Source organism: Mustela erminea, chromosome 6 (assembly GCF_009829155.1).
Source record: "Mustela erminea isolate mMusErm1 chromosome 6, mMusErm1.Pri, whole genome shotgun sequence".
In the NCBI taxonomy this organism is placed as follows: domain Eukaryota; kingdom Metazoa; phylum Chordata; class Mammalia; order Carnivora; family Mustelidae; genus Mustela; species Mustela erminea.
In genome coordinates, this window is record NC_045619.1 from 53,450,990 (window position 1) to 53,595,168 (window position 144,179).

The window sequence follows — 144,179 nt, forward strand, 5'->3', positions numbered from 1 at the left end:
AGATTATCAAACAATAACCTCAAAATGACTTAGTCTAAATAAATGAGAATGCAAATATTAAATGATATGTTACTACACCTATATTACAAAGCTGGTACACGGGTGCAAACAAACCATTTGTTAAGATACTAGGACATTCCTCAATCACTTGGCACAGTGAGCTGTGCTAGAGCTGCTGCTCTAGCCACCAGGATCCCTACCCCGGAAGCCCCCAGACCACTGTCACATTAGGGTCTCCCAAATGTCATTCCAGAGCTGCGTCTTGTGTCAGTTCTGCTTGTTAAACATTTGCATATCCCCCCTTTGCACTTGTGCATATGTAATAACAAAGCAGGAAAAGAATCTTTTATTCGAGAGAGAGAATTCAGTGAAATGATGCTGAGATAGACTAATAGGGCCAGAGAAGGGCTATAACCCAGGGTCCCCAGCAATAACCAGAACATCAGAGCAGAAGGCATCAGATTATAAGTGGAGAATGTTCTGTGAAGTTTATTTGCCTGAGAGTTTAAATACACAGTCATTTTTTTCATGTTTTTGGCTCTAGTGGGTAGCTTTCTCTTTCTTCACATGAATTTAACCCCAAGTCCCTTATATCTCGGTGAATTTGGAAGAAGCATATTAATCCAAGTCTTCAATCTTCACTAACGCAGCCATCTTCTCACAAATCCAGGAAATTTCAGCACTGCAGCGGGAAATATAAATATTTCCTTTTTGAAAATAGGCACATCCTTTGGATCCATTGATCTGGGCATACTCTTTAGTGCTGAATCTGAAAATTAATCCACTTAAAATTAATTACAAATTTCATATTTCAAATTCGCTCACAACTCAATGTTCTCAGTTACCAGTTATCTGAACTTTGAGAGGCTTCTGTTTGCATAGCCTATCAGTTCTTAAAGCTGGCAAATCTGAGTATTTCATTTCAAGTTAATCATAATCCCAGGTAGAATTATTTAAGAAGGATACTTAAATCTGGGTTGAGAATTGTCTCCTCTCCATTACCATGGTAAGAAGTACCCAGTACAGATTATATCAGAAGTACCAGAATTTCTTTGCTTTGCAACTTTATGAAGAAAAACAGACAAATGAAATCATATTCTGGGTAAAAAGTTATGACATTTCATTATGAACAAATATAATTCTGTGCATACATAATTTTATGTGGAAGGTGAAGAGAGAGTAAGAGGGATTCAGACAGAATATGAACAATGATGTAGATGGGACTCTGATATCAGTCCCTAGTTCCTCTGCTAAGGAATTATTGATAACTCTTCAATAGTATCATTACAAAGGCGCCTGAGTGGCTTTCGTTGGTTAAGCCACCACCTCTTGATTTCAGTTCAGGTCAAGATCTCAGGGTGATGGGATCAAGTCCTGCCTTGGGCTCGGGCTCAGCGGGAAGTCTGCTTGAGATTCTCTCTCTCCTGTTTCTCTGCCCCTTCCCATGCTTGCTGTGTGCTTTCTTGCTCTCAAATAAATAAATAGATAGATATCTTTTTTTTAATGTATAAAATTATGCTCATCAGACCTAAATCTCCGATGTGCCTTTTTACTCAAATGAGTAAAAATGTGCTACACTGGTATCTTTGCTTTGGTGTTGGGCTTACTAAACTCTCCCCTTGGCATATGCCCTTGCTGAGAGCAGCTTTGCTCAGTAGGGAATGTGATTCTGAAGCTCATTTCCACCTGAGTGTGACAGCCACAGCCTCAGAGCGTCCTTGTCCACAGACTCCAAACCTCACCACAGGGGACCCCCTCCTCCATATTTTCACTACGAGTGAGTGGAGGGATCCTGGGATGATGACAACTCCTTTGAGAGAGGGGACCCATCTTCCTAAAGTCCAAAGGGGAAACAGCTGCATTTACAGCGTATGTTGGTCCTGTTCTGTAAAGCCTCGGTCTAGCAGCAATACCCCAGGTTAGTTGGTAATCATCTCATGCCGAGTATCGCTCTGTTAAAAAGAAGTAACTGTCGTTTTTGTTCCGGTGTTTATTACTTTGCATGTGCTTGTCACCATGATTATTTGAGTGAAACCAGAATCAGTGACTTAATATGACCAGTAGTGGACATTAGAGAGTGAGAAATTGGCATGAGTAGAAAAAACCGTGATATCATTGTGGGAAGTGGGTGAAGATAAAGTCTATCCAGGGAGAAAAGTATAGACATATCATTGTCTAAACTGGCGGTCATAGCTGAAACCCAGTAACTTTGATGGAAATGAGTGATTATAATTCAGCTTAAGGAAACTGACAGGAAGCATTAAGGAGTAAGTGAAGGAGTAAGTAAGGAGTAAGTGAATCGGTGAATAATTTAATGCAAAGGGAGGTGGAGGAAAAACCTATCACACCCAGAAAGGTACCAGTGCTCTTATATTTCACGTAATACACAAATGTCATATATTACATTAAAAGTACAAATATCATACATCATTTTAATATAGTTGGGATAATATAGTTAGGAACACAGCTATGTTCCTCAAAATATTTGTTCTGTAGCTGCTAAGAGAATTTTATAAGACTATGTGTTCCTTTCTGTATTTTTAATATAACACCTATTTTTATAACTTTAAATAGTTGTAAAAACTGTAATTTTCAAAGTATCATATATCCTGTACATATATTAAATATTTCTTCAAAACCTTGAAGTGGCAGACTTAGCTCATTTTAAGACATGTAAAACATTTGCCACGAAATCTAATTGGTCAATCTCTATCACAAAACCAAACTAATCTATCAATTCAGACTTACTTGCTGCTAGAAAATGGCTGACAATTATTGAATTTAAATAAATGAGTTAATGTATATTCTTATGATAAACGCCACCCTCGGGATTTTAAGTGTTGGAGCCAGGGGAGCTGAGAGGCCAAGCTCATGGTCACAGAAGCACTCAGTCCTGACTTTGGCACTCAGGCAGTAGTGACCTTGGGCAAGTTATTTAATCTCTCTAAGATAATTGTTTCATCCATAAAATAGGAATATAACAGTGCTTTTATCAGAGAACTAATATTTACATACCCCTTTGAACAAAGTAAGTGTAATATTATTTGTTAAATCAAAAAAATAAATTTAAACTAATAGATAAACTTCGGTGTCTTCCCATAAGTTTGTCACATACACAAAATTAGGTACTCTGGCTTTCATTATTTCTTACTGACGCTTTCTTTTCCGTGTGTGTTGTACTCTTTTCTTGTATCTAGATTTATAATTCTTAAAATTAGCATTGATTTTCTTAGCATTCGGTTTTTCAGTATTCTTAGCTTACTTTTCCTCCCCCCTCCCCCAACAGTTAGAGACTTACAAGGATGGAGAGGGACCAGAGCCATCCTCCCAAACCCAGCTCCTTCCAGATGGGTCCCATGACAAGCCCAACCAGAAGAAAGAGAATGTGGGTAATGGCTGTGACTTCAGAAAATCCTAAGAAGAAGAACAGGGACAATGTCATGTGTGAACCACATTCCAGAGTGCAGAAGTAAGATGTTAATTCTCATTCAAAATCCATTGAATTCCTACTATACACTTGTTTTGATTTCCACTTTTCTTATCCACTTGTTTTGCTTTCTATGATATGAATAATTTCTCTAACCAGGAAAGGAGAGTCAACCGACCTTTTCCTCCAAGCTATCTATCTTCACCAAGGTGGAGTTCCTATCCATGCAGTTTTTCCTACTGTTAGTCCAGGTCCTCTCCTCATTTGTTGCAAAATAATAGCAGCTGTTTTGGTACCATTGCCACATCTTAGGACAAGGATTACACTTGTGGTCTGAAAAAGAAATTACACCACCCATTAGTACAAATAATTAACGCTGGGGGCACTGGGGAAGGTTTTAGAAACTAAGTAATTGAACTTGACGACAGCATCTGAGACCCAGCGTTCTGGAATCATACCACTTTAGGAGCCTGTGGAAATGAAGTCCCTCCCTATTATGGGCTGGAGCAACAGGGAAGGAAATTCTCACTTCAGGGATCAGTTTCCTGGCCTTAGAATTACAAGCTCTACTTTTAACTTCTTAAAACATCAAAATCACCTAAAAACAGTTCACAATATAAGAAGCTGAAGTATCCAGGTTGGTATCATTCCAAGACGCTTCCCAAATTCACCTCTGTGATTTCAAAAATATTAAATACATCGATATCTCCCCTTGTTTTCTATAAATTTAGTGTGATATCAATAGAGGTCACCAAAGAACATACCTTTCTCATGCTATGAAGGGGTGCATGTGATCAATGCCAACAGATTGGACCCAACTGCCCAGTAGGTCCCAATTACCTGAAGTGTGAATGATTAGTTCCTGGCAGAGCTTGATGGCCATTTGTCCCTGTCTCTTCAAAAGACTGGAGATCTGTGATTTGAGGAACTCCTCCTGGGTGGGAATGTTCCTGTAGCTGTTCAGCTGCTCGGATAAGTTATCCTGCTGTTGGTGGATGATTTTTTGAAGTTGACTTAATTTCTCTGAATCTGAATTAATTTCATTAGATGTCTGCAAAACTCCAAGACATAAAAGGAGCTAAATTCGTATATCCTCCCATTCTCATCATTGCCATTGATAATTCTTAATGCAGAACTATTTCTCACGTTACTTAATACTTTCCAGTAGCTCCCAATAATAGAGGTATCACGGAAGAAACACACCAGATGCCTTTCTAGTCCAAATTGTTTGGAGCTCATCCTCACGATTTTATGGAGATTTTAAATATGATTATACTTGTATTAAAATAATGAATTAATAATTTTATATCTTTGACATTTCATCTAAGGCAGTGCCAAGCATTTTTCCATTCATTTAGTAGAATACTTTTCTTCCTGTTTGGAGTTGGTTCATATAATTATTGTTTTAACAGGAACAGAATCCTTTAAGGCAATGGTTACCTTAAGGTATAGTATACAGATCACTTTTATCAGAATCACTCACGTATTTGGTTTTGTTTTAAATGCAGATTTTAATTCTATACTAGACCATTTCTGGCTCTGGATCCATAAAATCTGCTTTTTTAAAAAAAAAACGGTTTTATTCATTTATTGGAGAGAGAGAGAGAGCTTAAGCAGGATAGAGGCAGAGGGAGAGGGATGGATAGAATCTCAAGCAGACTCAAAGCTGAACATAGAGTTGGATGTGGGGCTGGACCTCATGAGTCTGAGATCATGACCTGAGCCAAAACCAAGAGTCAGAAGCTTAAATGACTGAGCCACCCAGGCATCCCAAAATCTACCTTTTTAATTAACAGTTCAGGTGATTCATGGTCACAATAAATTAAGAATCATTTCACTGAAAACACTACACTTCAGAAAAAAAAAAAAAACTTTGCTTCTATGGTGAACCAATGAATATGTATCATTGCATCTTCATTTTTTTAAAAATTGTATTTATTTATTTTGAGAGAGAGAGAGAAAGCATGAGTGGGGGGAAGGGCAGAGGGAGAAGCAGACTCAAAGCAGGGAGTCTGCTGAGCAGGGAGTCCAGTGATGTGGGGCTCAATCTCGGGAACCTGGGATCCTGACCTGAGTCAAAGGCAGAGGCTTAACCAGCTGAGCCACCCAGGTACCCTTTATCTTCATTTTAAAAATATGCATCATTATAGAAGATCAGCTGCTAATCCTCATAATGATCAGCTATTGAATATTAGTAACTGCTGCTAGAACCCTGTATTTCTTTCCAAAAGAGCAAGCTACATTAGCCCCTATTTATGTGTCCAAATTGGTATGTCTAAATTTTAAGTATCTATGAAGTCCTACATATGTAAAAATAAATGAAAGTAGCAGGGAAGATACTAGTGTCATTCACAGAATAAACTTTCTTGACAGCAAGTCCCCCCCAAAAGGGAATACTGTGCCACTCACTACTCTGTCCATCATATGGTTAACAATATCCTACAGAGTATGGATTCTCGGGACATTCTTCCATTTATTGTTAGTTCAGGACTCCCTGCCCTGTTCAACCCTGATGGCTCAATGATAGGTCAGAACCAAAAGAATATTCTTCTTTAGGTATTGTGCTTGGGAATGAAGCTTCCATTGTTACATGGAGGTGGTTCAACTTTCTGCTTAGAGAGTAATGTATCTCAAGCAAATATTCCCCCTTGATTGTATCTCTTTTTCCATTATAGCAGGCAAGCTATTTCTACACTAGAATGGTCTTGAGTGAGAGGGGTAAGTCAGTCTTGTACTAAGTCTTCAGGGTGAATGAAACGGCATGTTCTTCCTTGAGTCCAACTCCCTTGGCTCCCATTTCTTACCACTGGGATAATAAGTGGATGTGTGTCTATGCGGAAAAGAAACTCCTTATTCTAACCAATAATGAGAACTGTAAAAGTTGTCTTCATAATCCAGTCTGGTTTATCAAAAGAAAAAAATGGATTCAGGGCAAAATCCTCATAATAATTAAGTCGGTCCCTTGCTTGTTTATGTTAGAGACTTGGAGAATGAAGGAGCTATGATTACATAATATAATCAAATGGAATTTACATAGTTTATAAATGTATTTCCTAATCACTTTTCTTGGGTTTGATGAAATATACTTACACATAATCCCCAAGGTTACCAGCCCAATCAGCAGCATCAGACACAGAGTTAGCAGACTGAGGGCAGCCTGACGCCAGGTGGGGGAAGGAGCTGGGTACCCTGAAAAAAGCCAACAGAGGAATTAAGGTTACAAATGAATTTTTTATTTCTCTCTTATTCCTTTAATGCTCCACCTAGAAAATACCTAAAATGATGTTCGGTAAGGGCCCCACCATCAGTTCTCTTCCACTTCCCTTCCTTACCGTTCTCGTTTCCTTTAAGAGTGTCTCCTAGGGATGCCTGGGTGGCTCAGTGGGTTAAGCCTCTGCCTTCAGCTCAGGTCATGATCCCAGGGGCCTGGTATTGAGCCCTGCATCGAGCCCTGCATCAAGCCCTGGCATCAGGCTCTCTGCTCAGCAGGGAGCCTGCTTCCCTCTCTCTCTGCCTGCATCTCTGCCTACTTGTGATCTGTCTGTCAAATAAATAAATAAAATCTTTAAAAAAAAATAAAAGTGTCTCCTAATTTCCAGGTTTTTGTTTTACAGCATCACACACCCTTCTTCTTTAAGTTTACTAAATGCACGTACGAGACCTTGTGGAAACTGCTTCTCTGGATGATCCTGACAATAGGAGAGACATCAAGTTTTTGAGATGAGAAATCACCACAAGGCAAATATTATAGTGCATTTTATTCTTATCTATTATTCAGGCTCTTTATCGCCTCATAGATAACGAATGAGTATGGAATGAAAGACAAAACAAATGTGCACTCTAATCTACAATGTTTCTTTTTTTTTAATGTTCTTTTTTAAAAATTTTATTTTATTTTTTCAGTGTTTCAATAACCTACAATATTTCTTAATTCAGAATCTAACAGCAGCTAGCCCAGTATCTCAGACAGATGGATTGCAAATTTCCAGGTGTGCTATCATACACATCACACCCACGACTCCTTTTCTCTCAAAGGATTACAGCTATAATTTAAACAAACAAATAAAAATGTATAACCACTGTTATTAGACCCACAACAAGCCTAATCCCATTCTCTTTGTATATCACCCGAAACTACACACACACACACACACACACACACACACATGCATACACACACACACACACACAAAGTAAAAATAAATTCAAGAGAAGAAGAAAGTAGTTCCCATATTTTAGATGATTTAGGGCAACAATCTGAACTGTCAACAGATTCTTGAAAATAAGGGATACAGTCTGATATACTAAACTGAATTCTTGACCACAGAGATTAATATTTCTTCCAACAGGGGATAAGGGAATGAGCCAAAAACTAGCACTGAGTTTGGGCTTTTACCAGTTGTGGGAACATGGTTAAATCATTTGATTTTCTTCAGACTCAGTTTTACCAATATTATTCCATTTACTTCACAAATACTTTGATAAAAATATGATATAATGCATATACAGTACTATTTGGATATTGTTATTATTGATCCAACGCTATTAATTATACTAGGAATTTCCACTCCCCCCCAAAATTCTAAACTACTTACAAAATGGAAACTCTCTCATCTTATTTCTGACTCTCTTGTTCTCCCATTTCTCTCTTCAGTTATTTATGACTTTGAAAGGAAAAGTTTTCTCGACTTTCTCTATTGTAGTGACCTCCAATCTGGCTACTAAAAAAATATTTGCCTGGAATCTCTGACAAAATATAAATATTAAGGACTTCATTTGTAAAAATAATTCTGTTAGTCCCCAAGTTCAATTTCTCTCATGTCAAATGTTTCACTATAACACAAATAAATACAAATAACACAAATATAACACAAATAAATAGTGATATCACACAATTTAAAGAGATCTTGGAAGCCACATGTTTTCTGGCCAAAACTGGGAACACTCATTCTACTAGTGTATTTCACAACTCTGTCTCCATTTTGGAGATTGCACAACACACCTTTCTTTCGCATCAGAACCAAAGCATTTATCACCTGTGCATTTCCCAAGGTCACATCGTACTGTCCCTGACCTCCTACCTCTTTTCCTTAGGTTATTTCTATCCCGGTTATTTCTCTCTCCAACAGAATCCTGAAATGTGAGTGTCGCGTAAGTCACTTCTTCAGACATTGTAGAAGAAAGCACTACTATAAATTATGTAATTAATGTTTCAATATCTTCAGGCCCAGGAACAGGACGTTCTTCTCAAGGCTGGGAGCTTTTATAAACACCCTCGACTGACCTAAGACACACCCCATCGCCCCTCTGTAAAGACAGAATGATAGGGTTTTTTTGTTTGTTTGCTTTTGTCTTGTTTCGATTTTGCAGAGAAAGCAAGACAAGTCAAATAATTCTTTTTAGAAATCAGAATATCATAGATCTCGATCTGTCTGCTCTTTGCAGCATTGTTTCTTGTGAAGCGAAAGGGATACTTGGTAGCAGAGCGGAAATGGTGCTTTCTGGGGGAATCCCCATGATCTCCAGGGTAGAGGCTGTTCTGAATTATTCAATAAAGGGTCAGCTTGTCATTTTTGCATGTGTCAAAGGCCAGCTAATCCTGTATGAAAACACTGGATCTGGTTTACACTTACACATGTCAGAGAGATATGCACATGACAGAAAAAGCTGTGTAAAGACCACCCACACCTGCCTACTGTTTTAAAAATACAAGTGTGTGTGTGTGTGTGTGTGTGTGACAGAGAAGCAGGAAGGAAGGGAGAGAAGCAGTGGTAATGGGGCATAGAGAAGAAATTGATAACTGTTAAAACTGGGCATGGATGGGCGCTCCCTCTGGCAGGGCTAAACCCCACAGAATAATCCCCCTGAGAATAACAACTAGCATGTAGTATGGTACCTTTTCTTTTCTTTTCTTTTCTTTTTTTATTTGTTTGTTGAGTTGGTTTTTAACCTGAAGGCAGCCATCAGTCATTTTGTGCAGTTAAAATTCCTATAAAAAGTATGCAGTCTTTTGGGTTCGAAAAATCAGAAGATGGAGTTTGGGGCAAAGGTAAAAACAGTGCTGGATACTCACTCACATGGACCCCTGGATAAGGGGAATCCTTAGAGCACCTTTGTGCCTTGAAGTCTCTTTGAGCTACAGGTTATACACATTTCATTTTAAAAATAATATGGGGTGAGGCACCTGGGTGGCTCAGTTGGTTAAGCGTCAGACACTTGGTTTCAGCTCAGATCATGATCTCAGGGTCCTGGGATTGAATCCCTCATCGGGCTTCCTCCTTAGTGAGGAGTCTTCTTGTCCTTCTCCCTCTGCTTCTCCCCAGGCTCACACATGCATACTCTCTCTATAAAATAAATAAATCTTAAACAAATTAAAAAAAAATTATAAAATAATATATCTGTTTTTTTCCTTTCTTAGGACAAAAAAAAAAAAAATCCCTGAAAAGGTGTTTCCAATCCAATAAAACTGAATTGCAGCTACTTTGGAAAATGGTGTGGAGATTCCTCAAAATATTAAAAATAGAGCTACCTTATGACCCTGCAATTTCACTCCTGGGTATTTACCCCAAAGATACAGAAGTAGTTAAAAGAAGGGCCATCTGTACCCCAATGTTCATAGCAGCAATGGTCACGGTCACCGAACTGTGGAAAGAGCCAAGATGCCCTTCAACGGACAAATGGATAAAGAAGATATGGTCCACATATACTATGAAATATTTCTCAGTCATTAGAAAGGATGAATACCCAGTTTTTGCATCAACATGGATGGGACTGGAGGAGATTATGCTGAGTGAAAACAAGTCAAGCAGAGAAATTCAATTATCATATGGTTTCACAGTCTTGTGGAACATAAGGAATAGCATGGAGGACATCAGAAGGGAAAAATGAAGGGAGGGAAATCAGATGGAGAGATGAACCATGAGAGACTGTGGACTCTGGGAAACAAACTGAGGGTTTTAGAAGGGTGGGGTGAAGGGGGATGGGCGAGCCTGGTGGTGGGTATCAAGGAGGGCATGTACTGCATGGAGCACTGGGTGTTATAGGTAAACAGTGAATCCTGGAACATTGCATCAAGAACTAATGATGTACAATAAGGTGACTAATGTAACACAATAAAAAAAAATCTGAAGTAAACTCACTGCAGAAGGATTTAACTGTGATACTTTGTTTCAACAGCATCACATGAGCAGTAAAAAGCAGACGGTTTATATAGAAAGCGTTCTGGCTATTATTTGGAGGAACATGAGAGAAAAACAGCTCATCACACGTGTAGTTGGTCATTTAGTCAGTTGGTGTCAGACTCTTAAAGGACTGTATTTACTTCTAATGCCAGCATCACTTGTAAAATTTACTAACTTCTATAATAAAATTCATTGTTGTTGAGAAGTTGTGGAAGGCAGAATAACAGCCCCTTAAATCTGTGCCTGTTCTTATCCCCAGAATCTCTCAGTCTGGTAGTTCATATGGCGAAAGGTATTGCAGATGGGAAGAAGATTGCAGACCTTGGGATGAAGAAATTATCCTGCATTACCTGGTGGTCCCAATTTAGTCACAAGTCCCTCAAAGTGGAGAACCTTTCCTGAACCTTTCCTAGATTCAGCCAGAGAGCTACAACTTTATTGGCTGAACGTGAAGGAAGAGGGTTGGGAACCAAGGAATGTGGGCTGCAAGATGCACAGGTAGGGACTGGGCACTCCCACAGAGCACCAGAAAGGAACACAAACCACCCCTCCCCCCCACAGTCTTGATATACCTCTGTGAGATCAGACTTCCAACCCACAGAACTCTGAGACCATAAATTAAGTTGTTTAAACTGCTGTATTTGTGGAATTTGCTAAAGCAGCAACAGAAAACTAACACAGAACTCTGCTATACGTGAGCAGAAGAACTAAGGAATCTTTTTTAAAGTTTCCTTTGGGGTAAGAAGGCGATTGCATAACTACACTGGGGGATGATTTTATGTAGGTTTTCGTTTTCAGGTGGCAGAAGGACGGATCTTCCTGTATGTGAAGATCTTCCAAAGATCTTCCTGTATGTGAAGATTATCTTCGTCGAAGTTCTCCAGAATAAATTGTACCTTGTCTTAGAGGTGTGAATGAATATACAATAGGTGGCAGAAAAACAATGTAAAAATAATAATTCTTCAATAATATTTATGTATGATTTCTAAATACATAAATACACATTTATTTCTCATTTCTATTTTTTCCCAAACTGATGCATGTTCAATCAAAAAAAAAAAAAAGTGGAGGCTCTGAGTCATAATCAGTTAAACTCCCCTGACAAAGATGTAGAAATAATTAACAAATCTATGTTGATGTTCACTATTCTACATAACTTAGGTAAAAGCAGAGACCATCAACATGAGGAAAAGTTAAATTGAATACGTAATTATGAAAATGAGAACTCAGAACTTTTTTGTCTCATTTTTCACTTTCACCAAATTTTGCAAAGACTGAGTTTTCATTTTCATTGCCCTAATTCTTTCACCTTCAAGCTCCCTAAGAAAGCATTTAACCTCTTACAGTCTTATCCAAAGCAGACATGGGTAAAACAGTAATGAGGAATCTCACCTAGTTGCTAATAATTTCTGTAAGAAAAAGGACTGGTCTCACTTTCTATGCACTTCCTGTTACCATGATTCGAAAAGTCTTTTTATATATTCTTAGCTTATAATTTTATTAATTTAGAAATCACTGCTTATACTTGCCTCCCTTAAAAATTTCCAGCATCTCTGTAGCTCACTTTAGCAGGTTATGTTATCAAATATCATACCTTGTTGTAGTCGTCTACCAAATTCTAGGACATTTCTCCTAAACCACCATTAATCTCCTCATTAACACATCCGAGGCTCTTTCTCCAAATTCATTTTACTCATCCTATAAGCATCTAATATAATTGATTATTTATTTTAACTTAAAATTCTTCTCCAAAATACCCTGTTCTTTTTTTTTTTTTTTTAAAGATTTTATTCATTTATTTGACAGAGCTCACAAGTAGACAGAGAGGCAGGCAGAGAGAGAGAGAGAGGGAAGCAGGCTCCCTGCTGAGCAGAGAGCCCGATGCGGGACTCGATTCCAGAACCCGGAGATCATGACCTGAGCCGAAGGCAGCGGCTTAACCCACTGAGCCACCCATGCGCCCCTCCAAAATACCCTGTTCTATAGGACACCATTATCTTGTTTTTCTTCCTACTTCACAATCTAATCCTCCCTCAGATTTGCTGGCTTTCTTTATCAGGCTCCAAAATGCTGTTGTGACCCAGAGTTGAGTTCCTGGTCCTCTGTCCTGTTTGTACTCATCCCTGGATGAGCTCTTTCAGATCCATGGCTTGGAGCAACAGCCATGTATAAGGGATCTCCAAATATATATATATTCATGCCTATTCCAGAGAATACTTTCAAAGTACTTTCAAAATATCTAGCGACTGGGCAGAATGGAAATTAATTCACAAAAAAGAATGGAGAAAATGAAGGTTAAATCCAGAAGGATCAAAGACCTAAAAATAAATGCAGAAAGAAAAAAAAACGACCACAAGGTGGAGATGGAGGATTAAACACATGATAGAATTTATTTGGGGTATTTCTTGTTTTGGGGCTTTTTTTTTCTAGGATTTATTTTGAAGTGTGTATTCATCCAATCAGGAAAATCAAATATCCCGATTAAAACAAAAGGTCATGCATATATATTGATTACCTTAAATCTCAGATCAACATTTACTTGTCCAGGGAAGTGAACAAAACCTGGGTCTGCCCCAAGCTTCTCCAGTAAAGATTTATTATTCCATTTTTTTTTCATAATACTTATCATGATCTGAAATTATGTTGCTTTTTTCTTCCCTTGCTTCTTTCCTGTCTATGTTCACCAGCCTCCACTAGAATATAAGCTCAATAAGAGCACAGCTTTTGTATGTTTTATTCACCATGTTATCCCAGGAAATAGAATAGTTCTTGAAACACAAAAAGTAATCAAGAAATGTTTGTTCAAATAATGGATTAATTCATGTTCCCTGCAATGTACATTTTATAGTGATTTTAACAGGAGACTTTACTTTTTTATTTATTTTTGTTTTGTTATTTTAGTCACCATGCACCATTAGTTTTTGGTGTGGTGTTACAAGATTCCTTGTTAATGAATACTTTATATCCCAATATATTGTAACATGAATCCGCAGTTCAAATATGATTGATCACTTTGCTTTCCTTGATCACACCACACTCGTTCGTACTTCCACAGCTTTGTTCAGATGTTTGCCCTGACTGATAAAAAAAAAATTATTCCTTTCTTGTCTCTCTTCCTCTGTAATCTTTGCCTTTCCATCAAATCTTAATTCAAAGCTTATATATTCTGTTTGATTATTATTTAACTTTACAGATATTTTGTATGCACGTGTATGAAAAACTTCTCAGTGTGGTAGATGCTGTCTGACACATTTTCCCCTTTATTTTTTCTACTCTGTAACAAAACATTCTGCCACAGATGTCATCTGATAGTTATTCATTGTTTAGCTCCTGAAGTTTTAATAAAACATGACACTTTTCAGTCCACATGTTTAAGCTTTCCAGAAACGAAAGAGAAAATATGAATTATGCTTTTTTTCATGACAGGAAATTCTAGGTTTTTTCAAAGATAAACAATGTTTGGTATGTGTGTAGAAGGCTAATAAGTCAGAGGTGAACCAACAATATTAATGCAGAGGATTGAGAAGGAACAGGACATCACTGATAATTACACCTAAGAATTAGCATAAAGGTGATGTGCCTTAAAAAATCTGATACTCTTGGGGCACCTGGGTGGCTCAGTCGGTTAAGTGGCTGCCTTCAGCTCGGGTCATGATCTCGGGGTCCGGGGATCGAGCTCCACATTGGGCTCCCTGCTCAGCGGGAAGCCTGCTTCTCCCTCTTCCTCTGCCTGCTGCTCTGCCTACTTGTACTCTCTATCTCTGTGTCAAATAAATTAAAAAAAAAATCTGATACTCTTAACTGTAGGAAACAAACTGAGGGATTTAGATGGAAGATGGGGAGGTGGTCAGAAGGATGGGTAACTGGATAATGGGCATTAACGAGGGCACTTGACGAAATGAGCTCTGGGTGTTATATGCTATGGATAAATCACTGAATTCTACCTCTGAAACTTAAGAAAAGAAAAAAAAAAGAAAAAGAAAGTTTTTATTAAAAAATCACCAGTTACAAAACTCTCCTTTCCTTTATGTATTTTTTTCAGTTAAGAGAAGTTATTATAGCATCCATAATAGTCAATATCATTTTCCTTTGGTCTTTCTCTTTTACACATCCACTAGCCCTCATTATGTATTGAACAGTTTTATCCACAGTGTTATGAATTCCACTGATTTCTTATTGAATCTCTACCCTGTCATTGTGAGTCTTGTGTTTACTCATTCTTCAGCTATAAGCATAGATAATAGAGTCTGGACAATCCTCAAATTTGAAAGACTTTATAAAGTACTTGAAAGAACTTGGAAACTAGGTAGATGGTACTGCTTTTTACAAGCACTTTGATCGTAGAGATGTCTCCACATTTCTAAACCTTCCCTTCCTACGTGTGTAATATCAGGATGACAATGCCCTCACTTACCAAATATCTACCGGATGGTTATTGTATGTTGGACACTAATTTAGACCATGGAATATATTCTTTGGGGATACATGACAAAAATACCTGTGTGTGTGTGTGTGTGTGTGAGAGAGAGAGAGAGAGAGAGAGAGACAGAAAGGGAGAGAGAGAGAGAGAGAGAGAAAGAGAGAATTAAGTGTAATGGGAAAAGAGTGAAACAAGAAAGAGGAACAGGAGTGGTGCGTGGGTGGCTCAGTGGCTTAAGCCTTGGACTCTTGATTTTGGTGGCTCAGGTCATGACCTCAGGGTCATGTGATCAAGCCCCAGGTGTGGATCTGTCCTCAGTGCAGTCTGCTAGGATACTCTTTCCTTCTCCCTTCCCCTCTGTCCCTTTCCCTGCTTCTGTGCAACGGCTCTCATAAATAAATAAATAAGGACAGGAATGTGGGCTGGCATATGGTAGGATTTGGGAAGTCATTCTGAATACAAACAAATCAAGATTAGATAGCTAAAATCCAAGACTGTCCCATAAAGAAAAGTATCATGACTTTCTCCATGAATATTCACTGCCAATTTCAGTGTCTGAAATTGTTAAAATATATTTGCTTTAAAATTAAAGCGATGGCTTTATTAAAGTGCCTCTTAATCTCTAAAATACTAAACAAAGATTTTTATTCCAAATTCAAACTCATCAGAATATTTGCAATAAGGACTTTTTCTGTTATACTTTATTAAGCCAAGAAAAGAGGGGCAATAAAATATACAAACATACCAATGACAGACCTTGTAGGGTGAGTAAGAGATATCTAACAAAGTAGCACCTGGTTTGTTCAGTTGGTACAGCATATAACTCTTGATCTTGGGGTTGTGAGTTTGAGCCCCATTTTGATGGAAGAGCTTTCTTAAGAAAAAAAAAAAAAAGTGGTATCTAGCAAAGCCTCTGGATTTTGGAAAAGGAAAAAGAAAAGTTTGTAATCTCTCTCTCTTTTTCCTGCAGTTCTCTGCTTAATTTTTGCTGAGTAACTCAGCTTGTATTTATAGCATATGTAGAGGAAGAAAACAGAACGAAGACTAGTGTTATCAGGGACTCCTTTGACCCTGAGGGACTCTGTACTCACCCAGCATATTTCCTAACACCTCCAAGCCGAGTTGGGGGGTTACAAATAAAGACAAATATATTTTTGTGGAACATAGATCTGGACATAAGACCCTCAGCCTGCGGCCAGTGCTATCAAATATCCAAAACCCAGTGATGCATTGCAATCATTAAAAGGAAACAACAAAAACAAAAACAAAAAAACAAAACAAAACAAAACAAAAATTCCCGAGGCTGAGCTATAGGTAGGAAAGGAATATCATCTGAGGCTTAAGTTTCTTAAATGTACAATTTCAAGTATTCACAAATCAAGTGAGTCCAGCATATTCCTTGCTATTTGCAAGAAGAATAAGTGGGATATTTTATAACTCATCCAATTGTCCAAGACCTAGAAAATGTGGAAACAACAAATCAAGCTGTTGTGTTTCTTACTTCCTGAAAGTATCTGCTAATTGAACATGAAAATGTTTATAATAATTATAAAGGCTTCCAAATGTCCATGGATCTTGCAGTTACATATTTAATTTAATTTAACTATAAATTTTCAGAAGTTACATATTTGGTTACTAGGAGAAATGAGTAAAGGTTGATTGAAAAACTAACTTGAACTAAATCCTTTACATTCTATATTGTCACTAAGTCACAATTATTTTTTCAGGATTTCTGTATATTTTAGGGGGGAAAAAAAAAAAAGCTGATGTAAGATAGTGATGGGAAGAACATGGAACAGAGGAGTAAAGGTAGAAAAAAAGCCTCAGTGTATGAACCAAGGCGGCCAGAAAGGAAGGGCTAGAATAATTCCCAGGCTGTGCTGAGAGATGGGGGTTAGCATGCACTGCTAGGAAGAGCTAACAGTCCTATTAGATTAAATGAGAAATTATGCAGATGGAAGCAGAGGTAGATTAATGATCCACTAAAGATTTGAATTTACCCTGATTATGACTGGGAAACACCGAATATTTTACCTGAGCTACAAAACCCAGTGAAAAAAATGGCTGTGGGGCTTAAGAAATTTGATTATTCAATTTTTAGTACTTTAATTAGATTTGACATTTATTAAAAGTGGGGTTTTTGAACAATGATTGGTTTTTAGTGAAAATATTTGTATCATGCTAAGTTTAGGTTCCTTAAATCAAGCAATGCCTTTCATGTTTGTTTGTTTACCTCACCTTTAAAATTATTTGAGTTGTGTAGGGAAAGAAATTTTAAGATGAAATATTATTTTAAGTGAATTGACAAAGAATTCAGAGTGAAGGAGATAACAGAAAGGAAGGACAAATATGTACAAGATGTACCAAAGGAAACATTAGTAATCAAAATACCTGCTGTGAGATCTTATGTAATTTCTATACTAAAAAGTCTAAGACACTACTAACTAAAGAAAACATAAAAATAAGATTATTTATAAGAAAAATGCCTAGAAGTTACTTAGAAGAAGGGAAGTCTTCTGGCCATAAAGGTTTAACAAAAAAAATTTTTTTAAAAATCTGCTCTAAAACTATATAAATCTACCCAATGACAAAATAGACAGCACCCTCACTAATATCCTTACATTAGTACAGCAGCTAGCCTTCTCTAGCTATTCTTCTAATTCCTTTCAATGTGAGCTGCAGTAACAATTTGAAAACCCATTTTATAGTTAAATGTGTTTAACTGTAGTTATAGTTACATATAGTTACTATGGTACAGTCACAGTCCAGGGTGAAGGGCACTAGGAACCTGTCCCTTCCACAAATAGCTCTTCTTTGAAGCACCACTGTACTTGGAATTACACAATTTCACAAAAGATTTTTCCTTTCCTGGATGTTCACTGTAAAGTGAAAACATTACTGAAAGACAGTAATCACTAACTCTATATTATTCCACTTTATTTGATTGTTTTTTCTTTAATGCCTAAACCCAAGCAATATGAAGTCTGCCTCCTGTGGAGTCCTCAAATTTTTAAACAATATGATTTGTGAATGATGCAAGAATTTGGATGAATTCTAGATCATAATTGGAATGGCGCCTTCTAACACAAGACCTTGAAACATCTACTCTAGGCCATTTTTTATCAAATTATATTAGACATGTTCCTCACAATGGAACAGACTATGTATCTGCTCGTGTTTTATCCATGAATTTTTGTCGAAAGCAGTTCATTTAAACAATACTATTTAGACTCCACTAAGGTTAAGATGAAGCATGAACTTTTGTTCTTTGAAAGGATACAATAAGGAGACATTCCTTCATTCAGAGTTGAAGATAAGAAAACAGGAAACAAATGTGATATCTACTCCTTTACTGCAAGTTATTATTTTTATATTTTTATGCTCAAGGTCCGTGTATCTCTGAACAGCTATGAAAGGGCTTCCTGGAAGAAAAAAGGTCCAAAAAACAAGAACAAAACAGGACCAAAAATATGTGCCCCAACTCATAGAACCCCACCTTACCAGAAAGAGGAGGAACACGGACTGGCAGGCACTGGAATCTATAAGAGTGGACACTGCAATTTTGCGAAGTCATTGAACCCTGAGCTCACTTGCAGTCCAAGGGAAGCCATGCTGGACGAAGATGGATACATCACCTTAAATATTAAAAATCGAAAGCCAGCTCTCACCTCAGGTAAGAATACCCAGAGGCAGGGATCTGGAAGTTAATTATTGAAATAGGTCAACCCCACTTTCCTTTTTCTACTAGTGATAGCACGTATCATTTTATTTTATTTTCCCTATGACCTTCCTGCTCTACAGAATTTGAGTAATGCCTACTTAGGCTCCAACAGATTTATTTAGAATATAAGCAACAAGAGATGAAAGCAGAGAACTTTATGTTAAGCCTATACAGTTTAATGTTGGGTGGAATAGAAACCAAGAGAATAGGAGGAAACGATGTGTTATAACCTCATTTTCTCTGTTGTTGGCACATAGGTGTGATTCTTCATTTGTTGCTTATAAAAGCAATTGTTTATGGGGTTGGGCACAAAACAAGACACAAAACACAAACTTCTGTTTTGACTCAGAGAAAAGTCCATTGGAAAAGGACCGATGTGTGGAATGGGAATGGGCTATACTTTGATGGGAATGAGAATGGGCTATACTATTGATGATCCCCAAAGGAACACCAGCAAGACCTGGCAATGAAGCTGTTTACATCACTCAGAAAGCCTTGAGAGGGCAGGGGACAGGGGTGACACTGCCCCATAGCTACCCCATACTGCCTGCCCCCTAACATCTGTATTCTATGTCTACAGTTGACCCTGCTTCCTCACCTCTGTGGCGTGTGACGGCTTTGATTCTGCTGGTCTTGTGCATGGGGTTAGTTGTTGGGCTGGTGGCTCTGGGGATGATGTGTAAGTATTGACTCATTGCAAAAGATTTGTTCTGAGGAGAGCACAACCTGAGTCCTGGTGTATGCCACTAAGCTTGCTTGTCACTGTGTGCCTCTTTGTTGCTTCTTCAGTCATCTTATACTTGGCTACCAAGACATTCTCAATAATGGAGAGCTCTTACTTTTCCTCCTGATTCAAATCACTTTAATTGAAATTATTTCAAGAACTTTAAACTGGTCTTTAAGATCCCCTTTGGTCTAGATTCACACTATCTTCTCATTTTTTTTCTCTTTATCCTGCATATCCTCAGTTCCAGCCGACATGGACTTTTCTCAGTTTCACAGATAGATCCTCTTCCACTGTCTGAAATTTCTCTCCATTGTATTCCCTCTTCCTAAAATACCCTCCTTCTCACTTTGTTTAATGAATGCATTTACTTTCACTCAGAAGCAATTATATCCCATCTCATTTATAGATATTTTCTTTTTATAAATCTAAAAGCCCGCAGTATCTCATTACCATCCATGTAGCTGTTGCTTGTTTGTGTGCTTGTTTATTTATTCACAAGATATTTTAGAATCTTTTGTTCGCCATTGTTTATTCACTTGATTATCATATCATTTTGGGCACAAGAAATCAGTGTTTTTTAAATAAATGGATATTTTGATATCACATGAAAAACAAAATAACAGATGTCATTCTTCTCTGAAATCTGCTGAGAAATCTATATTCAAAGGAATATCAAAACATTCGTTTTGGGCATGCAGTTTGATCATGGCATTTTTCTTATTTGTGGTTTTCTTCTTCATAGAGTTCATGTCTTCTTTTGGATAAGCATCAGGTGTCAGTTTTGCATAGTTCGTAGTTTGTTCTTTACACCCTCCTTTACCCAGACCCCTTTGCAGTACTCATTCACTCACGTCTATCTAGTGAACACTTTCCAGATTGACAGTTCTACTGAAATGAAAATTCATTGAAAGGTCTCTGCATCACCCTTGTGATCCTGATTACAAATTATTATCTAATTTTTACACCTAGCTGTCAGAGAGCTAAACCACCAACAAGTGGAGAATAAAAATGTCTCAGGAACTCTGCACCAAGTAGCAAAGAAGTTCTGTCAATATTTAATAAAACAGTTGGAACAAAAGAACAGTGTCAGTAAGTATGGTTTTGTAACCTCTTCATCTCCACCCCCAACCCACCCCAGAGTAGTTCTGTGATGCTATCTGTAGGGAACCTGAAGATCTGCGGAAGACACTGATTATGGGGAAAGTGAAAGTAAAAAGTATGGATTCCTATGCTTGATTTCACCTTAAGGCCATAAATGCAGCCCATGTGACAGAAACTGGAGATATTATGGAGATAGCTGCTATGGATTCTTCAGGCGCAACTTGACATGGGAAGAGAGTAAGCAGTTCTGTCTTAACATGAATGCTACTTTGCTGAAGATTGCCAGTCAGAATGTTCTGGTAAGGAGATTCCTATACCACGTATAATTCAAGTCATAAGAAGAATCTTAAGTGAAACATTCGACTTTAAAAAATATATATGTATATTTTTTCTCTTGTCTTCCAGCCTGTGCTACTCAGAGAGCCTTATCAAGCCCAGTAGAAATGACCATATTTGAGAATAGAAAGGGGTAACATGAACTAATGAGACTGAGAGTTCAGTCTGTGACAAGTCATTTCACTTTTCTCAGTTTCCTTGATTGCATTTACTAATCCATGAAAGGATCTCAAAGTACAAAGAAACTCTAGCATAGTAAAATATAAATAGCACTGTCATCCCAATATTACATGAGTCCTTAGTTCCTGCTAAATTGTTGAACAATTGAACTTGAACAAACCATGATGCAGACTTCACCTTTTCATAGGCTCTTCCATAGTTTTGGGAATAATCTCATTTGTGAAACACACAGGATTTCAGCTGAAATTTTTCTACTAAACATGTCTCCTCTTCCACATTTTCCTCTTAAACAGCTTCTAACAAAGGCTCTACTTTGAAACAAAATATGTTCACATCCACTTATGCACTCTCCCTTTATTATTTAATGTAGCCTTTCTCTTTTTTTGTGAATCCTGGGAATAAACCAGACACCAAGCCTTGGAGTCTCCCTTCTGCCAAGTAATAGATTTATTAAAACATTTTTTAAAAAGCAGAAATTATTTATGGTCCTTAACCTACAACCTCCAATATGGTATTTATTCAGATTCTGTATATTAAAAACAAAAGCAAGTAGAAGATCTGGTTTGGGCTGTGTGCAGACATTAAATTGAACTCAAAGAGTCAAGCCAGTCATATTCTACAGAACTGCTGTAATTGATTAACAAAATTGATTATACTTTTCCTGAGATGAAGTCCACAGTAATGGACGAGACATGAGGAGAACATTCCCTTGACACTCATGATCATTTGTTGCCTTGTTATTCTAACTGCTGTACCACTCACTAACTGCTTTTGTGGACTCAAACTCATAGAGAAGATATTCAGGTAAGTAAATTAACTTTCTTTCCAATCAGGCAAAATAACAGAGTGTCCTAAAATCTCAATTTCAATAACAAGAGGCTAAATGGAAGTATACAAATATGTCTTGAATCTTGGTACTCTAAACTGATGCCAGGTTGGAGGTTTATACGTGAGAGAGGAAGTAATGTCATTTTTGAGAAACAAAGAATAGTTGAATTTCAGGGAGAATATACTTCGTATAGTGAAGTATGTCATGTGGATGTATTTTATTTTTTTTTTATTTTTTTTTTTTTAAAGATTTTATTTATTTATTTGACAGAGAGAAATCACAAGTAGATGGAGAGGCAGGCAGAGAGAGAGAGAGAGGGAAGCAGGCTCCCTGCCGAGCAGAGAGCCCGATGTGGGACTCGATCCCAGGACCCTGAGATCATGACCTGAGCCGAAGGCAGCAGCCTAACCCACTGAGCCACCCAGGCGCCCCATGTGGATGTATTTTAAAGAATAGAACAGGAGTTAACAGAAAGGGGACGGGTAGCTCATGCTTTAAAAAATGAGCAATAGGGGTGCTTGAGTGGCTCAGCCAGTTAAGCATCTGACTCTTGGTTTTGGCTCAGGTTGTGATCTCAGGGTCCTGGGATTGAGCCATTTTGGGCTCCATGCTCAGCGGTGAGTCTGCTTGAGATTCTTTCCCTCTTCCCACCCCCTGATCATGCTCTCTCTCTCTCTCTCAATCTAAAATAGATAAATCTTTAAAAACATAAATAAATAAGGGGCATCTGGGTTTTTTGGTTGGTTAAGTATCTTCCTTTAGCTCAAATCATGACCCCAGGGTCCTGGAATAGAGTACCACGTAGGGCTCCTTGTTCAGAAGGAAGTCTCCCTCTGTCTCCTCCCCCCTGCTCATGCTCTCTCACTATCTCTTTCTCTTAAATAAATAAAGTCTTTTAAAAATTACAATAAATAAATAAGCAGTCAAAAGTCACTTTTACACATTATCTCTTACACTGTGTTTCACTTCTGTTAAGAAGCTTGAGTCATGTTTTTATTTGCCAAGAATGCACTCTCACCTATCTGTTTTTCTGGGAGATATGAGAGAGTATATGACTATTTGACTCTTTTTAATTTTGTTACCCATGAATTGATTGATTGACTGATTGATTTCTCCATTAATTTGCCAAATATGCACTGGAACTATTCCAGAATCTGGAACTATTCCAGAATCTGAACCTCTGCAGTTAATAAAACAGACAGAAGTCCTGGGGCGCCTGGGTAGTTCAGTGGTTAAGCCTCTGCCTCCGGCTCAGGTCATGATCTCAGGTCCTGGGATCGAGCCCCGCATTGGGCTCTCTGCTCAGCAGGGAGCCTGCTTCCCCTTCTCTCTCTCTGCCTGCCTCTTTGACTACTTGTGATCTCTGTAAAATAAATAAATAAAATCTTTAAAAAAAAAAAAACAGACAGAAATTCCTAACCTCAGGAGGTTATGTTCTACTTGGAGAAAGAGGCAATAAACAAAGCAAATGGGTATAGTGTATCATATAGTAAATAGTGATAATTCCTAAATTAAAAAATGTAAATTAGGAAAAGCAAATGATGTTTGTAATCCCTTTGAGAATGACATCACATAATTCCTTTTACTCAATCAACCAAAACAAATTAATATTTACAATGTAAATATTGTAGGCTACTACAGAACTAAGTTGAACAATGAATCCAAAGCAAGTAGAAGTTAAATGTAGGGAGTAATAATGTTTCACCAACAATATATTTCTTTCTTTATTTTCCTTCTCTAGTCGTTCACCATTATCTTATTTAAGACCCATATTTGGTACTCTATTTGAAACTCTAGTCTTCAGTCAATGGAAGATAAACATATAGAAAGGTTACAATATCTGTCTTCTGTAAACATTTTTTCTGTATTCCACAAGCAATTTTTTATTCTAAAACAAGTGAACTTGGCACAATTCTAAATATTAAATATAATTAATTAACATTCACATAGACATACATCTAATTTGTTGTTGTTGTTGTTCAGGGTCTTACCATGAATGTCTTTACATCGTTACAAAAATTGTGCAAGCAGGTTGACCATTATATTTGTCTATGTTTGCAATAGGAATACATGAAGTCCAGGACTGGATTAATTCGTTGGGTTGGATTGTCCCGCAAGAACTCTACTGAGGTCTGGATGTGGGAAGATGGCTCTGTGCCCTCCAAAAATGTGTAAGTCAATGGACATTCAGAATACAAGGCACAACGAGCAGATTTTATTCTTGAGATCCTCTACCTTCTTGAAGGCGAGCTACTTAAAAGTTGGAGGTGGCTCCATGACCTACTGTGTACTATAAAAGCAGCAGCACTCACTGACATCCTACTCCTAATAAGTGAGCACTGGTAATAAGACAATTCTACTGTACTTACTTTCCCATTCCTCTGCTCTTTATCTAAGTTAAAATCCACCTCTATTCTGGTATTTTTCCCCAATCATTTCTACCCTCAAATTTACCATTGGAGTGTGTGTGTGTGTGTGTGTGTGTGTGTGTGTGTCACTTGATCTGACTCCCTTCACATATTTTTAGAACAAAATGATCATTCTTATTATTTTATGGTTGAAAGTGATTGCATTGAGGATTCTTTTCACTTTTCAGTATCATTTTACCTACTTTTCCTCCCCAGGGGTCTCCAAGATTCAGGCACACCATCATTCACAAGGTGGTTCTAGTATTCATATCACAAATCTCCATCCTTCTACAGATAATCCAGGCAAAGGAGGCATTATAGTAAGAGTTATTTAACGTGGCTTTCCGATCTCCAATCTCAAGACCTTTGGTCATCTTGTATATCAAAACTGTAAGGTCTCTCCAGTTAAAATTAAAACAGATAAACACAACTTGTACAATCTGATTATTACTTAAGTTCTCAATTCATTTTTTCAACAGATACTAAATGTTTACTGTGTGTAGGAGCAAAGGATACTGCAAGTATAAGCAAACTTCTTCATAGATCTTGAGCTTACTTCTTATCATTTGCTGCTTCCTTCACAATATTGCAGGCAAACTGGGAAACCTCTGTGCTTTCAACAAATAAATCTAGTTTTGTTGTCTTAGGGCTTTTGTACTTACTGTTTTCTTCTAGAATGCTCCAAGTCCAGAACTCCATGATGGGCTCCCCCTTGTGACTCACGTGTCTGTTTAAACATCACTACCCCGATGAGGTCAACCTTAATTACCCAAACTAAATTAGGTTCCTTCCACCCATATCCACTCAAGTCCATTATCACACCATTTCATTTCTTCCTAACTTTCACCACTCTCTGAAATTTTCTATTTGTTGGCTTCTTACCAATATCCTCTTACTATAATGTAAGTTCCCCAGTAGAAGGGACCGTGTCTCTGTTTACTCTACCAATACTGGCACAGACAACAACTTTGGCACGTAGTTGGTATCCCATAGATATTTGGCAAATAAATTAGATCTATACATTCTTTGTTCCCTTGTCATAAGCAGCACAGCTGGGCATATAGACAAGTTAATAGGCGATTACAATAGAGGGTGCTGCCTTATTTCTGTTACCCTACAACATAAATCTTCATTTCAAAAATATTTAATCAACTTACTTTTCCTTGAGCTTATTCCAACTTTGTGCAGCTATTTGCCCTACAGGGCTCTTCTGTCTCCCCTCTGTTTACCTAAATCCTACCCTTCTTTCAAGACATAACTAAAGTGTGATCTTCTATGAAAAGATGAAAAGATAAAAGCCTTTCCTGTCATTTCAGATCCCATCCATCTCATTCTCCCTCCTACTGTTCCTACTGCTCACTTTTTGCTTAATCTAAGCTGTACTGAATTGCTATTGACTTAAGCAGATGTATATACTTTATATTCACAAGCATACTGAAAATTTCTCAATGATCTGAGCATTGTTTTTTACTTTTATCTTCATACTTTGTATTTCCACTTTGTGGACAAAATACTTTCATGCAGAGTTGAATTGTTGACTACTTATATAGCATTTAGAGGAACTCATTCTACCTTTTCCATTCACAGGTTTGAGCTTTCTGGAAATGAAAGAGAAAATATGAATTGTGCTTATTTTTATGCTGGGAAAATTTACCCTACCTTCTGTAAGAACAAGCACTATCTGATGTGTGAGAGGAACGCAAGCATGGTGAATGTGGACACACTACTTTAATGCAAAGAGATGGGCAAGATGTCACGGACAAGCTCTTGATTATACAATGAAAGATCTGGGTGAAGGACTCACTAGCCGTAAAATTGCTTATTTTTCCTTTTATTCCCCTTAGAGTCATCTTTATATTAGCTTTTCTACCAATACCACCTCATCCTTTCTTTATATATTCCCTTTTACTAAGGGATGATTTCGTCCCTTCTTTATATATCCAGAATCCTGTCTGTGAGTTGATCATTCGTTCTCAATTCTTCTGTTTCCATGGACTTTCTTCTTGATTTCCATTCCTAATTATCTCAACATGGTATTATTCACCACATCTTTAGACATAAACATATACACTTTAAATTGAAATAGGAAAGGCTAGGACTTAACTGATTTAAGTTGTGCAAAATATCTAAGTCTGAAAGACAGCATAAAGCAGTGGGAAGAATACTAAACTTGGAATCAGTGGAACAGTCTAGATGGTGTGATTACTTAAAGTACAACCATGGGCCAACTAGTCATGTAGCCTCTTTGCTATGCATTTTCTCATATTTCAAATAGAATAACACCCATGACTTCACAGTTGTACAACCTAATAAAACACTAGCTATGTCAGAAATTCCATAAAGGCCAACACTGTGACTTTCCCATTTGTCGTTGTATGTGAAGCACCAAGCGCGATTCCTGGCTCAGTGGAAACAGAAAAATAGTTGTTTCTCATTATGCGAGAAGCATACAATCTGTAAAACACTACACAATTACAATTTGGATTCCAGGTCCACCTTTGGTTAGATTCAACAGCAAAGAAATTAAAGTTTCATTCTGTGCAAGGAAAATGGTAGTGTTTGACTTCTTAGCAAGGCCTTTAGGCAAGGAGACAAAACAGCAAGTACAAATGCTTTATCTTTTCCTGACAGTTCTATGCTTGGTTTTTGCTGAGTAACTCATAAAGTATTTATAGGTATATGGGGAGGCACACTTTCACAGGATAACAGGCAAACATTGCCATTCTTTCCTATAGCTTCCCTGAGGCTCTTTCTTCTTACATCAGTAGTAATAAAATTCATGAATATGAGTCTCAAACATCTCAACTGAGATGTTTGTTAAAATGTGGATGTTCGGGCGCCTGGGTGGCTCAGTGGGTTAAAGCCTCTGCCTTCGGCTCAGGTCACGATCCCAGAGTCCTGGGATCAAGCCCGGCTTTGGCCTCTCTGCTCGGGAGGGAACCTGCTTCCCCCTCTGTCTCTCTGCCTGCCTCTCTGTCTGACTTGTGATCTCTGTCTGACTTGTGATCTCTGTCTGTGAAATAAATAAATAAAATCTTTAAAAAAAAAAAACATGTGGATGTTCAAACACAAACACTTAAGGTTCTCAGTTGAAAGGCTAAGGAGACATTGAGAACTGTGCTTTTAATAAGCTCTCCTACTTGATTCTCATACACGTAGTTTTTAAATACATTTTGAAAAAATTACATTGACACTTACTCCCTATGTGGCTTTTGCTAAGTTACTCTGTTTCCTATTTATGAAATGGGCTTAACATTACTATTTTATTCATAGGTAATAGCAACGATCATTTAATATAGTATATAAAGCACTGAGCAGAGTATCAAGCATGTAATAAACACTCAATAAATATGCATTATTTTGTATGTTTGGGTACTAATACTCAAAGACACTTGAATCTTTATCTTATTTATCTTATTTTAGACTATCAGTAAACAAGCAGATTTTGGGGGACTGAGGAAAAATAACACAGGTACCTCAGATTCTGCTTCTACTTCAAATGTCTTGAGATCTTGTGTTTTCGGGGATAGTGTCATTATTTTACTGTTTTTTACTTGCTGATTTAGAGAAATGGAATAGGAATTAATAACTCAGAAACTCATCCAAAAAACGACCAACCATGTCCCTGGACTTTCATGTTTTATTACCTACAAATGGAAAAACATATATTTATGTACTACTATATGGCACAAGTAAATTTCAAAGAATAATGTCTTAACTTGTGGCAAAAATCCAATTAAAATATATTAACCAACCAACCAACTATGCCTACAAAGATTCTTTTTTCTGGTACTCATATCAAAGTCATCTTACACATGAAATCGGAATAGCACAGATTTTAATAGCACAGGCTCTGTGATCAGACCACCTACTTTCAAATACTAACTCTTCCACTTACTACCCAAGTGAACTTCGGTAAATAATTTGACTTCTCTGTTCTTCAATGTACAATTAAGTTACAATGTATTCATAATAGTACTTACTTCACAGAGCTGATTTGAGAATCAAAGTAATTCATGTAAAAGCCTTTTGAAACAGCACTTGGAATGTAATGAATAATAAATAACAGGTGGTATGATCTAAAACATCAAAAGCAATAAAAGTAACATTAGTCCTTTATTGGGAGAGCCCAATGTTTCCCCCAAAGAAAATTATCAGAGAATATACTAAAGTAGAGAAAACTAGATCTTTCTGAGCTTGCTATTTAGCGCTGATAAAATTTGAGAGCCCCTGGAAATTATTGACAACTCATTAAACTTCTGTTCCTGTGCTCCCGACATTAGTCTTAATGCATATTTGGTATGTTCCTTCCTCCTTTTGTCCTCAAGGTAGAAATAATTATATAAAGAAGGCCACAGAAAGTTACATCACATTGTTTTTTAGGTCAACATCTCAGGCCATTTGAAGTATTTGGAGACTTCGCTGGATATTCTCCATGTACATCTTGAGAGCCTCTCAGCCCCACTCTGTGCCTTGGGAGGCAGAACTCAAATGAAAAGCACTATCTGGAGCAACTTTCCTCTGGTTTCCAGTTAATTTACCTATTGAGAAGTACTTGCAATAATCAAAGGGTGAAAGGAGAGAGTGGTCAGGGCACTAATTCCCTTGGCTCTCTCCTTACCCTGCCATGTTTGCCAAAGACTGCATGTTCTGTATCTGAGGTCATGGCCCCTATCAGATACCCTCCCCTTAACTCCTTGGGCCTAGGGGTAATAACATCCTTATGAATAATGCATAATTCACCTCCTCTTTCTGTTCCCATTAGTCTTTCTCTAAACTTTACAGACAGTGTCTTGATTCAAGGCTCTGAGATTACTCCTTGAGTGTGTCATTTGTTTTCCTTTGTTATAGACATCAATGATTGATCTAGCAAGATACTGAAACAAGAGAGAACATTGCAATTTTGCAGATTGTTGATATTTGCAAACTATGACCTTTGGCCATCAAGACAAATGGCCAATACGTGAATGATAATTAAAATATCAAGTTTCTTAATGCTGTAGTTATAAGATGCAGCAGAAGTGGCCATCTATCCACTAAATAATTCATGCTTCTCATTTAGAGTACAGTTGTCATCAAATGTTTGCTAGCCAGGGAAAAATTACATTTATCAGGCCCAGCCTTTTACATCCAAACACGGGCATTAAGTTCGTGGATGTAGAACCCAGAGCAATAGTCTATTCTACCAGAGGCCATTTCAAGTTCAGTTTCTTTTCTCATTTCCTTCTTTAACAAGTTGTACTTTGGCCTAAACTTCATAAACTTCTACTTTCTAGATGAAGATGCACCTCTTGTATCCCTTAAACCAAAACATAGTTTCCCACTGATGTGAGAAGTAGTCAATTTCAGTTCTTTCCCGAGCCTGCTTCTACCACAAGAGGAGTTGTTTGTCTTAGCTTCTCGTGTGGCCTGCCTTTCCTATCGCAGCATTTCAGACATGCAGGAGGAAGACACATATGCCTCTCTTCAGTGGGATCCCCCAACACCAAGCCCTTACCAGAAACATCTGTCTTCCATCAAATATTCAGGTAACCATCTGATTATTTAGTCCAAGACTTTGAAGTTTCTGCTTTGTTTCCTGTTCTGGGATGAGCCCAAGGTGATTTTTCTAAGATAAGCCACATGTGCTTCTGATAATGTGCATGATATAATAGCATTAAAAAGTGAGGTGATGTGGAAGAGTAAGTAAAGGTGCAAAAGGGAAGGAACAATGGATTTGACAAGTAACATAGTACCTTTTCCCCTCTTTCCTGGAAAGACAAAGAATTCCGGGATTTGGAAGACAAAGGGAAGAAATCCTATATATTTTTAATTTTTTATTATTTTAGGTCCTGCATAAAACGCCTTGAAAATTATCTGACAAAAACTAGGAAATAAAGAGAAAGCACAGGTTGAAAAACTGACAAAACTTAGCAACCTGGAGCTGTGTGCTGTGGTGATCAGTTCTGCTGTTCTTCTTTAAGCTTTCTATTAGCTTCTTGTTATTATGATAACAAATTATCACAGACCAAGGGGATTAATGCAATATAATTTATTATCTTACAGTTCTAAAGATCAGAAGTCCAAAAAATAAGTCTCACTGGGCAAGGTGTTGTCAGGGCTGCCTTCCTTCAAGAGGATCTAGCCAGGGGAGAATCCATTTGTTTGTGTTTTTCAGGTTCTAGAGCTGCATTTCTTCCTTCACTTGGCTCATGGCCCCTTTCTCCAACTTCAAAGCCAGCAGCATTATGCCTTCAAGTTTCTTTCTGCTTCATTCATCAGATAGCACCCTGACCACTGACCTCTCACTCATAAAGGCTGGAAGAGATTATGCTGAGTGAAATAAGTCAAGCAGAGAGAGTCAATTATCATATGGTTTCACTTATTTGTGGAGCATAACAAATAGCATGGAGGACATGGGGACTTAGAGTGGAGAAGGGAGTTGGGGGAAATTGGAAGGGGAGGCGAACCATGAGAGACTATGGACTCTGAAAAACAATCTGAGGGTTTTGAAGGGACGGGGAGTGGGAGGTTGGGGTACCAGGTGGTGGGTATTATAGAGGGCACGGATTGCATGGAGCACGGGGTGTGGTGCAAAAATAATGAATACTGTTATGCTGGAAATAAAAAAAAATTAAAAAAAAATAATAAATAAAATAGGATAATGTCACCATCTCAAGATTCTTAACTTAATTACAGTTTAAAGTCTCTTTTTTGTCATATGAGGTAATATTTACAGGTTCCAGGGAGTAGGACGTGGGCATCTGGGACAGGAGCATGGTTCAGCCTACCACATAATCCAAAGATCACTTTTATTTTTTCTCTGATTAGTGTTAACAATATAACAAGTCACACAATCTTTATCTTTCTTTCCTGAAGAGATGCAAAATTACCTGGTTGGGGGGGTGGTATTCCTCATTCAAAATTGTATGTTTAAAAGAAATAGCTCTGAATCAATCATGTTTAAGAGGTACAGAGAAGAGATGAGGAGATGCACCACAGTGTTTCTGCTTTCAAAAACGAAAGCCTGCATTCTGGTTTGCTATAGTCTCTAAAAGATCGTTGGAACATGTAACTAGTTGGTAAGGTTAAGACCTCATGAAAGGATGAGAGGAGTAAATTACTTAACCTATTGGATTTGACATCTTTCAACATCCAGGCTGTTCTGGGGTCCTTGGGTGATTCAGTCAGTTAAGCATCTCCTTCACTTCAGGTCATGATCAAGCCCCACAGTCAGTAGGGTGCTCTGCTCAGCAGAGAGTCAGCTTCCCCCTCTGTGTCTTTCCCTCCCCCTGCTTGTGCACTCGCACTCTCTCAAATAAATAAATAAAATCTTTAAATATATATATATATTCCAAGTTATAACTTGCATTTCAAAAAGTTGGAATTCTTTTCTCCAGTTACCATAGTTCCCATGGCGTCAGGGATTCTCTAGTAAGAATGTCCTTCTTTCACTGAGCCTAGTTTCACACTGGCCCGTCTCTTTCATCTTCTTTAACTCAGTGTCATTTTCCCTATGCCTTGTTCAGGAGCATGGTGTCTGGTGGTGGTGATTTCATGTATTCTCTGCGTGGGCTCAGTAACAACCTCTATTTTCTTGGGGATCAAGTGTAAGTACAAAAGCATATCTTTAAAATAATCTATATACATGTATTTCATATACTTTATACACAATTATACATTACGAAGAAGAAGCCACTAAAAAAAGGTGTCGGGAGAAGGGGATAGATGGTGACAATGTCAGCGCTTACTTTTTTTTTTTTTTTTGAAGTTGCCATTCCATGGATGTAGTACATATTAAACAATTTTTTAACTCCCAAAACAAAAATTGGGTGAAGAAAATATTTTGATAAGAATAAAGGAAAGCTTGCCAGAAAGTAAAGTATTTAAAATTTTTAGTAATTTCTGGAAATTGTCTACCAGTAAAAGTTTTGGCTTTCTTTTGTTTTGTGTTAATAGTTATAAATACTTCTAAAACATTTAAATATTATTACATAAATGTAAAATATTTTTACCCTTGGCTTTTGTTCAAGTATAGTGACTATACTATTGCTACCAAGCCAGTCTTTTGCCAGAGTCATCTCACACATTCTCAAAAACATTCTTAGGGCTTTTATTATGTAAAGCTAGTTACAGAAACAAGACTTGTGTTAAACAAGAAGCAGCTGGTTCACTTCAAATTTCCTAACTGCTTATCCTTGCTAGTTATAGATTATATTACAGACAGTAGATTTTGAGTTATAAATATCATGTTTAATTTTTAATAATTGTATCATCTTAATCATCATTCCATTTCAACAAAAAATGTTAAATGTTTTCTCCGCAAAAATTTTCAATGTAAGAGAAAGGTAAATACTAATATTTAAATTATATATATAACACCACATATGATGTATATAATCTAATATACATAGTAAAAAAAAAAGGACATGTTTCTGACAAAGAGTAAAGAATGAAATCTATATCCTGTTTAAAGTACCATGATATCAAAGTAATGAATGGGGTTAATTTACAAAATTAGTCTTTTTTTTTTAAAGATTTTATTTATTTATTTGACAGACAGAGATCACAAGTAGGCAGAGAGGCAGGCAGAGAGAGAGAGAGAGAGAGAGAGAAGCAGGCTCCCTGCTGAGCAGAGAGCCCGAAGTGGGGCTTGATCCCAGGACCCTGAGATCATGACCTGAGCCGAGGGCAGAGGCTTTTACCCACTGAGCCACCCAGGCACCCCACAAAATTAGTCTTATATACTATATATATACTATGAAATGTGTATCCATAGATATCTGACAATAAAATAACTGATAAAAATCAATGATGCTGCATTGATATAAAAGAATACACCGCAGTAATTTAAAGAAGTCTTCTAGAACTATTGTTACTAACATGGAGATATGGTTATGCAATATTTTACCATGAAATAAGCAGATTAAAAAGTCAATTATGGAAAAATATAGTTTTATAAAAATTGTATGTAAAATAGATTTTTTTTACATACAAATATGGAAAAAAGTTTCAATAGATATAAACTAAAGTTAACAACTGTTATTTGAATGGTAGTTTTAAATGTAAGAACTAATTTCTTGCTTTCCACTATTTTGGGTTTTTTTCTACCATATGACCTATACTAATTACCTTCTATTTTAAAAAATCTATAGTGAAAAATAATTTCTATAAAATCAGATTTTTACTAGTCGTTTTTGTTTTCTTTCTTTTTTTTTAAGGTTTATTTATTTATTTGACAGAGAGATCAAAGGAGGCAGAGAGGCAGGCAGAGGGAGAGGGGGAAGCAGGCCCCTTGCTGAGCAGAGAGCTGATGTGTGGCTGGACCCAGGACCCTGAGATTATGACCTGAGCCAAAGGCAGAGGCTTTAACCCACTGAGCCACCCAGGTGCCCCTCTATTTCATTTTCTTAATCCAACAATTAGATGTATCATATAACATCATATAATAAGAGCTTTTATTTGGGGGGTTTTAAAAACATTTGTCTTACAATCCCCTAAGTAAATATATTGTTTAATCTATATTCCTCACTTGTTACAAATTTATTACAAGCCCAATACCAGTAAAGGTACATTGCTTCCCATATAAGGGGAAACTAAAGAGAAGTATCATTTCCCTTTCTCCAGTTTTATTACAGTTTTATGTAGTACAACCTTTTCAGATAGTAATAAACAAAACAACAAGCTCAAGAATATAGCTGATCTAGAAAATCATCAAAATTCAAAATTTTATGGTGAATAATACTTCAAATTCCTAAAAGGAAATCTCCAAACATGCCAGATTATAAATAGAATAAAATAAATAATATCGATCTCTTACTCCCCACTCTGGTTACATCCAACCTTTTGCTAAGAAGGAGCATAACCCAAGCCACTAGCAGCTGGAATTACTTGAACCATCCACAAGTGGATAAGACATAACCATCCATTGTCCATAGCTCCTGAGCAAAATATAGAAAAGAGGGAGAGAGTCCTAGAGCATATTGAAAAGATTAGTATAATAGTAGACCTCAAAGTAGAAGATAGAGTTAGAAAAAATTAGTATTACTTTAAGGCTTACTGGATGAGTTGGGTTATGGACATTGGGGAGGGTATGTGCTATGGTAAGTGCTATGAAATGTGTAGGCCTGATGATTCACACACCTGTACATCTGGGGCAAATAATACATTATATGTTAATAAAAATAATTAAATTAAAAAGGAAAAAAAAGCAAGATATTTATATGAAAAAAAAAAGATTGACTGGATGAATATTTTCTAAAATTGATTGAAAACATTGTTATATGTTCAAAGAAAATCAATATCCATATTAAGAAAAATATTTAATAGAATATGAATAAATACTGTATAAAATGATTTTTAAGAAGAACTGACTTGGAGGTGCCTGGGTTGCTCACGGGGTTAAAGCCTCTGCCTTCAGCTCAAATCATGATCCCAGGGTCCTGGGATCAAGCCCTGCATTGAGCCCCATGATGTGGGGCTCGGCGGGGAGCCTGCTTCCCTTCCTCTCTCTGCCTGCCTGTCTGCCTACTTGTGATCTCTGTCTGTCAAATAAATAAATAAAATCTTTAAAAATAAATAAATAAATAAATGAAAAGAACCGACTTGGGGCATTTGGATGATTCAGTTGGTTAAGTATCTGCCTTCCACTCAGGTAATGACCCTGGGGTCCTGGGATAGAGCCCTCCATCGGGCTCCCTGCTCAGTGGGGAGCCTGCTTCTCCCTCTCTCCCTACCTGTACTCTCTCTCTGTCAAATAAATTAATTTTTAAAAAATATTTAAAAAAAGAACTGACTTAAAAACCTTGTTAGACTTATAAGGAAAGAACTCTAAAAACTATAAAAATAATATGAAAATGGGAGGCCTGGCCTTACCAAATATTGAAATAAATTATGTCTAAAATAATGAAGACTATGTGTTACTGACCTAGGAATAGATAAGCAGGTGGATTGAATATCATGAAAACAATAGAAATATATCAAACTAGTTTATTGAAAATTAGAGTAAGCTAAAGATGGCAATTAAAAGAGAATGAGAAAGGGGTTATTCAGTATATGATTTAAGACCACAATGTCGCCATCTGGGGGAAAAACTTGGAAGCAATACCTCATAAATTCCAACAAAATAAATTCCAGCTACATCAAAATATGAAAGTGAAATATATTTGTAAAAAGTATAATCTCAGGTGTAAGATTTTTGCTCAAAATGACCCAAAAATCATCTGATGTATGTAGGGTAAACTACCACAAACAAAGTCAAAAGACACACTGGGAAACTCATGGCTTACATCATGCATTAGCTATTCTTACCCATTAAATGTAAGTGCACTAACACATCAGTTAAACTAAAGATTGGTTGCTAAAGAAGATTCCCAGAACCTGAAATGACAATGCTTACAAATTTATAGTTTATTACAAGAAAAAGATGCAGTTTAAGAACCACATTAAAGTAAGGGTATAGTCTGGAGAGTCCAGGTACAGAGAAGTACTTTGTCCTCCCTCTGTAACTATTTTCTCAGGACACAATTTCTCTCGAGTCAGGAACCACTGATGTGTATGTGCACTAAACACTCTGGTAGCAGAGAGCCCAACATGGAGTCTTGCTTGGTAGTTTTTATATTATGCTGACCACATCAGCATATTTCTTTCTTTCTTTCTTTCTTCTTCTTCTTCTTTTTTTTTTTTTTAAGATTTTATTTACATGTTTATTTATCAGAGAGAGAGAGAGCATAAGCAGAGGGGAATGGCAGGCAGGCAGAGGGAGAGTCAGGCCCCCTGCTGAGCAAGGAGCCCAATGTGGGACTTGATTCCAGGATGCTGGGATTGTGACCAGAGCCCAAGGCAGATGCTGAACCTACTGACCCACCCAGGTGTCCCCACACAAGCATATTTCTTCCAGGTATCCAGCTTAGAGAGCAGAGCCTGCTCAGGACCTCATTGTAACCAGGGGCAAACCATCAGTCACGCGGCATCAGCAAACAATGCTGACAAGCTAGTATCATCTGACCAAAAAGTCCTCAGACTGATGATTATAAAGCTACGCTATTCATCAGTATACCTCACACCTTGTCCAGAGGTCAATGCCAGGCAGGAACTTTAGAAAACTAACAGGCAGGAACTTAGAAACACTATGCAGACTGATCCCAGTCCTGCTCCAACGAATTCTCACAGCACAATATCTTTATTGTATAAGACAATAACAAAAAGACTAAAAACTCAATGAAAAAATTATGTAATTACATATAATTATACAGTTTATAGAAAAGGAAATGCAACTAACATTTCTATGTATGAGAAAAAGTTTCAACACCAAGCATAAAAAGGGAAATGCAAATTCAAATAATATTGAAATAACATTTGCAACAACTTATGTGGAGGGTAATTTGGAAATATCTAATACAATTTAAATGTAAATAAACTTTGACCTAGCAACTTTTCTTAAAAATATACTTACATATGTCTGAAAGTATGTGTGACTAAGGTTCTTTATTATACTATTTATTTTTGGAACACCTAAGGATTATAAGTAATCTAAAAGTCAGTAGGGGGGCACCTGGGCGGCTCAGTGGGTTATGCCTCTGTCTTTGGCTTGGGTCATGGTCTCAGGGTCCTGGGATAGAGACACACGTCGGGCTCTCTGCTCAGTGGGGAGCCAGCTTCCCCCCTCCCCTCCGCCTGCCTCTCTGCCTACTTGTGATCTCTGTCAAATAAATAAAATCTTAAAAAAAAAAAAAGTCAGTAGGGAATGACTAACATAAGTCAATTGAATCTGCTAAAGTTAGAATGAAAGATCGAGAAAAGCTCTTTATACAGTGAGATGGAATTATGTCTAAAATATATTTTAAGTGGTAAAATATGAAATATGAAAATGTGAAAAACCGTATACATAGATCATTACTGTTTCTATAAAGAGGGAGCATTTTATATTCATTCACTTGAAAAATTCAGAATATGTGTGGAAGAATTAAAAAGAAATGGGTAAATTGACTGTGCTGGGGGAGAGGAGTTGGGTGCATCTGGAAGGCAAGAGGGTTTTTTGCTCTGTATCCTTTGAAGATTTTTATTCTTTTTTTTAAATTAAAAAAATTTAAGATTTTATTTTTTTATTTGAGAGAGAGCACAAGCAGGGAAGAGGGACAGAGGGAAAAGGAGAAGCAGGCCCCCTGGCAGGGGCTAGATCCCAGGTCCCCAGGATCAAAACTTGAGCTGAAGGTAGAGGCTTAACTGATGGAACCACCCAGACATCCCAAAGTTTTGATGCTTGAACATTGTAAATTTTAAACAAAACCTTAATGCAAATTGAAGTCACAAAAATAATAATTTGTAGTTGTCCTTAGTCTATATAGAAGAATTACTTTGTTCTAATTTGTCAGTATTTTTAATTGAGAATTATTGTCATTTATCATTTGAAGTGTTCCAGGTGTCCACTATTGCAATGAAGCAGCAAGAAAAACTCATCCATCAGGATAGAGAACTGTCGAACTTCACACAATGGAAGAGAAACCATAACCTTCAGATGAAATGTTGCCAAACCTTGAGGCAAAAGTCTTTCAGTTCAGGTAATTGATATAAAATCAGCTTTCGCTGTGCAGATACAAATGCAGGCACCAATTCCTCAAAAGAAACAGTGACACACATTTCATTGTCTGTAAAATTGCAGACAGGATTTTAAAATTAGGAGGGACGTAATTTTGATCCACACTCCAGTTCAATTTTTTTAAATATATATTTATATATTTCATTAGTATGTGAAAAATACTGAGGTCTCAAGAAATGCAGATTTAGAATCATACAAATTTCAAAGGGGAATGTTAGGATTAGCAGATTGATTTTTTTTTAAAGATTTTACTTATTTAGTTAATAGAGACAGCGAGAGAGGGAATGAGAGAGGGAACACAAGCAGGTGGCTTGATTCTAGGACTCTGGGGATCATGACCAGAGCCAAAGGCAGATGCTTAAAGACTGAGCCACCCAGGCATCCCTGGATTTTTTTTTTTTTAAAGCAGCATTTTATGTTTTATCCAATCACTCAAAGTTTTAAGTATATTTTTAATTATAGTTCTAAATTCTTCAATATGCTTAGTTTAAACACTACTTTAGATTCAAATTTAGATATCTCTTTGAGAAGAAAAATCATTTTTTAAAAATCAGAGTATTTACCGTAACATTATAACAATGCAGGGTTCAACTGTTTTTAAAAATTCTATAAAGTTACTTCAGTTTTTATCTTTTACACCTCTTACTAGAATCTTAAACCTAAAGCAGCCTTATTTCTATGTGTGGTATAGTTTGTCATGTATTCTGTGGTTACTTAATTGACATTAATTATCCCTATAGTGGATATCATATAAATTATCACCAATAAGAGAGCTCAAAACACCACCTCCTGGCTGAAATTTAGTCAAATAAATGTTTACAGAATCACTGGGTGCCTAACAGTGTTTTTAAATATAACAGGCTTTGGCAAGCATGAGTTACCCCTCCCTCTGAGCCATTAACCTTAAGACAATGGTAATAACCATTTTGGGGAACTATAAATCTAATATGTCCTCCAAAATTTCAGCTGCTTTTGTCAACACCAGTCTTGCTGTAACACTAGTCAAGACATTGATTAGCATAGATTACAAACAAAAGATATTGAGAAGCTTTAAATAACTCAACTGTTGGGCCCTGGACACTGATAAAAAAAACTATTTGTGACCTTAAGTAGAAGGCCTTTCTGTCGAAACTAGAGTTCTGGAAATTTCAGTGTCTTTCCCTCTGTGCAAGAAACACTTGGTCAAGTTCTTGCTTTTTAGTCCCCCTTTTATAGTCTTGAGCACAATTCTTTTGTGAATACCTTCTTTCTTAAGACAGCTTTCATAAAACTGATTAAACAATATGGCTTACTTCTAAGTTACATCCAAGTCCTGAAAGAGTTTATTGGTCACTTATGATTTTCTTCAATTTTCCTCACCCACATATTTTCAAATCAGTCCTGAAAGTACACTGTTTGTCCTGTCCTTTCTATAGGAAACATTTTCATGTTTAACTCTCAGAATTTACACATCAACTTGAAACTTATTATCAGCTTGCCTAGTGGTCCAGTATATATTCCAACTAAATTGGGCCAGTAAGAGTAACAGACATGAAACAATAAGAAATAATGAAGACTATACATAACATAAGCTTAAAGAGGGGAAAGATTTATAAAAAATAGAATAATCAGCTCAATTGTATAGAAGAGAAGCCATTTGGGATAAGATATTCTGAAATTAATTTTATCTTAAACTAATTCTTACAGACCTATTGCAGTTGGAAATATATAAATCTTCCCATGGTAAGGACCAACTTATCTGACCCATTTGGTTACAATGTTCACCTTCACTGGGGGTGAGACAAAGGTTTCCTTTGAGGAGATGCACTATTAATATTTTTATAATAACTTTAATAAAGTAAAATGTTTCTATTCAAAGCCCATAACTGCAACCCTTGTCCAGACAACTGGATTCAGAATGGAGGAAGTTGTTACCGTGTCTTTGAAAACTGGAAATTTTGGCACACCAGTAAAGAGGACTGTTTGAAGGAGGGTTCTAATCTTCTACAAATAGACAGCAAAGAAGAAATGGTAAGCACCCTCTTATGGTTTCATATCATTCTGAAAATACCCTGATACACATTAAAAGAAAGGGCTGATTCTAATTAGACATAATTTCTTAATATTCTGTAACAAAACTATATTTAATATATATTATAAGGGTTTAAAAGAGACAAAGTAGGAATTACCGAGGTTTGTTTTCCTTTAATTGGACAAACAAACATACAGGAAATTATCCAGATTAAGGGAAATATATTAGTTGTAAGTCCCTTTTTAATGTATATATTAGTTGTATGTCCCTTTTTAATGAAAAAGGAGAAAACCATTTTGTTCCTTGTTAATCCACTCTAAGATATACATATATTATAATTTTGTATATGTTTCAAATTTGTTATTTTCAGCGCTGTAGGGAAGGGTAACAACCATTAAATTTTGTTATTAAAAGAAAAGCAGAAGTATAGAAAGGGAAGTGATGTCATGAAATGGTGAGGTCTATAAGAATAAGCATTTGGTAAACGAAATGTTTAATTGACATTACGTCTACTTTACTAACATCTTAACAAGCAAAAAGAGTTTTCCTGAAATCATTTTACCCCTAAATGTGTGAGAAATAGAAAATACAGTTACACATTTCTGGCCCTATTAAAAATGTATGCTTGCTATACTCAATAATTAAAGTTCATTTTTCAAAAAAATAATTACAGAACAATTTAAGGGCACATTAAGGGGGCACCTGGAAGGCTCAGTGGGTTAAGCCTCTGCCTTTGGCTGAGGTCATGATCTCAGGGTCCTGGGATCAAGCCCGTCATCGGGCTCTCTGCTCAGCAGGGAGCCTACTTCCCTCTCTCTGCCTGCCTCTCTGCCTTCTTGTGATCTCTGTCTGTCAAATAAATAAATAAAAGTCTTTAAGGGTAAGTTAAGGATATGCAGTAAACCAAGGCAACTTGGACTTACAATAATTATAGGTTTATACTATTTTTTCTGTGCAAATTTGGTGACAAAAGGCAATAATTTTTCTTTTTTTTTTTTTTTTTTTAGAGGAGCAATAATGTTTTTTTCTGACAAAATACGCCTATAGTTAATTTGCCTCTGGAATATCCTAAACTATTTCTCATATTGAAATATACTGGGAAAAAATGATCTATGTGGTCTATGATGTCAAGGATGTTTTTACTTTTCCTGATAATGAGTTTCAGTATAACACCTTGTTTTGACATATATTATCTGCCAAACTCTGACTCTGTTAAGATTATTTTAATACCAGATGCCTATTTTCTGTATAGTCCTTAATACCACACCTATTAGATGGCAATTAAAAAAAAGTCTATAAAAGGTATCACTTCTTTTAAAACCCTCTGTCTTGGTCTCCACCTCTCAAGTTCCCATTTCTGTCTGTCTAGGCAAAATGCCACACTTTATATTTCATGATAGTTTGCTGTTGTTTTCCCCTCAGTTCACTGTTAGGTCTGTTTCCTCTAGGACTTTATCACTGACAGCCTGAGTAATGTCAAGAAAGGCTATGATTACTGGGTGGAGCTACCTCATGATGGACTCAGCAGACCGGGGCTTTGGAAAGATGGCTCCCCTCCTTCACCTTCCCTGTAAGTGTCTGAGAGAAATAGTACCAGAAAAAGAAGAAACATGAGGGAATTCCAAATTTTATTTTATTTTATACCTCAGATTTTCTCCAAAAGACATAGTCAGCATGATAATTACACAGGCTTTTGATTGCTATCAAACCTGAGGCTTCCAAGTCCTTCTACTCCTTGGCCATGCTGCCATAAAACTCTAGCACATTCCCATCAAAACCTGAGAATCTGAATGAACAGTATAATTATCACAGATGTTTCCTGTGTATTATTTAATGGCTAGTGAGTGCTCAGGGAAAGAAATTGTCGTAAGTATTAAGACATTTCCTTATTAAGCTTTTTACTTTTATTTATTTATTTTTCCCTAGTAAGAGTCTTAGATGGAGCTAGGGAGATTAGTGAACAGAATTAGGTGCTTTCGTATTTTGAGAATTAAGTCAGTAAAGAGATCCTAAGTTAGAGCCTATTTTTGTGGATCTATTTCCTTTAATATGAGGGGTTTTTTTATGTTAACATTTTTATTGAGCAAAAACATCTCTATTACTGAAGAAGGAGGGTGCCACAGGAGGGTACCATATTAAAACAAAACGAAACAAAAAGCTACCCACCTCTCATCATTACCCACAAGAACAACACTGTAAGCCCCCTACCTAATGTCAGATTCACTGACTTGCTTCTCCAGATCGCCAGTACAGACTCTCCAATCAACTGACCAGCTCTGTGGATATCTCAAGGACAAGTTCCTTTCTTCCACTAACTGCAGCAATTGGAAATATTTTATCTGTGAGAAGTATGTGTTAAGATCCTCTATCTGAAAGAAATTGTACCAAGAGAAATCTATTATGATAGTTATGTTGAACAGGACATTGGAAAACCTGCCACAAAATTCCATAAAGCAGATGCAGAAGTGAACCTAGATGTGGGCTATGATAACATTTTCCTGGGACTCAAAACCTATCTCTATACTTACACTTGTCAATTTTCTTCAATACTTCAATTGACATTGTTTAAATTGCCAAGAATAGAACCGATTTATAGCTTCAAAGGACAAAATCCTGAAAGGTTGAGAACAAACTGAAGAAAAATAATTTCTTTGTGCTTTCTTTCTTTCCTTTTTTCTTTCTTTTTTTCCCCTAATCTAGAATGACTATAAACTCCACACAAAAACCTATAAGCCACTGGGGGGTGGAAATGTATTTCTAGCTGACTGGTTTTTCTTTTTTCTTTTCTTCCTTTTCTTTACTTTCTTTTCTTTTCTTTTCTTTTCTTTTCTTTTCTTTTCTTTTCTTTTCTCTTCTTCTTCTTCTTCTTCTTCTTCTTCTTCTTCTTCTTCTTCTTATTTTTTGGATGTTATTCTTTTCTTTTTAAATAAATAAATAAATGTGAAAAATGTGGTCTTTTAAAATCTCTACCTGACAGATTTTCTATACATTTTCTGTTATCCATCTGGTAGGATGGTCAGACAGAGAGATGGATTTTCAAATTAGAAGGAAGACAGGCAGCTCTCTGCTGCTAGTAAGACAATACCTTTTTAGGACTGCGGAATTCTACTGGACACGTGAACCACCAACTCTTCATATAAGTGGAAGGAATAGCCAGGCTGCCAATACCAGTGCATCTCCAGCAAAAGACAGCTGTGAACTCTCTTCCTCCCTCTCACTAACCACCCTCACCACTCACAAATCAAAGGGCTCAGGTTGGGACTCTCAAGGTTAACACTCTAGCACTTTATTTCTTAGTTTTTAATTTTAATTCAAGCATAATTAACACACAGCATGATATTAGTTTCAGGTGTACAATATAATGATTCAACAATTCCATACATCCCCCAGTGCTCATCACAAGTACCCTCCTTAATTTCCATCATCCATTTCACCCATTCCCCTTACCTACCTCCCCTCTGGTAACCATCAGTTTGTTCTCTGTAGTTAAGTGTGTTTCTCGGTTTGTTTCTCCTTTTGTTTTTTCCTTTGCTTGTTTGCTCATGAAATTCCACATATGAGCTAGATCATATAGTATTTGTCTTTCTCTGACTTGTTTCACTCAGCATTATTCTCTTTAGTTCCATCTGTGTCGTTGCAAATGGCAGGATTTCATTCTTTTTTATGGCTGAGTAATATTCCAATGTGTAGTGCGTAGTGTGTGTATGTGTGTGCACGTGCATACGCGTGCGGGCGTGTATCACCTCTCCATCCATTTATAATTGATGGACATTTGGGCTGTCTCAATATCTTGGTTATAGTAAATAATGCTGTAGTAAATAGGGGTGCATGTAACACTTTGAATTAATGTTTTTGTATTTTGGGGGTAAATATCCGGTAATGTGATTACTGGATTGCAGGGTATTTCCATTTTTAAAGGTTCTGAGGAATGTCCATACTCTTTTCCATGGTGGCTGTGCCAGTGTGCATTCCCACCAACACGCAAGGGTTCTTTTTTCTCCACATCCTCACTAATGTTTGTTGTTTCTTGCTTGTTGTTTCTTGAGTTTTTTTTTTTTTTATTTTAGCCATTCTGACAGGGGTGAAGTGATATCTCATTGTGATTTGGTTTGCATTTCCCTGGTGATGAGTGATGTTGAACACCTTTGCATGTGTCTGTTGGCCGTCTGGATGTCTTTTTTTGAGAAGTGACACTGCAACACTTGCAACTATATCTCAATTTCTTCATTGTAAAATAATAATAGAATTTATTTCAAAATATTGTTTGAAGATTAATGTATGAATATATGTTAATAGCTAATAGTGCCTTCTTAGTGTTTGATGCTCTATCAGTGCTCACTTCTATTATCTGGAGTAAATCACCAGTCATCTCTAGGCATCTAGAGATGTAGACCAGATAAAAATGACCCTTTTTCCTGCTCATGTTACAGGAATATTGAGAAGGTAAAACTTAAATGTAAAATGTCAGCAACTGTCTAGACAGAATATCTGTTTTAAAGTTAATGAATCTCCTCAAATGAAGTTATAGACAATCTGTCTCTTAGGTCTGAAGGCTCCTTGGACATAGATTAGCTTTTCCCAAGAGACAGGAGATATGAAAATATCTTACGATCCACAAGAAGAAAAATTCACTAATTATTATTATATTACTTTTCTACCACTTACCATCCTTAGAATAACTTACTACATGGTAAATTCTCATTCAATACCTGTTAAATTCAATATAATTTTATTTAATCTTTTGATTCTTCACAAGGAGTAGTTGAACTACATTGGAGTCTCATCTTTCTTTTTGATAAAGGACACCACTAAAATAAAGTAAAATAAAACCCAACTCATGGAGATAGTGGAAATCATTTAAATGAACCCAGAAGTCTATTTTAAAAAGGTGACCTTTGAAGGATTAGGTCCTTTAAGGGTGGGAAGGGCATGTTTTCGTGTTTTTATTTTTGTTTTAATTTACCTTTGACCTAGAGTTTAAATAGTGGGCCTTTCAGTAAAAGGGATTTTTCTAATTTTCTGCTGAACCTAGAGAAAGAAAACAGCATGGAAAACAGTATAAGTTGAGTCTTGTGTTTGGTTTTCACAGCTGACAGCTGGCAGCTGAATGTAATAACTTGGAATGAAGGAGAAACAATAGCAATTTTTAGTAGTAAAGACTGTTTGTCTTCAAGATTCTTCAGAGTATTGTCATGGGACTATGTTTAGAGAAAGGATAGGAAGCATTTAATAACTCTTTTAAGAAAAAGTACAATGAAGCAAAAGGCAAACATCCTTTGATTGATGTCATCCCATCAATATGTGATGTAGTCTCTGCAGGTCAGAATCTTATCCACAGTGCAGCTGCCATAAAACTCCTACAAATCTCCTCTGTGGCAATGAGTGGTAGATTTTTTTTTTTCCTGCAGGTTGCTTTTGGTCCAAAATATCAAGATCTTTTTCTAGCCACTGGTAAGACATTGGGCCTTAGCACGGGGATGACAAGTTTTAGTTCTTGGTCTCACCAATAATAAATTGGAAAATTTTGACCCATTTCACTGAGATCCAAGACAGCTTTAAAAGGGGGGGAGAAGGGGGGCCTGGGTGGCTCAGTGGGTTAAGGCCTCTGGTCTCGGGGTCCTGGGATTGAGCCCCACATTGGACTCTCTGCTCAGCAGGGAACCTGCTTCCCTCTCTCTCTGCCTACCTCTCTGCCTACCTGTGATCTCTCTCTCTGTCAAATAAATAAAATCTTTAAAAAAGGAGGGGGGAAGGGGAAAGGAAACAGAAAACTCTGTCCTACCAGTGTGAAGAAGTTTTTTTTTTTTTTTTGCTACAGTTAAACTACAGTTAAGTGTGTAAAAAAGAAAAACATTATAAAAGTAATATTGATAGAATAATAATATTATTAGATCCTAAAAATCTGTACATCCTATGGACTTGTAAAAAAGTTACATATACCTTAAATCAGATTATGATGTTTTCCATATTCTTTAAAAATGAGAGAATCCCTTTACAAAGTATTTGACTTTCCAAATATTAAGGCCGAAATTGAGGCAATCTACTAGCTCTTCTACCTATTTTAAAATCGCTTCTGTCCCCAAAGTAAGATCTCCCCTTATACGTCTCACACTTCCTGCTATTGCAGAAAGTTTCCTGTTTCCTGTTGATAAGTTTCAAGAGCTAGTTCAATATCCTCAGGAAAAGAAATAGCTCATTGTGTACCCTAGGGAACTCAGATCTACCAGGAAAGGCTATGTTCCTCATGTGACTTTTCCTGAAATTTCTTCATAATTACCTAAACACACAAGAGCCTGGAAGAGAAAACTTCTTCTCAAGCCAAAAATTAATTCATGGGGCACTACACTCTGATTCTCCATGGAAAAATGTTCTCAGCAAATCATGTCCTCATTATATCCTATTCCTAAATTTTAAAAAGTTTATAGAGAAAATGTTGTGCCATACGAGTCTTCTGTTTTTGGAGTATTGGCTCACATTGTGATTAGCGTTGTGAGTTTTGTTATACAGATGATGGGACTGAGGACAAAGATGGAGAAAAACGAGGTCAAGAATAGTAAAAACATCAAACAAATTCTATTTTTTCCCCTTGTCATCCAATCTGCCCTAGACTGCACTTATATAGAATGCCAGGGGTCAACACAATGTGTGTCATGTCACTATTTACAACTTAGTCCACAAAGTCATTTGACTTTCCTCCGGTTAACCACATTTTCTTCCTGTTGTAACAAGACTTAAATTACATTTAACTGCTTAGCTGAAGTCCTCATCCACACTTCCTTTTACATCCTTATTATATTAACTTGCATCCATTAAATATCTGTACTGATTATAGAAAATATTTGGTAATATCCACAGCCTTCCAATGTAAGTGCCTCTTTACAATTTACTAAAGAATACAGGTCTCTAAAAAAGGGGTTGTTTTTGTTTGTTTGTGTTCCCCTATTAAAAAAAACTACTAAATCCTTTTTTTTACATATTTTTAATATCTTTTACATTTTATATTGCAATTTGGATTATAAAACTAATTTCACATTTACTTCATTTCAGCTAACAACAGCACCATGAGAAAATTATAAACATTTACACTTTATACTTAATGAAATAAGCTTAGTGAAATAAAATGATTCACCCAATAATAGATCAAAACATGAGATTTAAAAATCTTATTTTATAACCACAAAGACAGTCTTTCTGCATGACATAATGAATCAACACAAAATCTGTTCAGCACTGAAGAAATTTCATAATCAACAGAAACTCAAAAAGAAAATCCATAAGGAAGAAATGTGCAAGTAGTGATTGCTAAGTAACACAGTCTTATGAAAATGAATACAGAAATGTTCTTATCATATGTTTGCTAACTTAATGTCATTTCACCGTGTGATAGGTGTTTACTGAAAATAAAACCGAAGCACCCTAGTTTTCATTGCTGAAAAATAAAGATTTATACTAGATGATCCTCACTAGCATTAAACCCCTAAAACTCATCTATCTATAAATCAACAAAGTCACTGGATGCGATGGTGTTATTGGCAGTAACCCCTATTAAGATTGTGCATATTGGCATCCTGGGCAAAGGGGCACAACACAACAAACCAATGATGTGTGCAGATGTCACAGTCTCTCTTCCATTTTCCATGACCTTATTGGATAATTCACCCTACTGAGATTTTATTAACTCATCTTTAGCTATGTGTTGATGGCAAACTAGCCTCAAAGGATTTCATCTCAGGAAACTGTTAAAATCATCTTCTTGAAGACAGCAAGTCTTTCTCAAAGATTTTATCTTCCTCAAGTGATCAGTACTGTAGTAGAATCCCTACAAATTCTCTGTAAGGCACAAACAACCAAAACACAGATTGCTATCATTTTTGAAAAGCATCTCCACGCTGAAATTGTCCCCAAGTCACAAATCTATTCTCTAATCACACACATTTAACATTACTTACGTTTATTATTATTAAATATCCAGTACCTGAAAGGCATAAACACGGATCAAATGGAAAAAAAAAATAGGATTTGAAACCAAACTATTATAGACCCACATAAAGAGACTGACTTTTGCTCTGGTCTTCAATATCTCTGAAGGAAACATCAGGGACAGTAATTTGGATATGGAATTGAGCTGAGGATATTTATTTCCTGGAAGAATTTCCTAGGGAAAGGACAAAATCATTGGAGTACATTTTCTTTTTCTTTATTTTGAGCAAGAGGTCATGAGTGGGGAGGGGCAGAGAAAGAGGGAGAGGGAGAGAAGAAATCTTAAGCAAGTTCCACTCAGCAAAGAGCCTGATACAGGGTTTGATTCCAGAACCCTCAGGTCATGACCTGAAACTGAAATCAAGAATCGACGCCTGACAGAGCCACCTAGGTGCCCCAGCTGTTAGATTCTTCAACGGATATGGGGAGGTAAGTTTGGAAGAAGTTAAGATTCTAATAAAGAGAATTATCCCAGTAGGAAGCAGGTCATAGACATGGCAGATAGGGGCTTTATTGAGAGACTGGAAGGGAAAAGTGTGGTGTGAGGCAAACAGAAAGAATTAATTATGTATTTAGGAGCATGGTACAGAAAATGATTGTTAATTTCTTACAGACTATTTGACATTTGGGGCAAACAATGTTATGCACATTTATTTCCCCTACTTCAGTAAGTTTCTCCCTTCTCCAAATATGAAGGAAGACATGAAAACAGGAAGATGATACTAGATATTGAGAAGGAAGAACACTAGAAAGTGTTATAGAACACTAGAAAGTCAAGAAGGTGAATTACAATTTTGCAAGGTTCTGGGACTGGTTGTTGGCACATGGGATTTCTTTGTGACTAAATACATGCATGAACCCAAGCTCAGAAGTGCTGGGGATCATGAAAATCCCTCTTGCACCAGTCAGAAAAATTGCCTTTCCTATTTTTTTTCCATGTTCCAAGATCTCAAATATCCTTTGCATTGACTTTGCTTGACTCAACCTTTTTGTTGAATTGTATAAATATGGACCACATGGGAGAAAATAGGAACTGAAACCAAACTCTTAGAGTTGCACATAAACAGACTGACTTCTGTTCTGATCTTCAGTCTCCTTGAAGGGACCTTGACGTTGCAATTATGGTGGGAGAGTCCATGGCTCAGGGAAGCTAATGGAAGCTCTCGGGCTTCACTACGGCCGCCTTTCTTTCACATGCACATCGCCTCAACTCTTTGCAGTCCTTCGAGAAAGCCTTTCCATTGAGGATGGTCACACAGTCTCTGCTTCTTAGGCTGGTAAAATCTATTGTAATCTCAAACCTTAAAGAAAAAAAAAGTTTCACTGAATCATAATTTACTTCTAAAATGAAATATTAAATACCCTGAAAGTACATAGAGAGTACTCCTAATGTGATAAAATTATAGACTAGATACACAGAATGAATTTACTGGAGAGATGGAGTCACCAAGCTCTTTCTTTTCAGCCCCTCAATTTTCATACTTGTTCCTAGAAGCATCAGTTCATCTAAAACAAACAAAAAAAAAAACTGTTTATAACTAAAACTAAGATACATACTATAATCCAAATTTGTTATATTTTGCCATCATCTGAAAAATCAGCGACTGTCTCAGTGACTCCATTTAATTAACTATAAAATAAAAATGATTACATTGATTATGTCTTATCTCTTGGGAGACTAAATCCCATATAATATATATATAGAGAGAAGAAAGATGTCTGTCCAAACATGGCTTCAAATTGTAATATATTTTACAACAGATATTATATTGACCTATTTCAAAAGATATGCACAATCTCATCTAATACTCACATAAGTCAAACCAATTTTTGGATAATTTTGCTCCTTATAGCCTCAGTAAATCTATTCTCAAGAGTGTATTTTTAAAAATTTTATTTATTCATTTATTTGAGAGAGAAAGAGAGAGAGCATAAGTGGGGGGAGGAATGGAAGGAGAGGGACAAGGAGACGCCACACTGAGTACAGGACCATTAGATCATAACCTGAGCCAAAACCAAGAGTCAGATGCTTAACTGACTGGACCACCCAGGTGCCCCTCAGAAACTGTACTTTTAAAAATGTGCTCCCTATTACACTGCACAGAAGGCCAAGAATTCTGAGGTCTTATATTATCTCTGGGTATTGATAAATTGTGAGGTTTTGTGGTCTTAGCCAAGTTACCATCTTAACCTGGGTTTCAGCTTATTCATACATAAAATCTCTCTTCCCCTCTTCCTCTTCTTCCTCCTTTTCCTTCTTTTCTCTCTCTCTCTCTGTGTCTCTGTCTCTCTCTCCCCCACTCAGCGAATCCCAAATACTTAATAATGCTCCAAGATATATCAGAGGCTGAAATGAAAACTCTGAAAGCATCCAGACAGAGAACTGTCCTTACTATTTTACTAACATTTTGTATGTCTCCTTTACTGGTTTATAAGTCAGTCAAAAGCAAGCACTATGCTTTATTGTTATACATCCCTGTACATCCTCCTACAAACATAGTATCCAATACAAAGTGGAGGTTTGATTTATGCTTATTGAAGCAAGTTGCTGAACTGGGTCACTCAAGCTAAGTTCTCTACTAAATTCTTTTCCCACAAAATGTTCTGAAGTCTTACAGTTCGGGGGAGTAAAGGGATCCATCAGTCCACAGCCAGACTTTGCCACTGCCGTTGCGAGATAGCCCTGTCCAATAAGAGTAGAAAAACTCAGAGTAGCTCTGAGGCATGGCAAACTCCTGTGAAGGCACACAAGAAGATCTTTAGCTTTAGAGATGTTATACTGTGTAGACAGAGAGATGCATAGGGCCAGCAAGCACTTTTAATAGGAAAACAGGACACGAGTCCTGCCCCACGTAGGTGATAGTATACTTGAGGGAAAAAGTGTCCATGCTCAGGTCAGTTTGTTCAAGCTAAAGAATTTATCTTGTCTTACTAAGTCTGAATATATACTAAAACCAAGAATATATTCTAAATAAATATAAATATCTTCTAAAACCAAGAATCACATCAACGAAGATTTATAAATGACCTATTATTTTCAAGTCACAGGGTAAACGCTAAGACTTATATAAAAAAAGACAGGGGGGCGGATTTACAAAGAGATGTGGGTTGACTGTGAAATGGAAGAATATGGGAAGAAAAGTGTAAAAATGGATAAAGTAATCTTTATAAATACCCGCAAAGGGACTGACCAGGAAGAAGAGAACAATGAATATACTTTAATGCAAAAAGAGGTAATAGAAAATTTGGAGGGATGACCTATGTCTCAGACAAGGAAGAGGAGAAAGAAATTTTTCATATATTTATGTGTATTTATATTTTTGTATAGTATTTATATACACACATATATATAATTCCTTCTCTAATATTTATATTAGGATTCTTTTGAAAAATTTTAAAGATTTTATTATTTATTTATTTATTTGAGGTGGGAAAGAGGGACAAGCAGACTCTATGCTGAGCAGGGAGCCCAACTTGGGGCTTGATCTCATGACCCTGAGATCTGACCTGAGCTGAAATCAAGAGTGAGACAGGGCGCCTGGGTAGCTCAGTGGGTTAAGCCGCTGCCTTTGCCTCAGGTCATGATTTCAGGGTCCTGGGATTGAGTCCCGCATCAGGCTCTCTGCTCGGTAGGGAGCCTGCTTCCTCCTCTCTCTCTCTGCCTGCCTCTCTGCCTAATTGTGATCTCTCTCTGTCAAATAAATAAATAAAATCTTTAAAAAAAGAGTGAGACATAACTGACTCTTCACTATACTATGAGTTCTTTAAGGATACATACCTTGTTTTATGTCCTCAACCCTTCAGATAATTATTGAACCATAGTTTGGTTCAATAAAAGATCTTTGGAAGTAGATATGAAACTACCACTAAGCAATAGTCATCTCTTAGGCATATCAAAGGAAGTGCAGTTGAAAATACTTCCAATTTATAGTAGACACCTCAAATTAAAAGTTCTAAAAATAAGTCATATGAAAATGACTTAAATGTATATAAATCTTTGAAGTGCATGAAACAAAAGCACTATATAACTTTTACAATATTTCCTACCATTATATATAGTACAATTCAATTATAATAAACCTGTGCCCTTGGTTTGTGCTAGAGGTGGAGGAAAAGAAGAGAATAAGAAAAATTAGGTGGGCTTACAGTAGGACACATTGTCTCAGTCAAATAAATTACCTCCTTTTCTGCCTAAATTGAGCTGCTGAGAAAGGATAAAAATTGTTATTTTAGTAGAGAGACATTTCAGAGTTACGTTCACCACAGATTTCAGAGAAGTGGGTAGAAATTAAGATGTAACTAGAAGGATGGCAAGAATTTGCATAGTGAGCTAAGCATTTATTTCAATTAAATAATCCTTTGTTGATAAGTTACTCTGTGCCAAGACTTCTGCTAAAACAATGATAAATAAAAAGTGGCCACAATGTTTAAGGGATTAAATACAAAGGCAATAATAAATATTTTTTAAAAGGGTGGGAAAAATTACATGATTTTACAGTTTGTCTTAGTTGCATATACTTAATACATGTTATTTGTAATTTTACTTTCATATTTGCCTCAACTAGTCTATTTTAGGTTATAAATTTCTGGAGGACAAGATATTTATCTGCAGGTTATAGTAATGATCTAATTAAATGTTTTTCAATTAAAAGCTTTGTCCTTTTATAACAGAAGAACGGAAATGCTATTTTCATCTTTCTAACATTGTTTCAATATCGCGCCCTTCTTGCCCAAAACAAAAAAGGTAAGAAATTAAAGAATTTTTTATTTGATTCCTGACTGGTGGGGATTTTGAAGAGCTTCCTCTTATGGGTTTTTGTTTTGTTTTTATTTTGTTTGTGGAGAGCAGAACAGTTTTTATATACTCAAGGAATCACTCAAAACCATAGGAGTAAGAGATTGCAGTAAGGGCGAAAGTCTGGGGACACTGACTCCTTAATACTCTTGTATAGCTCTTTTAAGGACCTCGTTTTGAGAATAATTCAAGCACTGACCAGGATCTTACCAGTACTTCCTGTGTGTTTATTTTCAGCATGGTCGCATTCTCAGCAACGCAGAAATATTCACAGCCTTGCCAATTCTTGCTCTCTCTATAAAATCGGTAGCATTTGTCCCCATGCCACTTCCATTCTTCTGGACAAGGGCTGCATCTGTGCTCTTGGAAAGAAACCAATTTTAATACTATTTTCTATCCAGGTCTGCTGTCCTTCCTATAATGGAATTATATAGTATTTGATGACTCAAGTATTCTTAATATTTAGAGTACTTTCTTTTCGATATTTAATTGCCCAGGAATGGTAATGACAAATGCTTATAAAATACTCTCCATATGCCAGAAACTATAATTAATACTGAGTGTATGGTAAAAATTAAAACAGACACTACCTGCTTTCATGGAATTTGGAATCTAGCAATGAATGATTAGAACTTCCTTGATTCTTGCCCTATATAATTCAATCCACAGAGGATATTCAGTTTCATAAAGAACTTCTCATATGTTCCAAAACTCATTACAGCTTATATTTAAGAAAGAACTGAAGCTTCCATAGTTTTCTTCTTCAAAATCCTCTTATATAATTATAAAAGGATTTCTGTAATTCAACATATACCAATAAGATATGGACCTTTTTCTTATTCTAAACACAAGTAAATAAAATTATAGAAGAAAAAGACACAAATACTAAGCAAAGTATGATTTAGAATGATAAATCTCCATTGTCAGAAATTAAGGTGGTCACCAAAGTCAGCAAAGTAAGTGCAGAAGTCAAGGGTGAGATGGACAACCGAGGTAGAGGTCATACGTATAAGAACTAGTCCCTGAGAGCCATGGTTTTAACTTTGATGAGGATACTTGAGCCCTTGAGAGTTGTCACTTGTAATCAGCTCCCTGATGGTGGGATGGGAACTCAATCATTCCATAAAAATGTCTTTATTTTAAGAACAATCTGGTGTCAAAATGTTAACATGTTAAAAGCTGAATGGTCAACATGCACTTGGATATTACATTATTGTTTTCATTTTTTCTGTATATTGGAAATCTTCCTTAAGATAAAACAGTTTAAAATAAATAAATAATTGAGGAGATGCCTTTTTATGTCAGTTCATATTTCTGGCCCAGACCTTATACCAAACTACTTATTCAGATCTCTACTTAAACATGCCCCAAATAGCACTCATGCTCCCTAAACTTCCCCACTCATAACCACAGAATTCTTCCCCATTTCATTTGATCACATCTCTCCTAATTGCTTTTCCCCAAAACTCTGGAACCATCCTTGACTCCTTTATTTCTCTCATGTCCACTTTTATTCCATCATGCATTCATCTCCTCTGATTATATCCTAGTTTGAGGCACCATCATCTCTCTCCTGGGTTACTTACAAAAGCCATCTCTTAGGTGATTTCTCTGTTTTCACTCTTCCTGCTTCCAGTGTATTTTCAACATATTTGCAGTGTGAGCCTTAAAAGGCTCATGTCAGATCTATTATTTCTTCTGCTCAAGATCCTGTAATGAATCCTTGCTTTGCTCAAAATAGAAGCCAAATCCCTGGTAACGTCACCTAATGCAATATATAATCACTACCACATCTGTTAGTCCTCCCCTCCCTCCCTCTGCTCCAAGCACACAGACGCCATATTGTTCGCTGAATATGCACCTCCATTCACACTTCAGGGCACTTCTTGTTTTCTCTACCTGGCTTATTCTTTCTCCATATGCTTACATAGCTAACCCCCCTAAATCTTCAAATCTTTGCTCCTATACCCTTATCTTAATTAGGAATTTATGGTATCCCTATGTAATTAGCAACCCACCATCCTGGAATCCTGATGCCTCGTACTTTATCTACTTCATTTTCCATAGGATTGATTACCTTCTTATATATTATATTTAGTTTGGCCAACCATTCTTGCGTGCCTGAAACCTAGGCTTTCCCAAATTGTAGGACTTTTAATACTAAAACTGGAGAAGATTTGAGCAAACTGGGACGAGTTGATCATCTTATTTTACCTTTTTAAATTGATTTTTACCATCACTGTAATAGAATCAGAGGTCTAGGAGGGCAGAAATCTGTATATGTTTTGCATCATATGCAACAGTATGTGCTCAGTAAATCTTAGCTTGTGTGGCAGAGTAGATGGATGTTTGGATAATGGGAAAGAAATGGAGAGCAGCAGAATAACACTGAGAACTAACATCAAACCAAAGCTTTATGAACATTTTCATAGGAACAGGAATATCATGAATACATTTGCATATAGATTTTATATTAAAACAAAATATAGTTTATTTGTATACACAGTTTTCTTTTTGTCTTTATGCAGCTAGATGTAAATTCCCGAGACCACTGGTTTCAGAGAAACTTGGATTATCTTTTGATGACATGGCCCCCAACAAACACACAGAGGGTTGTCAGAAACATAAGAAGAGAAAACAAAACTATGCCAAGTGGTAGATATATTAATTATCTTGAACTTGATAATCATTGTATAATGTGTTTCTATGTCAAATCATCACGTTGTACATTTTAAATACATTCAATTCTGTGTGTCCATCCTCACTAAAGTTAAAAAAGAAAAGAAAAAGAAAAGAAAAAAAACCGTGACCGATGAGATCATTAATCATGTGGGGAAGAATCACTTAGAGAAGTGGTAATGTGCTTGTGGGTGTTATTTCACTGGGTAACCACGCAATCTGGCCTTCTGGTTAGTGTGGGAAGTGGAAGAGGAAGACTTCATCCTAATTTAAAGTCCCCAAAAGAAAAATAAAAAGTCGTGACTTAGAATGTATATTGTTTCCTATACATGCAAGATGAGTGGAAGAGAAGGGAAGGCTAACTTGAAGAGTTAGAAGCTACAAAACCCCAAAAAAGATGGGAGGGAAAGGTACAAGAATGAAGTGATGCTTCCTGTCTTGTCCAGACATGATTATCAAAGCATGGTTCATCCCCACTGGCATTGTCATTATTACTGAAATGCCGATTTATGGTACCCAGACAAGGCGCAGTGGATTTAAATAACTGTAATTTGATTCTGCCCCTCAACATTTTTAAACTGATCCCCATATGATTCTTGAAATGTGAGAAATTTTATGAGCTTGTTAAATTCTTAAGGAGAAAAATGTATAAACACATTATGAAATGTAGACTACTGGTAGGTCTTTAGGTGCTGAGGTAAACTGAGGAATAACCCTGTGTTATATATTTGCAGTGTTATTTTGGTTATTGGACATTAATTGCTTTTATTGTTTAAAATGTCTGAGTTTGAAGAATCCCTTTATGTATTACAACACAGACGTATCCAAACTACACGATCCCAATGGTGGGGGATGACCCAGGTGCCTAAATTCTTCATGAAGCTTACCAGAAAATTAACTATACGACACGTGACTCCCAGGCACTCGGATAGGAAGGTCAGCTGTATAATGACAACTAGCCTGAGGGAGCCAACTGGCAGAGGGAGCTTAGCGATCCCTACTCACCTCCACTTTTGTTATAGAGCTCACGACACAGTTTTTCAGCCACACGCTGCAGGATTTCCGCAAGCTTCCTGTTGCTGGTTTGGAGAGACTGCAACTGTCGGGAGAGATTCCCCAATCGTTCTTCCTTGTGAGAAATGCTGTCTTGTTGGGTATTGGAAAGCTGGTAGAACTGAAAAACTAACCCAAGTTACCAAGTCAGACTGGACAGGCCACTTTTTCATTTCTATTTCTACTTTTTCGTGTGGGGAAGACAAAACGTCGTATTGTTTAGGTCTCATGCTCTGGGATTTCATATTGCCTGTGTTCAAGTTGAACTGTAGCACATGATAAACTGCATCGTCTCGGACAAATTAACGTCTCTGAATCCATCTTTTTATCTGAAAATGTAGAATCATAGTAACAGTTTCTAACTTCAGGACTCAATTCCTTAACCATATCTATTGCTCAATAAATAGTATGTATATACTCTTAAACCGCTGCTCAACCTAAAACCAAAAATCCATTTATCTATTGATTATTATATTGAGTATTGAGTATTGACAATGTACCACATATAGTTATCTCATTCATTCATAAAATAGTCATATCATCATTTCCATTATCTTATAGCTTCCAACCAGGATCAGTGAGGACAAGCAACTTCCTTAGTATCACTTGGCTAGAAAATTTCAACACTTAGGTATAAACTCCAGATTTCTAAATCTAAGTAGAGAAATCCTTCATGAATCATGAGAGTTGCTTTACATCCCTAAAAAGAATGGTGGTTGTGAAACAAATTATATCAAATGAAGTAATAATTGGGGGGCCATGAAAGAAACACTAAGAAATATATATTTTTTTAATTTTAAAAAGCTACGGTAATGAAGGAAAGTTCAAACATTTCTTAGAAAAACCAAATGTTTGACCTGCTCTTCAATGTAACCTTTTACCTTAAGCCACCTTCTTTAACTGATCAGGAAACATTACTGTAGGGTCTCAACCTCATGAAGCAAGTTCACCCACTTTCTCTCTCTCTCTATGTCTTTTTTTATTTTTTTTACTTTTTGAGCTTGTCTTCAATGTTTGAAAATAAAAGATTTTTTCATATGCATTTTTCCTTTTTCAGTTTTCACAAGATTTTGCAAAATGATTCTATAGTTTCCTGAATTTTTTGAGAAATACTGTAGAAATTAAGGACCTATTCTGCTCTCCTTATAGAAGGAGAGGAGTAGCTCTAAGTAAAATCTCCTCTCTGTGTTAGCTGCTGAGCCATGCGTACTAAGAGCAAAAGCAACAGCCTGTACTGTTTAGTAGAATGAAATAGAGCTAAATCATACATTCATTAAAAATTGTTGATTTTTGAGGGTCAGTTGGTTGAGTATCTGACTCTTGATCTGGCCTCAGGTCATGATCTCAGGGTCAAGACCCTGGTGCAACTCTGCCCTCATCCTGGTGCCTGCTTAAGATTTTCTCTCTCCCACTCCCTCTGCTCCTCCCCATCTAGAGACCTCCCCTGCCCCACTCAAAAAAAAAAAAAAATTGCTGATTTTAAATATTGGCATGTAGACAAACAGATAAAACCTGCTTATCTCAAACAGAATGTAAAAGTCTAGCTGTCGAGTGATTGCTATATTTTAATGCTGCTTTTGCTGCTCATCATCTCAATGAGCGCTTTAGAAAAAGGTACATTGAGGGGCGCCTGGGTGGCTCAGTCACTAAGTATCTGCCTTCCGCTCAGGGCCTGATCCCAGGGTCTTGGGATGCCGTCCCTCCTCAGGCTCCCTGCTCAGTGGAGAGTCTGCTTCTCCCTCTTCCACTCCCCCTGCTTGTGTTCCCTCTCTCCGTGTCTCTCTCTCTCTCTCAAATAAATAAATAAAATCTTAAAAAAAAATAGAATAAGGTGCATTGAATTATCCACAGGCTCCAGAATTAAAGTAAAAAAAAAAAAAAATCCATAACAAGTATTTCTCATCCTAGACAAACCTTAGAACCACCGTCCTCCCCCAGTCAGAGCGCAGACTTACACACAAGCCCCAGGGCTAACAGGCCAATCAGCAGCACCAAACACAAAGTCAGCAGGGTCAGGGCCACTGGACGCCAAACTGAAGAGGGAGGCCGGCGCCCTGCAGGGAACAGAGAGGAAAAGGCAGGATTTCGATTTGTCTTTCTCTTGGATTCATTCCACCAGCAAGTCAGAAGAGCTGGTTCTGGAGAAGAACAACAGTAAGCAGAGGCTGGATAACACTCCCTCTGTCCTCCAAACCGCTATCAGAAGGCTCAGGGCCAAGCCTCCCTTCCACAGCAGGGTTCCCTCACCTGCCCCGCCCATTTCCATAACCCTGACACCCTCAGTTCTACTTAGCACAGAGTCAAGTTATGCATTGCCCTTATCTTTATAAGGTTGTGTGCATAACCTTCTTTTTTGTCAAAATTTGAGTTATGAAAGACATGAAATGCCTGAACAGGGAACAATTTTTCACATCATCAGAGAAGAGATGAAATTAATTTGTTGTTACTTTTGCAAAACACCTTGCCACTGAGGTCCATCTGTGCTTCCACTGAAAAGAAAATTGCATATCGGTAATGAGAAATTATCATTTTACTCTTTCCTTTTTGGGATTTCTTTATTGAAAGTCCCTCTTTTAGTTCACTGGATTTCTATCTCTGCAAAAATGGATTATAAAGAGACATGATCATCAGTTTATTGAGGACGGATCTAAGCTAACTCAATTTTGAGCAGTTAAATAATAAATGCTATGCCCCCACCAGTTTGCCTGCTGTTAATTACAGTTCTACTGAGTCAACAGTGAATCCATTATCTAGTGAAGTTAGCCATTATTCTAAAAGACCTGTGATATCTCACAAGGAAGACCCTCCCATCCCCCAACCTCTTAGGTACATGTAGCATCTAGCATCTAGCATCTCAGTTTTAACAACAGAGCCACCCAGGTGCCCCTGAAAACAGTAATCTTGTCTGTCTTGTTCACCAGTGTATTTCCAGTACAGAAAGTAGTACCCACCACATAAGGGCTAAATACGTACTTGAATGAGTAAATGAATAAAGAATGAAACTGTAAAAACTTAATATGACTTTAACTATGTAATTTTTATAGAGGCACAGAGGATTATCTAAAGTTACACTTCACTGATTTCTTTAAAACTCTGTTGACTTTTCAGCAGTATTTCTGACAGCAGAATTTGGACTCAGCTAAATTCATCTTCTAGCCATACTGGTCTCTATTCAGACCTGTGTGAGATTCTGAAACATGAACAGATATTGGAGAGATTTGTTTTCTTTCTTATTTCCTTCAATTAGCTTGCCTGAGTAGATTGGTCTAAATTTTCCTGGAAATTGTTGGCTTCTCAGTGCATTGACCTTAAGAGTATCTCAAGTCACCAAAACATAAAAGAACAAGATCAGAGGGCAGAATACAGTTTAAGCTAAACATCCTCTTCAAACCCTAAGTCTCTTGAAAGTTCTGTGTAGCTCAAGAAGCTTAAGTAGGTAGATAGTTCTAGATTTCAGAAATACCGGTGATGGCTTTATCTTTCTCCATACATCTTATTACCATCAAGAATATGATATACCTTACTCATTTCTTTTGGTTTATAGCTGTAGAAAGTAAGCTCCTTTTGGAAAGGGTTATTATAGTCTGTTTATTCACTAGAAGAACATCAATTTTAGCACCTAGAACATCAGATGGAAGAAGCCCAATTAACATTGAATGAATGAGTGAGTCATTTATATATAAATATCTGTTATATGCCTGTCTATCCCTGCTCAAACCTATTTCTGTTAGTACACATCTGAAAGGCATAAACTATTTTTAGAAGTATTTTATTTATTTATTTATTTATTTATTTATTTATTTATTCATTCATTCATTCATTTGAGAGAGAGAGAGAGAGAGCAACCATGAGCAGGAAGGGCAGAGGGAGAGGGAAAGAGAGAATCTCGAGCAGACTCTGTGCTGAGCAGAGCCGGACACGGGGCTCGATCTCAAGACCCTGAGAGCATGACCCGAACTGACACCAAGAATCTGTCACTTAACTAACTGAACCAACCAGGCGCCCCAGGCATAAACTATTTTTTAAATGTTGTTCCTTCTTATAGTTGATATTTCCCTGGCCAAAATTATCTTACTATTTAATAAGAGGGTAAAGGAAAAGAACAACTGTGGAAATCAACCAAATGATTCCTTAAGAACCTATTATTCCTTGTATAATACTCGGGCACCAGAAGTGCTGATCTTCCGCCCAAAGGATCAAAAAGAATAATCTTAAATCCTTACTGTAGAATGAGGGCACGGACTTAAGGAATTAGAATATTATTTAATAATAGTTACATCTGTGTAAACAGATCATCCTTCCTAAGGTTGTCTCTAAGACAGAAGATGAAAGTATAAGGTATCTTCTGCTAAGGAACAAAGTTTGAAAAATTCTCTTCCAATGAGTCATCTCTTCCCGGTCATTTGGAAATGTTTCTACTCCTGATTCTTATCTCTCTCTTTCTTTCTCTCCCTTCCTCCTCCTTCCTTTTTTTTTTTCTCCTTGCCTCTCTTTCTCAATATTCACAATCTCTTTGTTTTATCTCAGGACGGAGAAAAACACAACCCCAGGGAGTTTCTATAGTGCATATGGCAATTTCCTAGGAACCTGGCTTCCATGATGGAAAAACCATGGAGCTGAAAGTTTCATTTTTATTTTTAAGATTTTATTTATTTATTTGACACAGAGAGAGGGAACATAGGCAGGGGCAGGGAGAGAGGGAGAAGCAGGCTTCCCCCTGAGCAGGGAGTCTCATGCCACACTTCATTCAGGGCTCTGGGATCCTTCATTTTTTTTTTTTTTTTAAACTATGGAGAAGAAATTGAGGATTGTTGGAGGGGAGTAGAGTGGAGGGATGGGCTAAGTGCGTGATGAGGATTAAGGAGGGCTCTTGTGATGAGCACTGGATGGTATGTGGAAGTGATGAATCACTAAATTCTATACCCGAAACAAAAGAAAAAAAAAAGTGAAACTTTTTTTATGCCATTTTTCTCTCTATTTTCCTAACTTTAGGTTTAATATCCCTAAATTTTATCCCAAGTGCCTTGATCAGAATGAGGTCTCTCTCTAGGGACCACACCCACCTTAAAAGAAGAAAAATAAGCTGCCTGGGAGGTGCTTCAGTTTGGCTTGGCTTTATTGTGGTTTATTTTTTGGAAGAGAACCCCCTATTCTGTCTCCTGAGGCATGTTTAGAAAAGGTGTGGACAGGGCAAGGAATGATATAAACATCCTTAAGAATAATAAGATATATATAGAAAAAAAACAACCCTTTCCTGTATCCTTTTACTATAACTATACTATAAAAGGCTACAGTGCTAAGGTCAAGTTTTGAACACAAATTCCTTTGTAAGTATAAGAAACTTTGGTAGATGAAGAGCTTTCATACTTGACCAGTTACTCTTCCACAAGCATCAGAAAGGGGACATTTTATACACCTCCATTCCCAGAGCTTAGGAGAAATGAAACATGTATTGCCAGATGTAATCTATTAGCATGACTCTGAAATAGAAAGCATAATAAAAGCTGGGAAAGACACAGAGGCTTTATTTTTTTTAATATTTTCTTTATTTGAGAGTGAACGAGAGAGCCTACAAACAGGGGGGAGGGGCAGAGGGAGAGAGAGTTGCAGACTCCCTGCTGATCAGAGAGCCTGCTGGGGGACTTGATCCTAGGACTAGGACCCCAGGATCATGACCTGAGCTATCCAGGTGCCCCAGGAAAAACAGAGGGTCTTTAAATAATTTGTGCAAAACTACACTGCAAACCGGGGGCGGAACCAGGATTAAATTGCCGTGCTTAACCCCACACATTGTATATTTCCTCTTGACCAGAACTCACAGACAAATGGGGAATACACTGGTGACAAAGTGCATAATATTTCAGAAATTACTTTTAATATATTTTAATCATGAGATATTGCTCATTGGATATCTGACTTTTGGATATATTTTTTAAATTGTAAATGTCTTTTTAGCAACTTCTTTTTGTTTCCTTAAGCACGTACAGCACATAATAGATCTCATCATGGGAGAATGGTCAAGGTATTTTTCAGTGTTTGTGAAAATGCATATTTTCCTTATCTTATGAGTCTATTTCAAATATTCGATATTTTCATTCTTGCTAAAAGTAAATGGGTCTTGGTCTTCCTATAATTTCAAAGGAATATACATCCAAAAATGTATAAACTATTTCCAGATTATCATCAAGTTTTCAACTCATGGCAATTAGAAAGCCAAATATAGATAGATAGATAGATAGATAGATGATAGATAGATAGATAGATATTGGTATATATACTAAAATTTAGCTGAGTCAATTTTATATCCCAATTAAGGAGTTTCACTTATGAAATATAATTTAAAAATAGCATCACTATTAATAACAATTGCTAACACTTCTGGAGTTACTAAGATAAAGGCTTTGAATGCATTATTTCATATCATATAACAGCCTATGAATAGATACTATTATGGACCCCATTTTATAGGTAGGTAATTGAGTCCTAGGGAGGTGAGTTATCTTATTCACAGACACACAGCTTCTGAGAACAACACCTGAGTATATTATGTATGCTGTAGTGTTTCATTTGACTCATCCAAATATTTTTTAAGATGGAACAATTCTTAACCCTTATTTGGATTTTTAGTACTTAAGAATTGCCTAATCTGCTTTGGTCTGCACAGCTGGTAAGTGATGGAGCCAGAAGTACTAATACTCTCCCTCCAGATTTAAATATTTTAAATCATTTTCTTATTCTCCCAAAAAATCCCACATTAATCTTTGTGCTTGTATGGCAGTTCCTTATGAAATTGTAGAAAGACTCTACTGCTTACTACATTTCACTTCTTTATTATGAAATATCTCAGGAATTGCCACCTTAAATTATACATTCTCCACTCTACCCCCAAGGAGAACTTTCTCAAATATAAATTTAATCTCTTCCTTAAGGAAAAAAAAAAAAGTTTCTTAGCATGCTATATAAGACCCTGCGTAGTAGAATCTCATCCTACTTTTTAGCCTCATCTGCCCACATGCCCCCTCATATACCCTCCCTTTGAGGACTAACCATTCCTCTACCCAATAATCTACCTTGCCACTGTGTTTGAATCATTTGCTGATGATTCCCGAATGATCATATCCTGTTCTAAATTCCAGCCAAAAATCAAAAAATTCAAAAATTCATAATCTCTGCACATGTAGTCCTCACAACTAGTTTCCATCTTGCTCTACCTGGAAAACTTGGATTCTGCCTTACAGAGAGAGCAAATGTCATCTCATTCAAAAATACCCACATGAGGGGCGCCTGGGTGGCTCAGTGGGTTAAAGCCTTTGCCTTTGGCTCTGTTCAAGATGTCAGGGTGCTGGGATTGAGTCCTGAATCGGGCTCTCTGCTCGGCAGGGAGCCTGCTTCCTCCTCTCTCTCTGCCTGCCTCTCTGCCTACTTGTGATCTCACTCTGTCAAATAAATAAATAAAATCTTAAAAAAAAAAAAAACAACCCACATGAGTAAATGCAATCAGTAACTTATTCATCCCTATTGACTTCTGCGGTCTCCTACATATATCCAATAGTACTACATAACGTTTCCTTATAATTGATTCAAATTGTTCCTTCCACTTCTTCAAGCACCTAAAAATAGGGTCTCCCCATAAATACAGAAAACAAATGGATGGTTGCAAAGAGGAGGTGGGTTGGAGGGTGGACAAAATGAGTGAAGGGGAGTGGGAAGTACAGACTTCCAGCTACGGAATGAGTAAGTCAAGGGAAAGAAGGAACAGCATAAGAAATGTAATGGATGGTATTGTAATAGTGCTGTATGGTAGTAGATGGTAGCTCCTCTTGTGCAAAATGTAATGCATGAACTTGTCAAACCACTTTACTGCACACCTGAAACTAAAGTAGTATTTTTCCTCAAATATACTTCAACAGGAAAAAAAAAAAGGGTCTCCTATGCCTACCATACCACTTGATATTAAGTAGGTGTGCACTAAAGATTTGTGGAATCAATTAGATGTGATGTGAATCAATTTATGCTTTGACACTTCAATGAAGATTTATGCTTTAGCTGAGGAAATGAAGCTAAAAAACTAGAAAATTTTGAGACTATTGTAATTAATATTAGTAGGGGGAAAGTAGAACTTGAATTTATCACTAAAGTGTTTTTATTTTTTTCTTAAACCCAAATAAGTTATCATATTCTTTTGAGAAGTTTATATTTAATCTTATGTAAGAATTCTAGCTCATCAGTGATTTTATTCTCTTTTCCTGGTATATTAGAACTGTGATTTGCTTTTGCTGCACTTATTTTCAAGCTACAATTGAGTTAGAATCTCACATCTTAAAAAAAAATAAATTTAAGATGCATTCATGCAAACTCATAATACCTCAGATCTCACACTTTATCTTTTCTCTTTATAGCTGGCTTCTCGAAAAGAGAGAAAATTTTAAAAAAGGAAAGTGACAAAGTATTTATTTTCCTGTTTAACTATGGTCCTTTTAAACCCCTGCTATTAAAAATTACCAGTAATCTATTTTTCTCCTTACTGCTGAAACAACAAATTGTTTTTAACCTTCCATTTACTTGAACTTTCTGCAGTATTTATTGCTTATTATTATTATTTTTTTTAAATTTACTATTTATTACCATTGACTTTGCTGTCTTGCAGGAGGGTATTATTTTGTGGCTTCCTTAATGTCTCTCTCTCTCCACTTCACTGCTATCATTCATTTTTCATACTTTTATTGAAATCTCTCAGTCATCCTCCCCTCACTTTGTATATTGCCCAAGAGGCTCTCCTTGGTACTCTATTCCTTTGGGCTTTTCATCTTTTCATTTTCCTTTCTCATCCTCAGTGATATAGCTCATCCTCAGAAAGTTTAGTTCCTACCAAAATGTTGACAATTCTCACATACAAATGGAGCTCAGAATCCTTATTTGGCACCCTCCATGCAGCGTATACAAGGGTCTTTGGGCAACTCCAACTGCATGTTCTTTCTCTCCCAGCCATCTCGAACTCAAACTGGATTCAACATCATTCCTATTCGTCCTGTAGCTTCTATCTTAGTTATCAGGAGCACCATTTACATAACATCCGACGGGACCTATGCTCGCTCTTTCCTTGTCTTCCCACTCAGAACCAGTCATCAAGTCTTTAAACTCTACCTCCTCAGCTTCTGATTCCTCCTCCTCATTCTCATGCTACTTCAGTTCAGGTTCCTCTAATCTCCTGCTTAGACTAGTGCAAAATAACCCTATTAGCTCATCAAGTTTCCTACTTCTTCAAATCATCTTCCTCATTGCAGCCAAGACGGTCTTCTGAGAACACAAAACTCATTATGTTACTCCCTGTTTAAATCCTTCCGTGAGCTTATTTTAGAGACTTAGAATCAAAATTCCTGAGTATAATATAATAGACCCTTTATAACTTTCCATACTGCTTGTATTGCTTATTGTTCTCCAAAAACACAAAGTTACTTAAGACCTCCAAAGCTTTTTTCTCATGGATCTGTCTGACTATAGCAGCCCAGGCCTTTAAACCCTCCCATTTTTGCTTTCATATAATGTGGACCCTCTTCAAGTCAACTCAACTCCATGGCCATTTCCTCCTTCAAACCTTTCCCAATCTCCTCTACCCCTACCAAATAGAAGTGACCAGGCTTGGGGTGCCTGGGTGGCTCAGTGGGTTAAGCCGCTGCCTTCGGCTCAGGTCATGATCTCAGGGTCCTGGGATCGAGTCCTGCATCAGGCTCTCTGCTCAGCAGGGAGCCTGCTTCCCTCTCTCTCTCTCTCCGGCTGCCTCTCTGTCTACTTGTGATTTCTCTCTGTCAAATTAATAAATAAAATCTTTAAAAAAAAAAAAAAAAGAAAAGAAGTGACCAGGCTCTTCATTGTATCATGTATATACTTCCATTGTGGCACCTTATCATACTTATTGCATAAACAAGAGTTGTATTAGACTTTTAAGTTTCCTTATAAACAGGGATCATACCATATTTGGCATTATTCCTGTAGTACTTTGCAATATACCGGGCATAACGTGAACCTGAGCATGACCCGAACGTGAACTTTCTTTGGAAAGACGGACGATGTCTTTCACTTTTCCTTTTTATCTTCCTAACTGTTTAGCATTTTTAAGGATGAACATAACTTTTATATTGAAAAATGAAAATCAAGAAAATAAATGAGTATACATAATTTATCTTTATTAATTCTAAAGAAAAAAATTAACTTTCCATTCATAATGATACCACAATATTATGTTGAATTTAAATCTTCTGCATTGCCAAAATATTCTTGGAACAATCTTTGCTCTGTTATTTTAAAAGAAATATTATATCAAATAATTTTTTTTAAGACATAACTAAACTTCTGTAGGGACATTCCTCTACATATTTGCATTATCACAAGACGAAAACAAGGTATCATATGTGTAGGGTAAGATAACTGTTTACAGAAGTTTGCCTTTAAGACACTTTGTAACCTCTATTCTTACTGTTTCAGTTTCCACTTCAATGGAAAGATTGCCAGATGTTTCGCTAAGTGTTTCATCCTGCCCCACCTACCTCTTACCCTTGAGTTCAGTAGAACTTATTTGTACACTCTGTTCCTGATTATGCTGATCACCAATCCTTGTGAGAGCTCCTGGCTCTAGTCAAAGGTGAAAAATGAAGTTATACACAAGCCACTTAAAACCACAGCCCCAAGAGCTGATTCTTCACAGGATTTGTTGGAGGAAAATATAATGTATCTTATTACACACATCCGTTGGCCACAGAAACTGACATCCCAATGTTGTCATTTGCTTCTCATCAAGGAGGATGCAAGTCCCCAGTATCTTCTTACAGCTTAGAAGAGGGTTTAGTAAAAAGAAAAAAAAAATGTCACATCAGGAGGTCTCAGGTGATAATCACTCAGTGAATAGAAAGGGAATGGAAAGGTTTAACAGGGGAAAAGGAAGAAAACCTAAAAACTATGTGATAAAGAAGAAGTGGAAGAGAAGAGTGAAAATGTATGTGCCCAGATTTATAGAGGTAAAGGAAATCTGACTGTCAAAAGAGAAAGGACATACTAAAATACAGTCATTGAGTGAAAACCACTCTGCTGTCAACTGACACAAAAATTATGTTCTGTTAAAGAGAACACTTGGGAATTCTCAAGGAATTTTATATTGAAAGAAAATGCACATTTCTGGTGTGTCTGCAATATGCCAAGGTCTTTACATAACTTATCAACCTTGTACCCCAACCGCCTTATAAGAGAAGTATTAGAATTGAATTATAAAATACTTAATTTGTTACATTTAGCTTCCAACTTATACTTTAATTTCCAATAATTCACCTTCTAACATAGTAATAAAAATATTTTTTTTTCAGTACCTACAAGAGAGAATTCACATAAATAGAGAAGGATCTTTTTCCTTGGGCAACTCAGCCAAAGTAAGGCAGAAATGTGACTTGAGTTCTAGTGGAAAGACCTCACAGTAGAACACAAACAGGACTGGGATTTAATAGCAGGTGTGCTGCTTACAAACTGTGATATTGGGGATGCCTGGGTGGCTCAGTGGGTTAAGCATCTGCCTTCAGCACAGGTCGTGATCCCAGGGTCCTGGGATCAAGACCCGCATCAGTCTGCCTGCTCAGTGGGTATCCTGCTTCTTCCTCTGCCTGCTATTCCCCCTATTTGTGCTCTCTCTCTCTCTGACAAATAAATAAATAAAATCTTTAAAAAAAACTGTGATATTGGACAAATTACTTAAGTATTCTTGGTTCTCAGTTTTCTTCATTTATAAAATGTTTCTGACAGTAAACATGTATATAGTATCATATGCCTGAAATTATTTTAAGCACTTGTATATATAAAGCACCTCTCTTATAAGATGGTTGGAGTATAAGGTTAATAAGTTCTGTTTTATACATACGTGTGTGTGTGTGTGTGTGTGTGTATATACTGAGTTGCCCAGGAAATAAGATCCTTCTCTATGAATGGGAATTCTCTCTTCCATGGACTGAAAAATAATAAAAGGGAATGAGACAGGATATAATTTCATCTGAGTCCACTATTTAATCAGCAAATCACAGAATTGGAGAGCTAAAGGACCTGAGAAGACATTTACTTTAATCCCCCGTCATTTCACAGATGATAAAACCCATTATGACTCTCCAAAGGCCTCACAACTTCAAGATGCAGAATTATGACGACAGAACACCAGGGTTGATGTGCCTGCTTGGAAACCTCCCTCTAAAGCCTGAGCTCAAAACTAGCAAAAAGATAGCCTTCATAAATCCAAGTTTCCAGATCAAATCACAGTTGGCAAACAAAATAGCATTGGATCTGGCCTTCACAGGAAGCCAGGAAGAGACACTGCTTGAATTCTACATACAATCTCACTTTTGTACACTATACCAACTTGTTAAAAACAACATACCCTTGACTGCAAACCACTGTGCCAACAACAAAGTTGTAAAAAAACAAACATCTGTGCATCTACTAGAGTTTAATTTTTTCAATGTTCGTATACATGGCACACAAGTTATGGAAAATCCACAGTTATCACACAGAAGTGTAAATCACGAAAACACTTTCTCTTTCCCTCACTTTGCACATTCCTCAGAGACATAGTTCATCTCACGTACTGCTCAAGAGTGACCAGTTTGGACAGCTGGAGACCGAGTACCTGTGTGCCCAGCCTCTGGCTGCTGGGTCGTAGAGGAGGCTCGAGATGGCACACTCATGATGGTGTCCCTATCAAAGTCCAGCATGTCCCTCGTGCTGCTGTACTTGGCCTGCATCTGGACTCCTGCAGGGGTGAGGCTGAGCTGCAGTTTGATTGCCCCGAAGCTGCGTAGCTACTGGGAGATAGTGCAGGAGCTACGGCGCTGAAAGTCATTCCTAATGTTCTTCTCTCCCAGCGAGTAGCGGGGGAAGCCTCTGACTCCAGTTCCTGCTTGGACAGGCCCAGCCCCTCTCCTGGGAAATTGTACTCTGAAGGCCAAGTTGGTCAGGCAGGGAGGAAACAGCATGTGTTTTCTATTTGGGCGGTCTCTGTCTGAACAATTACTGAAGGGTTGTCCTTCTCAGATCCCTTTTGTTCATTTTTTTGTAATTCCTGTGTAAGTACAGTGTAAAAAAGGCAGACCATCCAATCACACAGAGATTCCTTCAGGCTCTGCAGAGCAATAATCAGGCAAAGGAATACATATTATCCAGTCTCTTACATACCAGACACTCATAGTGTCACTTAGATGAAGTTTAACTTCTGAAAGAGGACATCATAGAACCAGCTTCTTCCTTTCTCCAAGGGCATAGTTTAAAGCATCATATCCATGAAATGTCAGCACAGAGACTTTTGGAGACTCTCTATGGATTCTACATTTTCATTTTTACAAAAAAGGAGATTGAAGCCCAGTTAGATGAAGCGGTTGTTTTAAAGTCACATAGTGTCTTAATGACAGTATGAGCTTCAAAAGTGTTCTCCTGTTGAACTTCTCCAGAAACAAAGGAGCTGTCAGGTGCCAGTACCCTTCCCTGCCCCTCAACATATACAGCAATCAACTGCAGAAACCAGTGTGGTGCCTAATTTGCTAACACACACACCCCTAACCCCCAACACCCCACTCTACACACACTGCTTCAGAAGACCTGCTCTTTCTAGTTATGCTTACCTCAGTCTCCTCACCCAGGAGACTGGCATAAACCAGGCCAACACCCAGTCTCTTACCCCCACATACTTTTCTGGACCCTGGGCAATGAGCAGAAGACATGAACAGACATTTCCCCAAGGAAAACATTCAGATGGCCAACAGACACATGAAAAGATGCACAATCACTCTCATCATCAGGGAGATGCACATCAAAACCATAGTGAGCTATCATCTCACACCTGCCAGAATGGCTAAAATCCAAAAATCAAGAAATAGCAAGTGTTGACAAGGATGTGGAGAAAAAGGAAACTTCTTGTCCTATTGGTGGGAATGCAATCAGTGCAGCCACTATACCCATTGATAGATGAAAAAATATATATATATAGATATGTCTATATATATATGTATTATTCAGCCATTAAAAAAGAATGAGATCTTTCCAGTTACAATGATATGGTAGAGCTAAAGAGTATAATTCTAAGTGAAATAAGACAGACAGAAAAAGACAAATACCATATGATTTCATTCGTATGTGGAATTTAAGGGAAAAAACAATGATCAGAGGAAAAAAGAGACAAACCAGAAGAGATTCTTAACTACAGAGAATAAACAAATGGTTACCAGAGGGGAGGTGGGGTGATAGGTAAAGGGGATTAAGAGTTTAAAGGGGATTAAGAGGGATTAAGATTATCCGATGAGCACTGAGTAATGTGTGGAAGTGTAGCAGCACTGTCACCTGAAACTAATGGGACAGTGTATGTTAACTATGCTGGATTTTTTTTAAAGTGTTCTCCTATTGTCAATTCAATGATCTTTCCTCTTACAGTGTATGAACTCAATTTAACATTTTGTAGACCATGGTCATGAACAAATTACACATTTAAATGGAAGTCAGGACTTTTAGAATTATTGCTAACTACATGTGCTGTTACATGTGACTCCAGGAAGGCAGGTAATAATTTTTACCTAAATTTCCTAAGCTGAGAAGGAAATGAAAAGACTGTTTTAGATAATATCCAAAAATCCTTCTTGAATCAGTAAAATATAATTGTATTATTTCATCAATACTTTCCCATGTTTTGGTTATTAGCTTAGCTAAATCAAGCATACCAAATAAAAAGACATGGAGAAGATGCTTGGGTGGGAACATGCAGACCCAGGAGGGGTGGATTAAGAAGTACATATTGCTGATTTATTATATGTCTCAAACTATGCATTGTTTATCAGGTCATTCTAAATAAAACAAACCCAAAGAGACCTTTCTTTTGCATCAGGCCTTATAAAAAGTAGTGAATAAAAAATTATTTGGTAATTTGCATTGGATTGTTGTATTAGAAAATGTTACAGGAGATAAGGCAGTAAAAAAAAAAAAAAACTTGAAGGAAGAGGTAAGTGAAACACATCGGAGAAAGGAGAGGCAAGATCAAATATCAGAAATTGCAACAGCTGGGGCCTGAAAGAATACATTTAGAGGGTGCTGACGATGATGATTCTCATGAAAAGCAATTAAAACTAACAGCATTGATTCAAGTAGATCCTTGATACTTTTCACCAAATAACTTACACTAACATTTTTCCTACTCGTCCTTAAACACTTATTTTTTCAACAATGACAAAAATATCTTTTGACAGAACACCTGCTTTATTTCAGGTACTATTCTCAGATTCTAGGATGCATCAGTATAAAACAAAACTTTCTGTCTTTTAGATCCTATGTTATATGGAAGAAGCCAGATAACATGAAAGATAGTAAGTGAGTAATAGAGCATATTAGAGTATAATAAGAGGTATGAAAATATGAGGAAGGTATGGGAGATTAAGAATATACAAAAAGGAGGGGCACCTGGATGGCTCGGGTATCTGGGTGACTGGCTCTTGATTTAGGCTTAGGTCATGATCACACAGTTGTAAGATTGAGCCTTGCATCGGGCTCTATACTCACTGGGAAGTCTGCTTGAGATGCTCTCTCCCTCTGCCTCCCCTCTCTAAAATAAATAGATAAATCTTAAAAGTAAAGAAAAAGAATATACAAAAAGGAGGGTCAGTAATTGTAAATATGGCAGTCAGACTCAGCCTCATTAAGAAAATGCTCTATGTGCAGAGACTTTAAAGAAGTGCAAGAACAGGTCCTGCAGTATCTAGGGTAAAAATCGTTCAGGTGAAGAGAACAGAAAGCTCAAAGGCCCTGAGGTGGAAGCATGCAGGTCATTATGAAACAAGAGAGAGACCAGATGGAATGAACAAAGAGGAGAAAAGTAGATTAGGTCAAAAGAGTAAAAAGTGGCCCACAGACAACTGAAAAGGTCTCTTCCTTTTCATTTCAATTCATCTATATTTGGTTTTACTCTGAGGTACGTGGGAAGTCAAGGGGATTTTGAGTAGAGGGCTGAGATGACTTGTTTTAAATTTAAAAGAATCACTCCACTATTTTTAAAAAATTAGCTTAGGAGGACAAAGGTGGACACTGGGAGATTACTTTGAAAATTACTGCAATACTTCAGGCCAGAGAAGATGGTGGTCCTCCAGTAAGTGTTTCCTCTAGCATGATTGTTACTCAGCCTTTAGACAGAAGTTCGGCTAGTAGCCATTTTCCCTTTTCTGTCTCTTGGAAAAAAAGGATGTTTCCTGTTCATTCCCATGTACATGGCCATGTAAACTGTAGTATAAACAAGTATTAACAAGTCAGGCAATATGCTTGGACAACCTAGAGCATCTTACGTTATACCATCATTTTGTAATAGTCACACTTTTATCTTTAAATCATAAATATTTAAAAAACAAATATTGTTTTCTGTTCTAAGTACAGCTGGAAATCCCTCATCCAGAATTATTTTTGATCATTATGACTTCTCAAATCATTCACGCCATCCTAACGACCCAGGAGGAACTGATCAAACCAAAAACAAAATTGAAAGACATGATATCTCTTCAAAATCTCACCTTATACCTTAATTTAACTCTCAAATTATCTTTGCCTTTTCCACATGTCTTTTCATATGGTAACAATATGAGTGTGTATATTAAAAAGCATTAGGAATCTTCATCAAAAAGGTCTATGTCTTCTTTTCAATTTTTAAATACTTAAGATCCCAAATTTATTCTTCAACATAAAACTACTACTAAACTACCTCTTCCCAAGTGCCAAGTTCACCATTATTTTCTTATGAGGAGAGGGCATATTGTCATAATTTTTACTACGCACAACATTTGGAAGCCAAAGTTTCTTTGATTATCATTTCTTTCTTACAGTGAAATTCACATAACAACTTGATGTAATTTCCGTTCACATGTTAATAACCAAAGAAGGATGTAACTCCCTCTCCAATAATATGGAAGTCCCCTTTGGAAATAAAAATAGGACCAGGGGGAAAATTTAAGAGAAAATAAGAAAAAGACAAATTATCACATAAGGAAACATGTTCCAAAAATACCCTCTAATGGTAATTACTGAAAATTTTCTAAAAACTGCAAAACAGTAATCATTAAAAAATAGTAAGACAAGTTTTGCCTTCCAGAATGTTAATACCTCAGTGATAGGATAGTTGTTTTTTTAAAAGATTTTATCATGCATGAGCATGGAAATAGAGGGCCAGATAAAGAGGAAGAGAGAGCATCTCAAGGAGACTCTGAGCTGAGTGTGGAGCTTGATTCAGGGCTCAATTTCAGATCCTGAAATCACCACCCAAGCTGAAATCAAGAGTTGGATGCTCAACCAACTGAGCCACCCAAGTCCCCTGGATTATTGTTTTTGTTGTTGTTGTTGTTCTATATTCATTACCAGATTTTTTTGATTGATAGTACTTACAAAGGATAATACTTTTTTATAACTTTTTCACATTATACAAGATCCTATTACTCAGATATGTGGTAGACATATTCCCTGAGCTATTTGAGGATAAAAAAGAGATGGAGTTGCTTGGTTTTTTTCATATTTATTTTTATCATAGCCATATTGATGATCAAAATAATAAAATAACTCTGTAGTAAAGATAATTTTTTCATTTCCTTTTGCTGTTCAGAAATACATTCTTCCTTGCACCTGTGTCTGATACACTATTAGACATGGAGAAACACGTCATGGAAACACAACATACGTACTCCAGGGGCAATTTTTAAGGACAAAAAGCAACCCTAGTAGACCCAGAAATAATTATCTTGAAACACCAAGGATTTATGGCAATTCCATGTTAATATTAAATCAAAAGATGTAAGTTCAACTAACCTGACTCCATTTCTAGGGCTGTATTAACTAGAACCTAATACTGGTCTTCCAATTCATTTGGCAAGTGCAGAATTATAGCTTCTCCATTCTCATCTAAGATTAAAGTTGGCAGAGCTCTCTTGATATTTTTAGCTGTTATTTTGACCTCAAATATCTCTTCTCTGTTTTGTTTTCTGCCCTTCTTATTATTTTACATACTTCTCTTTGGTCTTCCACAGTGACACCCCAATCATTTTATTGACAACTTCTTCTCACAAATACTGTATGAGGGCACACTACAAAGTTGATCATAAATTATCGACAGGTGAATCCACACACAGCTGTGAGATGAGCTTTCTTGGGTTTCTGTGCTTCTGATTTGAAACCTGTTAAAGTATAATAAGGCAATTAGAACAAATATAAGAAATACTATCTACTATCTGCACAATGCTGAAATAAATTAGCAAGGATATGGGCAAGGATATTGTTGAAAAAATTTCCTAAGTGGTTATGTTATTGGAAAAGGAAACTTGAACTTAGATTGCATTAGTTCTCAAATGGGAACAGAAGAGCCTTTGTTATTAAGACATAAAAATGACTCAAAAATTTGTTAAGAAAAATACTGTTAGTCACATAAAATTAAATAAAGCTTCTGACAAATTAAAAAAAATCATTTACTATTCTATAGACAGTTCTTTATCTTTCAACCTCTTAACTAGAAGTGTATTTATCAAATAAAACAACAAGTTCATGAAATTATCTTTGTGTATATTTAGTGAGTAGACCAAGCAGAAGAGTTATTATTGAGAAGAATCTAGAACTAGATGAAAAATCATAGGGGTGCCTGGGTGGCTCAGTCATTTAAGTATCTGCCTTCAGCTCAGGTCATGATCCCAGGGTCCTGGGATTAAGTCCCACTTTGGGCTCCCTATTCAGTGGGGAAGTCTATTTCTCCCTCTACCCTTCCCCCCTGCTTGTAATCTCCCTCTCTCATACTCTCTTTCTCTCAACTAAATAAATAAAATCTTGGGAAGAAAATAAATGAGGAATCATAGATATCAAGGCCATTTAAAGACAGGGAAAACAGCATTATATATATATTTTTTCAGCATTATATATTTTAATGCATTCTGAAGATAGAATTATATTACAATACAGTGATAGACAATTATGATCATTATCCTGGGTAAGTGGGAGTATGACTCTGTTCTATTTGCTCTTCAGTCTCCTGAAGGAGCCGTGATAATTAGTCAAACTTAAAAAGTAACACTGAGTTTCACTGTAAAGGCTATGGACTAGTACTCTTCATCTTGTGTATCTAGCTCTAAAGAGGCTCTGGGACTGGAGGATTGAGAGAATTCTTTTGTAGAAATGGCTAGGCTAAAAGTATGAGACAACTTTGATTCAGGCCTCAGAGAGAATTTTGACTGGTATTCTCCAAAACTTTCCTTGATGTTGAAGAGTTTTTTTGAGTATGGACAGAGCTACATTTGAGTATGGACAGAGCTACATTTCGGGCTCTCTGCTCCGCAGGTAACCTGCTTCCCTGCAGGTTACCTCTCTCTCTCTCTCTCTCTCTCTCTCTCTCTCTGCCTGCCTCTCTGCCTACTTGTGATCTGTCTCTCTGTCAAATAAATAAATAAAATCTTTTAAAAAATAGTATTAGATACAGAACTAAACTCTAAAGGAAACAGTAGAGAGTATTCTTCAGGTTTAAGGAAAATGGTTGAAATGAAAGGTAGGAGAGACAGAAATAAATAAGAACTAATGCAAATCATAAATATGTGGGAAAATCTAGATGAATTGTATATCAATCTATGTATCTACTGTTTTCTAGGACTATATTTTTACTGAATCTGAGGTGCCATCAATTGTGAAGAGAATATTTATTTAACTAATACTGTGAAATAAATTCATCCAGGATGGAATTTAGTAGAAAACCCTGCAGAACAAAGGACAATTCTTGTGTAGGAGTAAATGAAAACTAAAACTACAACCAGAAAAGAGGAACCAAGAGACGTGCCTGTCTCAATCTTGCCCCCAAGTGGAGGATGGGAGAAAAAAATTACATCCCCTGAGAAGCTGAACCACAAGCTGGTACTTACAGGTCTTCTATTTGAATCCATAATACCAGTGTATTTAAAATAAACCAAGACAAAACAAAACAAAACAAAACAAAACAACAACAACAACAACAACAAAACCCAGGGAGAGTGTTTTAGTACTCTCAGGTTTGTGGTGCCTTTCATTGACTGGCAGAAGCAAACACTAATCCTTCTTGACAGGCTCGACTTCAGTTCACACCTACAGTGATGATAAAAGACCAGCAGCTGTAAGACAGGTGCCAAATGTAGAGATTTAAAATGTGGGAAAAGATGTGAAAGCATTAAAGTACACAAAAATAATAACATGTAAATTGGGGACGGAGGACAGAGAGTAAAGAAATATTCTAATATATTTTTAAATTGCCCAGGAAGAACATTATAAAACAATTAATATTAGACTTTGATGAGTGAAGAATATGTGTTATAATATTTAGAGCAACTTCAAAAATTAGTAAGAGTAAATTCTAAATTGCTGTAAGAAAAAGTGGAGTCATAAAATTATTAAACATTTCAAAGAGAAGAAAGACAAGAAAAAGTACTTTGAATGGTCTGTGCACTGTACACTATAAAAATTCTAAATCTATATGTGCCTAATAGTACACCATCAGCCAAACAAAATCGTTACAGAATTGTAAGTAGAGTCACAGTGGGAGATTTTAATCTACTTTTCTCAGCAGGGGAAGAAGAAGCAGATAAAAGCCAAAGGATTGGAATCACATGTACTATGTTCTCCGACCACAATGGAATTAAGCTAAGACCTGAAGCAAAGGGATAATTATAAACACAGAGATATTTATAAATTAAGAAGTACATTTGGGGGACACCTGGGTGGCTCAGCGGGTTAAAGCCTCTGCCTTCCGCTCAGGTCATGATCCCAGAGTCCTGGGATCGAGCCCCACATGGGGCTCTCTGCTCAGCGGGGAGCCTGTTTCCCCCTCTTTCTCTCTGCCTGCCTCTCTGCCTACTTATGATCTCTGTCAAATAAATAAATAAATAAAATATTTAAAAAAAAAAGAAGTGCATTTGGAAGTAACTCATAGGTCAAAGAATAACTCACAATGGAAATTAAAAAGTATGATAATAATAAAAATTCATTGAAATTATAGTCTTAAATAAACATACTTTAGAAAAAGAAAGGGGGAATTTTAGGAGTCAAACATCCATAAAAGAAATTAGAAAGAGAATAGCAAATAAAACACAAAGAAATTGAATGGGAAAAAGTAATAAATATGACAACGGAAATAAATATATTTTTTTAAAGGACACAGAGGAAAGAGAGAAAGAATCAACAAAACCTAAAATTCTTTTTTTGAAGAGAGAAATTGAGTTGGAAAATAAACCTATTGAGAATAATGGGAAAACAAACAAATGAACAAAAAACCAGACATTTGCACATATATATATATATATACATGCTAATAACAGAAATTTAGAAGGAGAATATAATTTCATATTTTTCAGGTATGAAAAAGAAAATAAATGACAATTACAATGAGGAGGACCTCAATATTTTGCTATGGTTAATTTTCTGTGTTAACTTGACTAGCCACACCCAGATTCCACATTATTTCTAATTATATCTTGAGGGTGTTTCTGGGTGAAATTAGCCTTTGAATCAGTGGACACAGGAAAGTAGACTGCCCACCCCGTGTGGGTGGGTATCATCCAATCCACTGAGGGCTTAAATAGAACAAAAAGTCCTCAGGAGGAAGACTTTGTCTTTTCCTGCCTCACTGTGTGAGCTGAGGCATGTCAGTGTAGTTCATCTTTTTTCTTTCTACCTGAGCCCTGAGTTTTACACCATGAGCTTCCCTGGTTCCCAGCCCCTCATGCTTGAAGGGAATTTATAGCCCCAGGCTATCCTGGGTACCAGCTTGCAAATGGCAGGTTATTAGCTTCCATCTGAAAGCTTCCATATGGAAGCTTCTTAGCTTCCATAATCTTGTGAGCCAGTTCCTCATAAGAAATCTCCATGTAGGACGCCTGGGTGGCTCAGTGGGTTAAGCCGCTTCCTTCAGCTCAGGTCATGATCTCAGGGTCCTGGGATGGAGTCCCACATCGGGCTCTCTGCTCAGCAGGGGGCCTGCTTCCCTTCCTCTCTCTCTATCTGCCTCTCTGCCTACTTGTGATCTCTGTCTGTCAAATAAATAAATAAAATCTTTAAAAAAAAAAAAGAAAGGGAAATCTCCATGTATCAGTTATTCCTCATTGTGTGGATCAGTCAGGGGTCTTCAGAACCAATAGATCTGTATAGATCTTCTTCTCTAAGGAACCCTAGCTGATCCACACACAGTAAGGGAGAATTTATAATGTAAATGAGAAATATGTTTAAAATAAATTTATAGAGTCTGAAACATGGTTGCTTTCAAAATTAATAGTAACGTGTGTCACAAATTTACTAGGTGTTGGATGCTATGCTAAGTGATTTGACTTTTATCTCCTTTATCTTAAAATCCTAATAAAAAGGTTTTATTTTTATTCTTATTTACAGATGAGGAAAGAGGGGCTCAGGTAGGTCAAGCAACTTATCCAATTTCACACAGAGAGCGGGCCAATCATTGTCTCAAGCTGAGAACTGACTCCAAAGCCTATGCTCTTCACCACGATTTTACATTAACAGTGATGACTTCTAACTGAACTACTTCAGACAGGTGCCAGGTGTGCCCCTTGTAAGAAAGGTGAGGAACATTTGTGCTACACTAGACGACCACTTAACTCATTTTGACTGGAAGGTTCTCCTCTACCTTGTTTTCTTTCTTTCTTTCTTTCTTTCTCTCTTTCTCTCTTTCTTTCTTTCTTCTTTTTTTTTTTTTTTTTCCTGATTCACTCTTTTTCTCTCTATCACCATTTCTCTTTCTCTCATTCTCGTAAGTGGCCCACAGATCAGGTCCTTAACTGCTTGGCATGCTCTTATCCTTCTGAGAAAGGGTATGAAGTATTGTCCTTCAGATACTTACAAGTTAGAAGAGAACACTGAGCCATCCTCCCAGAGCCATGGTCCTTCAGTCTGATGGCGAGAAAGTCCTATCCAGAATGAATTATCAGGTTGAGAAGACATGTGCCTTACTATAAATTCCTGTAGGAAAACATAAATATAAATACATGTCAAAGAGTCATGGAGAGAGTGAGACAGACAGAGATGATAGAGATAAAAAGATGGAGAGAGACTCTCACAGACATTGAGAGAGAACACAGATTGAATCGCCTTGGTGAAGAACTCAGGCATACACTGGCATCAACCGAAAGAGAAGTACCAATTATTGATTGTCTTTGAGTGTCTCAAAAAGTATATTTCGTTTCTTCAAAGTCATTATTGTTTAGTTTTCCAATAAAAAAAGAGACCTATAATGTCAAAATTATAATGCCTCCATGCAACTTGCTTGACAAGACCCATGAATGACAGACCCCCGAGGCCATTTTCATGGAAAACAGGCCACTATCTTCTCCAATTGAATATATGAATTTGTAACACTTTTGTCAAGAAATGCTTTGCAGAGTTAGATAAAAATATAAAAATAACTCCGTTTCACTGCATGTTCTATGAATAAGTAATTTGAGGTTTAATGCTGACATTTGACAAACAACGGGAACATCGAAAAGCCAGACAGACTTCCAGTATCATTCCTTTTCTTTGCCACGCTCTACTTCCGTTCATTTTCATGTGAACTACGACTGTTGGGTAACACAGGATGGAAACACAGAAGTTGAAAGGAAATGAAAGTAAATGTAGGAGTTACAGAGTGTTTAGATTTATAGTGTAGAGTGTTTTCTGACTATTAATGCCTTTTCCTAGCCCAAGTGAATTCTACCCTTCATTCAAGATGCATTATAACTCTCACTTTTTCTGTAAAACTTTATGTATCTGGACATCTCTCTCTGAATTCCTGTCATTGATTGCCAAAAGCAGATATTTAACTTTTAGCAACTGTTGAGTTGTTTCTTTCTTCTTAGAAACTACGTAAGCATTGAATTAGCAAGGTTACTTTTTAAACCTCTTTGCCTTTCCCAGTATCTTGCAAGAAGTAAATGATTTATAAATGTATATTATTATTGCTGCTTTTTCCCTTGATAATAATGATGACAAGGGGGAGAATTTTCTATTTTACTCAACCAAATTTAAGAATTGAAATCCAAACCCACAAAAATGAGTAGTGGCCTGATTGTCATAGTCATGCAACTTGTAGTGTGTTTGGATAGATTTGTTTTAAAGTAAAACACATTGGGGCCCATGGGTGGTGCAGTTGGTTAAGCGTCTGACTCTTGGTTTTGGCTCAGGTCCATATCTCAGGGTCATGAGATCAAGACCTGCATCAGGCTCCATGCTCAGTACAGAATCTTCTTGAGACACTCTCTTTCCTTCTGCCCCACTCTCTGCCTCATGCACACACACTCTCTCTCTAAAATAAAACAAATAAAACCTTTAAAAAAATAAAGTGAAAGTATTTATTTTTTGAATTAATTAAAAAAACATATATGTTACCCATTTAATACATGCTGTTTTAATTATGGAGGATATTAAGTGTGACTTTCTCTTAGGTAAAATTTTTTAAATATTTTATTTATTTATTTGAGAGAGAATGCTAGAGATAGAGAGCATCAGCAGGGGGGAGGGGCAAAGAGGGGGGATTACTCCTCACTGAGCAGGGAACCAGATGTGAGACTCCATCCCAGGACCTTGGGATCATGACCTGAGCGGAAGGCAGACACTTAAGTGACTATGCCACCCAGGTGCCCTCTCTTAGGGAAAATTATCTTTACCTGGAATTATGTATTTTTCTGCTCAATATTGACTACAGATAATTATAAGTGAAGTCCACACTCACCAGTTCTTCTGCACTGTCTATCTTCAGGAGGTTAGAGTATAGTTGAGAACACTGACTTTTACTTCTATTCCAGGAAGTTAATGATGTGCTAAATAGATAACAGTTGTTCTTGTGTATGATCCAATTAGGAGGACAAGAGCTGGAAAAATCTCCTGGAAATAAAATGTAAATACAATGAGGTTCATAACAATTCATAATAATAGGGATGTGATTTTTATAGAAGAGACCACATTGAAATCCCCTCATTCAATTAAAATTTAAAAATGAATTAACCATAAACAGTTTTAGACAGTCAACCCTCCTTTCCTTCCTGGCCTCTCCTCCATTCTTCCACCTTCAGTCCAGAACTCCCTTTCCTCATGATAATTTTTAAAGTAAATCAATTCAAAAGCAATCATCAAGATACACAGTCACTTCATGTTAACTTATTTTAGAGTTGTGAGATCCATTTAAGAATGCAGTTTTCCAAATGAAAAACATATAAGAGCAATTGTTCACATTATAGAGAATATCTACTTTCTATTTTTATCTATTTGATATAAATAGTGAGAAAGTATGGGTCCAGAGATGGAAAATTGAAATCAAAATATTGTCATACTCAATTTTGATACAATGAGAAAAAAAGGGTCATGTATATGAAGTTGCAATAAAATTAATGAAATTGTATGATTAAAGAAAAACAAATATAACTAGAGTTTTCAGGACTATATCTATTAGGTCTATGTCTTTGTGTATGTTTAATTCACATACAATTCTTATTTCTTGGCACATTTTCCCTTCTTTCCTTTCCTCTCCCTTTCTTCCTTCCTGACATCCAATTTCCTATTCTATCTCTGTTATTTTAAAATGTCAATTCTCAAGGGGGGAGAACATATTTCTTTCCTTTGCATCAAATTATAGAGCCTCCTACAGGTCTAATTATATAAAGAGTGATATATTTGTTGCTGATTTGAAAAAAAAAATCCAACTTAAAAATGGTTGGCCAAATGCATGGGATATTTATATGACTTTATTGCATATATGACAGGGACATACTATATACTGAGGTAATACTTATGTGTGCTTTCATGAATATGCAATCCTTGCCCATAAAAGTATTGTCTTTACCTACCCTACTCCAGGTCTTAGCCCCAGTTATTAACCTTCCTGGATTAAGAATTCCATTCATCTTTTAACCCTGTCCTTGCCTGTGGTTCTGAGAGACTTGGTAGGAGTCACGTGGTCTTCTAAAGATGATTGTGTGGGTAGACTGTGGTTCTCTTTATTTCTTGATGGAAAGGTATCGTTCTTCAATGGGTTGCTCCCTGAATTGGATTTCCAAATAGCTTCATATACCAACAACAATTATAGTGACAGAAAAAAAAAAAAAAGTCATTCTACTATATTTGAAATGATAATTCCAAGATCCATATTTCTGTTGGAATACAAAGGGGTATATTTTTATTAACAATAAATAGATAACACATTGCTGATTGAGAGGTAAAAATAGATGGTAGATAGAGAGATAGATAGGTGATAGAATAGATGATAGATAAATAGATGGGGAAAAAAATTACTTCCATGAAGGTGTAGTAAAAATTAGGAGAAAAACAAAGCAGATAAAGAATATAAAAGAGAAAGCAAGAGGCACATGAAATACCATCAACTGGACCCATGATAGACTTGAAATAGTAATAAATCTTCTATCTTTCTTCTGTTATTTAAAAATGAGAGCTCTTTGAGGACACTCCAAAGGCACAATAATATCTTATTGATAAGAGAACATGTGAGATACAAAATCTAAAGGAATTCATTCACCCATCACAAAATAGCTATTTAGTAAGTTCCTCAGGTAATCCCTGGTATTATTCAGAAGAGTTTAGATTAAAGATTAGGTATAAAATAATTTCCTTAGATCATGAGGTTTGTAAAAATAGTTTATAGTCTTATTAGGGAATTTATTTCATTAAGAAGATAAGCACCTTATTGTACTTCCTTCTTCACTTCCCCTGGTTTAGTACCATTAACGTATCTTGGGAATTTCACACCTTTAAAACAAGCTATTCAAGAAAGACAATAGAGCAATATAGTTAAGAGTATGCATTTTTTAGGGGTGCCTGAGTGCTTCAGTTGGTTAAGCCTCAGACTCTTAATTTCAGCTCAGATCATGATCTCAGGGTCATCAGATGGAACCCTGCGTCAGGCTCTGTAATGAGTATGGAGCCTGCTCCAGAATCTTTTTCCCTCTTCCCTCCCCCACTCACACTGGGATCCCTCTAACAGGAGAAGGAGGGGGATGAGGAGGAGGAGGAGGAGGAGGAGGAGGAGGAGGAGGAGGAGGAGGAGGACGAGGAGGAGGAGGAGGAGGGGGAGGAGGGGGAGGAAGAGAATGGAGGGAAAGAAAAAAGAATATGCATTTTTTCAGTCTAATCATGGTCTTACCACTAACTAGTTTATGGCCCTAAAAAATAAAATGCACCTCCCCCCACCTCTCACTTCTCTTATAAGTAAAATGAGAAAGTGTAGCACTGATTCAATTGGGGTAATATACAGATTCCACATGCCAAGCTCTTAAGAGTGCCTGGCACATAATAAATGCTTATCGAATGTCTGTTATAGGTGTTGTTGTTGTTGTTGACCCCCCTCACCAATACTCACCCATGGTACCCAGGATCACAGCTATGACCAGTTTTAGCAAGCATAGGATTCCCAAAGTCAGAGCAATGGAACGCCAACGAGGAGATGTAGCACAAGTTACTAAGAAGAGAGAGGGAAGAGAAATTAAAATGAAAAAATATGATAAATCACAGAGAACTTCAGTTCTACAGTGCATCAAAATCTGGAAAATTCTAAAGTGAATTACTAATCACTGACATACAGATAATCTAGTCATCTAGGATTATCTGAATTTTCCCTCACATTTGGCATACCTCCTTAAGCTCTGGAACTGCAGTTTCAGCACAGTGCCCTGACATCTGTACACTCCTAATTTCCGGTTCACACGGATGGTCCTGACATTACCAGAGTTTCTGAAATCCCACTCATCTCACTCAGACAGCTGACTGTCTTCTATAAAAATAGAAGATAGCCCTGGTTACTGAGGACAACCTTTTCTTTTCACTTATTTTTTGCACAGCCTTGGGCAAATTATTCCCTCTGTTTATTCATTTCTCTTTGTGAAAAACTGAGGTAATAATACTCCAGAGTTTCATTGTGGGAACCAAATGAGCTAACATATAAAAGCACCTAGTCTAGAGGCTACTAGCACATTATATATAACTCACTGTTAGTCAACAAATACATAGAAACATAAATCTGCCTCCCTACCTCTTGCATCATCCAGTTTTTCTAGGACTCCTCGACTGGTTGAGCAAGAAAAGAATTGCATACGTGGTAAAGGGAAAATAATTGTGCAATGTGGGTTACCACAAAGCAGAAGAGAGCAAATTCTCATGTCAAGACTTAGGAATAATCTTTCTCCTGATAACAGGGAACTCATTTTATGTTAATACCATTGCACCAAGGATATAGTTCTCCCTTTGAGAATAAGCATTACAAGCATTTCAGAGAATTGTCAAATAGGAGAGCCATAGAGGAAACCACATGACTCATTCTATTAAGGGAAAGAGCTTGTAATGCCTTTCTCCATATTTTATTCCTTTTCTGTTATGTTTAAGACTCCTGTTCTGCAAATGGAATCTTTTCATCCAGCACATATATTTTCCTTCACTAGTGTACAAAAGACTTCAATTTGATTAAGAAAAACATACAAATCAGTGTCTTACCTCAAAAAACACATTTTGTGATTCCAAACCCTATGACCAAAGTCCCTCTGGCCTTTACCACAAAATCACAAATCTGTTTCTTTCCTCACCTATCTCCTCTCTTTTCATTCTTCTCTTTCTTATCTTCAATATCCTGGTGTTGTTCACATGTATTTATTTAAGTTTCCATGACTTCCATTCTATGAGTTATTCCTTGCTACCAAACAAGCAACAAGTCACTCCTACTGAAATTCTTACATCTTTGCATTTCATCACACTTATTTACTGTTCCTTACTGCTGAAGGGTCTATTTCTATAGAAAAGAGAAATTTTATTTTCTTTTTTTTTCTTAGATTTTATTTATTCATGAGAGAGAGAGAAGCAGAGAGAGAAGCAGGCTCCCTGCGGAACTCAATCTCAGGACCTTGGGATCATGACCTGAGCCAAAGGCAGAAACTTAACTGACTGAGCCACCCAGGCACCCAAGAAATTGTATTTTCTGTTATGATAATAATTAATTTAAATACTGATAGTCACCAAATGCTTGCAATGAGGAAAGATATTTCAAAAATCTTCAGTGAGTTCTGAAAATCTTTTCAAAGGTTTTCAGGCTACATATCATAAATCTCTCAAATTTTCTCCACATAAGTGTTTTCGTTGATGAGAACAAGAACACTGAAGGTAGAAAGAAAAGATACCTTTCTCTAACACCACACGTCTCCCAGTGATGCCTTGATAGTGGAAGTCTAATTGAGTATAACCATCTTCATCCAGATTTTCTACCTCAGCATGGGATTCCATTGTTCTACTGAGTTCCTGAATTGACACAGCATTTAAGAGTTCTCCTTTTCTTTTCTAAAGACAAAAGAGGATGTATGGGTCAAATCATGTGGGGTAGGCATTTACTGAGTTTTAACAAGTTGAGCTCAAGTAAGTAGTCCAACCAGATATAGCCAAAGGCAGGAAATGAAAACTATGCTGTGATAAGTTCCCATTTGTAACTTTAGATCTTGTTTCCAAGACTGATGAGTCTTAAGAAAAGTATAAGGCAGCACAATAGACAAATCTTTGTTTCAGACCAAATATAAGAAAAATAAAACGTGTATTCATACATGCATTCATTTACTCATGTACTTGTTCATCCAGTAAACGTTTATCAAATGCCCATCTTTTCAAATGGCAGAGCTGAGGAGCTAAGGATACAGGGATAAAAGATATCTGTGAAGAAGCTCATTGTGTAATAGAAAAAACCTACAGACAAATATGTAAAGGATGCCAGAAGGAGGCATTGTAACAACAGAGAGGAGAAACAAATTTCTTTAGAATTTGTCAGGGATTGATAATTCAAAGTAGTAATTATTTATTGAAAATTACTCTGAGCTATGTACACCCATTGCTCATATTTTTTCACTCAATCTCAATTTTCCAATAAGTCCATACGGTATATATTTATCTTATTTTTTAAAGAGTTTATTTTTTTATAGTTTGAGAGAGAGAGAGATCACAGAGAGGGAGAAGCAGATTTGTCACTGAGCCTGATGCCAGGACCCCAAGGTCATGACCTGAGCCAAAGGCAGAAGCTTAACTCATTGAGTCACCCAGGTGCCCGTTTATTTAATTTTCAAATGAAGACAATGTGATATAGAAATTTTAGTCCCTTACCCAGTTTTAAGAAGCTAATAAAAATATTGAAGAAAAAAATCAAACCAAAGTGCACTTCTGTTGCAAAATGCATGATTTTTTCATACACTTATAAGTACATAGTCCCCCCATTTAATTGTGGTTTTTGCTTTGCATGGTTTCAGTTACCCCCAGGCAACTGCGGTCACGAAGAAGATGATCCTCCTGATGTATCATCAGAAAGTCAGTAGCAGCCTAAACCTACCTCACAAGGCCTATCACATAGGTACTTATGTACAAGAAGAAGAAAAAAAAACAGTGTATATGTAAGATTCAGTACTATCCTTAGGGCAGGCCTCCACAGGGGATCTTGGAACAAATCCCCTAGAGATAAGAAAAAATGAGTGTGACAACTTATGGGAGAATTCTGGGACTAAAATATTATACAAAATACCCAAATTAATGACATATGGAAAACACTGATCTTGACTGGAAACCAGAAAGGTACTCAATCCACTTACAAGACTATGAAGCAAGCAGAATGAAGGAGACATCTGAAAGAAACCCAGACACTCATTAAAGCAGTGAGGACAGATTTCATTCAGTAATACAATTACAGTGAAGAAGAGGGACCAGCATGAAGGAACTCAACTTCTCCAAAACAAAGTATTGACTTTCTTTTTAAAGGCATGCAAAAGGAGAGACACTGAGTGATATTATGGGGTCTTAATTCATGTGAAGATTTGTTAGTTGGTGCCTATTTAGGAGAGAAATAAACTTCTCCAGTCTTTATGATGGTGGCAGTCATACACGTCAAAGCAAGATGGTGCCCCTGGTGAAATTAGATCTTTATGCTCCCACAGGGACAGGGAGAGTGAGAGTCCTCTCTCTTAACTCCCTGGATGTTTGCATTTCAGAGAGATGGCTCTCAGCTCCTTGAAGAAATAGCTTCAATTACTTTTCAAAGGTCAGAGAAAGGAATTAATGTTGCAACATTTCTAAGGTAACTGCTCTAAGAGGGAATTAGAGGCCTGTCCATCACCAAGTTTTGACTGGAACAAACAGTAAATTTTCCTGGAAGCACTGAGCTTTCTCAGGCAAGCATTTCAGGGGATGGAGGTTAGGGTGGGGGGAGGTGGGGTTTCAGTATTATCCTAGGGATATTAAGGTGCCAGATGATGTCAAGTCTGTTAGTGCAGAAGTCTGGATGGAGATACAGCCAAGAGCTCTGAGGTTCTTACTAACACATATCAAAATGGAAGAGTTCAATGGAGAGTAAATAAGTGAGTTTCTCCCCCTCACTTAACCTGCCATGAAAGTTTTGCTAATTTTTTGTAGATACCTTGCAAAGTAGTCATGTGGATCTTAATCTCAACGTCCATCAGCCTCCCTGTTCTATAACGCAGTCTTTGCAAAACAGGGGATTTTTCACAGATTGCTTATCTGGTTCAAGGAAAAAAGGTTAGCCTGCTAACAACAGAAATGAGGCAAACACCTTCTAGGCAAAAATAAGAAACTGGTTTTCTACTATCAATCCAGGCCCCTCCATTGGGTGAATTTTGTATGATAACTTTAATTTTCTAGGAATCTCGTCCTCTAATCACAATCCTACAATAAGAAGAATGGGCAGTGTACATAAATAGATAAACAGAGTTGTAAAACTTAACAATAATCACAAAAATGATTCAAAACCTAGGACAGCAAAAGGTATTTTCAGGGAATATTTGATCATTGGCATTGTTAAATAATGCTGATGATTTAAAAAAATAACTTTTTTAAAAAAATTTTTATTTATTTATTCTTTTTCTTTTCAGGGTCCCAGAATTCATTGTTTATGCACCACACCCAGTGTTCCATGCAATACGTGCCCTCCTTAATACCCACCACCAGGCTTACCCAATCTCCCACTCCTTCCCCTCCAAAACCCTCAGTTTGTTTCTCAGAGCTCACAGTCTCTCATGGTTTGTCTCCCCCAACTCACTTCTCCTCTCCAGCCTTACTGGTCTTCTTTTTTTTTTTTTTTTATCACACAAATACACCAATTTGCTCCTGTCTGAGAGACTTGGCCCTTCCACTTTGGCTACGTGCTTTGCCTTCAGAACTTTTGCATGTGGGATTCTTCTGCAAAATCAGTTCTCATTTCAAACATCATTTTCTCTGGGCAGCCTTCCCTGATTCCTCAGTCTGAAGCAGAATACAACCAGGGAGCCCGCCCATTAATCTGAGTCAAATTGTTATTTACTTTTTTTTTTTTCAAAGCACTTCATGCTATTTGAAAATCATTCATCTGTTTATAATTATTCTCCCCCTATTTACAGGTCTGTAAGCTCCATGAGTAAAGAATTTTGTTTGTCTTGTTCACAGAACTATCTCAAGAACCTACACTAGCTTCTGATTCATGGTGCATTAGCATTAAATACTCATTGGTCAATGTATAAATAATTAAAAACCTTTGAAAGTAATAATATATGTGCAAAATATATACATTTCCCTTCATATATTGTAGCCTAAAATTATCCAATTCTATTGTCTGATCCAGTTTATAAAGTCCAAAAAGACAGGGATTCTGTCTCTATGGGTATTCTGGGTCCAATGTCTACTACAGTGCTCCAGAGTTGTGTCTAATTGGAGGTTGGGGATAGAAAACAAGCAATTATAAGAACCAAACTACTGCCAATTCTAAGTTCTAGTTCCGAATCACAGCCAAGTTGTCTTTAAATTTCCTTTGGAGAGCAGAGGAAAACAAAGGGCAGTGGATATCATTTTCAAGTGGGAAGTTTTTTTTCTGTGTTTATTCATTTGTGATGACTGTGGCATTGTCCCTCTCTCTTCCAAGCATGGTGGCTCTTCTTTCTCCATTGTGTTTAATTTTACATTGCTACATTGTAATGTACATTTGCTACATGTAATTACATTGCTACACTGGGCATTCATGTTTTAGTCAAACATGTCTGCATTGACTGTTTTTCACTTTCTCCTGTACCCTTGAACTCATCTTCTTTAATAGGGAGAAAGATACAGCAAAATGTGATACAGAAGAGGGCACATGGGGAAATCTCTAGACTGCCCCAGTATTGATACAACCAGAGTATCTCTGATTTTGCTTGTGGTTGTTGATTAACTAGATCAAGTCTCATGACCAGCAATGGGACTTGAACTCAGGACCCTAAGATCAAGAGTTACATGTTCTACTGCCTAAGCCAGCCAAGTGCCCTTGATTTTGATTGTATTATATGTAGGAATTTCATACATAATTTCATTTAGAAGAAAAGCAATTGAACCCACAAAATACTTAGAAGCTCTTCACCTGGTATATCGTATTTATTTATTTATTTATTCTGGAGAGAGGAAATAACCCAAGGTAGGGGACTAGAATCGCATAGGAGGAAAAAAAATCTCTCTCAGAAATTCCTATTGGCAGAACCTTCTAATTGGCCTGGCCACTCCTGATTCTGTCACTGATTGACTTTAGTATTTTGTTTAACTTTTTTTTTTTTTAATCTGCTTTTTTCACCAGTAAAATGGGTATGATGGGTCTGCAGGGCGGCCCTGCAGACCTGAGGCACCCGAAGCATTTTCGGGCCAATTCTCACCAGCGTTCTGCCCAAACCGGGACTGGTTAGGGCAGAACGCCCGTGAGAATTGGCTGGAGTTGGGCAGCTCTACGGACCACCCTGCCCTCCCCGCCCAGTGGCCGAGGACCCTTTCTCACAGAAAACATGCCGAGAGGACGCGGCCCAGCCGGGGCCGGCACAGTGGAGCTTTGCCAGAGCAGAGTTGAGGGAGGGGTTGTGGCCAGGCGTCCGCCTCCGACTTTTCGGGTGGCTGGGGCGCGGAGAGTTGGGGCTTGCCTCAGTGGGTCATGAAGGCTTCTCTCATTCCGAGGTTTTTTCTCAGCTCTGAAAGACACCGTTTCTGCTTGCGTGGCCTATGGTCTCGTGGGGTTGGCCTAGAAGTCCCAATCTGGAAGGACAATGTCAGTCTGGCTTTTGGACATTTGGAGGGTTTTCCCAGATGCATTAGTAGTCTGTGGAAGGCTCGGCAGTGCAGATTCATGCCACTGGAGGGCGTGGTGAGCTGTGGTGCCTGAGAGCATGGTGGGGTGCAATGCTGCTTGCCACCACTGGGGGCAGCGGCGAGCGGCTGTGGCAAATACACCAGATCAGGAGCCTGCTGGCTCTGAGAGCAGTCTTGATGTGCTGGGTGAGAGACTCGGAAACAGGCACTGCAGCTTGTTCTTCCATGACAGAGTGTTGAGCTGAAGACTCTGTCTCCCCAGGCTCAAGAGTGGTGGTAAGAATTGCTGGAGCCAAGCCCCCACTCAGTCAGCACTGTGCCTCGTTGCCCCAGGCTGGATGGGACTGTGCTGTCACGATGGCTCAGGAGGGTCCTGCCGGTAGGGGTCTGGAGCCGGGGAAACCAAATTCAACCCATGGTGCCTTTGGAACCGAAGAGTTGGGTGTCTGTTTGGAAGAGTATATTTGCTTCTCCAAAAAGGACAAGAGCATTGGTCAGCTTGATACGGAAGTGAATGACCACTTAGGAAACAAGCATGTGTCTCTCCTTCTCCCAGGAATCGGAGCAGTGTGTAGGCTTTAGGTGCGAGGTGCCTGCTTATCTGCACCTGACAACCCTTCTTCACTCTGGCTCCACGAGACCTGAATTCAGTGTCTGAATTCTTCATGCAGCTTGTCCCAGGACATCAACATTCAGAGAAAACAGCAGGCCCGTGGGGCACAGTGGCACATCCACGCCAGCATGGGAGGTAAAACTTCTCTTCCACCCCAAACATCCTGGGTTTTCTCTCATCTCCAGTGGAGCCAAAAAGTCACACGAATGCAGCTGTCAGCAATGGAGCATGGGTGCTAGGGTTCCTGAGTTTCCTTGCAGGGAGCACCTGGCAGGGCATCTCATTTTCTCTGCTTATTTCTGGCTCACAGAGCTATTTGGAACATCTCTTTCCTAAGCAATCCCTTGGGTTCGAAAAGGAAGATGAGATGGACTCGGTGTGTGTTTGGGACCTAGAATGCTTTCCTTCATGGAACAGTGTTGATTTCATGGGTCCTAGGCTGTGGTGGAATGGCCGGCATCTAGAGTGAGGTGGCTGTTTGTGGTCAGATAGAGGCTTGGAGGATCGCTTCTCCTTTGTCCAAGGGTATGGATCCTAATGGATTTGTCTTTTTTATCCAAAGAGTTCCGATGAGGGCAGAGGGAGCATTCAAAAGGATTCCAAGGAGCCTTGGGCGATTGAAAAGGGAAGCATGACTTTCTAGTTTTACTTAGTGGACCATCTAGAGAGTTGGCCATGGCATCCTTTCTCTGCAGTTTCTTGGGCGGTGAAGTCAGAAGGAGAGCCTTTGGGAATTCCACTGGATAGAGGCATTCTGATGGCTTCCCAGGGCATGGCGTCAGGAAAGGGGTGAACTTCTGGGGCTGCTTGCCTGACTCTATCCGAGTCATGTTATCCCCTAGGTTTTCTGTTTCCTCCTTAGGAAATTGCTGGCAGGGAATGTTCTGCTTCCAGTGGAACCCTCCTGCACTGTCGGTGGGTATGCATATTGTTGCAGCCACTCTGGAAAAGAGGATGGTGGTTCCTCCAAAAGCTAAGAACTGAACAACCCTAGGATCCAGCAGTTGCCCTCATAGGTATTTCCCTCAAGGGCACAAAAATGCACATTCAGTGGGGTACAAGCACCATGATATGGTCACCAGCATTAAAAAAAAAAACGATGGAGGAGGGAGTCCCAATGTCCATTCGCTGATGAGCGATATGTGTGTATATATATGTATATATATATGTATATATATGAACATAGATATCTAATATTCCACGTATTCTCAATGGAATAGGAGCCAGGTTCAGAAAGAATGAAACCTTACCATTTGCAAGGAAGTAGATGGATCTAGTGGATTTAGCCGAGCAAAATCAGTAAGAAATGACCAATTGCCTGTAATTTGTCCTCTATGAAACTTCAGAAAGAAAACTTAGAGCACCAACCGAGGGTGGCTAGAGAGCAGGGGTGTGGAGGGAAGGGTTCAATGGGTGACGGCTATTAGGAAGGGCACTCATTGTGATGAGTTCTGGGTGTTCTGTGTAGGCGAGGAATCATGAAATCCTACCCCTGAAGCAAAGGAATGAACACTGCATGGAAACAAATTAGAATGGAAGTCAAGGAAGAAAAGAAGAAGACCATGTTCTACTTCATGAAGAGTGAGATAAAAATGGAGTGACTTTCTCTCTCTTGTTCTCTTGATGATCATTTGCAAACACAATGTGGTATGATACACTAGATTCAGTTTGCATAAGGAGCCCTCAGAAAGCTGCCAGGAAGATTCAGGTGTCAGAACATGTCCGTGTTCCATGGATATGTTCCTTCCACTTTGCCCAGGTACAAAGGTAAGTGGAAAGAAATAGGGCAGAAGAGGAAAGGAGGTGTTAAGCACTCAGGAGGTAGCCTTTCCCCTTTGTCAAGAAAGCCATGGGCCGATGTCAATCAAGAAGGAGAGGGGAATCCCAGAGCTTTGCGGGAGGCAGGGGAGTTCCAGGTCTGCCTAGAGCTGATAGGGGTCCCTGAGGAGAGCTGAGGTAGGGGTGCGGCATGCCCGAACTGCTAGCCTGGAGATGGGTTCCCAGAGAGGCCGAGTTGAGGATGGTGGACAGGAGGTGGCGCATGATGCTTATGGGACTGCAGAATGTGGGGTAGTACTCATGGAGACACGCAATTTTTCACCGGTTCTGAATGTCCCGTGCAGCTCCAAACAGACTGATTACCTGCTGGGTGGCAGGAAGATTCCTATGGTGTGACTCCAGGGTTCCCAAGCTAGAGAGTTTGCGGGCAAGGCCCCTGTAGAAGGTAGCCTGAAATGCAAATTAGGGTTAGGGTCATGGCCTTGGGTAATGGCTGCTCCGATTTGCCAGCACCAAGGCGGGGTCCCACTGGAGTTGAGTTGAGGAAATGCATCCTGCAGTGTGTCAGAATCTGGCTTTCTGGCCAGGGGGCCAAATGCTGGTGGGGGTGGTTTACGAGGGAGGCCAGGTTACCTCCGGTCCAAAACCGGGATCCCTTTGGGTAGAACGCTCCTGAGAATTAGACGGCATTGGGCAGTCCTGTGGACTGCCCTGACCCACGTGATTGAGGGCCCTTTCTCGCTGGGGGCATGTCGCAGCCGCCCAGAAAACGAGCGGAGACAACACAGCCCAGCCTGGGGCCCCAGCGCAGGAGTGCTTTCCTGGAGCAGAGTTGAGGGAGGGGTTGTGGCTGGGTGACAGCTTCCGGCTTTTCAGGCGGCCAGGGCGCCCAAGGATGGGGCTGGCCTCAGTGGGGGCAAGAAGGTCGGGAAGCATGTCTGGAGCTACAAAAGGCACCCAATGCACAGGGGTGGTAGGGGGCGTCGTGGTGCGGGACTCAGGGTTCCCATGTTGGAGGACCCCAGGGACAGGACCCTGGAAACGAAAGGCCGAGATAGCGGGCGAGGGTTAGTGCCCAGGCCTTGGGGCTATCCTGGCCCCATCTGCTAGCGGCAGGGAGAGGAACCTTGGAAGTTGAGGAGCAAGAGGCCTCGGCCTCGCCTGTGCCTGACATGAGGATAGCTTTCTGGCAGGGTTCACACGTGACCACTCGCGATCCCGGGCCAGGCCCAGGGGCGGCCCAAAAGACATGCGGTGCCCCAGGCGAGTTCGCCGGGCGTTTTCCGGCCAATTCTCACCAGCGTTCTGCCCAAACAGGGATCGGTTTAGGAAGAACGCTGGTGAGAATTAGCCAGCGTTGGGCGCCCTGCGGACTGCCCTGTCCACCGAGGCCAAGGGCCCTTTCTCTGTCGAGCCATGTCTCGGCCATCCGGAAAATGCGCTGAGGCGACGCATTCCAGCTGGGGGACCCAGTGCAGGGGAGTAAAGTTGAGGGACGGGTTATTTCCTGGCATCCGCCTCCGACTTTTCGGGCGGCTGGGGCGCCCAAGGATGGGGCTGGCCTCAGTGGGGACACGAAGGTCCCTCTCGCTCAGAGGCTTGCCCAAGCTCTGAAAGGCACCGTTTGCCCCAAGGTGGCAGGGGGCATCGTGGTGAGGGACTCAGGGTTCCCCAGTTGGAGACGCTAAGAAACAAGACCCTGGAAACGGAATGCAGAGTATGTGGGCGAGGATTCGTGCCCGGGCTTCGGGTTTGTCCCGGGCCCCATTTTCCAGCGTCAGGGAAGGGACCCCCGAGGCTAGGAGCAAGAGGCATTGGCCTAACCTGTGCCTGACTCGCAGAGGGCTTTCTGGCTGGGTTCGGACGCGACCCCTCGCGATGCCGGGCCAGGCCCAGGGGGCGGCCCTGCAGATGAGCGGCGCCCGGAGCGAGTTAACCAGGCGTTTTCCGGCCAATGCTCACGAGCATTGTGCCCAAACAAGGATCGATTCGGGCAGAACGCTCTTGAGAATTGGCCAGCGTAGGGCGGCCCTGGGGACCACCCTGTTATATGGGGGCGGAGGGCCTTTTCTCACTGGGGCATATTGCGGCCACCCTGAAAATATGCCGAGACAACGCTGCCCACCCGGTGGCCCCGGGGCAGGGGAGCGTTCCCGGAGCAGATTTGAGGGAGGGGTTGCGGCCGGGCGTCCGCCTCCGACATTTCAGGTGGCTAAGGCGCCCATGGATGGGGCTGAACTCAGTGGGGCACTAGGTTTCTCACTCTCCAAGGATTGTCCGAAGCACAGAATGGCCCCGTTTGCGCCGGGGCAGTAGGGGGTGCCGAGCACTGGAATCAGGGTACCACCGTTGGAGGCCCTGAGGAACAGGACCCTGGCAACGGAAGGCTAAGGAAGCAGCTGAGGCATCGATCCAGGGCCTCGGGGCAGGCCAGGGCCCATCGTAGAGCGCCAGGGAGGGGACCGCCTGGGGATGAGGACCAGGAGGCGTCGGGCTCTCCGGCGCCTGACTCCCGGTTGGTTTCCTAGCGGGGTTAGAACGCGACCCCTCACGGTGCCAGGCCAGGCCCAGGGGGCATCACTGCAGACATGCGGCGCTGGAAGCGAGTTCGCCGGGCGTTTCCGGCCAATTCTCACGAGCTTTATGCCCAAACGGGATTGGTCTGGGGCCGGGCGCCCTTTCTCGCTCTGGGCCTGTCTTGGCCACGCAGAAAAGGCTCCGAGGCGTCGCGGCCCGCCCGGGGCCGGGGCAGGGGAGCTTTGCAGGAGCAGAGTCCAGGCAGGGGTTGTGCCTGGGCGTGTGCTTCCGACTTTTGGGCGGCTGGGACGCCAAAGGACGGGCTGGTCTCAGTGTGGGCCCGTAGGTCTCTCTCGCTCTGAGGCTTCTCCACAGCTCCGAAAGGCACCGTTTGCCCTGGGTTGGTAGAGGGTGTCGAGGCGCGGGTCTCAAGTTTCCCCAGTCGGAGGTCCCGAGGGACAGGACCCTGTAAAACGGAAGGCCGTGTAAGGGGGCAAGAGTTTCTGCCCAGGCCTCGGGGCTGTCCTGGCCCCATCTGCAAGAATCAGGAGGACCCCTGGAGGCTAAGGAGCGGGAGTCATTTCCCTCGCCTGCACCTGACTCGCGGAGGGCTTTCTGGCAGGGTTCGGACAGGACCATTCGCGATCCCAGGACAGGCCCAGGGGGCGGCCCTGCAGACGTGTGGCGCCGGAATCAAATTGTCCAGGCGTTTTACGGCCAATTCTCACGAGCGTTTTGCCCAAACCAGGATCGGTTTGGACAGAACGCTCGTGAGAATTGGCCGCAGTTGGGCAGCCCTGCAGACCGCCCTGTCCTGCGTGGCTGAGGGCCCTTTCTTGCTCGGGATAATGTTGAGGCCACCGGGAAAACACCGAGACGACGCGGCCCACTCGGGGGCCGGCGCAGGGGAGCTCTATTGGGAATATTGGATGATGACTCAGAATGGTACAGGATAACTAAAAATATGAAAACAGATTCCATGGGGTGTGTAATGTGAGTGAAGTCAGGACATACTAATCAAAAATATTTAGCAAAATTTGGCAGAACTGAACGTGGTGATGGTGCCATCTGCTGCTTTTATTAGGAATTTCAAGACAAGTTAGAGGAAGTGAATCTGTTTTATTCACTTGTTTGTGAGTGAAACTGAAGAATCTCTGCAGGTTGGACCCAATTCATGATAAAAATGTGACTTTCACTCTGCTTAAAGGCATCTGTATTATTGCCATGTATGCTTATTTAATTTTTTTAAGATTTTTTTTTTTTTTAAGAGAGAGAGAGCGTGAGGACATGAGAGCATTGCAGGGGGATGGGTGGTGAGCAGAGGTAGAGAATTCAAGCAGACTCCCAGCTGAGCGAGAAGCCCAACTCTCACAAACCATGAGTTCATGACCTGAGCTGAAACCAAGAGTGGGATGCTTAAACGACTGAGCTACCCAGGTACCCCTAATTTTTAATTCTTAACTTCTGCCACTATATCATAAGTTCCCAGAGGGCAGGGACCTTGTCTTTTTCACTAATAATTCCCAACATCCAAAATAGTGCTTGCACATGTTAAATACAAGAATAAAATTGTATACATGTAACTATTTTTAATTTGTTATCTTTCTTTAGCCACTCTAGACAGTAAGCAGCATGAGAATAGGCTCTATGTACATTCATTACTGTTTACACTGTCAGTATTAAAGAAAGAAGGCACTCAAGAGAGCTGTTAAATAAATGAATAACCAAAAAAATGTAAATGAGAAAAATATTTAATCCACATCTCCCTGTGAAAGTAAATTAGAATAACTTGGAGAAAACAAAATATCCTGATACTATTATTTTGGTATTTAAGTTACTGAAATATATAATCAGCTATTTTAAAATTAAATATTAGGTATCCTACATTATTTCCAAAATGTAACACATGTGCTTAATATCATGGTCTTAATATTTGGAAAGATTGCTCACTCAAATGTTTTTCATAATGTATGAGATTTGTTGCAAACAAATAGAAGACTTGGTCCCATATAAGCATATCTCAGAAAAGAGCTTAGTGAAGGAAGATCATTTGACATTTATGAATGTATTGAGGTGGATTTCTGCCATCAGTCTTATAGGTTACTTTACTGAACTTGAATAATTTATACTACTACTGGATTGTCTATTCTCTAATGGTAGAATTATAAATGATCTGTCAGCTGTGGTCTTAATGGAGTAAAAGAGCCAGGGAAGAGCTTAGCCATGTTAACTGTTCACTGACGTATGATATGGACCATTAAGTTTAATTGTGTCCCAACTAAGAACCAATTCAATAATGTTCAAAGCCACTTAGATTTTCTTATGGTCCAGGTACAAGCCAAATGGCTAATACTCCTACTTACAATTCTGAATTTCCCAAATATGCAAATGCTCGGAACCACTTACTTCTCTCATGTTTAAAATTTGCTCCCAGGAAACATGGTCCATCAAATCTCTGGTCCATGGAATCCTTGGCAGATTAATACCATGCACACTGTGGGGATGAAGATAAATGATCATGGTGGGGCTGAAGTTGGAAATAAATGTAGGTGCAAAAAAGGTACATTTGGAGATACTAAGTTATGAAGATTGGATATTTAAAATTTGCTCATTTTACTCACTAAGATGTAAAAACTTGAGGGATAGATTCGGGAAAGTATACATATTCTTCTTGTGTCTCCAAACCAGCAGAGATAGCCTAACTCTGTGAAGTACTCTAAGGTAACCCAATATCTGAAATAATATTCACTTATATACACCATCTACTCTCATACTGACCCAAATGCCTTGCAGAGCCCTGATTAACTCAGAAAATCTCTACAAAGTAGAAAGAAAGAAAAGTTGAAGAGTAATTTTTAAATTTAATTAATTATTATTATTTTTTATGGCTAAGGAAGCAAGTGCCAAGTCAGGGTACATTCTACAGCACACTATTTCAAGAACAACAACAACAACAAATTCTAAGCAATGTTTACAAACACAATTAAACCTATGTTAAGAAAGTCTTTAAGTTATTTGGCCAGAATTTATTGTAAGAGGTTGAGAACCTACTATTAGAAACACTTGTAGCACTTTATAAAGACAGGAAGAAAATGAATAATATAAACAACTAACATTTCTTGAACTATTGACAAATCTTGGGCATGACGTGAAGTTTTATGTAAACATTATCCCATTAAATTCTATCTATAAGCTACTAGATGTGATGTGAAGATCTATGAGTTACTAGCAATGATATTTATGTCTTTTAATTAAGGAAATCAAGATAATAAGATATCAGTTAAAGATTTCAATTAAGGAAATCAAGGTACTAAGATATCAAGTAATTTGTCTTCGTTACAGAGATGGTCATAGACCAGGATTTGAACTCAGGTAGTCAAATTCAGGGTCCTTGTGCACATCTTTAATGAGAAATAAGGCATAAACATTAAGTTTATAACAAGAGTCAGCAAACTATTTTGTGCAAAGAATGAGAGTAAATATTTTAGACTTTGTGGATCCCTTACAGTCTTTGCTGTGTATTTTTTTTTTAATAACACTTTAAAATGTAAAAACCAGTCTTTGCTGTCAGGGTATATGTAAATATGCTACAGACCAAAGGTTGTAGTGGTTTAGCAATAACTTTATTGGTTAACGTGGTTCAAAGGAAGCAAGAAGCAATCACTTAAACTAAGAAAGAGAGAGAGATCCCAAAATTGACCAGATTAGGTCAATTACCTCTAAATCTAAGGTTTAGGAAGACAAGCCACCAATGTCTGTAAGAACTGGAGACAGAAATAGCAAGTGTGACTGGACGGGTGACTCATAGGCACTGTCAGCTTGGCTGACAACAACAGCTCTGTCATCAACTTGGAAATAGAAACTCTACTAGACACAGAGGCAAGAAAGTCATGTTCTAGATTTTTTTTCCCCAGGGATTCTTTCAGCTCAAACTATGTTCATTCAGAGATATCAGTAGCTCCAACAGAAAGAAAAATGTAAGTAATTAATTATGAAATCCTTTTCTTGGACTTTTGCTTAAAGCCAACACAGATTTACCTTTTCACTTGAAACACAAACAAAACCAGGCAAATCATAAAGCAGTAGTTCTCAAAACACTGCTTATGAGACAACAAGGGGCCGTGATTCATGGCAGATGGAAAACGAACAAGGTAAGCTCTGTTGCCCGTCATGTTTACAGTTTGCAGGCCACACGCAGGGAAGGGGAAATGAGGAGGGCACTGGAAAACACCTGAATTGAGAAAGAGAAAGACAGGAATTTGGAGAAGAGTGCAAGAGAAACAGCTGCCCAGAGAGAGAAGACATTTGCAGAGGGTCCCCTGTGAGCAATCAGCAGGAGACAGATCAGAGCATACCTGTGAGGGAACTGCCAGGAAACTGGGAGAAAGAACCCTCCAAGAAGAAGAGGGGGAATACTACACAGTGTTCAGTCAGGGCAGACAATAATGCCCTTTCTCAATAGCAAGGCTGAAAAAGAGCACAGTTCATAAACCACTGAGAAGAATCCTCAGAAAATCTTCCCTTGGTTATGGAGAATAGTTAACCCCAGGGTGAGAACTTCTTTGGTGCTACCCAACAATCATAAAAAGAATAACCAGGAACATTGTACTCTTTCTATATAACTCAAATGCCTCTCACAATAAGATTTGGGAATGCTTACAGGAAAACAAAAATATCTAGCATTGACCTAGGTAAAATTAATGATGCCTGGCTTTCAATTGAAGATTAAAAGTCATGCCAAGAGTCAGAAAAACATGACCCTTATGGGAGATGAGGTCAGAAGGAGAAAAATAATCAAGACCAACTCAGAGGTTAGAATTAAAAGGTCCAGACATTAAAATAGTTCTATGTTCTTAATCATGTATTTAAAAAACGCATAATGACATGGAAGATATTTTTTAAAATGATAGGGGCACCTGACTGGCTCGGTCGATAGAGCACATGACAACGCTTCATCTCTAGGTTATAAGCTTGAGCCTCACAATGGGTGTAGAGATTACTTTAAAATAAAATCTTTGAAAACAACAACAACAAAGCACACTTTTAGAAATGAAAACTATGAAGTGTAAGAAGAAAACCACACTGAAAGGTATTAATGACATATTCAGCAGAAGAGATTAATGGATTTGAAGATATAACAATAAAAACTACCAAAGGTGCAACATGAGAGAAATAACTTTGAAAAGGAAGGAAGGAGAGAAAGAAGGCAGGCCACGGGGAGGAAGGGAAAGTGAAAGGAAAGAGGAAGCATTAGGGTACTGTGAGATATCTTCTGGCCACCTAATATACATGGGATTGGAGTCCGTGGCAGGCAAGAGGGGTTCAGGGTGAAGCAAAATACATATTTGAATAGACAATAGCTTAATAGCTTCAATTTTGTCAAATGTGTTCAAAAAGCAGAAAAAATTCCTCACAAACAGACCTTCTCAACAGGATATGATAAAGGAAGTCCTTCAAGACAAATGAAAATGTCACATGCTGATAATGTAGATCTAGGGGGGAAATGAAGAGAATCAGAAATAGTAACTACATGGGTAAATATGTCTTTAAAAGATGATTTACTCCTGGGGTGCCTGGGTGGCTGAGTCAGTTGAGCAGCCAACTCTTGATTTTGGCTCAGGTCATGATCCCAGAGTTGTGGGATCAAGCTTTGCGTCTGCCGGGGATTCTCTCTCCTCCCCTACTTTCCCCAGAGCATGTGCTCATTCTCTCTCTCTCTCAAAAATAATTTTTTTTTCAAAAAAAGATGACTCTTTAAGTAAAAATAGTAACTATGTATTTTAGTGTTCATATTATATATGAAAATGAAATATATGGTACCATTAGCATGACAGCTGGGAGAAGAGAAATAGAAGTATCCTGTTGTCGGGTTCTATTCCTATACATGAAGTTGCGTAACATCACTTCAATAAGTCATGATGGTATTATAAATCCTTAAACAACTACAGAAATAACATAATGAAGAGATAGCTGATCCAGCCCCCCACGGGCTCCTTGCTGGGCAGAAAGCTTGCTTCCCCCTCTCTCTCTGCCTGCCTCTCTGCCTACTTCTTATCTCTGTCTGTCAAATAAATAAATAAAATCTTTAAAAAAAAAAAAAAATCCAGGCAGTGGTGACACAGCCTGATTAAGAGGTGGAATTTCTGGGAAAGATGAGAATGAAGAGGAAGCTTTTATGGTGATTGATGAGGGAACAGACAAAATATCCCATGACTTGGGATCCTTTATACAAAGAACATTTTAAAACATTTTTAAAGCACCCCAAAAGCCCCAAGAGAAAACTTACATTCTTTCGGTGTCCTTTTGAGTTGTAAACCTTATCATGTTTTTGAAATGTAAACAACCAGTAGATAACCTTTGCCCACAGAGACTGAAGGAAAAAGAGGGGAGAAGGGCTTTTTAAAACATACAGTGCTGGAGAAGTTCCCTTGCCCCAAAATTAACCCCCAAAAGATCACAAATATCCATGAAAAGCTTAAGCCATGGGAGTGGGTACCCAGTTCACAGCTGGAATTTTGGAATGACAGCTGAATGGGTTTAGAAAGTTGTGGAAGGTTTCCAGAAAAGGAATATTGAGAAAAGAATTTTACCTGTAGTCAAGCTAAGATTAGATTTGATTTCTGGAAGGTTTTCTGTTTGTTTTAGAAGAGAGTTTTGATTTCACAAATATACCATAGCAAAATTAAAGCTTGGTTTTCTCTCTGTTAGGAGGAAAAAGTTTTAGTAGATTAGTAGTCTGCTTTTTTTTTTTTAAAAGATTTTATTTATTTATTTGACAGAGAGAGAGAGAGAGCACAAGTAGGCGGAGCGGCAGGCAGAGAGAGAGGGGGAAGCAGGCTCCCTGCTGAGCAGAGAGCCCAATGCGGGGCTCGATCCCAGGACCCTGAGACCATGACCTGAGCTGAAGGAAGAGGCTTTAACCCACTGAGCCACCCAAGTGCCCCTAGTGGTCTGCTTTTAATAAGAAATTATAAACAAATTTTTTCCTTTACTCGTAATGTAATCTGCCTAGAAAATAAAGATACATGTTTTGTCTTTACCGGGTTTTTTATTACTTAAGAAACTGAGTCTTATCTATTTAAAAAGGTTAAGGTTTTTTTTAACAACTATTTAATTTTTTGTCTATGTTAAACTTGATGAGAAGCATTGCCAACTCAAAAGTGGTGCTAAACTTTCTTTAGGATATATTTGTATACAATTACTAATATCTGATATGTCCTAGTTTAATGTTACCAATCATAATTTTTTAAAGATTTCATTTATTTATTTGAGAACGAAAGGGAGAACACAGAGGGAGAGTGAAAGGGAGAAGCAGGCTCCCCACTGAGCAGAAGCCTTATAAGGGGCTGGATCCCAGGATCTTGAGTCATGACCTGAGCCAAAGGCAGATGCTTAACCTGCTGAGCCACCCAAGTGCTCACCAATCACAATTTTAAAATGTATGTCATAGAAATAACCAAGTTCTCTTGTCAATTTCATCATAATAACCTCTCCTCCAGTCTTTAAACATGGCCATTTTTAAGTTTTTTGTCATTTGCAATTATTGTTTTACTCTGATGCTTGGTTAAAATAAATAAATAAATAAACTATGGTGAGTGCTGTGAAGTGTGTGAACCTGGCGATTCACAGACCTGTACCCCTGGGGATAAAAATATAATATATGTTTATAAAAAATAAAAAAAAAAATTAAATAAATAAATAAAACTTTAAAATGTCTTGTAAAAGTGCTTCACCTTCAAGGAGATTCATGGGAAACACTTGGATAAGCATATATTTCTGATAACTAAGATCAATTTGTCTTCATGTGGGAGAGACAATGATGAACTTTTCAGTGCTCCCTCAAGTCTGCCTACACAGCGCCACCATATGTGGGATGGTAACTGGGACCTGTCCCTGTTGTCCTTCCCCACATCAATAAAATGGGCCCCTTAATGATGATACAATATTAACGTGGGAAGACTTGCTTCTGCTGCAGACACTCATAGCCTTTGCTAGAGCATCTGTAAGGGAGGAGATGGGTTAATGGACCTACCGAAAATCCAAAGTCCAGGCACTGCTATAATATTTTGGATGTTGCTGGTGGGGTAAAACCCATGTTGCCCCAAAAGCTGTACTTAATAAGATATAAGCCTTTGTAGGGATGATGGGGTTCTGGAAGATTTTTATTCTCTACCTGGCCCAGCGCCTCCATTCCTTATACAACCTGGTAAAAAAAGGGTACTTATGGGACTGGAGATCAGAGCAGCAGTGAAAAAGCAAAAGTTCAAGTTAAGTAGAATTAATCTCTGGGCCTCTCTCAAGCAGGGCTTCCGTTTGAGTTACATGTGCGTATGACTCCAGAAGGGATGAGTTGAACACTGTGGCAGAGGTAACAGAATAGGAAGTGCCCCTAGGATATTGGTCCTGGTTCTGTAAGGGGACAGAAACCCATTATACCCCAACAGAGCAACAACTCCTAGCGGTGTTCCCTGTGTTTCTCTGGGGAGAGCCTCTCACACAGCCAGTGCGCTGAGCTCAAAGCAGTTTGTCTGGTGATCACTCATGAGTCCTGGTCATTAACCCTTTGTACTAACAGTGGGGCTGTTTTCAGAGGGACTAATCCTATGGCTTGGACAATAGGAAGCCGAGGGATGGATGATGATATATAAACCCTTGTGGGGGCTGGTTATGTGGAAAGACATTTGGGTCCATCTGCAAGAGCCTGTGGCACTCTGTGCTGTCCTCCATGTCCCAGCTCACAAGGAACTGACACCCCCTCGCCATCAGAAAGCTGATACTCTACCTCAGTTACAAACCCTAACTACTGACCCTTTAATAGATTCAGCAGATGGGGCTCATAGAAAGAGGGACCACTGGGGCACCTGGGTGGCTCAGTCAGTTAAGTGTCAGCCTTCGGCTCAGGTCGTGATCCCAGCGTCCTGGGATCAAGCACCGCCTCAGACTCCCTGCTCAGTGGGAAGTCTGCTTCTCCCTCTCCCTCTGCCTTCCATTTCCCCTGCTTGTGTACTCTCTCTCTTTCTCTCTCTGTCAAATAAATAAATAAAATAAAATAAAATGAAAGAGGGACCTCCACAGTGCCTGGTGGGATGGCATATTGCCAACGATGCTGGATTGCCCTTGAAATACAGTGACTTGGTTAATGAAGTAACAGCATTTCCTGTGTATTCTTCAACAATGCCCAGGACAACTGCCGAAAGATTCTGGGACTGTCCACTGAAGTTTCCAAGCCATAAGGGACTGACGAACTGATTATATTAGCCACCTTTCTCTGAGTGACAGTTCTAAGTATGCCTTAGTTTGTGTGAACACTGAATCTGACCTAATCCAAGATTTCCCCTGTCACTGGGAAACCAGACTACCACCATTAGGAGATGAGAGAAGCTGAGTATTAGGAGAGATGATAGTGAGGGGTCACATTTCAAAGGTCATGATGTACAAGACTGGGCAAAAGAATTGACATTGGCTATTCCATGTCCTCTATAAATGGCAAACAGCAGGGTTGGTAGAAAGGAAAAATGAAATATTAAAACAGCAGATTAAATTAACAGGTAAAACCACCTCGACTGAGTGGACTAAAGTACGATCCCAGGCTTTAATAAATCTGAATGATCAACAAGTAGGGCCTGTCACCCCACATGCCAGACTGGGGACCCTGGCTGAGGCACAAATACCATAAAGGTATGGAAGTCCTGGGAAACAGCCATTGACCTGCTTCTCACTGAGGATCAATGTTCCATGCTGCTGAGAGCACAAAGCCATGTTATGACTGGGGGAAAAAAAAACTATCTTCTGGAATTTGCCATGGTACATCCCTCAAGATGAGTGAGCTATTTGCACCCTCTTGGTGAGGGGAAATTATTCAATCTCCACTGAAATTCTGTTGTCCTGATGCAAGATGGACCTGTTGAAATATATACATGGAATAGAACACACATCACTGAAAGAGAGGAGAAGATAGGGGTTCTGGTCTGACATATCCTGTCCCCAGGCCATCTCCTCATGCCTGGCAGTGCTGCCTCCCGCAGAGGTATGTACAACCAGGTCAGGTTCGTAAAACTGCCAACCTTCCTCTCCTCAAGCCAGGTGGGCACATTCTGTTTTCTACTGGTTTCTTACTTGGCTGCTATCTTTGCTCCCCATTGGTTTAGAGAAGGTTATGGAACACAGAGAAGCCCTTACTAAATTCACCCAACAAGCCTTAAATGACAGTCAACACAGCCTGTTCTTACTGAATGCCAAGATGACTCTAATGAGAGTCTTCAAAAAAATAGAATGGCCTTAGACATTATCCCTATGTCTCAAGGAGGCACCCGTGCCATTATCCAAACAGAATCTTATGTGTTCATACCTGATACATCTGCTAATGTATTATATTTATTAAGTCACAGAATGATAAAGTAAATGCCCTAAATGATCCAACTCCCAGTGCAGGGGACTTAATAAACTGGTGGTTGAGATTTTGGTCTCTTGGTTTAAAAAAAAAAAAAAAATGTCACTGATTTTGGACTCATTGCTTTCTCTTACATGTACCTGTGTTATTGCTGTGGCATCTGCCTCCAGGACAGCCAGAGGGCCACCAAAGGAGCCACCTGCATGCTAGTGAAACCCCTTGCTGACTGCTCAGGGCACACTGTAAAAGAGGGAAGTACGTGAGATTATAAGATAAGAGACAGTCACAAAGGGTGGAGTTTTGGGGAAGGTCATGGAAAAGGCATGACCTTCAACTGAACTGTGAGCTGGACCAGCAATGTATAGTTCCTCATACCCTTCCCTATCTTTCAAATGTATGTTCTGGGGCACCTGGGTGGCTCAGTGGGTTAAGCCTCTGCCTTCAGCTCAGGTCATGATCTCAGGGTCCTGGGATTGAGCCCTGCATTGGGCTCTCTGTCCAGCAAAGAGTCTGCTTCCCCCTCTCTCTTTCTGCCTGCCTCTCTGCCTACTTGTGATCACTATTAAAAAAAAAAAAAAATCAAATGTGGGTTCTGTTTGCCTTTCCTGCTCCCAGGAGCTGCTCCAAGGACATGGCCTTGAGACAGTGATATGATGAGAACACCTACCTAGTGTGCATGGTTGAGCCTAGTTAAGGCTTCTGTATAAATTTTTAATATTTGGAGGGTGGGTGGGTAGGAGATTAACTAGTCTTGCTGCCGCCTGAGACAGGCCTTGTATTGTATGTAAGTTCCCTTTGCTTATTAAACCTTCCACCTAGTAGCCTGCCTGTATTTGGTCTCCTCTTGTCCTCTCAGTAAGGGAGATGAGGCTGTTTCAGATTTCAGCCAAAAACAGGAAGCTCCCAAGGGCATTATGAGACAACAGAAACTAAAGGGAAATTGGGAAGTATTTTGAACTGAATAAATATGAAAAATAAACCAGAATTTGTTGCATACCACTACAGTTAGTGCTAAAGGGGAAACATAAAGCACAGCACAGATATATTAAAAAAAAAAAAAAGAAAAAATCCAAAATCAATGAACTGAGCTTTCGTCTTAAGAAATTAGAACTAGAAGAGCAAACTAGAACATAATTAAGTAGAAGAAAGAAAAAAATCATTGAAGCTGAAGTTAATAAAATAGAAAACAAAAGTAATAGACTTTATTTTCTATAAGAAAGGTAATTTCAATGAAGAAAAGAGTCTCATCAAGAAGAAAAATGAACTTTTCCTTCTAAACCAAACTAATTTAAAAAACAAAAGACAAAAATGAACAGTGTCAGGAATGAGAGAGGTTGCATTAATACAAATTCTAGAGATATTAAAATAACAATAAGAAAATACAAAGAAAAGGGTAAGGTTAAGAAATTAAATATTTAATAAAGTGGACGAATTCTTTGAAAGACACTAATGCCCAACAAACCACACTCAAGAAAGAATTATTTAAATGGTATTACATCCATGAAACTGATTCTATTGTTAAAAATCTTATAAAAAAAAAGAAAACCTATGTCCAGATGACTTCAGTGATAAACTATATCAAACACTTAAAGAACAAATAGTACCAGTTCCACAAAAACCTTCCAGAAAATTGACATTGAGGAGTACTGCTCTAAAACATAAACCAGACAAAGCTACTACACAATAAGCAAATTACAATCAATATCCTTCATTAACACACTTGCAAAAATCCTAAACCAAAGTTTAACAAAATTAATGCACCAATACATTAAAATGATAATAAATTCCAAGAACCCAAGGTTGGTTTAACCTTTTATAATTATTCAATGTAATTCATCATGTTAAAAAATTAAAAAGAAAAAAACTAAAATATCGATCATCTCAATAGATGTAGAAAAAGCAGATGTAGACAAATGAATACCCATTCCTGATAAAAATCTCTCAGCATTCTAGGAATAAAAGGAAACTTTTCCAAATGAATAAAGAGCATCTATGAAAAGTATACAGTTAACAGCATACTTAATGGTATTAACACGGATTTCTTCCAAGATCAAGAACAAAATAAGGACGTACACTCTCACCACATTCTTTCAATGCTTACTAGAGGGTCTATTTAGTATATGAAATCTAGCAAGGAAAAGAAATAAAAATCATCCAGGAGGAAGAAATAAAAATGCTTTTATTTGCAGATGACATGATTATCTATGTAAAAATCCAATGGAATACACATACACACACACTACATACAAATTATTAGAAAAAATAAGTGTTTCAAGATCTACGGTTGGTATAAAAAATTTTATTGTAATTCTATATAATATCAAGAGACATTTGGAGATTAAAATTACAAATGACGACAATGCCATCTCTAGTAGCATCAAAAATATGAAATATATGCTAATAATCTAAGAAAATATGTAAAACATCTATACAGAAAAAATTACAAAACCTTGCTTAAAGAAATTAGAAGAATGCAAGTAAATGGAAAGCTATACCTTGTTTATGAGTTGAACAAATCAGTATTTTTAAAATTTCGGTTTTGCCCACATTTTTCTAATAGGTTCAATGCAATCACATTCAAAATTTCAACAGCATTTCTTTGTTTGTTAAGTTTAAGAAATTAAACCAATTCAAAAGTTAACATGAAAATACAAAGATGTAGATTAATTGAAACAGCTTTGAAAAAGAACAACATTGAAGGGTTACCATGAAGGGTTACATGATTTCGAGAAACTGATATTCATGGTGGTGTTGTAAAAATATATTAAGTAAGTCAACAGAACAGAATAGAGAGACAGAAGTCAACCCATCCACATATGGGTAACTAATTGTTGACAAAAGTGCAATGTAGTGAATGTAGTCTTTTCAACAAATGTTGCTAAATCAGTTGAGTATTTATATGCAAATAATAATAATAGAGAGAGAGCACTTTAATATGTGACTCACAAACTAACCCAAAATAAGCTATAGATTTCCATATAAAACCTGAAACTACAAAATGTCTAGGAGGAAACACAGGAGAAAATTTTGTCACTTTGAGTGTGGTAACAAGTTCTTAGAAACACCAGTAAAAACACAAAAATGGACTTCATCAAAATTTAAAACTGCTTTCCAGAGAATTAAAGTCAAGCCGTAAACTGAAAAACAAACAAAAATTATCAAAACGAAATCTGATAAATTTAGGACTTTTACCCAGCATATACAAAGGGTTCTCAAAATGTAACAATAAAAAAAAAAAAAGGACCTCAAAACTTCTCTGAAGATTTGTATTAACATTATCAAAGAAAATATGTAGATAAAAAATAAGCAATATAAGCAAACAAAAAGACCTCAAGGTGATTTTTCATTTAAGAAATGCAATTTAAACCACAGTAATATAGCACCAATTATAAGACTGACCATACCAAGTGTTAGCAAGGGTAGGTGGAATTGGAACATTCATACATTGCTGGTATGAATACCAAATGGTACAACTTTGGTAAATGGCTTGGCAGTGTCTCAAACAGCTGAACATACACCTACTGAGTCATCCTGACATTAAACTCCTAAGCATTTACCCAAGAGAAGAGAAATTCTATGTACAAACGAAGACTTGTACAAAAATGTTTTTGCAATAAACAAATACTGAAAACAACTCAAATGGACATCAACAGGTCATTTATCAATAGATTGGGGTATAATCATACAAGGGAGTAATACTCAACATTCAAAAAGAATGAAAAATTGATGCAAGCAACAAGAGGAATGAATCCCAAAATGGTTATGCTAAGTGAAAGGAGCTAGACCAAAAATAAACAAAAAAAGGCATGCTGTTTGACTCCATTCATATAAAATGCTACAAAACACAATCTGAAAGGTAGCTGGTGGTTGTCTGAGGAGAAGGCATTGGGGAAGGGGATGATAAAAGCAGGAGGGATGATGGGAAATATTCACTATCTTAATTGTGGCAATGATTTCAAGGGAACATGTTCATATATATGAAGATTATTGTGTAATTCAAATATGTTCAGTTTGTTATATGCCTATTAATCATCAATAAATGTGCTAAGAAAAGAAAATATCTCTTGTCTTCCTAGGAATGATAAAACTTTTTATTTTTTTTTATAAAGTTGGTGCTGGATTATGTACAGTAAAATGGAAAGGCTTCCTTTAAAAAGTAAAACAACCTGTGAAGGAAGGTAGCAAGGCAATAAAAACACTGAAAATAGAAGGAATACTTCTGATTCCACCTGTTTCTATTCAGCTATTTTTCCATACCTGGCTCAGTTTGTTTTTTAGTTGAGTATCTTCCTATTTTTGTCCTGTGTGTTTCTGCAGTAACACAACAGAGTTGAGGAGAGCTCATTTACAAATGGTGTGTAGTTAAGGAAAAAAATAAATCTATTATTTTTACCTCAGGCCCCATGTTTCTAACAAAACTATTCTGAAGGATTAAAGAGATTAAGCTGTCCTTTGATAAAAGATGAAAAAATAATTACAGATTTTGAAACCAATAATGAATTGTGATTAATTCGCTGGAAAGATCATTCACTTTGTAATTACCTCCTGGGACGTCACAAATGTCCCCAAAAATGTGATGATGTGGGGGAGGGGGTGTTGTGTACACATGTGTGTATTTAGTGGAATCCAGAGAAAGATCACAATTTAAAAGACCAACAAGTGGTAGATTTTAACATTGAGAACCCAAGTTTCTGAAGTTTCTGGATTCGAGCATGGCCTTTTCCCCTTTTCTGTTTCTTCTCGGGCTGTGTTCGCATGCATTTTTCCAGGCATCCACCAGTTGGGCAAGTTCTCCGTGTTCCATCTTCTACGTGGTTCAAGAGGGTGAGAGGAAGGTGGTACTGAGGTAGAGGACTGAAGAGGAGTAAGACTTTAAAATAAAAAAAAAAAAAAAAAAAAAGGGAAGGCAGGGAGACTTGGGACAATCTAGGTGAAAAACACAGAAAGAGAGAAAGATGGAATTCAAATTTCTGATATCAAAGTGCTAGGCAGCCAAAAGCCCAGTCTCTGCTAAGGCGTTCTGCCGTCAGCTAATAACAAGCAGTTCTCGGGCCTCTCATAGTTTGCACCTCATTAATGAAGGACAACTTAAATTCCAGAAGAGAATTCTTCTTCTCTCTTCTTCCGGAGTCTTTGAATTCACTGTTGTCTCAATAGATTCGCCTTCTTCTGACATATACTGAATGCCGTTAAAATGCAGTTGTCTGCAAAAACAGCTCCTCTTTGTAGATAGGCACAACTGCCTGCAGGATAGATCTGGGAAACAGGACCCTGGAGTCTGAACCTGCAGATGGAGAAGGGGTGGTGGGGGAAAAGGTAGATTTACTGCTGCCTTTTGTCAGAAATTTAGCCTTATCTTAAAGCTTCAGATCAGTAATGAATGTGGGAAGATAAACTGGAGAGAAGGTCTGAACGGCTAAACGGGCAAGTCCTTGTCTGACAGAAGTGGAGAAGGAGATGTTCCTGAATTTCCCCCAAGCTTCTCCCTGACCAGAAGAGGACATTATGTGGAATGTGGAAGCAACGTCACTAACACGTTCAGCAAAAAATAGGAAACTTACAAGTGGGGCGTCAAAGGAGAGCCGTCCTCCCAGAGCCATGAGCTGCTGGGTTTCCTCAGAGACAAGCCCATCCAGAACGGAAAATTGGAATGGGCACTTGCTTGCCGGATGAATTCCTATGGGGAGGAATGTTTATCTAAAGTGATGATAAAGTCAGTGTGGTCTTTTTAGATTAGATTCACAAAACCAAAGAACCAAAAGAGATCTTCGACATCCTTTCCATGGTTTTACAGAACTATTTACTGAAGCCTAGAGATACTATGTAGCCTCTCTATCGGAGGTCATGCAGTCATTTATCAGATGAGGCTAGAAAATAAGTAATTTGATTCTCAAACATGTGCTCCTCTGCCAAGGGCGTAAACCCGATTTATTTCCCTATAATACACTACTTCAGCCCAACGTACCACCATAAAAACTCACCAAATCATCTGTGCTATTAATTTTCAGCATCTGGGCATCCAAAGACAAGCAGTTCTCCTGGCTTTTTTCCCAATTAAATGGGCCAGAGGAAAATCGGTAACAGTTTTCTTCATGCCAGAGCCAGTCTTGGGGACAAGGACCTAGGAAGTGTAGCATATCTGATCAGTGAGTGATGTCTGAGTAAAAATATTTCTACAATTCTTAAATCAATTTTCCCCTCAGGACTGTCACGTGCAAATCATCTCTTCTTAATTAGAATTATGGGGGGGCCTGGGTGGCTCAGTCCTTAAGCATCTGCCTTGGGCTCAGGTCATGAGGTCATGATCCTAGGATCCTGGAATCGAGCCCGGCATCGGGCTTCCTGCTTCACCGGAAGCCTGCTTCTCCCTCTCCCACTCCCCCAGCTTGTTCTCCTTCTCTCTCTGTGTCTCTCTCTGTCAAATAAATTAATAAAATCTTTTTAAAAAATTAGAATTATGTCCAATCTTCAAAGACCCTCCGTAGATCCATAGTCTTTATTTCTCTTAAAGTATTCTGATTTAAGTAAATTAAATGAAAAATAAGGCAGTTCCAAAGCAAAATTTGAGCTGAGATGTAACTATAGAATGTGACCTATTTTTTATTATTATGTTTGGAAGAATGTAAGTAAGAGCTCAGGGAATGGATCCATTAATAGTTACACTGCTATTAAGAAGATGTGGCGCCTGGGTGGCTCAGGTCATGGTCCCAGGGTTCTGGGATCAAGCCCCACATCTGGCTCTCTGCTCAGCAGGGAGCCTGCTTCCCTTCCTCGTTCTCTCTCTGTCTGCGTCTGCCTACTTGTGATCTCTGTCAAATAAATAAATAAAAATATTAAAAACAAAAAGAAGATATGCTCTGGGTACTGAGGTGACTCACTCAGTGAAGCATGCAACTCTTAGTCTTGGTGTGGAGGCGCATACTGGGTGTAGAAGTTAATTAGAAATAAAATCCAGGATGCCTGGATGGCTCAGTAGGTTAAGTGACCAACTCTTGATTTTGGCTCAGGTCATGATCTCAGGGTGATGGGATAGTGCCTCTTGGGCTCTGTGCTCAACACAGTCTGCTTCTGGATTCTCTTTCCCTCTGCCCTTCTCCCCCTCACAAAGTGTGTACGCTTTCTCTCTTTAAAATAAAAAAAGAAAGAAAGAAAGAAAATCTTTTTAAAAAGATACATTTATGCATTTTAATACTTCAGGTTTTCAAATAATGAATTTATGCTTCAATGTTGTGTTTCCTGTTCCTAGGCATGTGTTGTCCAATACATAGCATATGTGGTATTCAAATTACCTATGTTTCTTTTCATTTAAAAAAAAAAAAAAAACTTGTTTTAAGTAAACACTACCCAAGTCCCCAAGGTGGGGCTCAAACTCATGTCCCCAAGATTAAGAATCGCATCCTTTATAGACTGAACCAGCCTGGTGTCCTTTTTCAAAATTTTTTTTTTTTTAAGGAACATAATATCACTATGTTGGCAGTACTTTTCACAAATTAACACATTTAATCCTCATAACAACAGGATGAAATAAATTCCATTCATTTTCTTGATTTGGCAGATAAAGGGGACCATGAACCTTGGCAGGCTTGCTCTCTTTTCCACGTGTTTAATCACGACAGGCACTGCCTCTCAAACTTCCGAGTTTGAATCAATTGAGGAAATATCTTTTGGGGCCCTTCAAGATGTTTTGATACAGAATCTAGGGGTAAACCTGGAAACCGCCATTTTTAAAAAGCTGCCATAGTGATAATGTTGTCCACCAAAGACTGACAACCACCACTAATTTCCGTCCTGAACATAAAGTCCCTAACTGAAGACTCCACGCCTTTCTAGCTAGACAACCTTCTGCAAAACACTTGTTCGGTAACTTTTCAGAATCTCTCTCTCTCTTCATATCTACACTGTGGACCACAGACTTGTTAGTAAGAAAGATAAAACTTGTCTCAAACTTAAGGCAGCCAGTCTTTTTTTTTCCCATGTGGTATTTTGTTATTAATATTTTTGAGAAACTTCTCAAAGCTGCTTGATGAAAAGCAGTACTTTATCTGCTATCTCTACTAATTGGCCTTTATCTGACACTGTCAAGGAATGGAACATGTTACCTGGGACATCTACCAGTGAAAAACATATTACTTAATATTTTTGATTGGCTGCCAATGCCTGGAATCTCTGGGAGATGGTTCTGGATGGTCCTGACGTAGATGTGATCTCATAAAATTGATAAAAAATAATTAAAAAAAAACCTGTCTAACAGCCCCATCGAGGGAATAAATCATTGGTTGGTATGTAGCTATGTCTGTTTATATAAAGATTCCTATTTTTGCTAGATTAGTCTCCTTTCTTTATACCTTCTTAGAGACACTACATTCTTTGGTTTCCTCAATAGCTCTCCCCTTAATAAAGACGTTAAATAAAGGTTTGATACTTGCTAAAGATCAGTTTGTCTAAAAATCTCTGATTATTTTGGAAATTGAAATAACCCCATAAATATTGAAGGGATTTATTAACTCCAAAACTTTATTTAAACAAGAAAAACTACTTATCATTATTATCACCACTTAACTTCTCTGGCTATCAATTTTTTTCCTCTATAAAATAAAGACCTGGGGTATTTGTGAACTGTTACTATATAATCTGTTTTCAAAGAAATTGCATAGTTGAGATCAAGTGAGATGTGCAAGCAAGAAATTGGAGAAATCTCTGCTTATTAGTGGCAATTAGTTACTAATGCTGAGAATAGGGTACTCATTAATACACTGCCAAGAAAACAATGCATCTTTGAGAATAATTCCATCTCATATCCCTTAAATCTCCCTGTGATGAAAAACATATACCTGATTTAATCACATGTTGTCCAAGACTAAATGACACAGATAACACTGTAATAACATCAAAGTTCACATCATCATCCCCTTCTTATAGATGCTAGTATTTCTACCTGCCTTCTAGATTCCGAGATTAACTTAATTCTTATATAAACTGACTTCCTGGGCTCTTTATATTTTTTTCTTACCTAAAGTATCTACCCAACACTTCCAAGTCAGTCTACCTCCATTCATTTTATTTAAATTGATTGTTGTATACTTTAAGAAATAGGGTTACAGAATAAAATTAATGTAGACCTTCCCAGAGACAAAGGAGACCCCATAGGGAAAGAAATCAGAACTGATGGCGAAGGGTAAGGGCAGGAGAATTCTTCCAGAAAAATCTCAAATCTAGATTTTAAAAATAAAGAAGAGGTTCTTATGAGAAAAGAAAATTTAAATCTGCCAAAAAACTGCACTTAATTAAATCAGGTATCTCAAGAATTTAGCAGAGGGAAGGGTGGGAATGATAAAAATAGAGAACTTCTGGTGTCATACATTATGAATATATGTCGATATGTCAATTTTGTGCCTAGAGACATTTTCAAAACACAGTTAAGTTAAACAGAGCTGTTTCCACTACTTCTTTTCACCTCTTCATCCCCCATACCTGAAAAGTTTGCTGCTTTCCTCAGAGCCTCTTGGAGATTCAGGTTCTGCTGATGAAGTTCCATCTGTTTTTTGGAATTTTCATCCAGCTTCTGGGTAAGGATTTCTATCTTTTTTTTGAGTTCCCTCTCTGACTCCTGGGAAGCTTTTTCTATCTGGCGCTGTGCTAAGATCTGTCCCTCCAGGATAATTTCCTGGTTAGTGAGGTTTGCTTGCTGTTGCTTTAGGAGATCAGACACCTGTAAAACTAAATCACAACTGAAATAAGAACTTCATTGCCAATCCTGAATAAAAATCCCTCTGCTGGATTTTGAGGAAATCGAAGAATCAAATAAAATAATCCATTTTGACAATGATAATCTGCTGGAAAATTACTCAAAAATTATGGATTTAAAAGTTATTTGATATTCCTGTACTATATATTTTTTTAATGTCAGGAACTGTCACAGACACATTTGATTAAAACAACAACAACAACAATAACAATACTTGTTAACAATACTTGTTAACAATAACAATACTTGTTACTGATGGCTCCAGACAAGTTTAAAAGCAATCATAAAATAAAGGTATATCAATGGCATAAATAAAATGCAGACAATCTGAAATAGATGCCAACAGACTCAGTGATTATTAATAGTTGTCATCAATGACTTACTCTATTTGTGTCTTTATTCCTCTGCTACCTCTCTACAACTCCAGACTTCCTAATTTTATTAAAAACTGTGACACCCCTTTTTTTGAGACACCCTCCCACAGAATTATTTTAAGTTGCTATGTCATAACAATTTCAATAATTTTTTGTTTCTTTTTTTTTCCCACAGTACATTTTAGGAAGAGTGGGGATGAAATGAAGTTTGTGAAACCCAGCAGGCAACTAATATTAAGGGTCAAATGTCTCAGTTCTAGAAGTTTGATGGTTGAGTACAAAACAGACCCCTTGGCTTGAAGGCTGGATCTGAGACTGTTTTAAAGTGATTCTTCTCGGGCGCCTGGGTGGCTCAGTGGATTAAGCCGCTGCCTTCGGCTCAGGTCATGATCTCAGGGTCCTGGGAACGAGTCCCGCATCGGGCTCTCTGCTCAGCAGGGGGCCTGCTTCCCTTCCCCTCTCTCTGCCTGCCTCTCTGCCTACTTGTGATCTCTCTCTGTCAAATAAATAAATAAAAATCTTTTAAAAAAAAATAAATAAATAAAATAAAGTGATTCTTCTCATGGGAAGACTCGTCCAGTCACCACCACTGAGTCAAATGCACTTCTCCTAGTTGTTAGGGAAGGCCCTAAGTGTTACCAGATTGAAAAAATAAATGGTTGGTGACTTTAGCCAACAACTGAGAATCAAATAGCACTTCAAAGGCCTTAATCATCTAGATTCTAGAGGGACAAAAGAACTCAGATCTACATCCTGAATACACAGGAAGATTATATGGATGATCAATATCATTTTCATTCCTTCTTGGCCACTCTCCTTCTTCTTATCACTTCTTTTCCTCTCAACATCCTCTTTTCTAAGCAGCCATATTGTAAATTTGAATTATAGTTATCTTAAATGTCTCATTTATTGATATGGTATTTCTGATTCTTAACTTTAAATTGGTATTTAATAATCTCTATTAAAATTCAATGTAGGGGTGCTGGGTGGCTCAATAGGTTAAGTAACTGACTCTTGATTTCAGCTCAGTCCTGATCTCAGGGTGGTCAGATCAAGGCCTATGTCAGGCTCTGTGCTCAACACAGAGTCGGCTTGAGATCCTCCCTCTCCTTCGCCCTCTGCTCCTCCCCCCATGGGTGCTCTCTCTCTTAACAACAACAACAAGAACAAAAACAACTTCAATGTGAATTATATAACATTTCTTTTCCTTTTGGGTCTCTCAGGGGATCTTGTGGCTTAGGAGTTTCAAATCATTTTCTTTTTCATCATTCTAGGATTTAAACAGACTTTGTCCATTAAGTTATAACAACAAAACAGAACAAAACCTACCATTAATAATCTTAAGTCTGTGTCCCAGTCAATTTGAGGGACAAGCACAATGTACATATTCATGTTCCCACTCATTCTAAAAAGTTTGTCTAAAATGTAACTGAATCAATTTTGTTTATAGTTATTATGAAACCAATTAATAAACCATGTTTGTAAATTCTCACTCCCCCCCACCTCCAGTACTTACATTGCATTGTCAGTATTATAAGGGTTACCAGTAATCCCAAGCAAAGGATCCCCAGGGTCACAGCAGTAGGGCACCACCACCGAGAAGAAAGAAAATGAAGACCTAGAGTGACAGAGGATAGAATCATAAAGACATAAAAGATGGAAGCAAGTCATCAAACAATTCTTTGGAAACTATACCTTGTACTTTGCATTTCTTACATTAGAAGTCCTCCCAATGGCTCTGCATATAATTCATTGTCCATATTTACAGATGAAAAATACAGACAGAATTTTAGTAATTTGCTCTTGGTCATGCAACTGACACAATTTAAGAACCAGAATTCAGTACCAGATATGTGATGTTAAGTATCTGATTCTCAAGCTTATACTTTATTTCCACCATAATGACTCTCTAAGAAACTCTCAGTCCAGCTTGGCTGGATCAACTTCATCCAAAGAACAGACAGCCTGGTGCTTTTAATATAGACCATGTCAATGCACACACACACACACACACACACACACACGTCCCTCATACACAGTGTATTTTATAAGCAGTATGCCATAGAAGAATGTCAGACACCAAGAAAATAAGCTTTAGTTAGTTAATCAACAGATCACATCAAAGAATTTAATTTTGTGCTTTCAGATTTTATTCCACTAAAGTTACATCTTAGAATTGAGGTTATTGACTGAAGGAAAATAGGGATTAAACTTCAATATTCATTTGACTCATATTAATGTCATGTCCTATACTTAACACCAGCTATGGCTCTTGTTGTTATAAAAGTTCACCATTATTATAGAAACAATAAGTCCTATAGCTCACAGCTCCACCACTACAAAAGCACAGATATTTTGATTCAATAGGAAAATATTTTGTTGAGGTCAATTCCACGTTAAAACATGTTAAACTCCTAGGGCCTGCCTGGGCCTACTTAGCCATAGTGACTCCATGTTGCCTAGGTAGACATTTTGTTGTTTAATAAATGCCTCAACAGTTATTGATATCAGTTCCAGGTAACTGTTGCTAAAACACACACCTAAAACAAGGCCATTTTTTTTACATTGGTTCCAGGTAACTATTACTAAAACACATAGCTAAAACAAGGCCATTTTATTGTTTAAAGAACGCCTCAAATGTTACTAGTATCAGTTCCAGGTAACCGTTACTAAAACACACAGGTAGGAGACATCCAATCAGCCAAAGCCACATATGTAGATGTCTGTGATTGTGCCCTATAAAAACTAGTCTATAAGACCAAGGGTGTCACTCTCTTTGGAGGCGGCCCTGGCTGGTCAGTCTGACTTCTAATGCTTGGCATAGAATAAAGCTTTACATAACTTTTACTTTGTCTCAGCCTCATTTCCCTGTCGGTCAGTCTAACTTCTAATGCTTGGCATAGAATAAGGCTTTGCGTAACTTTGTCTCAGTCTTGTTCCTTTGATAACGAACCCAACAATTTCATATAATCTATGTGAACTCCTCACCCTGTACAATACACAAATAGAGTACTGGTAGTGTTATCCTCTAAATGCAGATAAGGAAACTCCAAAGTCTCAGCGAATTGTATAAGATGACACAGATGTTAATATCCAAACACAGGTCTTTAATCCAACTTTGATCGCTACATAGCTTGGAACATTACATCACAAACTTTCAAATGTGTAATCACAAATCACAAATGTGTAATGATCTTAATCAATGATCTTAATCAATCAATGGTCAAATATATTGACAGAGTCAAAGGCCTTTCTGTTAGACTCTAGAAAGGAGACAGACAAAATAGAAATTTTAACAGGAAGAAACACAGTTCATTCACTGATTTAAAAGTCATTAAGCTTCTGGAGTGTATGTAGCAAGCTGGCAGAAAAGTAGAGGACAATTGTGTCTCTTGATTAGAATTCTGGCTTGGGGGTAGGTATTTGTGTAAATCTGTCAACCAATATTTCCTTCTGGTCAATATTCATTCTATACTGTAAGTGTATGCCTACCACTCCTGAGTAAAGAAACTCTCCTGAATTTTTAGAAGCAAATCACAACATCCACACCTGTGCAGGAAAGGTGCAACCCCCATTTTCTAAGGACACCCTTTGTCCCATTTCTTCCTTAGGTCGAGACCATTAATCCAACATGTTCCCATTAGTGATTTTCTGATCAGAAAGCAATTGGATTATTTTCAGTAGGTGACTGATCTAATCAGGTTCTGAGAGATTTAGCTTAATAATTGTCGTGAAATTCGGGCACTCAATATTTAAAACATGAAGAATGAATGAATGAACGAACAAATGACTCTTGTTAACTTGGATGTCTGCCTGTAAACGCTGATTCAGAGAAATAATGCATGTAAAGTGAATAGCATAGAACCTAACCTAAGGTAATGTTTAATAAAAGCTATCTGAATCTATACATCATCATTCATACCAAGTTAGTTCATTCACAGAATCATCATCATTGTCGTCATCATCATCATCGTCATCATCATTGTCGTCATCATCATCACCATTATATCTGAATTGTTTTTCTTTTAAGTAAATGTTATTAATCCTACAATATTTTTCCATCCTTGGGCGTTTCAACTTTCTAATCCTATATTCAGTTAATTTACATTTTTTGGGCTAATCTTAGAATTCTGTTGCTGTGCTCATTCACCCACCCCTAGTACCTTTAGCTTTCTTTCCATTTGGCTCCTGGTCAGGTTGATCCTCCATAGTCTTGTTCTTGAAGTCATCAAAAGTCATTTCTGAATTCATTCCAAGAAGGAGAGAGTGAAGCAGTCAAGGACTTCTGCAAAGTAAAAATTTGTGAGCTCCTGCTGGAGTGTTTAAATAGCTACTGCTATCTAATAGAAGAATGACTCAATCACGGGTAGGAGGAAGGAGAGGTTTTGCTTCATACTGGGAAGTTGGCTGACGCAAATTCTTGGGTTATGCCTAAGGCAGGTGGGGAAAGTGGTGATTCTGCTAGTATTTCAGGATGTTTCACTAGGTAATTTATGAAAGGGAAAACTGTATTTTCTGTGAGCATTAGAGGAGAGGCATTTGTATTCACTCTTCAGTTAGGGAAACTGAAACTCAAAAGAGTAAGTCACATTAAATTTGTGGAGGACTATGCATTTAAACCAGATTACTTAATTCCATTGTCCATATTTGTTTACTGCATTGTAGCAGACCCTCTATACTGTGGTTTTTGTGAGCCTCACATTTTCCTTTTTAATTTTGACTGTTTAAATCATCAACAGATTAGAAATTTTGGAGTTAATCACATGTGACTCATCTCCAGCCATGGTGATGTGGGTAATTTTAGAAGTTAATTAGGAGTGCTGTTTCATATAGTAGCAGTATAACATAGCAGGAGTATAACAAAGCAGCAGAAATTTGAAGCCAGATGGAGCTGGTTTTGAATCTTTCCTTTCCTAGTACCTTAGTCTATAATCTTGGAGAATTACTTAATACTCTTAACTTATGTCTTTGTCCATAAATTGGGACATTGGAATTTCCACTGGATAATGTTGATAATGTTGCTATCAGGATTCATATGAAATAGTGCATGAAAATGCTAAATACTATACTTCAAACATAAGAACTCAATAAATGATAGTTATTAATATTAGTAGTAGTAATACTCAGCACAATTGAATTGCCCATCAAAGGATACATTTTACACATAAATAACTGGAGTCTCAAAGACTCTTCAGCAAGCTCCCCATAAGGCTGCCTATATGAATTCATTGATAGAATTCTCACCTATTTTCCTTCCATAACCTCCTAACCAGAGAAGAAACATCTTATTGTAGTTATAAATGCTTTAAAAAAATTGTGTATTAAAGATATTTTCTGAAGTATTTACAGCCAAAATGATATAATATCTAGAATTTGTTTTAAATTACATGACAAGGGATGCCTGGGTGGCTCAGTCGGTTAAGCCGCTGCCTTTGGCTTGGTCATAATCCCAGGGTTCTGGGATAGAGTCCTGCATCGGGCTCCTTGCTCCGCAGGAAGTCTGCTTCTCTCTCTGCCTCTGCCTGCCTGCCACTCTGCCAGCTCGTATGTGCTATCTCTCTCTCTGTGACAAATAAGTAAATAAATAATATCTTTTAAGAATAAAATAAAATAAACTACATGACAAAAAAATTAAAGGAGGAGATCCATAAAAGAACATTGGAGAAAAACATACAAATAAAATATCTAGGAAACTATTTAGAAAAATCACTGATATTGACAGCCTACTTAAGATTCTATTTCCCTCCTCTTTCCTGGATTACTTGTATTACCTTTTTCTGTGCAAGTATCTGAGACCAAATGGAAAATAGGTCACCTGTCCTTTAAAGATTTACTCTATGGGGTGTTTGGGTGCTTCCACCTGTTAAGCGTCAGATTCTTAATTTCACTTCAGGTCATTATCTTAGGGTCATAATCTCAGGGTCGTGAAACCAAGCCCCATATCAGGCTTTGCACTGAGTGTGGAACCTGTTTAAAGATTCTCTCTCTCCTGGGGTGTCTGGGTGGCTCAGTGGGTTAAAGCGTCTGCCTTCAGCTCAGATCATGATCCCAAGGTCCTGAGATTGAGCCCCGTATCGGGCTCTCTGCTCAGTGGGGACCTGCTTCCTCCTCTTTCTCTCTGCCTGCCTCTCTGCCTACTTGTAATCTCTGTCTGTCAATTAAATAAATAAATAAATCTTTAAAAATATATATATATATTCTCTCTCTCCTCCCTCTGCCCCTCTGCTAGCTTGCTCTCTCTATTTAAAAATAAATAAATAGATAGATAAGTAAATAAATATTTTTAAAAATTAAATAGTTTTACTCCATGATACAGTTCACTAAAAAAAGTTCAGCCTATAGCAAGTATATCCTAGTCAAACCAGCTTGTAACAGATAAGTGCTACTTACCTTTATCACTCAAGCCCCACAACACCTCCCTTGATCTTGAGTGCCAGGAATCAAGATTGCTAACTGCATTCACCATGCTGACTTTCACGTAAGTAGAATCTCAGGGAAGTGTTTTTATTTTTTATTTATTTATTTTTAAAGATTTTATATATTTGTTTTTCATAAAAAGAGAGAGAGAGCACAAGCAAGGGGCACGACCGGCAGAGGGAGAAACAGGTCCTATATGAGGACCCCACTGCAGGACTTGATCCCAGGACTCTGGGATCATGACTTGAGCTGAAGGCAGATGCTTAACCAACTGAGCCACCCAGGGAATCCCAGGAAAGTGTTTTTGATAATGAATTAATACTGAAATCATGTCACAGTGAAGAGAACACTTTTTTTTTTTTAATTTTTAATTTTTTATAAACATATGTTTTTATCCCCAGGGGTACAGGTCTGTGAATCACCAGGTTTACACACTTCACAGCACTCACCAAAGCACATACCCTCCCCAGTGTCCATAATCCCACCCCCTTCTCCCAAACCCCCTCCCCCCAGCAACCCTCAGTTTGTTTTGTGAGATTAAGAGTCACTTATGGTTTGTCTCCCTCCCAATCCCATCTTGTTTCATTTATTCTTCTCCTACCCACTTAAGCCCCCATGTTGCATCACCACTTCCTCATATCAGGGAGATCATATGATAGTTGTCTTTCTCTGCTTGACTTATTTCGCTAAGCATGATACGCTCTAGTTCCATCCATGTCACTTTTTGATTCCTCAGTGACTCAATTGTTTTGCATGCTATTAGTATTCTAGTGGATTAAGATGTGATATGGAAGCACACTTGTTGATCTGACACATTTTTTCCTTACGAGCTCGTCACTTCCTAGTAACTTTTTATGGATTGTCCTAGGAAGAACTGTCTTGGAAGGACATATATGACTATATACCTAAAATATCCAAGGATACACACAACACTAGAAATAACTACATTCTTTAGAGAAGGTCTAAGATTGAGCTAGATCTCTCAGACTTCAGTTATTCACGTTCATTCCCCACCCATGAAACCCAGGAGAGAATAATCATCCATTGTGTTTTTGGGTCCACACCGATAAAAACATCACTAAGTGATCCAGGACCTGGTGATGAGGTCTACAAGTCCTGTACTTCCTTCAAATACAGTTCATTTTTTTTTTCTTTAAAAAATCCTCTGTATTCAAAATCTCGAGGTAGGATTGCAAGCGTTTTTTACTCTCTCATTTTATAAACTCTGATAGTGCATTCTATTGATTTTCAGTTCCATTACAATTATTCCCTCTCTAAAACCAAATTACAAGTTCTTTAGAAGTAGATAGATCTCCTTCTATTAATAAAAACTCATTCTTTCCTATCACCTTGGTATACCATATAAATTGTAATATTCTGTAATATTCTGAAAGCAGTAAATAGTTAACACTTGGATTCTTAGTGATTAAGACATCACCCAAGTAAGCTGGGTTTTAAAAATACAAAGAAATTTAAGGAAAATATATCTCAGTTCTTATTTTGAGAAGGTGGAGATGGAGCCCCAAAAAATGTAAATGATTTGCTGAACATCTCTTTTCTATCTGATGCCAATTAAGAACTCAGCTTACTATTCTTCTTCTCCAACTAAAAACTCTGTATTCATTAAATAATAATTCCTGGATGTTTAGTTTTATGTGTCAACTTGTCTGGGTCATGGGGTGCTCAGTTATTTGGTCAAATATTTTTCTGAGTTTCTCTGAGAATGTTTTTGGGTGAGATTAACATTTTAATCAGTAGGGTAATGATTTCCCTCCATAATGAGAGTGGGCCTTATTTAATCAGTTGAAGACCTGAATAGAACAAAGACACTGATCTTCCTCCAAATAAGAAAACATTCTCCAGCAGACAGCCTATGGGCTGGCACTTCATCATTGGTTCTCTTGGGACTCGTGCTGGCTGATCCACATAACAGGTTTGGATTTGCCAGTCTCTATAATTGCATGAGTCAGTTCCTTATAGGTCTTTCTCTACAAATATTCACATCCTTTTGGTTCTGTTTTTTCTGGAGGACCTGACTAATATAGCTCTCCATTCTTTCTTTCTCCTAGTTCCTGGAAACCACCGTTCTATTTTCTGTGTCTATGAATTTGACTAAGTACCTCATATAAGTGGAAACATACAGTATTTGTTCTTTTGTATCTGGCTTATTTCACTTGGCATAGTGTCTTCAAGGTTTATCTGTGGTGTAGCACGTATCAGAATTCTCTTTATTTTTAAGGCTAAATAATTTTCCATTGTATGTATATACCACATTTTGTTTATCCATTCATCCATTGAGGGACATTTGTATTTCTTCTGTTTTTAAAGATCCATGGGATAATTTCTATAATCCTGATGTAGCAGAAAGTTGGACAGGTTTTACAGACTAAGTGGTTCTCATTATCCCTGCCTCATGATGTTCATGCCCTTGTGTAATCTTCTCCCCTTGAGTGTGGGTGGTATCTGTGGCTTGGAATGTAGCAAAGGTGATAGATCATATATGATCATGTATATCTGATTACCTAAGGTATAGTGCCTATCTTGCTAAAGGTGCTCTCACTCCTTTCTTCCTCTCTGGCCAGATTTAAAGAAACAAGTTTACACAAATCAATAGCCATAAAGAAATGAATTCCTGCCTGACATAGCTTGGAAGTATATCCTTCCCCAGTTGAGCTGTCTGATGAGAACACAACCCAATAGCCATCTTTATGGCAGCCTGTGAGATCCTATACAGAGGACCCAACTAAACTGTTTTTATACTTCTGATCCACAGACACTGTGAAATAAACAAAAATGTGTGTTTTTTTACATTATTACTCAGATAATTTGTGGTAATGTGTTAGATGGCATATAAAACTAACAATTTTGTGATAAACTTAATCCTTCTGTTTTGTTGAATTTCATATCTACCCCTGATGGTTAACACCTCTGAAGTGCTTACACTGAAATTTTGATTCATAAGCTAGAGGGACTTCCTAGTGGAGAAGTTGCAAGATGGAACTGATCTCTTCTGCTTTATTATCTATTTTTGAAGCCATGGATATGGCCTAACTTATTGCTCAACACTCCAAAACTCATGCTTGATGACTCACAGTGAGGGTAGTCCTGACCTCTATTTCACTGAGGCACAGAAATAAAAGAAATTCTTAGTTGGTCACCTGATACAGACAAGGTCAAAAGGAGAATAATCAAAGGGGCCAGAAATTAGTAATTTTTTAGCTTTACTTGTTAGAACCTTTGTCTAACAATTTCCTGAGACATAGGTGAAAAGGTCTGTGTACATGCACCATCCATTGGTTCCACTCCAAGTCCTTAACAACCTGGGTATAAGGTAATGATTCACTAACTTAATGGAAGTACAACAAGATTGTGTAGGATTGAAATGAGGTCATTCCCCTTTCCCTCAGCTACTTGCCCTTCCAGTGCCTACACTCTTCAATCTTCCCACAGGGACCTTTCCTCTGTCATCATTCCTGACATGGAGGCTTTGGCAGGGACTGAACTCAGCATTAAAATTGACACAAGGCATGATCACTTGCATTAGGATAAATAGGAAGTTCTATTCTTTCAAGGAATAATTCAGTGAGAACAACAACAACAAAATGGCAGTAATAATTCTAAGAAAGAAAAGTAACAAGGAGGTCATTAACAGAATCCCATTTTGTTCAAACCTGTTAGAAAGCTAGAGGGCAAAACGATTATGGCAATCACATGCCAGAAAGTGTAACAGGTAAAAATCATGTTAATTGGCAAACCTGTTCATGCCAGTTCGGTCGATATGATTGGGAGAAGATATGACCAGAACAGCAAGGGGAAATACTTAAGAACTGGAATACCAGGAAAGTTAAAACATGGTCATAGTTATAATACACTAAGAGGACTTCAATTATTCAGCATATTGAAGGTGAAGGTCATTGGCAAAACTGAATGGAAATCAAGATAATGCTGGCTAACGCTTATAAAAACACTTGTTGCATCAGGACAATTGTACGCATTTCACACACATTAATTTACTTAGTCTCTATAAGTCTATGAAGTAACATTATTATTACTACCCCATTTTGAAAGAATGAAACTGACCCAACAGAGATAAGATAACTTGCTCAAGACTCCACAGCGAATAAGTGACAGAGCAAAAAAAATAAATAAATAAAAATAAGCTGGATTCTTAGCCATGATGCTTTCCTGTCACTCTGAGAAGAGAAAGAGCAGGGAGAGATTAGTGATACTACCATGGACAGGCCAATCTAAGTAGAAAGATTCTAATCAAAATGACTTCATATCTCTGATAGTATTTTTTCTTTGAAACAACTCCTAGGGCAGGTCAAGGGAGCATTCCCCTCCTGTTTCATAAATGGGACAATGAAGGCTTGGAGAAACCACAGAGAATTTAGTGGAGGGCCAGGATTTTCCTGCCCTGCTTGTCCTAAGAAATACCTCCCACCTTGTCAAGTTTTCTGCTGAAATTTGGAAAGTACTCTTCATCCTATCTCTGTCTTATTTACATTAAAAAGAAAAATAATGTAGTGCTCATTTAATTTTGGAACTTAATGATGTCCAATCATCAGTATCATAGCGGGCTTTTCTGTCACTATTTGACTCCCTTAGCTAAGAGGAAAAAACCATTATATTCACCATGCTGATATCAATGCTGTGTGAGGACTCTTTGAATCAGTCACACACAACAGTTGTCTTCAACAACTCAGTAAAATTAGAATTTCAGAATTATATATGATCTGAAAGATGGTTTTATTCAGTTCTTCTGAGATAGATCAATCTTTGTAAACTGATATCTAATATTCCTATGAAATACTTTGGACTTAAAAAAATTTTTTAAATACTTTGCATTAAGCAAAAACATACTGACTTATGTATTTGTATACAAATATACAAATATTCTCTTTCTATGTGTGCTTATTTTTACTCTGACCTTAGATTTTATTTGAGAGAGAAATCTAGAGACCCATAGATCTTGGAACCCAGCTTATTCGTTATTTTTTGGAACCCAGTTTAAAAAAATATGTGTGTCTGTCTGACTAATGTGTTTCAAAGGAAACTAAAGTCAGGGTAGAGGGGACCTGCTTTCCTCAAAGATGGGAGTGCTTTCCAGTCCATTTGTCAACCTCAGGGCTACTGCAATGGTTAAAATAAATGACCCAGAACCAGGAGAGTTGATTATCAACATAGCGAAGGGGAGGATTTCAAAGGAGGAGGGCAACCAAGAGAGGAGGGCTAATCACATGGAGAGGGGAGGGAATGGAGATTGGCAGTTACTCAATGGTCCCCCGTGAACTGCTGCAGCGAAGGACCAAAAGTTTTACTCCTTTTTTTGATGGAGACAAGAGAACTTGTTCCATCACCAGCTATTTCCCTTTCAGCTTCCTCAAGTCAAGTTTCTCACCACTGCCTATAAAAATACCTAATTCTGAGGACTTATGTGTCCTCCCTGAATGTTTTCCTTTTGGGGAGAGTTGGGAGAAAGTAAAAGACAAATAGAAAGAATTACTAGTAGAAGGCAGAGAGAAGTCAATGTGGAGACCGTAACAGCAGAATATATGTAGAGAAAGAAGCCAGGATGAAAGGGGAGAGAAAGACCACAGAAAATAAAAGCCCAAAGGAGTAAGAGGCGAGAGAGAGCAAAAGATTTATTGCTGAGAAAAGTTTGTCTGCTTAAGTCCTCCAGGTCAAGAAGACAGACTGACACAGAGCATGGCAAGGAGGCAACAGACGTCGGCACTCTGCACCTGATCCTGGAGAAGCCGTTCAGCCCCATGGGAGTGCGAGCCCAGGCCGTGATAGCCTCTGCCCTGGTGTACTGCATCCAGGTGAGTTGAGAAAATGCAAAAATAAAACTTTTGTTTGTTTCTCAGACAAATCAGCTCTCAGAAGGACCATGGGGGAAATGAGTAGGGGGAAGGACATAGACTGAACCAAAGAGGTAGTGGGGAAAAGAATTACTAGCATGTTTCCTTAGTGTGATAAGGATTCATGGCCCCTGTGTGGCTGATGGCATCGGTGAAATGGAGGAACAGAAATTAGGGTAAACCTAGATACATGCAGGATAGCTATGGTAATTTAGAAGTGCCACCTATCTATATTTCTCTCTTTTATAGGGATTTTATTCATTTATTTGACAGAGAGAGAGAGAGATCATAAGTAGGCAGAGAGGCAGGCAGAGGCGGAGGGGGAAGCAGGTCCCTTGCTGAGCAGACAACCTGATGCGGGGCTCGATCCCAGCACCCTGGGATCATGACCTGAGCAAAGGCAGAGAGACCCAACCCACTGAGCCACCCAGGCACCCCCATTTCTCTCTTTTAGCATCTTACCATTCATCCCTCAAGATCCCAAATAAATGATCAAAATGAACACATAATTCCGCTAAACAGAGTTTCCACATCAGCCCTGATACAATTCTAGAAACTAACATGCTTCCAGATCATGTAACTCTTAAAACTCTTAAAAAATACTTCTGACCTTTTATTTCTCCCCACCAAAAATCAGAAGGCCCTAGGTAACTCATGAAAAAGGTCAGTAGGGTAAGGATTCTGGACAATTGTCAAGGGGAAGTTTACACAGTGATGAACACTAGTAAATAGGAAAAGTGGGGACACCTGGGAGGCTCAGTCAGTTAAGCATCTAACTCTTGATCTCAGCTCAGGTCTTGATCTCAGGGCTGTGAGTTCAAGCCCAGAGTGTTGAGCTCCACGCTGAGTGTGGAGCCTACTTTAAAAGAAAGAGAGAGAGAGAGAGGAAAAGCAAATGAAGCACTGGCTTGTATCAGGTTCCTGTACATCTCCTAGAGGAGAATGGACCGACTGTTTTGCTTTCTACATCCCAGTTAAATTATTGTCTGTAAATCCATTTCTTCTTGTATTTTCCTTTTGCTTCCTCTTCTTTTCCTTGCCCTGAACTTTCTTTCTTTTTAATTTTCTTTTTTTAATTTTTTGGCAATAGTCACAAAAAGAAGTATTTTCTCTGTTTAGCACTTTAAGCTTCTCTTAACTTTAGTCAGAAAAGAGAAACAAAAAACCAGAGGTGGGTTAGAGGAAGTACACACTTTGTCATCCTTAGTGGCCAACCGTTTTAAATTAAAAGAAAAAAAAAAAAGGAGTTTCTCAAATGCTGTCTGCAGAGAACAGCTCTTAAGTCCTTTTACAAATCCTTTTCACCTGGTATGTCTTGAGTTTGTATGTCCCCTCTTCCTCCCATAAACTCTCAATAAGTACAAATATCTGTCCCTTGTTGTTGATTTCCTGAGAATACTAAGTCATTCGATTTACTGGAAGAGAGATGCAGTTTCTAAACAAAAGTTCCTCTATGTGAGGGAAAAAGTCAACTGAAATACAAGGTAAAAGAAGGAGAAGAAGCTTTCATCATCAGTAGCAGGAGGGGTTTGCTAGCAATATCAAGGTGTTGTCAGAGCAGATTTAGCCCTTGTTCTACTAATTCATTCAGCACACATATATGATAGAGTTGGATTTGAATTCTGGCTACATCAATAGGAGCTTGCGGTTGCTCATGTTAACTTAAACCCCTCTGCCTCTGTCATGTAATCTTTCAAAATAAGGTTAAATATACTCACCTACATGATTATTGTGATGAAATGTTATGACATACTGAAACTTCTTAGTAGCCTGACTGGCATAAAGTGGGTATTCAATAAATAAAATTGTTCCCCTCCTTTTTCTCCTCCTTTTTTGGGGGGCAGGGGTGGGTTATTGATGAACTAAGGGAATAGAAAAGAGGAGTGGGGTAGAATTCAATTTGTAACTGGGAAAGATTAGGAAGGTGATAACAATATCCTGAGGGATAGATCAGGACATTTCTAGGACAAATTGATTTAAATGTTGCCTCTGCCTCTCATTCACAAAAGTTGTAATGCTTACCCACCGAAACAAACAAACAAATGGAAAACCCCCGACAGATTAGATATTTGCTCTTCTAGTTTCTCCCACTTCAGTTATAATAATCTACAGGCATGGGAGCTATGAAAAGAAACAGGGCTGACCCTATGACCTTGTCCTCATGTTTTCCCGGCTCTCACCAAGTAAACTAACAGAGCAGAGTCATGGGGAAGCAATGGCAGGCTGCTGAGCAGAACAGATGAGACATTTCCCTGTCTGAGACTATTTCCCTTCCTGCAGCTTCCCCCGGCAAGATGTGAGGAGAACTGCGTGAATCCTGAACAGTAAGTATCTGAGACCAAACTGGGAAGAAGGAGAAACAGACAAAAACATTAGTACCCAAAACAGGAGGTCAAGAGGTCATTAAATATCTCTGCCTTCCCTTTATCTTTACTTAAATGGACATCAAACCACCAGTCTGGTAGACCGATCATGCAAAAATAGAGACATGCCCTTGTGTCATCCTAAGTACTTAAAATAACATCACTGAAAGCATTTTTTCCAAAGCCTATCTTCCCATTAAAACAACAGAATTAATCTCAATTCATACAGCCACAGAAATTTGCGAATGGCTTTCCTTCCCATGCTTCTCAGTGACTCATCAGGACCCACTGGATTTAAAATCTCATCCCCGGCAGATATGTTTGGGTAATTCCAAAGTAACCTCACCATCTGAATTATGATGAGCATTTTCTGTATTTTAGGGCGTGTCAATACTTCCTGCAGACTTCATGCAGCTATCACGTTGAGGTTGTAATCCCTTAATCTAAACCTATCACTATTAGGTCTTCCACAGATACAGAGGACATAAAAGGGGAAGAGATTCATTCCACTTGGAGGTAAATTATTAAGAAAGCAGGGGCAGTTGGAACAAAACACTTGCCCAGCCTGAAGGAAAACAAATATTTAGCCATGGGAAGGGTTTCTCAACAGCCAAGACTGTTAAACCCAGGGGAAATGGTGGTGACCTGGGTTGCTTCTGCCCAAGACACCTACCACTTGGGCAGAATCACTTTTAACAGACTCAGAATCATAACTCTAGAACTAGAAGAGGCTTTAAATAAATGGAGAATGCAAGAAACCTATAGGAGACATTGTTAATTGAAAAACAAACTGTATGTTCTACAACTGTGCAACCAAAGAGAGGATGTAAAAGAGAATTTCAATAGATGTCAACAGTTCAAAACATCAGAAACTAGTATTAAGTTTGTCCATCTTCAAAGATAAATATTTCCTTCCTCTCCCCTTCCCACTCCTGAGCTTAGCCCACACTCCTTCTTCCATCCAATCCATAAAATTGTGTCGTCTCTATAGAGAAAATTCAGTTAGTTAACTTTTAACATGGTGACACTGGTTTCTACATTTTTCCTCCTTCCTATTTGGCTTAAGTGGGTGTGCATATCAGTTTTGATAATGGAAGTGAAAGTTTAGGGGTTTTTTCATGGTGAGAATTTTTATGATATACTGGGGACCCTTTTTGCAGCAATTTGCAAGACACAAATTATAAACTTCATTGTATTGCTTTCATGCTTATAACTGAAATTTTCTTTATGTTTAAATTTTACTGATCTCAAATATAAAAACAAACCTTAACTTTCATACCCATTTTCAAACTTTGTAATTTTACATTCCAAATTCTTTCCTGGTAATTGTCATCATAACTGTTTATAGTAGTCATGGTTATATTTTCTATTAGCACCATTTTCATCATCACTAGTCTATCTTAAAATGATTTACAAAATATTTACACAATGCCATCTATAGTATTAAACACTTAAGGCATCCCATTTTGCAATAGATTCTGCTGGTTCTATTGAAGTTAGTATAACTTGTTGTATGTTAACTAATGGGAATTAAAATGCAAACTTAAAAATATATATATAAGTTTTAATGCAATTATTATAACAAGGTAGCATACTATATTGTAACTCATATTCCAGATTATGGAACTACAATAGGCACCGACTATGTTTTTATTGCAAAAAAAACTTTATTCTTTCTCCATAGTTGCATGACCACAGATTGGGTACATCTCTGGTATATATGGTAAGTTTCAGCTTTCATACCCAGAAAGACATTTCAAAGGAACTTTATTTTTCTCAGGGGCATTCATTTTTACTTTTTTAGCTTTTAAATATATTGACATCAGAAAAAAAAAGACATCAGGCTGGTAAGAAGCCAGCCTTCTTACCTAGCATCTCATGGAGTCAAATTTCTTTACCTCATTTTTAACTGTGTGACAATATGCCAGGATTTCCTATTTCAATACCATCTCCCCAGCCAACATCAAAAAGTTATTATGTATTTTCTCAGTTCTAGAAATGTCTATAGAAAGGAGAATATAGAGTAGAAAGCAGATCCTCCAAACCATATTAGATCTCTTATTGTTTTAATGAACTGATTAAGTCTTACTGACAAAATAAGTATGCCTGTGAAGTGAAAGTGTTGGAATTAAAATCTTATGATTACTGTGTAAAATGGTCAAACAAAGTCAAAATGTAGACACTGAAGACCAGTTAGGGCCAGGACTGGGAAACACACCAGATCACCGAGCTTTCATGGGGAGGACGGGGGGTCTTCCTGCAGGCTGCTGGTGGTCATTGGGGCACTGCTTCTCCTGTGCGGCCTGACTTCCGCGTGCTTCCGCTGCTGTCTGAGCCACCAGCAAAATGGGGAAGATGAGGGCCGGCCTCCCTATGAAGTGACAGTTATAGCTTTCGACCATGACAGCACTCTCCAGAGCACAATCACTTGTGAGTACTCTGACATGATAACCTGAGAGGGGGTTTGGAAGGATGATCAAGGAGGTGCATGTTTGGCAGTGGATTAAGTGTCTGCCTTCCACTCAGGTCATGACCCTGGAGTCCTGGGATGGAGTCCCTGGTCAGGCTCCCTGCTCAGCGGGGAGCCTGGTTCTTCCTCTCCCTCTGCCTGTGCTCTTTCTTGCTGTCTCTCTCTCTGTCAAATAAATAAATAAAGTTTTTTAAAAAAGGGTATGATTGGGGGCGCTTGGGTGGCTCAGCTAAGAGTCAGACCCTTGATCTCATCCCAGGACTGTGAGTTCAAGCTCCTTACTGGGCCCCATGCTGGGTGAGGAGCCTACTTAAAAAAAAAAAAAAAAAAGAAGACAAATAAAAAGAATGATCAGGACGATGAAACAATATAGAAACATGGATTGAATTGCATTAAAGATTCTAGAACTCAGAGTTATTTTAATTTCCAGAAGCCTGATGGTATGGTGACCTGGACTCTCACTGAAGCTATGTTCTCAAATATTGGTCTAATGATAGAGTGAAGAAAAAAGTAGAATGTTGAAGAAAATATTGGAAATGTCTTACAGGAAGAATTATCCAGTTCATAAAGTTATTTTGATAAAACTATTTTAAGCTCTGAGTGTATCCCTTTTTCAAAAATGTCTTGGATTTTGTGAGAACCTATATTTTTTTTAAGATTTTATTTATTTATTTGATAGAGATAGACATAACGAGAGAGGAACACAAGCAGGGGGAAGGGGAGAGGGGGAAGCAGGCTCCCCACTGAGCAAGGAGCCCGATGCAGGGCTCAATCCAGTACCCTGGGATCATGACCTGAGCTGAAGGCTGACGCTTAACCGACTGGCCCCCCAGGCACCCTGAGAACCTGTATTTTTTATTACCTATATATTATTTGTATCTTTGAAGAAATTAATCATGTGTACTTTCCATTCTTTGTTCTGTAGTGGATCTGTTGATACATTTAAATGTTAGCTTAACATCACCTTGATGATTATAAAACACCTTCCTTTATGTCCTTCTGTTCTCTTCTTCATACTATATTCTTTCCTGAAATGGGAGAAGAGAGACAGTCAGAACAGCAGTGGCACAACATTGTGAAATTTCTTTTGAAAAGAGGATACATTGCTGTCCACCTTTCCTGCTTCACTTACTGCCCTTTGGGAAAAGATAAATAAGACAGAAATAAATATTTCTAAGGAGTCTGCGTTATCAGTGGATTGGCATAAAGGGCCCTGATTCTGTAAAGGGGAAGGACAAGGTTGTGAGATATGGGGTCACAATTTAGATTAGCTGAGGACCCCAAAGAAGACAGGATCTCTCAGCAGAGTGAAGCTGGTTTCCAAACAAGCTTCACAGCATTTTCATAACATTTGTGGCCGAGAGTGACAATGGTTTGGACACTCGCTAAAAATGAAGGGGAATTAAGTGTGTTGTAAGTCCCTGATTTTTGAGGATGTCACAGTTACTCTAGCTCTATTCCTTCTTTCCTCCCTAGCCCTGCAGTCAATATTTGGCCCTGCAGCTCGAAGAATCCTGGCTGTGGCTCACTCGCACAGCCCCCTCAGCCAATTGCCCTCCTCTTTGGACACCCTCCCAGGGTACGAAGAAGCTCTCCACATGAGTCGCTTCACCGTGGCCAGGTGTGGACAGAAAGCACCTGACCTCCCCCCTGTGCCAGAGGAGAAGCAGCTGCCTCCAATGGATGAGTTTCCTCGGGTAGAACACCCTTCAAACTGATGGCAACTCTGGTTTTATAAATGGGGTGGGGGGTTCTCCGCCTTTGCTATAGACAGACAAATTTAACTTTTTTTCCCCCCTAATTTTTGGAAGATTTAGGATGACAACTAAACATTATTCAGTGAAAAGGATGGGTTCCAACTCTTCATTTCCAGCCACATCTATTTTCTAAGATGGAATTGCTCTAATTGGAAACTCTTATTCTTTATTCAGTGGCCAAAGTTTGCAACTAAGCTCTAGCAATGCTGATTACTACTGAACCAAGAAAGCATCAATAGTATCTTGAATTCCTTTAGCAGTTGAGTTCCTTCACCCATAGGATACTGCAAGTGTTTTTTCCTCCTACCAGCTATAGCACAATAATAGATCGTAATACACAATAGTGTAGGCACAGCCACAGACAGGAATGCACCAAAGTCATGAATTCTTCCTCTTGAGAAAACATTCCCTTTTATGCTGAGTGACAATGATACTCTTGGACATTATACAATACCTTTGTGGACGTCCATGATCCATCCTTACAGATATGGGCTAAGAGAACACAGTATAGTATCAAAGAGCCAAATAATCAAGGTCTTTCTTTCACTCTGGTCCTACCCACTAGCAGTGTGAGAAACCACATAGGGGGCAGTGAGAGTTTCTATTCATTTTTCAGTTCCTCTGCCTAGAAAACACATGTGTGTGCACGCACACACACGCACACGCGTGCAGGCTTGCGCATGCACACGCAGTCTTTTCCTAAGTCTGAAAGAATGGCATTGTTTTGCTTTTCTCTTTAGTGACACTTTAGAGCGGGGTGGCCTTCACTGCCACCTAGTGGAAACATGGTAGAAATGGCTGTCCGTGCTGCTCTCCAGTCCCTAGAGCAACTGAGTTCTCGGAACTCAGCCTGGAGGGGATCCTTCCCGGCCAGGACACATTCCTGCTGTGTAGTGCTAAGCATGTAGTGCTAAGTTGTGCACCCCATGTAATACTGGACATACGAGGATTTAATGTATTTTACTGGACAATTGAGGAAGTGATGTGTTGGGGAAAAATGACTTGCCAGTGACCTTAGATAAATCACTTATAATCTCTAAAGCAGTTTTCCCACCTGTAAAACAGGATTGTTGTGCAAATCAAGTGAACTAAATATAAATGACAAGATTTGTAAAGTATTATGCACACGTATTTGGTACTCTTACTATTGACATCGAATTTTCCCCTTTCTGCTAAGATTCTACTGAGTTTAGGTCTTATTTTTCCTTTCGCCAGTTAGCCTGTTATGTTATCACTAAGTCGCACCGAAAGTCACATTATTTCATCAATAAAGATTTGTCGATAGAGGTTAACAACTGAAGATATGTGATTCCTTTGAAAATGGTCTGTGTAGAGGTAAGGAATATTTGAGAAAACACGTTTATTCGGCAATTAGCTTCAGCACTCATAGAGACATAGACCCAGGGAATGGCTGGTTAGTATAACACCTCATTAAATGTGTTCTTGGAATGCCCAAGGGGGGAAATGTTCTGAGTATAAGCTGCTGGTGAGCTGAATTTATCCTGAGTCATTTATCACATTGCCTGTGGAAATTGTTAAGATGCTTGAATTGTCGAATGACCCTGTGGTGGCCTTGTTTTGCTCTGGCCATATGAATCACTTCATTATCACACATTCCGTAAAATATTCTAGGCTCTTTTGTCCTTCAAGACACCCAGTCTTGAGGAAGTTAAAACATCATTTGGTAGAAAAAGATCTTGGAAGAAATCCTCCTGTAGGTATCTTATTCTTTTTTTTTTAAATTTTTTATTTTTTATAAACATATATTTTTATCCCCAGGGGTACAGGTCTGTGAATCACCAGGTTCACACACTTCACAGCACTCACCAAAGCACACACCCTCCCCAATGTCCATAACCCCACCCCCCTTCTCCCAACCCCCCTCCCCCTAGCAACCCTCAGTTTGTTTTGTGAGATTAAGAGTCACTTATGGCTTGTCTCCCTCCCAATCCCATCTTGTTTCATTGATTCTTCTCCTACCCACTTAAGCCCCCATGTTGCATCACCACTTCCTCATATCAGGGAGATCATATGATAGTTGTCTTTCTCTGCTTGACTTATTTCGCTAAGCATGATACGCTCTAGTTCTATCCATGTTGTCGCAAATGGCAAGATTTCATTTCTTTTGATGGCTGCATAGTATTCCATTGTGTATATATACCACATCGTCTTGGTCCATTCATCTGTTGATGGACATCTAGGTTCTTTCCATAGTTTGGCTATTGTGGACATTGCTGCTATGAACATTCGGGTGCACGTGCCCCTTTGGATCACTACGTTTGTATCTGGGTATTTACCCTAAAGGTATCTTATTCTCAAGAGATCTCTCAGCCCCACCTCTCTCCTCGACCTCTCCCTCTCCTCAGACACCTGGATACTTGCTTTCCTGTAACCCTCTCACTTGGCAGAATATTAGCAGCCATTTGGTTTCATCTCTTTCTCTCTACTCCATCTAAGATCTCTGTTAATCAGTGCCATCACTTTCACCACTGTTCTCAATTTTTTAAAATGCCTTTTGACTCCCTTTCCACCTATCTTTCAAACTTTAAACATGGGTTCAGTGAAGCTGATTTCTCCCCAAAGCCTATGCTGGGAGCAGTGCTGCAGAAACTCTCAACTCGACTAAAAGAGGTCATGCCAAGATCATGGTCCCCAATACCACCTGTTGAACCACCTGTCATTTCTTCTAGAGTTTCTTTTGTAATTCTCCTACTCTTTTGATTAGTTATTCAAACTTCAGTGGCTCTCAGGATACTTGGGTGGGTCAGTTGGTTAAGCAACTGCCTCTTGATTTTGGCTCAGGTCCTGATCTCAGGGTAGTGATACTGAGCCCCGCCCCGGGCTCTGTGCAGTCGGCATGTCCCTCCCCCTCCCTCCACTTGTATTTTCTCATTCTCTCTCAAATAAATAAATAAAATCTTTTAAAATTTTTTCAGGGGCTCCCTTCAAACCTCATACCCCCTCTCCTACTCATTAATTCTAGGCAGGGAGCTTGTTCTCATTCAGAAAGGAAATCAAGCCTTCCCTTTGATAACTTCCTACCCCAAAGCTATAGGCCCTTAAGACCTTTTCTTTCCTCCTTCTTTCCAGTCTCATTAAAACAAATGTCCTTCCTTCTCCCCGCTATAACACTTCCCATTAGGTTTTGCATCACATTGATTCAAAGTTTCTGTGTTCAAAAGGTACTGTTTAAAAAAATTATCTGCTGGAATAGTGCAGAGGCAGCTGGGGGTAAAAGAGTGGGTGAGACAGTCAGGGACTCTGACTCATGATCCTCACAGAGCTTAAGAAAAAGTCAGAAATTAAATGATAGCATCGTGAATAGTGCAGAGAACGCTTGGAAAAGACAGAGTGAGGGAAGGACCTTTTCAAAGATGAGGGAAAGTCTGATTAGTTTGAGGAACTGAACAAAGAGTAGCTGATTCTGGTAAACTAAAGAGAGAACTCCCCAAATGGAGTCAGAGGGGAAAGGAGTCTTACGAGCAAGGAGTCTACACTGTATTTTACACCGAGAAGCCACCGGAAAATTTTAAATATAAGTCACTTGATACAATTTGAATTTTGTTGTTGTTGTTTTTTAAGATTTTACTTATTCATTTGACATAGGGAGAGAGAGAGAGAGAGCATGCATAAGCAGGGGCAGTGGCAGGCAGAGGGACAGGGAGAAGCAGGGTCCCCACCAAGCCGGGAGCTCACCATGGGGCTGCATCCCAGGTGATCCCTTTGACCTAAGTCAAAGGCAGATGCTTAGCTGACTGAGCCACCCTGGCATCCCCAATGCAATTTGAATTTTGAGGCAAAGATTCTTGAATCTATAGAAGAATGGACTGGAATAGGACAAGTATGAAAGCATGAGGACTAGATGGGAGATACTAAGGAAGAGTAGACAAGAGGTGATTGTGGCTAGGGATTGCAATTGTGGATAGTCCATGATTGTGGACTAACATGGTGCTGTTAGAAGTGGAACTAGAGATAAATGTAGGAATTTTTTAAAAATTTATTTATTTATTTTTAAAGATTTTGTTTATTTATTTGACAGAGATCACAAGTAGGCAGAAAGACAGGCAGAAAGAGGAGGAAGCAGGCTCCCGGCTAAGCAGAGAGCCGGATACAGGGTTCGAACCCAGACCATGATGAGATCATGACCTAAACCAAAGACCTGAACCACCCAGGTGCCCCAAATGTAGGAATTTTAATGATATGTTGGGGATAGAATCATCCACATTTGCTGATGGATTGAGTAAAGTATGTAGTAAGGGAAAGGAGTGAAAAATGACTCCATAATAATTGACCTGAGCCAACACATGGAAGGTGAAGCTGTTGATTAGGGTTAGGGAAGGTGTAGCTCTCTGTTGATTAGGGAAGATTGCACAAGACCAGATTTAGGGGAAAATTCAAGGTAGTGATTTCTAAAATGGGGAAAAGGCATTTCATGACAAAACACACATGAAGTTAATCTAAGGTAATGCCTACTTCACTAAAGCAGCAAAAAACGTTCAGATGTTCTAGTGGGAAAAATCAAAGTTTTCCTTGAGATTAAATGGGGAAAGTCTCAATTTGTGAAAAAGAGAAGAAAAAGAAATTTCATATTAGGCCTTCATAATTTCAATATTTATAAAATAATCTACTGGAAATGGCAGATATTATTGGATATGCCTATCTGGGACAGTGGGGTCTGGATAGGAAGGTGCAAGTTTAGAAGCCCATAAAGTTAAAATGTCCATTTATATTGTGGAAATAATACCAAATGGAATTGGGAAGTCCTGAGATGGGAGCTCTCAAGCACGTACCCTTCATTATAGCCTACAGAACCAGCAGGAGAAAGGAAGATAAGAATTATTTTCACAAGGGAGGACATTACATCTCCTGATTTTTAAAAAAGGAAGGGAGATCCCTCCCTGCCCCAGCAACAACACAGTAACAACCACTTGTGGACAATGAGACGCCATGGCAACCTCAAACTCTTATTCTTCTATAAACTTGTTCAAACAACTATTCCCAGATTCCTCCTAAAACCTAATAAAAGCCTAACCTTCCCTTTGTCTCTTCAGACCTCCCTACAGTTCACCATAGCTTCCTGTTCTGAATTGTAATTCCTCCTCTATTCCCAGATAATCTCGTGTTTTTTTAACTTAAATAAAATCATCTTTGTTATGTTTAAGCTTAATAATACACAGTTGACCCTTGAACATCAGTTGAAATTGTGTGGATCTGCTTATGTGCGAATTTTTTTTTTTTGATACAGTGTAATACTATAAATGTATTTTTGCTTCCTTATGATTTTTTTTTTAAGATTCTATTTATTTATTTGACAGAGAGAGAGAGAGAGAAAGAGATCACAAGGAGGGAGAGAAGCAGGTAGAGAGGGAGAGGAAAGCAGGCCCCCAGCTAAGCAGAGAGCCTGATGTGGGACTTGATCCCAGGACCCTGGGGTCATGAGCTGAGCGATGGCAGAGGCTTAACTCACTGAGCCACCCCGGCACCCCATTCCTTACGATGTTCTTAATAATATATTTTTTTTCTCAATCTCACTTTATTGTAAGAATACAGCGTATTAGATATATGTTAGATAGAAACATAGAAAATACATGTTAATCAACTATTTATGTTATTGATAAGGCTTCCAGTCACTAATGGGCTATTAGTAATTAAGTTTTGAAGAAGTCAAAAGTTAAACATGGATTTTTGACTGCATGGGGACCAGCACCCCTAATCCTTCCCCCTTCGTTGTTCAAGGATCACCTGTTTATGGGTATAAATGAGGTAATTAGTTCCCCATCTTTATCATCCTCCTTCTTCTCTCTTTTTCTTATTCTATAATTATTTACTTACTACTGGCTTCCTTCCTTTGTTATACAGTAGTTTAGAATAAATTACATATTGCAAAACATGGGTGTATGGAGTTAAAGAAAAGTGTCATATTGTTAAGGCTTAAATTAAGTAATTCAGATACTGAACTTGAAGACAATGAGGACTACTTAATGTTTTATTAATGGGAGAGTTTTATAACATGATCAATATTTAGAAAGATACTCCAGTGAAAGTCTGAGGTCTTGGGTGAAGTGTAAGGAATTCAGGTCTTCATTTCAGCTAGGAACATAGTGTAAAAGTCCTAGTTAAAGATGGTGAGAGTCTGAAAAGGAACATTGCAGGTGGTGATGAAAAGGACTACAGTTATTTCTTTTCGTCAGCAGAATTCTGGTTCTTTTGGTCTTTCTTTAGATCTTTCCTCTGATTTTATTTTATCTTTTTAAAGATTTTATTCATTTATTTATTTAAGAGATAGAGTGTGAACCGGGTGAGAAGCAGAGGGAGAGGGACAACCACACTCTACATCGAGTGCAGAGTCCAATGCTTGGTTCCATCTCACAACTCTAAGATCATGACCTGAGCTGAAATCAAGAGTTGGATGCTCAACCAACTGAGACATCCAGGTGCCCCTTTCTTCTGATTTTAAGCATTAGAGATTCTCTCCTACCTCTTTCTTAGCCCAAATGATACAAATATGTATGAAACCTTCTGTAGCCTGGCAGTGAAGTGTCGGTGCCCGAGCGGCTTGTAGCGCATGCGCGGTGATGCTTTTGGGCTCCGCCGTGCCGGCTCGTTGCCTCGGCCGCGGCTGCCTCAAGCCATCGCCGCCGCCAGGTGGCGACGATGCAGAGCTGCTCCGGCTGGGCCCATGGGGGCCTCGGGCGCCCCATGACTTTTTCAGTGCCCGAAAGTAAACACGCCATTAAGATGGCGGCTGGATGCGAGCCAGTAGGTGGAACTTAAGATTTTGTATCTATGTGGCTGCGAGTGATTGGTTGTGCAACCTTGGTATATATAGACATGCACGGGCGGGGGAGAGGGAGATCCCAACAGCTACCCAGAAATAAAGCTTGCTTCGCTGAGGCCTCCTGGTCGTTCTTGCTGGCGAGAGCAACAAGTGGTGCCGAAACCCGGGAAACCTGAAACCTACACCGAGGAGTGCTCAGTGAATGCAACGATCCGGTAAGTGTGCACAAAATTTCAGATAAGAAAGTTCCTAAGTATAGGACGAGAAGTGAGAAAGTTCCTAAGTATAGGACGAGAAGTGAGAAAGTTCCTAAGTATAGGACGAGAAGTGAGAAAGTTCCTAAGTATAGGACGAGAAGTGAGAAAGTTCCTAAGTATAGGACGAGAAGTAAAAGGGTTCCTAGGCATAGGACAAGAAATAATGGGATCAAAGTTTACTAAGATGGGAAGATTACTGACGGAGGTGCTTAAGGCTGACGGCACTCCGCTAGACTCTAACCATAAAACGGTTAAAAATGTTATCGAGGAGCAGGTCAGAGAAGCCTCTAAGGCAGGATCTAGCAGAGGGGGAGAAAATTCAGAGGAGAGCTCCTCTGAAGATGAGCTTGGCGAAGCCATGACACACTTAAAATTAAAAGAGGAAGGCCCTAACAAACCTTTAAAGGGAAAGACATACAAAGAAGCCGGGAAAAAATATGACTCCCTAGCGCCCTCTGTCAGAGAGCTACTAGTAGTGCTCCTAGTGCTCCAAAGATTTTCAGACACTCCCCTAAATATTATTTCTGATAGTCAATATGTGGTAAATGCAACAAAAAATATTGAAACAGCCATCCTCTCCTTAAGTGATTCACCTATTCCATGGATCTTAAGGCAACTACAAGAGGTTGTGCAACTGCGCACTGCATCATTTTTTATAGATCACATCAGAGCCCATATGAGCCTACCAGGACCATTATCCGAGGGCAATGCTCTAGCAGACCACAATAGTCGTTTCCAACTCATTTGCCCTACCTTAGAACAGGCGAAGCTGTTCCATAGCAAATGGCATGTGAATTCTAATACCTTAAGATATAGATTCCATATCACCAAAGAACAGGCAAGAGATATAGTAAGGACCTGTGGGAATTGTGCCACATTACTCCCTCAGCCTTCCTTAGGGGTAAATCCCAAAGGCCTTCAAGCTAATCACCTATGGCAAATGGATGTCACACATGTACCTGAATTCAGGCAACAAAAGTACGTACATATATCAGTGGACACTTATTCGGGTATCATAATGGCTACTCCCCTCACAGGGGAGAATTCAAAACAAGTCATCACATACTGCCTACGATGCTTTGCAGATTGGGGTATCCCAAAACAAATAAAGACAAATAATGGACCTGCATATACATCAAAATCTATCCATCGATTCCTAAGTCAATTTGGTATAGTCCATACTACAGGTATACCTTACAATCCACAAGGTCAAGGAATAATTGAACGCGCCAATGGCACCTTCAAACGATGCTTACAAAAAATAAGAAAAGGGGGAATAGGGGATGACTACAAGTCACCCCGTGATCTTACATCTCTCACCCTTTACATTTTAAATTTTTTGTCCTTGGACCATAATGGTACATCTGCAGCAGACAGGCATGCGGCGGTTACCGAACGCACTCTAGCCCAGGCAAAGTGGAAGGATATACTCACGGGCCAATGGAGAGGCCCTGACCCGGTCCTAAGATGGCACCGAGGTTCTGTTTGTCTTTTTCCACAGGATGCCCAAGTGCCTATCTGGGTCCCGGAGCGACTGATTAGAAGAATCGATCAACAAGGCCCGCCCCGTCCTGATGCTTGGCCTGATAGCGATCCTGGCGCCACCAGCATCCCTTCAACAGATGCACCAATGGGCAATAGTGAAAGCCTGGCCTTTCCCCATGCCACTGACGAATGAGTCCGCCATCCTCCCTCCTGTAACAATTCGCCTGTATTGCTCTCAAGACATAAAAGAGACTTTGGGATCACTGCAGCCATTATTGCGGCTGTAGCAGCCTCTGCAGCTGCAGCAACGGCAGCGGCTGTAGCTCTCACCACATCTGTAACAAGTGGACATTCTCCAGAAACTATTGACGACCGGATGGATCCAATCACTTTCTGGACTTTGCATAACCTCCGTGGCCTATAATGATCTTTCTATTGCTGCTAATCCGTGGAAAGAGTTAAGCAGATAAGATTGACATAGCTCCATTACAGGGTTGGGTATCTGTTGTAAATCCTTATGTTCCGCCGTTTTGCATCATTACGTAAACAACAATGTAGGCAACAGTTGGCGCTAGTACAAGCTTGCATGGCACTGGAAGCTGGTACATTTCCCCAAATCTGGCTGGCAGCGCTAGATCGGTAGTCAATGACGGGTAAGATTGGCTGCATGCACATAGCAACCTAAGCCAGGAGTTCTCCAACCAGGGGGAATTATCCGATGACGGGTAAGCATGTTCATGGCAGCTGACAACCTAAGACAGGCAAGATCTCCTGCCTTGCATGCCTAATATAAAAGAAAAGGGAGAGATGTCGGT

The 144,179-nt window shown here is 38.4% G+C and overlaps 6 protein-coding genes across 16 annotated transcripts; 2 read left to right on the plus strand and 4 right to left on the minus strand.

Annotated features, from left to right (window-relative positions):
• Window positions 1–459: 459 nt before the first annotated feature.
• Window positions 460–8,722, minus strand: CLEC12B (C-type lectin domain family 12 member B). 2 transcript variants are annotated; one of them, XM_032347249.1, is made up of 6 exons: window positions 8,509–8,722; window positions 6,518–6,616; window positions 4,268–4,486; window positions 3,606–3,760; window positions 3,299–3,414; window positions 460–682 (listed from the first exon to the last, which is right to left on the minus strand). In XM_032347249.1, exons 1-6 carry the CDS (start codon window positions 8,597–8,599, stop codon window positions 619–621), a joined length of 744 nt encoding a protein of 247 aa, XP_032203140.1. In that variant the 5' UTR covers window positions 8,600–8,722; the 3' UTR covers window positions 460–618. The 2 variants fall into 2 exon arrangements, with proteins under 2 accessions (XP_032203140.1, XP_032203139.1); XM_032347248.1 differs by having other exon boundaries at window positions 460–769; window positions 8,509–8,711.
• A 5,368-nt stretch (window positions 8,723–14,090) lies between these two features.
• Window positions 14,091–42,754, plus strand: CLEC1B (C-type lectin domain family 1 member B). Of its 6 annotated transcripts, none has more exons than XM_032347242.1 (12): window positions 14,091–14,179; window positions 18,416–18,701; window positions 19,330–19,428; window positions 20,446–20,565; window positions 20,725–20,876; window positions 23,987–24,093; window positions 29,758–29,858; window positions 31,839–31,919; window positions 37,722–37,868; window positions 39,765–39,916; window positions 41,366–41,487; window positions 42,158–42,754. In XM_032347242.1, exons 2-12 carry the CDS (start codon window positions 18,638–18,640, stop codon window positions 42,288–42,290), a joined length of 1,278 nt encoding a protein of 425 aa, XP_032203133.1. In that variant the 5' UTR covers window positions 14,091–14,179; window positions 18,416–18,637; the 3' UTR covers window positions 42,291–42,754. The 6 variants fall into 6 exon arrangements, with proteins under 6 accessions (XP_032203133.1, XP_032203134.1, XP_032203135.1 ...); XM_032347243.1 differs by having other exon boundaries at window positions 18,436–18,701; XM_032347244.1 differs by lacking the exons at window positions 19,330–19,428; window positions 20,446–20,565; window positions 20,725–20,876.
• A 5,822-nt stretch (window positions 42,755–48,576) lies between these two features.
• On the minus strand, window positions 48,577–70,220 carry CLEC1A (C-type lectin domain family 1 member A). The gene is made up of 6 exons (XM_032347250.1): window positions 69,080–70,220; window positions 58,380–58,478; window positions 56,377–56,553; window positions 52,903–53,054; window positions 50,514–50,632; window positions 48,577–49,198 (listed from the first exon to the last, which is right to left on the minus strand). The coding sequence occupies exons 1-6, from the start codon at window positions 69,192–69,194 to the stop codon at window positions 49,048–49,050; spliced, it is 813 nt and encodes a 270-aa protein (XP_032203141.1). The 5' UTR covers window positions 69,195–70,220; the 3' UTR covers window positions 48,577–49,047.
• Window positions 70,221–74,025: 3,805 nt separating this feature from the next.
• CLEC7A (C-type lectin domain containing 7A) lies at window positions 74,026–85,808 on the minus strand. Of its 5 annotated transcripts, none has more exons than XM_032347252.1 (6): window positions 85,617–85,808; window positions 83,813–83,911; window positions 82,363–82,479; window positions 81,176–81,327; window positions 79,310–79,428; window positions 74,026–74,633 (listed from the first exon to the last, which is right to left on the minus strand). In XM_032347252.1, the coding sequence occupies exons 1-6, from the start codon at window positions 85,717–85,719 to the stop codon at window positions 74,498–74,500; spliced, it is 726 nt and encodes a 241-aa protein (XP_032203143.1). In that variant the 5' UTR covers window positions 85,720–85,808; the 3' UTR covers window positions 74,026–74,497. The 5 variants fall into 5 exon arrangements, with proteins under 5 accessions (XP_032203143.1, XP_032203142.1, XP_032203144.1 ...); XM_032347251.1 differs by having other exon boundaries at window positions 82,363–82,500; XM_032347253.1 differs by lacking the exon at window positions 82,363–82,479.
• A 24,115-nt stretch (window positions 85,809–109,923) lies between these two features.
• LOC116593253 (oxidized low-density lipoprotein receptor 1-like) lies at window positions 109,924–120,303 on the minus strand. The gene is made up of 6 exons (XM_032347256.1): window positions 120,137–120,303; window positions 117,490–117,591; window positions 115,326–115,571; window positions 111,836–111,975; window positions 111,416–111,531; window positions 109,924–111,138 (listed from the first exon to the last, which is right to left on the minus strand). The coding sequence occupies exons 1-6, from the start codon at window positions 120,222–120,224 to the stop codon at window positions 110,994–110,996; spliced, it is 837 nt and encodes a 278-aa protein (XP_032203147.1). The 5' UTR covers window positions 120,225–120,303; the 3' UTR covers window positions 109,924–110,993.
• A 7,313-nt stretch (window positions 120,304–127,616) lies between these two features.
• TMEM52B (transmembrane protein 52B) lies at window positions 127,617–136,136 on the plus strand. The gene is made up of 5 exons (XM_032347257.1): window positions 127,617–128,215; window positions 130,535–130,578; window positions 132,302–132,340; window positions 132,881–133,047; window positions 134,564–136,136. Exons 1-5 carry the CDS (start codon window positions 128,162–128,164, stop codon window positions 134,803–134,805), a joined length of 546 nt encoding a protein of 181 aa, XP_032203148.1. The 5' UTR covers window positions 127,617–128,161; the 3' UTR covers window positions 134,806–136,136.
• Window positions 136,137–144,179: the final 8,043 nt, after the last annotated feature.

Bases quoted from the DNA above. Each gene is read 5' to 3' on its own strand.
- CLEC12B (XM_032347248.1), bottom strand. From the start codon at position 8,599: ATGTCTGAAGAAGTGACTTACGCGACACTCACATTTCAGGATTCTGTT. The intron at 6,617-8,508 runs GTAGGAGGTCAG...GGCTTTTTTCAG, and splicing joins AAATAACCTAAGGAAAAGAG to GGTACCCAGCTCCTTCCCCC. The intron at 4,487-6,517 runs GTAAGTATATTT...TATGTCTTGGAG, and splicing joins GGTAACCTTGGGGATTATGT to TTTTGCAGACATCTAATGAA.
- CLEC1B (XM_032347242.1), top strand. From the start codon at position 18,638: ATGCTGGACGAAGATGGATACATCACCTTAAATATTAAAAATCGAAAG. The intron at 18,702-19,329 runs GTAAGAATACCC...CTATGTCTACAG, and splicing joins AAAGCCAGCTCTCACCTCAG to TTGACCCTGCTTCCTCACCT. The intron at 20,566-20,724 runs GTAAGTATGGTT...TTTCACCTTAAG, and splicing joins GGAACAAAAGAACAGTGTCA to GCCATAAATGCAGCCCATGT.
- CLEC1A (XM_032347250.1), bottom strand. From the start codon at position 69,194: ATGCAGGCCAAGTACAGCAGCACGAGGGACATGCTGGACTTTGATAGG. The intron at 58,479-69,079 runs GTACTCGGTCTC...TGTTCCCTGCAG, and splicing joins GCCAGAGGCTGGGCACACAG to GGCGCCGGCCTCCCTCTTCA. The intron at 53,055-56,376 runs GTGAGTAGGGAT...TTTCTTTCCAAG, and splicing joins GCTCTATAACAAAAGTGGAG to AGCACAGATGCAGCCCTTGT.
- CLEC7A (XM_032347251.1), bottom strand. From the start codon at position 85,719: ATGGAATCCCATGCTGAGGTAGAAAATCTGGATGAAGATGGTTATACT. The intron at 82,501-83,812 runs GTGAGTATTGGT...TGGTATATGAAG, and splicing joins TGTGATCCTGGGTACCATGG to CTATTTGGAAATCCAATTCA. The intron at 79,429-81,175 runs GTGAGTGTGGAC...GTTTTCCTACAG, and splicing joins TAGACAGTGCAGAAGAACTG to GAATTTATAGTAAGGCACAT.
- LOC116593253 (XM_032347256.1), bottom strand. From the start codon at position 120,224: ATGAATTCAGAAATGACTTTTGATGACTTCAAGAACAAGACTATGGAG. The intron at 115,572-117,489 runs GTAAGTACTGGA...GTTGTGATTTAG, and splicing joins TATAATACTGACAATGCAAT to TTTTACAGGTGTCTGATCTC. The intron at 111,976-115,325 runs GTATGGGGGATG...TACACTTCCTAG, and splicing joins GAAAGCAGCAAACTTTTCAG to GTCCTTGTCCCCAAGACTGG.
- TMEM52B (XM_032347257.1), top strand. From the start codon at position 128,162: ATGGGAGTGCGAGCCCAGGCCGTGATAGCCTCTGCCCTGGTGTACTGC. The intron at 128,216-130,534 runs GTGAGTTGAGAA...CCCTTCCTGCAG, and splicing joins CCCTGGTGTACTGCATCCAG to CTTCCCCCGGCAAGATGTGA. The intron at 130,579-132,301 runs GTAAGTATCTGA...CTTTCTCCATAG, and splicing joins AACTGCGTGAATCCTGAACA to TTGCATGACCACAGATTGGG.